Source organism: Biomphalaria glabrata, chromosome 5, assembly GCF_947242115.1.
Source record: "Biomphalaria glabrata chromosome 5, xgBioGlab47.1, whole genome shotgun sequence".
Taxonomy (NCBI): domain Eukaryota; kingdom Metazoa; phylum Mollusca; class Gastropoda; family Planorbidae; genus Biomphalaria; species Biomphalaria glabrata.
The window spans coordinates 15,956,678-16,100,856 of record NC_074715.1 but is presented as its reverse complement, the minus strand read 5'-3'; the positions used below and the strand labels follow the sequence as shown (position 1 = coordinate 16,100,856).

Here is a 144,179-nt window from a genome sequence, read left to right as displayed (position 1 = left end):
AATGTTCCCATTCATTTTATTTGAAACACAAGGAAATATTCCCTTCTTGTATGTTTTCCTTGTCAGTATAGAGCAGTGATGCCCAGCCTAATTCGACCTGCGGGCCATTTTAGTTTCCGACACCAGTGTCGCGGGCTACATGACCGAAAAGATACAAAAAAAGCCAAATAAAATTGACTTGAAACTATAAGAAACCCGTAGATCTTGTATTTACATTAATTCATGAGCAATTTGAAGCAAATTTCTTTACACGTAGGACAATGGCTTCATTTCTCTACTTCAAATGTGATCCTCACAATAGCTAGCTTTGCCACTGACTCAATCTCGTCTCTTGTTTGGTTAACACTCTCCTAAATCCCCCATCTCTAAGCGTAGTTTAAACAATCTTTTATTCGCGACTCAAATAACAATTGTAGCCATATTTGTGTCATAAAGAATTGTTGTTGTTGTTTTAAACAGCCAAACTTTCTTTATTAAAACAAATTTGTTAATTGCTTATTATCATGTTCCACCAAAAAGTGTTTAGTATTCTACAGAGTCTCATTTCATAAACACACAAATGTTAAAGGTCATTGTACCAATCCGTCAGAGAAAGTGTGAGATACAGGGAAAGATACATTTTTTAACTTATTTTTTTTTTTGTGGGCTATTTTTTGCTCCTTCATTCGTTAGTTGCAGTTTGTTTAGTTCCATTTAGGTAGCCCTTGTTAATTGTAGGCTACATCTGTAGGCCAATGTGCATTTGCCAAGAACTGGTTCTATTTAATCTTTTGATTAGCCGCTTCGTAACAAACGATGCTATGAGTACGTTACAATTTCTTGCTTTTAAAGTTTCCAAGTCGCCTGTCTAATTTCAGCCTGTCTGTCCTGTGTCACTGGGTCGATGTCAGAAACCGTACACAAGGACCGTAATTAAGAAGCTCTATACGAGAGTTGCGTCACATTGTTTCAAGCCAGCTGTCGGACAGTTGACCGCCGGTCAGCCAGCCAGCAGACGAGGTCAACTTAAGTATAAACGTCCAGTCACAGATCGACGTTTCCGTTCAGTCCCCTGACAGACTCTGACGTCTACTGGCCTGACAGAGGAAACTTTAACGACTAATGATGCTGCCTTGTCCGCGTAATTAACAATATCGAGTCTGACCTACATTCGAGTCCGAGTTCTTGCCCCCTTTTGGCGGGCTAACTAGACGTAACAACATCGATCTAGCTCGGCCGCTTGATAATGACGTGGTTGATTGGGAGCCACTGAGTTACCAGGCACTTACCAGGGACTTACCAGGGACTTACCAGGGACTTACCAGTGAAATTGCAGTACTGAAATACCAGGGAAGTACATTGAAAAAAAAACAACATCTAAAGTATAAATGACACTCTAATGAAATACTTGTAGTGGAATACTTGTGCAACAATAGCGCAATACTGCTGGTATAATATTGCAATACCATTGATATATATATATCTGCAATACCACTGATATGCTGGTGCAATATCCCTAATGTACGTGTGATATACCACTGATATGCTAGTGAATAACTTATGATATACAAATGAAATACCCCTACACACTAATGAAATTCCACTGATATACTTTAGCAATGCCACTGATATCCTAATGAAATACCCCTACAAACTAATGAAAAATCACTGATTTACATACTAATGAAACGCCACTGATATAATTACCAATTAGAGTTCCAATGGAACACTTAATGTATCTGTCTTAAGACACTTAATGTATCTGTTTACAAACAATCAATTTATCTGTCTTAAGACACTTAATGTATCTGTTTTCAAACAATCAATTTATCTGTCTTAAGACATTTAATGTATCTGTCTTCAAACAATTCATGTATCTGTCTTAAGACACTTCATGTATCTGTCTCCAAACACTTCATGTATCTGTCTTAAGACCCGAAAAGCTACTGTAATCAAATCAATGTAATATCAAACTCCCAGACACAGTATCTAGACATCTGACTGAAATACTGTTTGGTTCATGACTTATCGATTCTCTCTATAACTGTATAAAGTTGAAGATATTGTGCTATATGCATTTGTTGGAAGCATTGCTGGAGGTTAGTCTTGACTATTTCTTGTATGATGTTTACCTACTAAAACTTATGACATCTGTCTTCTGTTGGTGTTTTTTGTTTTTGTTTTTGTTTTTGTTTTTGTTTTTGTTTTTTTTTTCTTTTTGACCTAGTTTCAGCCTGTGACTAGTTATTTTATGGTGATCCTTTTTTATTCTGGCACCGCCCAGCACGTGTTAGACCACGTGGGGTGGGGAGGGGGAAAATCTCAACAAGACCAGTAGTTAATGGCTGAGTGGCATGTTTAGTTAACTGACCATTCAACTTTTCAGCTAAGGCCAGTGTCCACTCGAGTGCTTAATCTCATCATACAGGGCCGAGGCCTGCGGGTAAATGGAAGGATGTTTTTATTTTAAAGAGAGAGAGAGGGAGAGAGAGAGGGAGAGAGAGAGGGAGAGAGAGAGAGAGGGAGAGAGAGAGAGGGAGAGAGAGAGAGAGAGAGAGAGAGAGGGAGAGAGAGAGAGGCGGTGAGACGGAGGGACTCAATCGAGGTGGTCAAAGAGGGACGTGTATGTATAATTAACCTGTTGTCTCCCCATCAGTCTGTTGGTCAGTCTGTCAATCATTTGTACAGAGTCTATTGTCAAAGCCATCATTCTTGTCTTAGCTTAGACCATTCTTCCTTTCAAGTATAAAAACGCATGGATGATGCGACAACTCGGTGAGGTTCTCTACTTAAAGTTAAGGACATTCTTTATTTCAGATTTCCTCAAAGGGTAAGGCCTTTTTATCTCTCTCTCTCTCTCTCTCTCTCTCTTTCTCTCTCTTTCTCTATCTCTCTTTCTTTCTCTTTCTTTCTTTATCTATCTCCTATAAAAATGGAAAATCCAGCTAGTCATAAGTCTAAGAATAAATTTGTGTATGTAAAAAAAACAACACATTATAAACTAGGACTTCGTGTTACACACAAGCTCGAGACAGGCCCTGTGGGTCGGTTTTGCTCTCAATCTCCTACATAAATATGCATACATGCAACTGAAATACATGATTGATTTTCAAAAACAAAAGTGACCTTTTTATGTAGACAATGAACAGCTATGTCACCCATCACTGACGAAATTAATGTTTAATTAAAACAACATTCCATTGTTTAGTTTCTCATAACTACTATTAATCTTATTATTAAATGGTAAGCGTGTGTGTAAAAAATCAGGTTTGCATCTTTAGTTTTAAAAATAAAAGACCTGTAAGAATAGAATTAGTCTATTTCGAAAACGTTACTCAAGCAAGGATTTTTCAATCGTGCTATTAATTCTTGAAATTTAACAGTCACAGACGGACTGACGGGTGAACAGACGGACATCACGATACAAACTATTGGCGTTTTCCTACTTGTGCTGCTCAAAATAATTAGAAATTGTGGAACATTGATAAATAATTACTGTGTTCGTAATGAAACGAAACAAATAAAAAAGAATGTTCCATTTCCTTTGAGCTAAACAAAAATATTTCTAATTGGATAAATAAACAAAAATGTGTATTTCTCAATATGAGCCAACGTCACATTGTGACATAAGTGGTGACAATAAGCTTTCATTTAACAATGTCCTGTTCTCTGCAAATGTCCTTTTGTTCTGCATCGTCCTGTTCTCTGCAAATGTCCTTTTGTTCTGCATCGTCCTCTTCTATAACAATTTCCTTTTTTCCTACAATATCATCTTCTCTACCTGTATCTGGACACTTCCTATTTAGATACCCTGTATATCTGGACACCTCGTATCTAGATACCCTATATATCTGGACACCTTCTATCTAGATACCTTATATCTGGACACCTTCTATCTAGATACCTTCTATCTGGACACCTTCTATCTAGATATCTTCTATCTGGACACTTCCTATCTAGATACCTTCTATCTGGACACCTCCTATCTAGATACCTTCTATCTGGACACCTTCTATCTAGATACCTTCTATCTGGACACCTTCTATCTAGATACCTTCTATCTGGATACCTCCTATCTAGATACCTTGTATCTGGACACCTTCTATCTAGATACCTTCTATCTGGACACCTCCTATCTAGATACCTTCTATCTGGACACCTTCTATCTAGATACCTTCTATCTGGACACCTCCTATCTAGATACCCTGTATCTGGACACCTCCTATCTAGATATCCTATATATCTGGACACATCCTTTCTAGATACCCTAAATATCTGGACACTTCCTATTGCGTTATTACGAAAAGTATAGTCTCCATGTGTTGACTACTGTAATCGCCGTTTATTTGACATTAAGTTAAAAAACTACCGTAAGTCTCTTGTTTCCGAGCGGACTTTGTTTTAGGCAGTATTGTCTAAGGTTGTATTCACTCTGTAAGACAAACTAAAAGGTTATAACAAGTGAATGAATCCTTTCATGTTTTACTGTAACAATCCTTCAAAGCTTACATCATCTATAAAAATGCTATCATTAAAATAATTTTGGATATAGTTTCTCCCAGTTTTTTAAAGGGTATACCGTAGAGTTATTATATAATTTTATTTAATTTCCCATAATGCGTGTGACCTTTAAATGACATTGTGTTCACGTTATTGTTATAGCTGCTGATCAGGTTTCCGTGATGTAATAACGCATTTTGCAATCTTCAGACCTTTCACCCACACTTCTAATTAGCTAATAGCTTCCTCTTTTCAGTTGATGTGTTCGTGTATTTAGTTTTTGCCTAAGTTTCCGTTCAAATTAAATATAATAGTTCAACGATAACGAGGCTTGGAATCTATAAGAAGAAAGACATGAGAGAACAACAAAATAAAAACTATATCTCGGTAGCATGTCTCGGTGGGAAGGAAGTAGACCGTACCGGCTGACGCCAATGGAGCTGACTTATAGTGAAACGAAGAGCTGCCGAAGAAAACGACGGACCCTATTTCAATACTTTCTATTGATCAATCAAACTATCGATCAAATGTTACAATCTTTTGAAACAAAAATGGAAGCATATTTTACATTGGACCAAATTAAAAGCTGTAAGCTATTGAATCATTCACTTGTAGCCGACATACCAATAACAGGTTTTGTACGGGGAATTTTTTATTTTTTATTTTATGGCGGGGAGGAGGGGTTAGTTACTTAATGGTGAGAGGGGGGAAGTAGTGCTTTTTTTTTTTTTGTTGGAGATGGACATCACGAGCTAGCTGACCGCACCGGTCAACAACACTCCAGGTACAAAGAAGTGTGTATATATCTATGAATATACAAAAAAGCGGGTACAGTGACTGAGTGGTCAAGCGCTTGGATCCTAGGTTCGAATCTTGGTGATGTCTGGGAATTCGAATTTCGGGATTTTTAGAGAGCCCTGTGTTCACCCCTGCCCGTCAACCGTTTAAAAAATCAAAGAAACAGATGACCTTGACATGATCTTCTCTATAGACTGAAAAGTCTGAAAGGCAAAACTTTACTTTACAAAACAAACCCCCGACAGCTGAATGACAAACTCATCACTAATTCTCTCCCTTAGGGACGCTCGGAACTTTTTTCACCCAGTTTTTTCCTTAATATATACTTGGAATAACTTAGTACTTTTCGAAATTGCTTTCGCAATCTAAGTGACCACTAGGATCACTTTCAAGCAACATCTGTCCTATAGGTCTGAAAGGGGGAGCTTTACTATATACATCTACATATACATATAGATATATAGATATTGATATTCCTACTTACTGTTAGTCATGTGAGAGCTGCCAGCCAATCAACTCTGTTTCCTGTAATCTGGGCCGGCGATAGCTAGAGGAGCGGGATCTATTTCCTGGGTCTTTATTTTGTCGTTACAGTATTGACCAGGCCTGGGTATTTTTAATTACATCTTGGTTTTTTTTTCCTTACAAAACATCCGAGTGAGGACACGCCATTCTATATATAGAACATCTAAATCTACATATTTTAATGTGTTACAGTCCTCATAGGTCTAAAAAAATTAGAGCAAGATATATCATTCACGAAATTAATAAACAAGTGACCTTTACTGACCCGCTTCCTTTAAATTTCCATTCCATTTAGTATTGAAAAAAAAATTGGGTTATTAAAAAGGTATTTGTTTGGAAAAAGAAAGTTAAACTTTAGTATTGTTTCATGGTTAAACTTGGTATAATTTTTTTAAAGGACGTAACAAGATAGAAGGGAGTGACATTTTGAAACTAAGATACAAAAGTTCAGATTGAGTTGATATAAACTTTGATCAAAGAAAAAACAACTAAAAATAGTAGGAAGAAAAATATTAAAACATGAAATCTTCTATTTATTATCCTAAATAATTTTGATTCAAACACATTTTAAGAGCACAGACACACACCTTACAAAACACAAACATCTCTGTATTTATACCAAGCTTATATGAAATCAGACTATATGTCTGCCTCTCTGGAGAAAAGTTTGTACACGTGATTTCTCTAACACCCAATGTCGGTTTATGCAAAAATTACGTGATAACACAAGAATCAATAATACAATAAATTATATAATTATGCAATTAATTTTTGGTAATTAAATTAATTGTTTGTTTGACATTGTACATTGGAAAGAATTTGTATTTGACTGATATGGTGGTATTTTTTAATTATTCCCCTTTATACTTTGTAGGTCGCCTCTTTCAAGTTTGAAATTAACAATATATAACTCAAATAAGCACGAGAAGCACTTCACTGGCACCGTAGTTAATCTGTAGACTTAAGACTAAGGAACCTTGAGCTCGTGATTTCGACTATAGATCGTTGATCCTTTTTTTTTTTGTAATTTCATGTATGTAAAAACCTACCCCATTCCCAACAAGTGATAGGATCATAGCGTACTGAGAATGCTAAAAGTATGACGTTGCGCTAAACTATCAATTACTAAAAATATTTCTAATTGCACAGATTTATTATTGTTAGTCTAGAATCTAGATCTACTACAAATGTAATGACCTGACTGATCCAAACTAATTAATAGAACTACGTTTAATGTAAGATTTGTTTAAAGATTAGAAACATTGTTCTTGTTTTCAAACGAGAACAATACAATTCTATCTCTTTCTAGAAAGCTAATATCGACTTACTCGTCTGTCTGGGTACAAACCTAATTTCTCCCTCTTTCCATGTTCCGGTCAAGTTGAAAGTTTGCACAAGTATTCATTGTCCTTAACAAAGCAAGAATCAGTCAAAAATTTTGTTTAAAAAAATTGTGATTGATACAGGGAAAAGGAAAATAAATTTTATAGCATTGAGATAATATATGTCTATAAATGAACAGTTCTTTCCCTTATATAAGATTTTTAAAAAAATATATTTTGCTTATTTCATTTCCAGCCTTGCGTGTTTGTTTAATAATTAGATTCAATATTTCATTTCTTTCAGATATTCATGTTACATTTCTGTCATCCATTTTTTTTTACTATTTAAGTTTTAATTTACAGACGTCCCATCACAATATAAAAAACAGGGGGAGAGAATGATAATGTCATTTTTCTGGGCTAAACTAATATATGTCCTTCTTATTAAAAATTGTTTCAACTGACCATGTCTAGATTTGATTCATAAAGAGTTCGTGCAGTACATTCCAACTTTTTGCTCTCTTTCATTCCTTCATCAATGAGAGATTTTTCCACTAAGGCACAAGAACTATAAATAGTATTTCTGGTGTATCCGGTGTACAAAACAAAATTATGTGTTTTTAAGCTTTTTTTCTTTTTAAGTTATTGATAATCATTGGGCGCTTATTAGCACAGCAGAATCAGATTTTCAAAGTAATACGTTAGTAACTCATTGATTTTTTTTTTTTTTTTGAAGTTCAAGTTATTGTTTTTGACATTTAGTTTCCCGTGATAATCTCTAAACAGACGCAGCAGACAGTGGCATGTATTTCCTTGTTATAATATCTTCTTCTTCTTCTTCCTCGTTCTCATTGTTATCTTGGAGCGTTCAGATGACTAGACGAATACATGACAGGAACTGCACAGTGATTTCCAAATCAGGGAGCTCTCAATATGGTTTTCTTTCTATAGGGTTGGTGTAGGGCCATAGTCTTTTTAGAGTCTCTTGATACAAAAAAATTGCAGTTGTGAGGAATATAGTCATCTTTCTCTGGTGACATCTAATTATCCTATCATTAAGATTTTAGTCTTAGATTCTATTGTCCATTCCTTTCGTTCGTCTGGGCTAGAATTAAATTATAGATTCTATTGTCCATTCCTTTCGTTCGTCTGGGCTAGAATTAAATTATAGAATCTATTGTCCATTCCTTTCGTTCGTCTGGGCTAGAATTAAATTATAGAATCTATTGTCCATTCCTTTCGTTCGTCTGGGCTAGAATTAAATTATAGAATCTATTGTCCATTCCTTTCGTTCGTCTGGGCTAGAATTAAATTATAGAATCTATTGTCCATTCCTTTCGTTCGTCTGGGCTAGAATTAAATTATAGAATCTATTGTCCATTCCTTTCGTTCGTCTGGGCTAGAATTAAATTATAGAATCTATTGTCCATTCCTTTCGATCGTCTGGGCTAGAATTAAATTATAGAATCTATTGTCCATTCCTTTCGTTCGTCTGGGCTAGAATTAAATTATAGAATCTATTGTCCATTCCTTTCGTTCGTCTGGGCTAGAATTAAATTATAGAATCTATTGTCCATTCCTTTCGTTCGTCTGGGCTAGAATTAAATTATAGAATCTATTGTCCATTCCTTTCGTTCGTCTGGGCTAGAATTAAATTATAGAATCTATTGTCCATTCCTTTCGTTCGTCTGGGCTAGAATTAAATTATAGAATCTATTGTCCATTCCTTTCGTTCGTCTGGGCTAGAATTAAATTATAGAATCTATTGTCCATTCCTTTCGTTCGTCTGGGCTAGAATTAATTTATAGAATCTATTGTCCATTCCTTTCGTTCGTCTGGGCTAGAATTAAATTATAGAATCTATTGTCCATTCCTTTCGTTCGTCTGGGCTAGAATTAAATTATAGATTCTATTGTCCATTTCCTTTCGTTCGTCTGGGCTAGAATTAAATTATAGAATCTATTGTCCATTCCTTTCGTTCGTCTGGGCTAGAATTAAATTATAGAATCTATTGTCCATTCCTTTCGTTCGTCTGGGCTAGAATTAAATTATAGAATCTATTGTCCATTCCTTTCGTTCGTCTGGGCTAGAATTAAATTATAGAATCTATTGTCCATTCCTTTCGTTCGTCTGGGCTAGAATTAAATTATAGAATCTATTGTCCATTCCTTTCGTTCGTCTGGGCTAGAATTAAATTATAGAATCTATTGTCCATTCCTTTCGTTCGTCTGGGCTAGAATTAAATTATAGATTCTATTGTCCATTCCTTTCGTTCGTCTGGGCTAGAATTAAATTATAGAATCTATTGTCCATTCCTTTCGTTCGTCTGGGCTAGAATTAAATTATAGAATCTATTGTCCATTCCTTTCGTTCGTCTGGGCTAGAATTAAATTATAGAATCTATTGTCCATTCCTTTCGTTCGTCTGGGCTAGAATTAAATTATAGAATCTATTGTCCATTTCCTTTCGTTCGTCTGGGCTAGAATTAAATTATAGAATCTATTGTCCATTCCTTTCGTTCGTCTGGGCTAGAATTAAATTATAGAATCTATTGTCCATTCCTTTCGTTCGTCTGGGCTAGAATTAAATTATAGATTCTATTGTCCATTCCTTTCGTTCGTCTGGGCTAGAATTAAATTATAGAATCTATTGTCCATTCCTTTCGTTCGTCTGGGCTAGAATTAAATTATAGAATCTATTGTCCATTCCTTTCGTTCGTCTGGGCTAGAATTAAATTATAGAATCTATTGTCCATTCCTTTCGTTCGTCTGGGCTAGAATTAAATTATAGAATCTATTGTCCATTCCTTTCGTTCGTTTGGGCTAGAATTAAATTATAGAATCTATTGTCCATTCCTTTCGTTCGTCTGGGCTAGAAATAAATTATAGATTCTATTGTCCATTCCTTTCGTTCGTCTGGGCTAGAATTAAATTATAGAATCTATTGTCCATTCCTTTCGTTCGTCTGGGCTAGAATTAAATTATAGAATCTATTGTCCATTCCTTTCGTTCGTCTGGGCTAGAATTAAATTATAGAATCTATTGTCCATTCCTTTCGTTCGTCTGGGCTAGAATTAAATTATAGATTCTATTGTCCATTCCTTTTGTTCGTCTGGGCTAGAATTAAATTATTGATTCTATTGTCCATTCCTTTCGTTCGTCTGGGCTAGAATTAAATTATAGAATCTATTGTCCATTCCTTTCGTTCGTCTGGGCTAGAATTAAATTATAGAATCTATTGTCCATTCCTTTCGTTCGTCTGGGCTAGAATTAAATTATAGAATCTATTGTCCATTCCTTTCGATCGTCTGGGCTAGAATTAAATTATAGAATCTATTGTCCATTCCTTTCGTTCGTCTGGGCTAGAATTAAATTATAGATTCTATTGTCCATTCCTTTCGTTCGTCTGGGCTAGAATTAAATTATAGAATCTATTGTCCATTCCTTTCGTTCGTCTGGGCTAGAATTAAATTATAGAATCTATTGTCCATTTCCTTTCGTTCGTCTGGGCTAGAATTAAATTATAGAATCTATTGTCCATTCCTTTCGTTCGTCTGGGCTAGAATTAAATTATAGAATCTATTGTCCATTCCTTTCGTTCGTCTGGGCTAGAATTAAATTATAGAATCTATTGTCCATTCCTTTCGTTCGTCTGGGCTAGAATTAAATTATAGATTCTATTGTCCATTCCTTTCGTTCGTCTGGGCTAGAATTAAATTATAGAATCTATTGTCCATTCCTTTCGTTCGTCTGGGCTAGAATTAAATTATAGAATCTATTGTCCATTCCTTTCGTTCGTCTGGGCTAGAATTAAATTATAGAATCTATTGTCCATTCCTTTCGTTCGTCTGGGCTAGAATTAAATTATAGAATCTATTGTCCATTCCTTTCGTTCGTCTGGGCTAGAATTAAATTATAGAATCTATTGTCCCATTCCTTTCGTTCGTCTGGGCTAGAATTAAATTATAGATTCTATTGTCCATTCCTTTCGTTCGTCTGGGCTAGAATTAAATTATAGAATCTATTGTCCATTCCTTTCGTTCGTCTGGGCTAGAATTAAATTATAGAATCTATTGTCCATTCCTTTCGTTCGTCTGGGCTAGAATTAAATTATAGAATCTATTGTCCATTCCTTTCGTTCGTCTGGGCTAGAATTAAATTATAGAATCTATTGTCCATTCCTTTCGTTCGTTTGGGCTAGAATTAAATTATAGAATCTATTGTCCCATTCCTTTCGTTCGTCTGGGCTAGAATTAAATTATAGATTCTATTGTCCATTCCTTTCGTTCGTCTGGGCTAGAATTAAATTATAGAATCTATTGTCCATTCCTTTCGTTCGTCTGGGCTAGAATTAAGTTATAGAATCTATTGTCCATTCCTTTCGTTCGTGTGGGCTAGAATTAAATTATAGAATCTATTGTCCATTCCTTTCGTTCGTCTGGGCTAGAATTAAATTATAGATTCTATTGTCCATTCCTTTTGTTCGTCTGGGCTAGAATTAAATTATTGATTCTATTGTCCATTCCTTTCGTTCGTCTGGGCTAGAATTAAATTATAGATTCTATTGTCCATTCCTTTCGTTCGTCTGGGCTAGAATTAAATTATAGAATCTATTGTCCATTCCTTTCGTTCGTCTGGGCTAGAATTAAATTATAGAATCTATTGTCCATTCCTTTCGTTCGTCTGGGCTAGAATTAAATTATAGAATCTATTGTCCATTCCTTTCGTTCGTCTGGGCTAGAATTAAATTATAGAATCTATTGTCCATTCCTTTCGTTCGTCTGGGCTAGAATTAAATTATAGAATCTATTGTCCATTCCTTTCGTTCGTCTGGGCTAGAATTAAATTATAGAATCTATTGTCCATTTCCTTTCGTTCGTCTGGGCTAGAATTAAATTATAGATTCTATTGTCCATTCCTTTCGTTCGTCTGGGCTAGAATTAAATTATAGAATCTATTGTCCCATTCCTTTCGTTCGTCTGGGCTAGAATTAAATTATAGAATCTATTGTCCATTCCTTTCGTTCGTCTGGGCTAGAATTAAATTATAGAATCTATTGTCCATTCCTTTCGTTCGTCTGGGCTAGAATTAAATTATAGAATCTATTGTCCATTCCTTTCGTTCGTCTGGGCTAGAATTAAATTATAGAATCTATTGTCCATTCCTTTCGTTCGTCTGGGCTAGAATTAAATTATAGAATCTATTGTCCATTCCTTTCGTTCGTCTGGGCTAGAATTAAATTATAGATTCTATTGTCCATTCCTTTCGTTCGTCTGGGCTAGAATTAAATTATAGAATCTATTGTCCATTCCTTTCGTTCGTCTGGGCTAGAATTAAATTATAGAATCTATTGTCCATTCCTTTCGTTCGTCTGGGCTAGAATTAAAATTATAGAATCTATTGTCCATTCCTTTCGTTCGTCTGGGCTAGAATTAAATTATAGAATCTATTGTCCATTCCTTTCGTTCGTTTGGGCTAGAATTAAATTATAGAATCTATTGTCCATTCCTTTCGTTCGTCTGGGCTAGAAATAAATTATAGATTCTATTGTCCATTCCTTTCGTTCGTCTGGGCTAGAATTAAATTATAGAATCTATTGTCCATTCCTTTCGTTCGTCTGGGCTAGAATTAAATTATAGAATCTATTGTCCATTCCTTTCGTTCGTCTGGGCTAGAATTAAATTATAGAATCTATTGTCCATTCCTTTCGTTCGTCTGGGCTAGAATTAAATTATAGATTCTATTGTCCATTCCTTTTGTTCGTCTGGGCTAGAATTAAATTATTGATTCTATTGTCCATTCCTTTCGTTCGTCTGGGCTAGAATTAAATTATAGAATCTATTGTCCATTCCTTTCGTTCGTCTGGGCTAGAATTAAATTATAGAATCTATTGTCCATTCCTTTCGTTCGTCTGGGCTAGAATTAAATTATAGAATCTATTGTCCATTCCTTTCGATCGTCTGGGCTAGAATTAAATTATAGAATCTATTGTCCATTCCTTTCGTTCGTCTGGGCTAGAATTAAATTATAGATTCTATTGTCCATTCCTTTCGTTCGTCTGGGCTAGAATTAAATTATAGAATCTATTGTCCATTCCTTTCGTTCGTCTGGGCTAGAATTAAATTATAGAATCTATTGTCCATTCCTTTCGTTCGTCTGGGCTAGAATTAAATTATAGAATCTATTGTCCATTCCTTTCGTTCGTCTGGGCTAGAATTAAATTATAGAATCTATTGTCCATTCCTTTCGTTCGTCTGGGCTAGAATTAAATTATAGAATCTATTGTCCATTCCTTTCGTTCGTCTGGGCTAGAATTAAATTATAGATTCTATTGTCCATTCCTTTCGTTCGTCTGGGCTAGAATTAAATTATAGAATCTATTGTCCATTCCTTTCGTTCGTCTGGGCTAGAATTAAATTATAGAATCTATTGTCCATTCCTTTCGTTCGTCTGGGCTAGAATTAAATTATAGAATCTATTGTCCATTCCTTTCGTTCGTCTGGGCTAGAATTAAATTATAGAATCTATTGTCCATTCCTTTCGTTCGTCTGGGCTAGAATTAAATTATAGAATCTATTGTCCATTCCTTTCGTTCGTCTGGGCTAGAATTAAATTATAGATTCTATTGTCCATTCCTTTCGTTCGTCTGGGCTAGAATTAAATTATAGAATCTATTGTCCATTCCTTTCGTTCGTCTGGGCTAGAATTAAATTATAGAATCTATTGTCCATTCCTTTCGTTCGTCTGGGCTAGAATTAAATTATAGAATCTATTGTCCATTCCTTTCGTTCGTCTGGGCTAGAATTAAATTATAGAATCTATTGTCCATTCCTTTCGTTCGTTTGGGCTAGAATTAAATTATAGAATCTATTGTCCATTCCTTTCGTTCGTCTGGGCTAGAATTAAATTATAGATTCTATTGTCCATTCCTTTCGTTCGTCTGGGCTAGAATTAAATTATAGAATCTATTGTCCATTCCTTTCGTTCGTCTGGGCTAGAATTAAGTTATAGAATCTATTGTCCATTCCTTTCGTTCGTGTGGGCTAGAATTAAATTATAGAATCTATTGTCCATTCCTTTCGTTCGTCTGGGCTAGAATTAAATTATAGATTCTATTGTCCATTCCTTTTGTTCGTCTGGGCTAGAATTAAATTATTGATTCTATTGTCCATTCCTTTCGTTCGTCTGGGCTAGAATTAAATTATAGATTCTATTGTCCATTCCTTTCGTTCGTCTGGGCTAGAATTAAATTATAGATGCTATTGTCCATTCCTTTCGTTCGTCTGGGCTAGAATTAAATTATAGATTCTATTGTCCATTCCTTTCGTTCGTCTGGGCTAGAATTAAATTATAGATTCTATTGTCCATTCCTTTCGTTCGTCTGGGCTAGAATTAAATTATAGATTCTATTGTCCATTCCTTTCGTTCGTCTGGGCTAGAATTAAATTATAGATTCTATTGTCCATTCCTTTCGTTCGTCTGGGCTAGAATTAAATTATAGAATCTATTGTCCATTCCTTTCGTTCGTCTGGGCTAGAATTAAATTATAGAATCTATTGTCCATTCCTTTCGTTCGTCTGGGCTAGAATTAAATTATAGAATCTATTGTCCATTCCTTTCGTTCGTCTGGGCTAGAATTAAATTATAGAATCTATTGTCCATTCCTTTCGTTCGTCTGGGCTAGAATTAAATTATAGATTCTATTGTCCATTCCTTTCGTTCATCTGGGCTAGAATTAAATTATAGAATCTATTGTCCATTCCTTTCGTTCATCTGGGCTAGAATTAAATTATAGAATCTATTGTCCATTCCTTTCGTTCGTCTGGGCTAGAATTAAATTATAGAATCTATTGTCCATTCCTTTCGTTCGTCTGGGCTAGAATTAAATTATAGAATCTATTGTCCATTCCTTTCGTTCGTCTGGGCTAGAATTAAATTATAGAATCTATTGTCCATTCCTTTCGTTCGTCTGGGCTAGAATTAAATTATAGAATCTATTGTCCATTCCTTTCGTTCGTCTGGGCTAGAATTAAATTATAGATTCTATTGTCCATTCCTTTCGTTCGTCTGGGCTAGAATTAAATTATAGAATCTATTGTCCATTCCTTTCGTTCGTCTGGGCTAGAATTAAATTATAGAATCTATTGTCCATTCCTTTCGTTCGTCTGGGCTAGAATTAAATTATAGAATCTATTGTCCATTCCTTTCGTTCGTCTGGGCTAGAATTAAATTATAGAATCTATTGTCCATTTCCTTTCGTTCGTCTGGGCTAGAATTAAATTATAGATTCTATTGTCCATTCCTTTCGTTCGTCTGGGCTAGAATTAAATTATAGATTCTATTGTCCATTCCTTTCGTTCGTCTGGGCTAGAATTAAATTATAGAATCTATTGTCCATTCCTTTCGTTCGTCTGGGCTAGAATTAAATTATAGATTCTATTGTCCATTCCTTTCGTTCGTCTGGGCTAGAATTAAATTATAGATTCTATTGTCCATTCCTTTCGTTCGTCTGGGCTAGAATTAAATTATAGATTCTATTGTCCATTCCTTTCGTTCGTCTGGGCTAGAATTAAATTATAGATTCTATTGTCCATTCCTTTCGTTCGTCTGGGCTAGAATTAAATTATAGAATCTATTGTCCATTCCTTTCGTTCGTCTGGGCTAGAATTAAATTATAGATTCTATTGTCCATTCCTTTTGTTCGTCTGGGCTAGAATTAAATTATAGATTCTATTGTCCATTCCTTTCGTTCGTCTGGGCTAGAATTAAATTATAGATTCTATTGTCCATTCCTTTCGTTTGTCTGGGCTAGAATTAAATTATAGAATCTATTGTCTATTCCTTTCGTTCGTCTGGGCTAGAATTAAATTATAGAATCTATTGTCCATTCCTTTCGTTCGTCTGGGCTAGAATTAAATTATAGATTCTATTGTCCATTCCTTTCGTTCGTCTGGGCTAGAATTAAATTATAGAATCTATTGTCCATTCCTTTCGTTCGTCTGGGCTAGAATTAAATTATAGATTCTATTGTCCATTCCTTTCGTTCGTCTGGGCTAGAATTAAATTATAGATTCTATTGTCCATTCCTTTCGTTCGTCTGGGCTAGAATTAAATTATAGATTCTATTGTCCATTCCTTTCGTTCGTCTGGGCTAGAATTAAATTATAGATTCTATTGTCCATTCCTTTCGTTCGTCTGGGCTAGAATTAAATTATAGATTCTATTGTCCATTCCTTTCGTTCGTCTGGGCTAGAATTAAATTATAGATTCTATTGTCCATTCCTTTCGTTCGTCTGGGCTAGAATTAAATTATAGAATCTATTGTCCATTCCTTTCGTTCGTCTGGGCTAGAATTAAATTATAGATTCTATTGTCCATTCCTTTCGTTCGTCTGGGCTAGAATTAAATTATAGATTCTATTGTCCATTCCTTTCGTTCGTCTGGGCTAGAATTAAATTATAGATTCTATTGTCCATTCCTTTCGTTCGTCTGGGCTAGAATTAAATTATAGATTCTATTGTCCATTCCTTTCGTTCGTCTGGGCTAGAATTAAATTATAGATTCTATTGTCCATTCCTTTCGTTCGTCTGGGCTAGAATTAAATTATAGAATCTATTGTCCATTCCTTTCGTTCGTCTGGGCTAGAATTAAATTATAGATTCTATTGTCCATTCCAGTCGATCCTCTGGATTAGATTTCAGTCACAAGTTCAACCGTTGGTTCTTTTCATTTATTTGAGCTAGATTTCAGCCATAAATTCTATTTTCATTCCTTTTGTTTGTCTGAGCTAGATTTCAGCCATAAATTCTATTTTCATTCCTTTTGTTTGAACTAGATTTCAGTCATAAATTCTATTTTCCATTCCTTTTGTTAGTCTGAGCAAGATTTCAGTCATAAATTCTATTTTCCATTCCTTTTGTTTGAGCTAGATTTCAGCCATAAATTCTATTTTCATTCCTTTTGTTTGAACTAGATTTCAGTCATAAATTCTATTTTCCATTCCTTTTGTTAGTCTGAGCAAGATTTCAGTCATAAATTCTATTTTCCATTCCTTTTGTTTGAGCTAGATTTCAGCCATAAATTCTATTTTCATTCCTTTTGTTTGAGCTAGATTTCAGTCATAAATTCTATTTTCCATTCCTTTTGTTTGAGCAAGATTTCAGTCATAAATTCTATTTCCATTCCCCTTTGTTTGTTTGAGCTACATTTTAGTCATAAATTCTATTTTCTATTCCCCTTTGTTTGTTTGAGCTAGCTTTTAGTCATAAATTCTATTTTCCATTCCCCTTTGTTTGTTTGAGCTAGCTTTTAGTCATAAATTCTATTTTCCATTCCCCTTTGTTTGTTTGAGCTAGCTTTTAGTCATAAATTCTATTTTCCATTCCCCTTTGTTTGTTTGAGCTAGCTTTTAGTCATAAATTCTATTTTCCATTCCCCTTTGTTTGTTTGAGCTAGATTTTAAACATAAATTCTATTTTCCATTCCCCTTTGTTTGTTTGAGCTACATTTTAGTCATAAATTCTATTTTCCATTCCCCTTTGTTTGTTTGAGCTAGATTTTAAACATAAATTCTATTTTCCATTCCCCTTTGTTTGTTTGAGCTAGATTTTAAACATAAATTCTATTTTCCATTCCCCTTTGTTTGTCTGAGCTAGATTTTAAACATAAATTCTATTTTCCATTCCCCTTTGTTTGTCTGAGCTAGATTTTAAACATAAATTCTATTTTCCATTCCCCTTTGTTTGTCTGAGCTAGATTTTAAACATAAATTCTATTTTCCATTCCCCTTTGTTTGTCTGAGCTAGCTTTTAGTCATAAATTCTATTTTCCATTCCCCTTTGTTTGTTTGAGCTAGCTTTTAGTCATAAATTCTATTTTCCATTCCCCTTTGTTTGTTTGAGCTAGCTTTTAGTCATAAATTCTATTTTCCATTCCCCTTTGTTTGTTTGAGCTAGCTTTTAGTCATAAATTCTATTTTCCATTCCCCTTTGTTTGTTTGAGCTAGATTTTAAACATAAATTCTATTTTCCATTCCCCTTTGTTTGTTTGAGCTAGATTTTAGTCATAAATTCTATTTTCCATTCCCCTTTGTTTGTTTGAGCTAGATTTTAAACATAAATTCTATTTTCCATTCCCCTTTGTTTGTCTGAGCTACATTTTAGTCATAAATTCTATTTTCCATTCCCCTTTGTTTGTTTGAGCTAGATTTTAGTCATAAATTCTATTTTCCATTCCCCTTTGTTTGTTTGAGCTAGATTTTAAACATAAATTCTATTTTCCATTCCCCTTTGTTTGTTTGAGCTAGATTTTAAACATAAATTCTATTTTCCATTCCCCTTTGTTTGTTTGAGCTAGATTTTAAACATAAATTCTATTTTCCATTTTCCTTTGTTTGTTTGAGCTAGATTTTAAACATAAATTCTATTTTCCATTCCCCTTTGTTTGTCTGAGCTAGCTTTTAGTCATAAATTCTATTTTCCATTCCCCTTTGTTTGTCTGAGCTAGATTTCACCGATATTTTTAGCGATAATTTCGTTTTTGTTTTGTCCGAAGGGAACTGCGGTGCATATTTAGCTTTCTAAACGAAGATTGAACCAGAGTATATTTTTTTTAAACAGTTGGATGGGATCATACATATAACCATTTCAGGTTTATCGCTTTTTTTTTAATGAGATTTTCAATATTTTTATTCAGATTTATCGCCCTTTAAAAAAAAAAGGTGAGGTCATTCACATTCTATAAATTGATTTAAGAACTCCAATATGGTCAGAAAGTCCAAGTTAGCGTCTGCATGGTCTCCTACTCACTCACTCACTCATCACATTCGCCTGATGGTGAGCGCCAGACGGAATAAAAAGAAAAACGAAGAGGTGGGGTGACGAGAGGAGTTTGTCAAAAGTAACCTTGGGTGACCTTGAGTGGAGAAATTCTGGAAAATGTTTGTTGCCTTAGTATCGAACAGATAAAAACCAAAACAGGAGGCCAGTTCTGAAAATCTATCATAGTAAAACACTTTAGTTCTTATGTGTAAGGGGAGGAAATACTTCGCGCCAAGAGACCACTAAAGAAGAGTTGGTCTGTACCAAATGATTACCACGTTTATCTACCCTGAATGATAAACTTGATTATTTTTAGGAATTTTTAACAAATCTAACTAAATATGTAAATGTCACAGATAAGATTCATAAAAATTAAGAGCGTGTGGTAATCACAACACAGTAATAGAACTTGATTGAAGTAGAGGAATCTATGGAAGACAAGGGTGAAGATGGATGGGGGTGACATTCACATCCAGTGATCAAAGTAGAATGGTATCTGACAACAGGAAGTCTGTACATCGCGCCCACAACGGAAATACAAATTTTCGACCGAATTGATGGCTAATGCTTGTGAATATTTTTTTTTATTTCTGATAATCTTTCGTAACGTTATCAAAGATCATTGAAAATATCTTTCAATTTTTTTTTTTTTTTTTTTTTTTGTGATTTATCCGAATATTTTGGTGACCATTTCGCTGAACATTCTACAAACTATTTAGCATGAAATCTTATTTTTACATTCACATGGTGGTCTTCTTTGAGATACAGATAGGATTGATACTGTTGATATGTTTTGTAGTCTGAAACGCGTCACGTGACACACAGATTTCACCCTCTTGTATCCCAAGTTTATGGACTCCATGGGGCACCACGCATGATCTGACACGGAGATTTAAAAAATCCTTAAAAAAAATAAAGCTTTTCAAACGGAAAGAACACCTTGTAGCTATATCATTCAATAATCTAGAAGTTATTTCAGTTATGAAACAAAAATAATTAATTAACAATAATTAATGGACTAATTGGTTAATTGTTTAATTTAATCATGTTTAGTTAGGCATAATAAAAAAAATTGTGTAGAGTTTCTACTTGATCCGAGAATCGGTTTGGGAGAAATAACGTGTTACATTATCTAAGGGGATGAAACCCTACATATTGAGCATATCTTTGAATACTAAAGGGTTAATTTTTCTTGTTGGTATAATACAAAATAATTCATTACCAATAATTGAGTAACAAAGTTGGTTTATTTTTTATATTGATTCATGTCTTGTCTATGCCAATGAATAATTGTGCGAAATTTCAACTAGATCCGAGATTGGGTGTAGGAGAAATAACGTGTACAGTCTTTGTACCAGACCGACAGACAGAAAGAGTGAGTTAATAAAAGTTTTGTAAAAAGAAGTTCTAGTTAAGGACTATATTTGGGCTTAAGAACTGATTGGAAAGAGGCCTATACAGAGGTTAACTTCAAAACTATTTATAATGGCAGGCAAGGTTTCTCTGTATAGCAATTACACACACACACACACATACGTTTTCCTATATTGCACCAGTTCGACTGCTTCAGTGTGAACACTTTCATGGTAAAAAGAAAAGTAAAAAATGTATCTGTACAATGTAGGTAAGTGAAAAACAAAATGTTGGTCATCGCGGACAGAGAACATGGATTAGTTTAGATGTGTTACCTATTACCTGAACCGTATCTTCTTATATAATACAGGCGTGACTTCAAAAAAGTGGCTCTAGCGGTCTCGGGTTTTAATCCCTGTGAATTTTGAGACTTTTATTTTTCGAATATGTGATTTGGCAACACTGAGACTCGCAAGCTTTAACGAGCGGGTGCCTGACGTTTGAAAGGGAAGAGGTGGTTTGTCATTATACCGGCGACATGGCACCCCTGTCAACCTTTTGTTTATTTCATGTAGCTCTTGAGTTGCTAGGTGTGAGGAACTCTTATGGTTTCTAATTTGAACCTTCGATAACAAGACACATTTCACTACACTTCCCATACAGACACAATTTCATTTGATAACCTCCCTTGTCCAACAATAAACACATTTCAATCATCTATTTATAGTAACACCTACTTTTGGTGGGGTGAACTACTTCTGCAGCCTTATTCCCTCACCACTTTGTATGTCTAATCAATGATTTTAATCTGGTAATATACTAGATAATTATTTCTTTGTATGAAAACTTACACAATCTCTCTCTCTCTCTCTCTCTCTCTCTCAAAGTCTCTCGTATTCCTCATCCCAACGACCTCTCCGCCCAATTGTTTCCAAGTTCCTACACCCGTACCCATCATTTCACCCCCACCCCGTTCCAACCCTCGCGACGTCACGACAATTAACGTCACTACGTTAGGGCCCTCGGAAAGTCCTCTCGTAATGGATGATAATTTCTACCTCTACACACAACATCAAGGGATCATCAGATCTAATATTATTCCCCCCCACACACACACACACACACACACACGTCTGTACTCATCGCCGCCCTGTCTGTTTCCCTTTTTTTTTTTAAAAAAAAAACTTTTCTTATAGCGCGATATACGAAACATCGAAGGAGGAGGGTCGCCCCCCAACTCTGCCACGGACAGGCTGAAATAAAAGTAGACATTTGATCTCATTACATAAGAAGCTGTATAATAAAATGTGACATTTGCCAACGGGGCAGTAAATTGCAGGCATTTTCTATTTCTTTCTACATGCTCTAACATCGGCTCCGCTCTCCCCCCCCCTTTCCCACTCCCTCCCTTTCTTGTTACTCTCATTCCCCCCCCCCCCATCCCTCCCCCGGTTCATCTTTTCGCAACATCTATCATGAATACGGCTTCTACTTATAACTAGGTGGAGTGAGTAGTGAGTTTTTTGGGGAATAGTAGGGGTGACGGGGAGAGAACTGTGTCAAACGGGAAAACTAAAAGAAAGAATAGCAAAGGGATTTAACTGCTATACATCAATAAAACAAAGGGAAAGAAACAGTGACACAAGTATCAATAGAAATGAGCAAGGGAGATAATAAAAAAATATAGCTTAAAGACAAAATATTTAGTTTTTGTTCTCATAACTACCCGATGTTTAAAAAAATTAATTTATAAAATAAAAGTAAACCCAAACAAGGTTACAAAGACAGTTTGTGTGGAAACACAAACTCAAAGTCGGCCCCACAAGTGGTCCACCCAGGCAGGTAAAAAGGCAGGTTTCAATATTTTCAGAAAGAACATCAGAATGAAATTCTATCAAAGACAAATGACAGAGAAGAATGGAGAAAGAAGGTTGACAGATCTTGTGTGGTGTCCCAGCGGTCCAGCAGACCAAAGGATAGTGAATAGTTGTAAAAGTGGTGTTTTTTATGAAAAAAAGCTGCTTGCATAAGTGATTTAAAAAATTAGATATTTCTCTTTCAGAAAAGAAAAAAGTAGCGGTTGCATCACAACTTTGAATGGTCTAAAATATTATGATGTCAGATTTTCACTATCTTTTCTAGTTTACGAGATCTAAACGGGACGGACGGACAGACATTCCACACAAAACTAAAAACTTATTTTTCCCTTTAGGAGGCCGATAAAAATTAAACGGATACTATTGTAAACCGATAATGATCCGATAGACATATATAGAGTTTACTATAAACGTAAATCTTTTTCCAGCTGTAAGGGAAGTCACCCCGTATCTAGGAAAATCAATCTTGTCTGTCTTAGAAAAGTAATGATCTTTAGTTTCAAAGTTTAGAAATAATGCAATACCATTTCGCGGATTTTTTAATAGAATGAGCTATTAAGTCATTGGTTAACATTCATGACTAAATGCGTGACACGTAGGACGTAATCATCTTTTTTTTTTGAAGTAACTTCTGTATTATATAAGATTAGATAAGAATCGCAGAACTATATATTAACACAAATATATGAAATTAAGCCATTTCCTTCTAGTTTTCATTGAGATAATGTTTCGAAAATCCTAGATTGAAATAATTCACGTCTGTTGAGTTTAATCATCTTATATACATTTAAATAGATTGATTACCTCGATCTTTCTAGATTATGTCTCTAAAAATTGAAAATTAATCATTTTGAGACGAGAGTGCTATTTGTCTTTTCGATATTCAACTACTAGTGTAGATCTAAACATAATATTATATGTTACATAGGTTAGGGTTTTTAGCAAAAAACAACTTTACTTCTTATAACTACTTTATAGAACAACACATTGTTTCAGCTTTATTTTTATTTTTTTATTTTTTTTTATTTTTTTTAAAGTTTTTCTGGACAAATTTGTGTATTGTTGAAGATTTCCATGTCCAGTCTATAATAAATATAGGTCAGTGAACAAGCATAGTAGATTTTTTTCGTTTTAAATTTATGTATATTTTTGGGTTGGTACTTGATATATCTTCAAATCTATCTTAAAACACAAAAAGATGCCTTATTCTAAGATGTGATTCATGCTTTATCAGATAGCATATCTGAAAGACAGAAATGCATAATAATGAACATTACAAAGTATCAATAATATTCCTTTATGCATATGGCCACCCCCATTGAAAGGAGAGACAATTTTTCTTTTTTTATATTACTTGAACAAACGCAAAAGAGAAAACAAAATTGAATTCACTTCAAAACCTTAATGGGAACAGAGCGGACGGTCTTGAGGAGGATTTGAAGAGCAAACTTTTAGTTGTGAACTAGGAACAAACAAACAATACAAGAGAAGAAGTATCTGTAAAGAATGAGATGACAATCAAAGCAGGGGAGGTAAAGCACCAGTCAAAAAGAGGAAGCAATACAAAATAGACTGTAGAGATGGTTCCCACTTTTACAAAGCTTATAATCTTTGTAGCAACTCATTCAGTAAAGATTTCAGTAAAGAGCTCAATAAATAACGTGTCACATAATTAAACATTGCGCATCGTCTTGTGTAGAAATTATTAGCTGGACATTTAGTACAAGAGCCTGGTGGTGCAGCGCTAATTAGAACTGCTCCTAGTCATAACGCAGCAATGAAAGAAATGGATGGAGTAAAAGGTTGATCACCACCATAAGTTTCAAAAAGAAGGAATTGATTTTTTTTTTTAATTTTGAAAAAAGACAATTCCACATCTAGGAAGCTGAGAACTTCTTGTAAAGGCGAAGACATTTCTTTAAATAGCTAATGAATGATACATACAAAACGAGCATATCCCCCCTCCCCATATTTATCACTACCCAATCTCTCCCCAGCCCAAAAACAAATCCTGGTTAAGCCACTGTATACTCAGAGTATATGAAATTGTAGTTTGGTGACATAGATCCAGACTTAAAAGCAGTACAAGACAAAAGTCTAGACTAGATTGCGCGGGCACGCTGCCCTGCCTCATCGTGGCGCCCGCGTGGAAACGGCCATTTGAGGAATTGGCTAGGCAAAATGGGTAGCAACACAAGACTCCCGTGGGGATGCCCACGGGTAGACGAGAGTCCACCCATTGTACGGGCGGGGTTGTAAAAAAGTCCCCACGAACATGTCCCACATCCATGCGCTGTTCCTCAAAGGGACCGTTACATCAATGGCGGTTCCCACACAGCTAGCTTGGTACAACGAAGGAAAATGGCGGAGGCTCCCGGTGACCCTCGGCCTTCGGCCATGTGCAGCCAAGCATGCGTCGGGGCCAAAGGCATTGGAAACAGCAATGTTTTACATAGGCATTGACTCGGGCCTCTCTCAAACAGAACTGTGTTCCCACAGGTTTGTTTTTATTTGGTACAGAAGATTCTAGTTTGGTGGTACAGATCCAAATTTAGAAACCTTAAAAGAAGTTTGGTGGTACAGAGCCAGATTTAGAAACCTTAAAAGAAGTTTGGTGGTACAGAGCCAGATTTAGAAACCTTAAAAGAAGTTTGGTGGTACAGAGCCAGATTTAGAAACCTTAAAAGAAGTTTGGTGGTACAGAGCCAGATTTAGAAACCTTAAAAGAAAGTAGTCTATACTAGAACGATGGATTTACAATGACTTCCAATGGGTCTATGAGAGTGAAAACTTGAATGGGAGTCTATGAGATGTCAACTGTGGTCTCATTTAACCAGGTCATTACTTAAATTTAGATTTGATATTAATGAAATACTTCACTTGCATAGCTCTACATATGATTTGAAAATTAGGTAATCTTGATATTCGAATGAACATTTACTTAATTTTAATAACTGAATACTTTCGCCTACAGTTAACTACTACTAAACAAGACAGTACACTTTTGATCCTTTCAAATTTAGCTTCATTCTTTCTTTGTGGAACAAACCAGCGCCTATCAATATTTCTTGTGTTGGTGGATTATTGCAAAGAAAAAGCAAAGCACTTCATCCAATCAGTAGCAAGGGATGGAGCACTGGTCGTGGTTGTAGGCAACCTAAGAGAACTCAATGAAAACAAAAATGACCCCAAATCAAATACACTGCGCTCTCCATCGACGACATTTAGTTGCTTAACATTTGAGTGGTAGCAGTAGTTCTCTTCTCAGACCTTGCGATCAGTGGCGTAGCTAGGGTGGGGAGAGGAGGGAGGAAATTTGAAAATCCCCCAGGGCCCCCACTTGAGATGGGGGGGGGGAAATGAGTGGGGTTTTTTTGTATTAAAGACTAAATATTACGCAAAATGCACGGGCCCCCAAAGAGGTCAAGTCCCCCGGGCCATCAAAAGATGGAAAATTCCTAGCTACGCCACTGCTTGCGATCTATAGGGCAGATGATATAACGGTCAACTGTTTCTCTGGACCACTGTTAACGAGGGTGTTTTGTAGCCAGCACAACGACAAGCCGCCTTTACTTTTCCCCAACTAATGTCAGTAACCCATTAGAGCTGGGTGGACTCTGTCTTCACCAAAATTCGAACCCGGGACATCCGGTTCGGAAGCCAAGCGCTTTACCGCTCAGCCACCGCATGAATTTGTTATTAATGAAGTTCAACGACTTCTGCAGCAATCAGTTTGGGAACCACTGGCTTCGAAGATTCTACGAGCTAATGATTTCATCATATAACGGTGCTCAGAATGTTCCCAAACTTCTGTTTGTTTAGTTTAGTGACTAGAAGAGGGAACCTCCACTTGCGTGTGTTCAAGATATAGATATAGATATAGATTCAAGATATAGATATAGATATAGATTCAAGATATAGATATAGATTCAAGATATAGATATAGATTCAAGATATAGATATAGATATAGATTCAAGATATAGATATAGATTCAAGATATAGATATAGATATAGATTCAAGATATAGATATAGATTCAAGATATAGATATAGATATAGATTCAAGATATAGATATAGATTCAAGATATAGATATAGATTCAAGATATAGATATAGATATAGATTCAAGATATAGATATAGATTCAAGATATAGATATAGATTCAAGATATAGATATAGATTCAAGATATAGATATAGATTCAAGATATAGATATAGATATAGATTCAAGATATAGATATAGATTCAAGATATAGATATAGATATAGATATAGATTCAAGATATAGATTCCAGACTAAATTTAAATTTAAGATTATATTATGAAAAAAAAATTTAAACAGTCAAAATGAATTTGCCCATTTGTAGCCATTTAGCTAGTATCATATTTTCAAAAAAATTCGAGGAAAATCGTTAAAGCCGTATTTGAGCTCCGTGTACGACATGGTTTTAATTCCCAATTGAAGAGTTTGCAAACGAATAAAAATAAAGAGTAAAAAGAACAAGTATTTTAGTTGGATGATCTTTTTAGTTATCTTTTTCTTTTTTTTCTTGTTTGTTGTCCTTTTTTTTTTTCTCAATAGCTTCATTTTGCGCCCTGACCTACCCCCCCCCCCCCCACCTCTCTATTGCTGCTCTACGTCGTTTAATCCTCCCTCTCTGCCCCTCCCCCTCCGTCCTCTCACCACCCGACAGCATGCCCGCTCACACTGCTTGGCCCTAGGTGCCCCGTGAGGACTACATTCGAGAGCGCGAGAGCGTCTTAATGCAAAGGGAGAGAAGACTTTCTTTTTTTGTTTCTTTTTGTGTTTTTAAATGTTCACTTCGTGTGTCACGACGCCGGATACTCCAGTCCCTCTTCCAAACCTAGGGGCACGCTGGGACATAGTGTGGTCATGACGTAGCACCAGAGGATGTTTTAATGACGTCATTTTCCTTTCACTTCAAGGTAAGGGGCATACCTTACGAAATGACTTCTTTTTTTTTTTTGTATCTTTTCTTCTTTTCAGCTTGCAAACTCTTCATCGGGTCATCAAACAAGAATAATTTTAAAAACACATTTTTTTTCAAAGACAACACCTTCTTTAGACAACTTATAGAGCGTTTAATTTGGTATTAACAGCTAATGAATGGTGGATTTTAAATAGAAAAGAACATTTTCACCCCGCCGCTTTCCTCTTCTTCCCACGCGTTCCTAAAAAGTAATCTATTAAAACTATTAAAGTATAGTGCACAGGAAGTATAATGCACAGAAGTATAATGCACAGGAAGTATAATGCACAGAAGTATAATGCACAGGAAGTATAATGCACAGGAAGTATAATGCACAGGAAGTATAATGCACAGGAAGTATAATGCACAGAAGTATAATGCACAGGAAGTATAATGCACAGAAGTATAATGCACAGGAAGTATAATGCACAGGAAGTATAATGCACAGGAAGTATAATGCACAGGAATGATAATGCACAGGAAGTATAATGCACAGAAAGTATAATGCACAGGAAGTATAATGCACAGAAAGTATAATGCACAGGAAGTATAATGCACAGAAAGTATAATGCACAGGAAGTATAATGCACAGGAAGTATGATGAAAGTATAATGCGGAAATACCCGAAGACGAAATCATTTCAATAAAAAGATTTTCTAATCCTGTAGCCAAATTTAAATTAATTTTCTTTTTGTATACTTTAAAAAAATTATACAGGTTAAATTAGAGCTTCTCCAGTGAGGCATTCTTTTCTCGAAGATATATTACAACAGTCAAATTCCTGAGAAAATTGTTAGAAACGTTTTCGACGACCATGGTCCATCCTGAAGGTTTTGACCACTCCGCATGTGCGACTTGAATAGAGGTAATGTAAAACCAAAAATAGGTCAAATCTCAGTGGACAAGGTTCTCGGAAATGGCTCAAAAGATTTTTCTTAGAAATTTGACTGCTGTTGTTTTAATTAATTTTTTAGATCAGTGTTTTCCAAACTTTATTCCGTAACGGAACACGCTTTTTTTTGTCAGAGATTAATTCACGTTGTGGTCTATTAGTTCATTATTCCAGTAGTCGTGGAGCATCTATTTAGGCATCGAGGAACACTAGGGTTCGGCGGAAAACAGTTTGGAAAACACTGTTCTAGAATATTAATCAAAACTCAAGCATCACCACTAGGATGGTCAACCCACGAGCCCTCACGCATTGTTTCATGAAGCTTCATTGGCTCGATTCTGTTGGACTCGACGGGCCCTTGCGATGAATTCGCCCAGTGACACGCGTATCAGAAATGTTCTGTAGCCCCAGGTCAAAGTGGTTCCAACTCTTTTCAGCATGTCCATTCAACGTGTCCGACTGTACCAACGCTATTTAGGCTGCTCATTAGTCAACGCCTATTGCAATAAAAGTGGCTGAGTGGTAAAGCGCTCGGCTTTCGAACCGGGGGCCCCATGTTCGAATCCTATTGTAGACTGGGATTTTAACTTTCGGGATCTTTAGGGCGCCTCTGAGTTCACCCAACTCTAGTGGGTACCTGAAATTGGTTTTGGACATGACACCCTTGTTAACCCTGGGCTACAGAAACAGATGACCTTTACATTATCTGCCCCATGGATCACAAGATCTCAAAGAGGTGCTTTACTTTTTTACTTTTTATTGCGTAAAAATGTTTTTTTTTTGTGTGTGTTTTTCTTTTTTTTTTTTACTTTTTAAATGCATTCAGTTAGTCCAAGTTTTCCATTATGAGGAATGCATTTAAGCGGGACAACTGTATGCTCGCCATTGAGTATGTTAGATTCTACTGACGTCCAAACTTTAGCGTATTCTTTATAAAAGCATCGCGTGTATCTGTGATTAGAAGTATGTTTACATATCCTTTGGATGCATTGTCTTTGATAAAGTAAACCCAGAGTGAATCTAGATCACATAATGAGAACAAACCTAGTTAATGAAAAAGGCCAAAAAAAAAAGTTTAACACTCCACCGAATGATAGAAACTTCGGCTCTAAAATTGACCTCTCAAGCCAAAAGAATAACAGCCTGGTGGTGAACCCTGGACTTCGAGCTGTCATCACTATGGTCCAGAGTCCGCTTCCATCCATTGCTTTCTTGCATGAGGTCTCGACTAGGACGCAATAATCTTCAATTCTGATAAAAAGTTCGAAACTTTCAAAACGAGACAATGAGGCTCTGTAAGGGTAAAATTATTGCCTTCCGCAACGTAGATAACCATTATTACATAACGTGTTTCAGTATTTTTTAATTATGACATCTCCTTTTTTTTTATCGAATCTCGCGACATCTTGCTCCTCGCGATTTTGTTTTTATTAATTCATTTTTACTGGCGTGACGTCATCGGATCTTTGGGAGCCTGATATTTATAACCCTGAAGAGAGATAATCGAAGCCGTATTGCCAATCTCTCGGAAGTTGTCTTCCCCTTGAACATGTTTCAATCTATTAGAGATGCCGTTGTGTTGGATCTAATAAGCTGGTCCTACAATAAATGATGTTTGTTAAAACCTGAAAACGTGAAGGTCTAGGGGAGAAGAGAGGTCGGCGGCCGGGGAGGGGGAGGGGGACAAGAGACGGAGGTAATCAATATCTTATTAACCGAACGTACCAATTAAGTTGCCATTAAGCATTCGTTAGTTTTAACATCAACACATTCATTGAATTCCTCTAACTCTGGCGGGATGTACTTAAGTGAATTCTAGACACGACCGGTCAAAGAAAAAAATAATGATGGGGAGGGGGGGGTTGTTATGTCTATAGAGGGGGCTTGGTCGTGTGGTAAACACTTCCGACTGTCTTCACAATGGTTCTGGGTTTGAACCATGCCCATTTTGTTTTCTCTGACGTCTTGCAGGAGGTTTACACTTCAACAAAGCACTCTTCAGTAACGATAGTACGTCCGATACTTGTAATACAATATAGTTCAGGAAGTGACGTTCTCCTTTCAGGCCTTGCAATCTATGGAGCAGTTGATGTCAAGGTTTGTGGGTTTGGAAGGCGAGCGCTTTACCTCTCAGCCACCGAGCCTCCTAAAACAAACTATATCATTAACGAAAGGATTTAATGAACGTTACAGGTTAGGAAAGGAATTCAAAGACCATGAGAGATGTTAGAAGCACTAGGGGGTGTAGGGTACTAACGAAAACATATATATCCGTCTCCACAATACATGATAAGCTCATTTCTCATTTCCTATGAACTCGAGGATGGCTATGGAGTCTAAGTCTTGATTTAAAGGGCCGACCACATGACAGGGGTATGGGCTGGGACAACTGCAGATATGCCTGTTTCTTTTCTCAGCCTTTTGTTAGTTCTGCGTCCTTTCATGCTGGCCGCTCTCTTTGCTTCGAAACTTGAGACTCCGACACGCACGACTTCACTCTTTGAGGAACGGTTGAAAGTAGCGTTTTCTTGAGTGAGCTTTTAAGATTGTCCTTGTAAGGAAACACTACAAGCAATAAAGGAATACAACAGTTGGTTTAACTCTACAATACACCCCTGATAATTAATAAGGGTTTATATAAATAAATATCAGAAACTTTTCTGGTTTCTGCCATTGTTATTTCTTGAATATTTTTAATGTTCCTTTTATTTCATTTCGTCAACTAATATTTTGTCTAGCTTGAGGTCTCCCATCCCAAGTGTTTCATCTCACACACACAGGGCTCAACGAATTCAAATGTTTGCTCAATGGGATCGTGTTTGTCTGTCTGCTGGACAATAGACTCGAGCCTCAGTAGAGATCTATTCGTGTATGTGTGAATCTCACAGAGCTGGTGTGTGGGCTTTATCTGTAGACACAGCTATGTGTTGCTTGGATTTGTAGGATATTTTGTCTATTTCATTACTGTGTAAGTGAGAATTAGTTAAATATCATAAATTAATTGAGAGACTTTGGGACAGAAGAATAACAAGCAGCAATAATACATAAAATACCGAACCATAATTTACAAATAGAAAAACAAAACCTAATAAAAATGAAGTAATAAAGACACAAAGATAGAGGCACATTTCTTATTCCATACGCTAGAACACATTCATACAAGTGCTCCTTCTTCCCTGGTGCCTTTAGAGCAGTGTTTCTCAAACTGTGTGCCGCGGCACACTAGTGTGCCGCCGAAGATTTGCTGGTGTGCCGCGGGAGTTTTCACAACGCCACCCGTGTAGCGTTACACAGGTCTGCCAACTATTAAATTTTTATTTTACGTTGCGATGATATCCTCACTTGCAACGACCAGCAATGGCAGTGGATCGCTCCATAATGACGGAAAGGGGTGTTAGCTGTTCAGGTTATGGAATTGTCCACTATACATAATATATTATTATAATGACTCAAATGTTGGCCTCCTTAGCAGACGCACAGCACTGACACCAGTTCTTGAATTGGTAACGACAATAATAAGCGATGTGTTTCATGTAAATTGTTTAGGTGTATGCTAATAATAACAAATATGCATTATTCATTGTTATCCATGGAGAAATACGGTAGCAAGAATGAAACTGCGAAAGTGTTAAATGAAAAGCAATGGACCAAACGAAGGTACAAAGATTAATCGGATATGGTTTCATAAACTTTCATATCTTCTGGACCTGAAGATTCTCCATTACCTTCTGTTTGATCCTGCAATGCAACTCTGTCGAATGAGACGCTTGTTCCAAGCAAATTGAAGAGGCACTTGAAAACAAAACATGCATCAGTAAAAGCGCAACCGAAGGAATACTTTGAAAATATCTGGGCTCAACAAAATAAACAAGCTAAGAAACTTACGAACTACCTAAAGCTGCCAGAAAAGGGATTGATTGCAAGTCTCAATTATTAGCAAAACGCAAGAAAGCACACACAGAGACAGAATCAGTAATTGCACCAGCTTTAGCAATAGTTGTTGAAACTATCCTTGGACCTGATGCCGCCGAAAAAGTTAAAAAAGTTCCTTTGTCAAATGATACTATCTCGCGCAGACTTATCGTCAGATTTACAAGATCAAATCTGCGAACACTTCGACGTGACTGACGATGAAGTGTCTCTGCTGTGTTCTCGTCAAGTTGATGAATCCACTGACGTTAGCGGCAAAGCCCAGCTGCTAGCTTTTATTCGGTTCATAAAGGATGAAAAATGTGTCAACGAATTCTTATTTTGGAAAGACTTACCAACTACGACCAAAGGCGAAGATATTTTCAAAGTAGTGAACGAAAACATTTTGCTATTCAATCTACAGTGGAGAAAAACTGTGTCAGTGTCCTTCCATGCAGGGAAATAGAAAGGGATTCGTCACTTTTGTGCGTCAAGAAAATCCAAATGAATTAGTTGTTCACTGCATGATCCACGGAGAAGCTCTTGCCTTCAAATATTTGATGTCTGTTCTGGATCAAGTGATTGAAGTTGTAAACTCAGAGCTTTGTGAAGCAATGGATTCAGACTACAAATGTCTCCTGTATCACACCAACGTTCGTTGACTCTCCAGGGTAAAAGTGTTAAAGCGTCCAACTCAAGGCTGAGCTAATTTTATTCTTGGAGGCTGAAAAAAAAAAGACTTTGGATTTTCTATTCATGACGAGATCTGGTGGGTTAAGGTGACACTTCTCTCTGATTTATTTGACAAATTAAATTCATTGAATTTAAGTCTTCAAGGACCATCGGAAACCATCATCCCTGCATCCTCAAAACTGAAGTCATTTGGTGAAAAAAATGTCTTTGTGGCAAAGTAAGATCTTGAAAGGTGTCTTCGCTTCTCCTACTTACAATGAATGTGCTTCAACTAAAGAAATTATCCCAGAAATGCTGTACACTTTGACACACCTGCAGTCAGAATTGCAGCATTACTTACCAACAGTTTGAAGTAATGAGTATGAATGGGTCAGCTATACATTTGGAAACAATGAAGCTACAAATCATACAACTGAAGAAGAAGAGCAACTCATTGATTTAAAAAAACGATGCAGTTCTTAAGTCAAGTTTTGCCGAGAAAAGCCTGGATGTGTTTTGGATTTCAATTTAACAAGTTATATCCTGCAATCAGTTTAAAAGCAATCCAAATAATTCTTCCATTTGCAGCTTCATGGTTTTGTGAGTTTGGATTTTCAGCACTGACTGAAATCAAGTCTACGAAAAGAGAGAGACTTCTTGCAATAGACAATGAAATGCGAGTTTGTTTGTCGACTTTGGAGCCTCGATTAGATCGCATTTGCTCTCAAAAACAGGCACACCCTTCACATTAAATGTAATACTTAAAAACAGGTCAAATCTTTTTTTTTTCTTTTTATTATAAAGTAACTATTGCTCTTCGTGGTGTGCCGCGAAATTTTTATAGTTTTTTTAGTGTGCCGGCAGACAAAAAAGTTTGAGAAACACTGCTTTAGAGAATGGAATGAGCTGTCCCAATTAGCTAGGAAAACCAACGACTTAGCAGAGTTTAAGTCATCGATTAACATACATAGCTAGATTGACACATGAAATGCGTAGGACCAAATTATCTTCTCTTTTGAAGTAACGTCTGTAAATTATAAGATAAGTTATATGTTACCGGCAAAGTAAGTAACCCTGTATTCTATACAGTGACTATAGAATGACACGTCTAGAACTGCTTCAGGCAAAGTGTGGCATGTTGGTTTAAGTATTTCAGCAGTAACGTAAGTTTCTTGACATGTCATTCTATTCGCCAGATAATCTAAACAAAGTAGTCGTGTTCCTAAAGACTGGAGTGTGTTCTGATTTCGCCTAAGTGTTTTGGCTTTGCCACTTTATTATAGGCCTACTGTTTAAATTGTTGAGTCAGAAGATTTTCTCATAATGTCTTGTATGCAAAATGGAAGAAAAGAAAGATAGTGATTCAGGTCAATGTGACTACTAAGAGGAATCACGTGACTAGATCTTGCTTTTATGCCTGAAATATATGACCCAACATTATGACCCTCATTTGACCAATGGCTACTGAGGAGAGAAAACAGTCGATTGAAAGAGCTTGGATATAAATACAATAACTTCCATGGCCTTGACATTGTATTGACGCAATCAGCTGTGTGACCTATGATCTTAATAAAAATAAAAAGAATACGTTGTTTTCTGATGTCGATCTAAATTCTTGCTGTCTGGTTTACCTCATCTAGCACTAGGCAAGAAGTAGTAGATGGTCTATTTACCCGCGACACCTCCACTGTAACGACTGAGAAACACTTACAACTTCCAACTTACAACTATTACAAAAAGTTATTTTATGAAAAAATTACAATTAGCAAATACATGTGTCAGTGTTAATTGGTATGTGTAGGTGTGTGGGTGTGAGAGAGAGAGTTGGACAGCTTGAGTAGAAGTGTATGTGTTAATTATTTGATTGCATCAGAGCACAACGACTCGCAATGCAGCCCCAGAAAGATTATCCACGCATTCACCAATTTAATCCATCCATCCATCCACTCCATCCCAGTGGCGCTACCGCGTAATAAGGCCCTGGACTGTCTTGACATATCTTTCCATTCAGATCTCCCCGGAGATTTCCGACTCCGTCCTCGAACTTCAAGCTGAAAAAGCACATTTATATTTCTATGTATTTCTAGTTGCTTTTGTTTTTAAGGAAACTTTGGAAGATCAAAATTGAAAAGAGCTATAGTTTATAAAATTAAAATGAAAATCTATAAGATCAAAATTTAAAAGATATATAAAATCAAAGTTAATGAAATTTCAAATATATTTTTAAAAAAAGACTTTCTATGTTTTATATACTTGGGAGCTAGCAAAACTAGATGTGTGCGTCTCTTACAGATTGAATGTGTGTGTGTGGTGATGATGTAATAATGACGTAATTATGACGTAATAGTGACGTAAAAAAGAAAAAAAATACGTTAATTACGACGATAGGTTTTTTTTTCTTTCCTTTTTTTTTTGCCTTAGTTCGTGTCCGTTTTTGTCTTGATGACTTTGTGTCTGTGTGTGTGTGTGTCTGTGTGTGTGTGCGTAGTGGTGAGTAGCATGAGTGCGAGAAGGTCGAGAGAAAGAGAACATCAAAGCTACAAATGTTTGAGACAATTACAGGCCTACCAACAACAGGACAGAGTGCAGAGCAAGAGAGAGAGAGAACATCAAAGCTACAAATGTTTGAGACAATTACAGGCCTACCAACAACAGGACAGAGTGCAGAGCAAGAGAGAGAGAAAGAGAACATCAAAGCTACAAATGTTTGAGACAATTACAGGCCTACCAACAACAGGACAGAGTGCAGAGCAAGAGAGAGAGAGAGAGAACATCAAAGCTACAAATGTTTGAGACAATTACAGGCCTACCAACAACAGGACAGAGTGCAGAGCAAGAGAGAGAGAGAGAGAACATCAAAGCTACAAATGTTTGAGACAATTACAGGCCTACCAACAACAGGACAGAGTGCAGAGCAAGAGAGAGAGAGAGAGAACATCAAAGCTACAAATGTTTGAGACAATTACAGGCCTACCAACAACAGGACAGAGTGCAGAGCAAGAGAGAGAGAGAGAGAACATCAAAGCTACAAATGTTTGAGACAATTACAGGCCTACCAACAACAGGACAGAGTGCAGAGCAAGAGAGAGAGAGAGAGAGAACATCAAAGCTACAAATGTTTGAGACAATTACAGGCCTACCAACAACAGGACAGAGTGCAGAGCAAGAGAGAGAGAGAGAGAACATCAAAGCTACAAATGTTTGAGACAAATACAGGCCTACCAACAACAGGACAGAGTGCAGAGCAAGAGAGAGAGAGAGAGAGAACATCAAAGCTACAAATGTTTGAGACAATTACAGGCCTACCAACAACAGGACAGAGTGCAGAGCAAGAGAGAGAGAGAACATCAAAGCTACAAATGTTTGAAACAATTACAGGCCTACCAACAACAGGACAGAGTGCAGAGCAAGAGAGAGAGAGAACATCAAAGCTACAAATGTTTGAGACAATTACAGGCCTACCAACAACAGGACAGAGTGCAGAGCAAGAGAGAGAGAGAACATCAAAGCTACAAATGTTTGAGACAATTACAGGCCTACAAACAACAGGACAGAGTGCAGAGCAAGAGAGAGAGAGAGAACATCAAAGCTACAGATGTTTGAGACAATTACAGGCCTACCAACAACAGGACAGAGTGCAGAGCAAGAGAGAGAGAGAGAGAACATCAAAGCTACAAATGTTTGAGACAATTACAGGCCTACCAACAACAGGACAGAGTGCAGAGCAAGAGAGAGAGAGAGAGAACATCAAAGCTACAAATGTTTGAGACAATTACAGGCCTACCAACAACAGGACAGAGTGCAGAGCAAGAGAGAGAGAGAACATCAAAGCTACAAATGTTTGAGACAATTACAGGCCTACCAACAACAGGACAGAGTGCAGAGCAAGAGAGAGAGAGAACATCAAAGCTACAAATGTTTGAGACAATTACAGGCCTACCAACAACAGGACAGAGTGCAGAGCAAGAGAGAGAGAAAGAGAACATCAAAGCTACAAATGTTTGAGACAATTACAGGCCTACCAACAACAGGACAGAGTGCAGAGCAAGAGAGAGAGAAAGAGAACATCAAAGCTACAAATGTTTGAGACAATTACAGGCCTACCAACAACAGGACAGAGTGCAGAGCAAGAGAGAGAGAAAGAGAACATCAAAGCTACAAATGTTTGAGACAATTACAGGCCTACCAACAACAGGACAGAGTGCAGAGCAAGAGAGAGAGAGAACATCAAAGCTACAAATGTTTGAGACAATTACAGGCCTACCAACAACAGGACAGAGTGCAGAGCAAGAGAGAGAGAGAACATCAAAGCTACAAATGTTTGAGACAATTACAGGCCTACCAACAACAGGACAGAGTGCAGAGCAAGAGAGAGAGAGAGAGAACATCAAAACTACAAATGTTTGAGACAATTACAGGCCTACCAACAACAGGACAGAGTGCAGAGCAAGAGAGAGAGAGAGAGAACATCAAAGCTACAAATGTTTGAGACAATTACAGGCCTACCAACAACAGGACAGAGTGCAGAGCAAGAGAGAGAGAGAACATCAAAGCTACAAATGTTTGAGACAATTACAGGCCTACCAACAACAGGACAGAGTGCAGAGCAAGAGAGAGAGAGAGAGAACATCAAAGCTACAAATGTTTGAGACAATTACAGGCCTACCAACAACAGGACAGAGTGCAGAGCAAGAGAGAGAGAGAAAGACAGACAGACAGAGCAGGGGAAGTAATAGGAAGATGAAAGACGACAAGGGACAGATGTAATGAATGAAAAAATGAACCCACTGCTAATCGCATTAAATGATTCCACAAGAGAGGCCACACGAGGGAAATGTTTGGCCGATACGTCTCCGGTGTCCGAAGCTTTTTTAGACTTGACCAACTCTCTGAGGGAAAACCAATGATTCACGTCTTGCGATAGAAGAGCTCATTTCTAGCAGCAACACACGCACACACACACACTTATACACTCCCACACATAAACACACAGATATACACACATATTCAAACACACACCCTAAAACACATTTACTCACAACACACACACACACACACACATACACACACACATCCTATAACTCATTATCTGCGATTGTTTAATCTTCTCTCTCACATTTTGGTGGCCAGGCAATTCAAGGAACATTCTTAAACAAATTTGTCCTCATGAAACTACTGCAACCAATTACAAACTAATTAAAATTATAATCAAATAATATTAATTATGTGAATTCTGAACGCACACTAATAATCCCCAACGATCTGTAATCATTCTGAATAATAAAGTGGGGGAAAATGACTCATGCATGACATGGCTGCCTGGTCGTGTGGTATGTACGATGGTCGTCTCTATGGTCTCGGGTTCATACCCTGCCCGCTGCCATCCCACGTCTTACTGCTAGAGGTTGGAACTAGGAAGTAGATTATCTTCAGCTTGCTCTGGAGGAAAATCCGAAACATGTCAAACATTTTACAAACATTATATTCATCTAGTCGCCTATTCGAGCATAGTTCCAGTCCAACAATTAATAACAAAAACAAAGGGGGGGGAGAACCTCAGCAAGCAACAAAGTTTAAAATAAAAGTTCCTGGATGCTGGAAGGAGAACAAACCAGCCTGACCAGGAGTCTTAAATAATGTTGCAGCATCAATTTATTTATGCACTAGCTTTAAAGAAAAGGCGACAAGGATTGGCCTATTTAGTAGCATGGGAAATGTACAATGTAAAACATAAGAAAACTCCATTTTATTATTGTTTAAAGTCAATTTGTTTAATCTTTAAAAAAAAAATACAATAACTCTATCATTATTAGGCACTCAGCAATGCACTGAATGCTATGTAGAGTGCTTGTTATCCAACAGAAAGTCCTGGTTCAAATTCTATATTCTGCAGCTTTTTTTATTTTTTGGAGGAGGAAGACAGTGTCCCAACTCGTAAGTTTTCTCTTTGATTAGGAATCGATTGAGTTCTGGGTACTGGACAAAAGTCAAATGTCTTCGCTTCCCTTTAGTATCATTATTATTATTAATCTTTTTTTTTTTGAAGGAAATACTATTCAACTTTAAATGACTAAAGCAAAGAAACTTGTCAGCCTGACCTTTCATGTCATTCAATAGAACAATCTTGTTTTCGTCTGAATAGTCTCTACATTAGACAGTTGGAGAGCTCTCACGAAGGTTGGGGACACACATTTGAGACACGAAGAAAAACTTTTATTGAAGACAGGCGCAGAAGACGGAAATAAAACTTAAATAGACCGCCGGCAGACAACGGTTTTGTCTGTATGAGGGACGGAAAAAATATGCAGGTCGCTACTGGGTTTTGATCATAATCTTCGGAATTGAAGACAGCCATTATTTTTTTTTTTAGCTTGTCAGTTTACTCAAAGAGTAAATATAAAAAAATAAAGTTTCCCTTTCAGAACTTGTGGTCTATAGGGCAGATGACGTAAAGGTCATCTGTTTCTGTGGCCTACGGTTAACAAGGGTGTCACGTGGCCAGCACAATGACCAACCGCCTTATCTTTTCCACAACTAATGTCAGGTATACATTAGAGCTGGGTGGACTCAGAGGCGCCCAAAGATCCCGAAATTAAAACGCCCAGTCTTCACAAGGATTTGAACCCGGGGCCTCAGGTTCAGAAGCCAAGCGCTTTACCGCTCAGCCACTGCGCCTAATGTTTGAGTAAATATGCAGTTTTAAAAAAATCAATCTTGAATCTACTTGGTCAATATTCAAAACGGTTTTTTTTTTGTTTCTCTACATTTGTAGCCACTCATTCATTTTAATATGCACTCCCTAGACATCTCGATGAAAATGTCTCATCTCAAGATTATCTTTGTTCACGCCAACCATTAGATTGAAGTCTGGCCAATAGAAAACATTCTTAGTCCCCCATCATGGCTGACAGGCAGCAAAAACAATAACAACAAGAATGCACTTCAAAGACCGCTTTCCATTGGTCCATTGCCCAGCCAATGTTTTCTCCCATTAATGACATCTATTAAAACATTAAGATATCAGTCTCTTGTTACGTATACGAGAAATGACATCTTTTCATGGTGTATTTATCTTTCATTATAATTTTTCGCCGTTAATCACTACAGGCTAGAATTACACATAACGAAAAAAAAAAGTTATTAAAAGCAGAAATTCTTAAAGGAGGTCACTTGAACCTTCTGAAGCCGAAACTGATTTAAAAAGATAATAAGCTAAAAGAAATATTTTTTTACAAGCTTATATGAGCTCAACCTGCCTGTCTGTCTGTCTTTCTGTCAGTCTGTCTGGTAAAAGGATTGTGCACGTTATTTCTCCTACACCCATTCTTGGATCAAGTTGAAATTTCGCATACTTATTCTTTGGCGTGTACAAGACATGAATCAATAAAAAAATAATAATGAGTGAATTAATTAGTGGTAATTAGTTATATTGTTAAATACCAACTAGGGAAATACATCCTTCAGTATTCAGTATGGCTAAGTATGTAGGCTTTGTCCACTTAGATAATTGTACACTTCATTTCCTGCACACCCATTCTCGGATTAAATTGAAACTTAAAAAAAAAATATTGTGCGCAACAAAACATAAATCAATTTAAAAATTAACCAATTAGTAAATGTATCATTAGTAATTTATTATTTTGTTTGATATAGTATAAAAGAAATAACTTCTACATTATTGAGACATATGGTTATTTTGTTCACGATCCTTTTCTCTAGCTAAGAATATATTTATTTAAAGGATTTTTTATTAAATTTTTCCTGCTTTAAAAAGTTTGCATATTGAAGAGGACAAAAGGCGAAAGAAAATGAGATGGATAAAAATGAAAGTAAAATCACCCTTTCAGACCTTGTGGCAGATGATACCCGACCGTTAACGAGAGTGTCTTGCGGCCAGCACAATGACCAACCGCTTTACGTTCCCTAACTTTTATCAGGTGCCCATTAGAGATGGGTGGACTCAGGGGGACCTTAAAAATCTGAAATAAAAAAATCAAGATTCGGACCATGGACTCTTCGGTTAGGAAGCCAAGCTATTTACCACTCATCCACCAAGCCCCATGAGGAGAGAGGCGTCAGAGTAGAGAAGCGTCACTTAAAAGCAAAATTTAAAAAAAATATGTTTGTAACAAACAAAGCTTAAGTGTATCAATTAGTTTGGATGAGTCATGGAATTAAATTTCTAATAAGCTTCAGACAACACTCTATAAAGGGAACTAATTCAGCTTATACTACCACTTCAGCTTAATACTATTCCTTTCCCTTGGAAAGGGGACTAATTCCGCACCACTTTAGTCAAGTACTATTCCTTTCCCTTGTTTGATATATCAAACAAAGCAATTTATTACCAAAAGTGAATTAACTTATTGGTTGTTGTTGTTGTTTTTTTTTCTTGTGTTGTCAGGTAAAAGGAAAAATTTCAGCTTGATCCAAGATTGGGTGTCGGAGAAATAATATGTACAAGCTTTTGGCCAGACAGACAGACAGACAGAGTGGGTTGATATAAGCTTTGTAAAAAGTCGTTGCTGTACGTTAATCGTCTAAATGTTTTGTTTAGACGGTCAATGAAACACTAAAATGATTGAATAGCCAGGTCACTGCGCTCTGAATCATTCGTTGGTTCAACTCAATAGAAGCTATATTTCTGTGTTTTTTTGTTTAACCACACGCACATCTTTTGTTGTTGTTGTCTGCTAGCCGTGATGGATGATAAGAAAAAATGCTTTCCATTGTCCAAATTTCAATGATATGATGGCGCTAACGGAAATAATCTGTGATTTTTAATTTAGATTGTAGCTTAGAGCTTATTGAATGAATGCCTGGACGTAGGCAGAGATAAGAAAATAACATTGGCTGTGAGTTGTTGTTTGTTTGTTGTAGTTTTTTTACACTTGTGATAGTGGCAGTCTATCAAAGAATGACATTAAATATTGCACACCATTTTGAGTTATTGTGTTTCAGAGGCGGACTTAGCAGGACGCGGCGAGTGTCATACACGGGCCCGTGAGCCGTAAGCGTAGACTGCCGTAAACTATATATACAGTACCACATGACTCATGACGCTAACAGGCTTGTCCGCATCAAATTTTGTCGGCCTTATTATTGTTACAGAACACAGTACCTTACGTAGGTACTGTTCTATTGGTTGTTTGACTATGTTACATTACATACTGCATTGGACTTGCTCTTCAAGTAAGGTTTGCTTCCATGTCCTCTAATATTGATTCAATGGCCTTTATACAACGTAACTAAAGACTCTTATCATTTATCATGAAAAATCAACAAACAAGATATAATAATTTCTGCTATATCGGGGCCCTTCCAGCGCGGGCCTATGGCGGTTGCCCCACTCGCCACCCCCACAGGCTGCCACTGGGGTGTTTGTTTTCTGATGTGGATTAGTTAGCAGTACTTGCAAGACTAACTTAACTTTTATTTCGTGGAAAAATAAATATCACGTTTTTTTCCACTAGCAGGGAGATAGAAATATTAGACAACTTTCAATGTTTCTGTTTGGCCATTCATATATTGATGTTGGCCATTTATATCTTGATGTTGGCCATTTATATCTTGATGTTGGCCATTGATTTTTTAATACATTGTTTATTTTTTAAGAGAGATTAATTCAAGTAGTGGCCTACTGTTAGTAGTTCCAGTAGTTCGTGGAATACATATTCAGGCCTCGCGGAAACACTGTCTTAGCTAATCATTTTGTTGCTCAATACACTTGTGCCCAAGCTTATTTCATCTTGGGACCCATTGATCTATACATGTCCGTCATATAGTACACGGAACTGAATCATTACACACACACACACACACATATATATTGTCGCGTCCTGAGGGAACATATTCTCTGGGGCTTCATTAACTGCTGCGGGCAGCGGGGCCGCAAGACAAGACACGTCGTCGCACTTTTTGGGCTTCATTGTCATGTCACATGTCATACCCCTTTCAGGCCTTGCAATTTCTGTAGAATTTATCTGTTTCCGTAGCCCACAATTAAAGAGGGTGCCATGTAGCCAGCACAACGACCGACCGCTTTTACTTTTCCCAAACTAATGTCAGGTACTCATTAGAGTTGGGTGGACTTAAAGGCGTCCCGAAAATCCCAAAATTCAAAATCCCAGTCTTCACCGGGATTCAAACCCGTTGAAGAAACACATGAAAGAGTTACTAACCATGTTAAGGAATAAAAGTTTATTAGTTTCAAGAGTCCCTTTCAGAGAGAGAGAGAGAGGCCAGTAGTCCTCCAAACATTCACAGGAAGAGGAGGGGGTTGGTGGGTAAAAACATAAAACATACCAGCTCTGTGACGTCTGCTGCTAATGAGATCTGTTCGTGTTCTCAAGTTCCGTCTGAAGTCTGACCAGGAGGAGATTTCAGTCGCCAGAGTGCTGAGTACTTTATTTTCTTTCATGCTTCATTGCCTCTACTACTTAGGGAGGGTCTTGTTTCTTTTATTATTATTATTATCGAATCCAGTCGCTAAGTACCTAGTAGTCATTTCTATGCAATTAGCAAAGTGGCACTATCAATGTTGAGCGCCTTGGAAGTTGGATCAGATGTGTTCTGGTCTCGTTTTAGTTGGTCAAACTTAATCAACTTAAAAAAGGACTATTCAGAATGCGGAAGCCATACATTGTCGCAGAAGAGATTGTCTATTGACGCTGCGGTTGTATCAAGACGATCGTTTGATCATCTCTTGTAAACATTTCTGGTTCCGTTTCTTAGCCGCCAATTTGGTGTCAGCTTTTAGTTTTCCGATGTAGCATTGACCTTCCTGGCATATCGCAACAAATTTTCTTTTTTTTTTTAAATTTCAACGTGAAAGAGTTCCAGTTCCATAAAATCGTTAACTATCTTTCAGCGTGAGAGATTTCCAGTTCCAATAGTTATTCCATTTTTTTTTATTTTTTTTTGTAAGACTAAGACTGGAGGCACGGTGGCTGAACGGTAAAGTGCTTGGCTTCTGAACCGGGGGTCGGGGTTCGAATCCTGGTGAAGACTGGGATTTTCAATTTCGGAATCTTTAGGCGCCTCCACCCAGCTCTAATGGGTACCTGACATTAGTTGGGGAAAAGTAAAGGCCGTTGGTCGTTGTGCTGGCCACATGACACCTTCGTAAATCGTACATCACAGAAACAGTTGACCTACAGACCGCATGGTCAAAAAGGGGGAACTTTACTTTTAATTTTTAAGACTTATGATTGACTTCTTTATTGATGCTTATATAAATTAGTTGTGATAAATTAAAAGCATAACCATAGCAACAACATTCTACAAAATGAGAACAAAATGTTGCAATGATGTAACAACAAGTACACTTGAGATTACGACCATAACCAGTAACCAGGCATTGTGACTTATACAGAGGCCATAATCATGTCTCAAAAGAGGGGTGTGTGGCTCAGTGGTAAACCCAAAGGTTTCAGATTGAATCCCGTTGAAGACGGTGATTTAAAATTTTGGGATTAATAGGACGCTACTGAGCTAGTCCAACTCCTGACATTTGTTGGGGAAAGTAAAAGTTCTTGGTCGTTGTGCTGGCCACATGACAGCCTCGTAAGCCGTGGGCCACAGAAACATATGACCTTTACATCAACTGACCCTAGATCGTAAGATCTGAAAAAGATACTTTACTTTTACTATCATGTCTCTAGGATGGTTCAACTCTTCAGACTATCTATGCCAATCAACTCTTCTGGTGCTGGGGATATTCGGGCAATCCATAACTTTGTTACACGGACATGCAAATGAGCGCGCGCTGAAGGAACGATATGTAAGGTCCCTTATTGAAACGAACGATGAATTTGTCCATAATCCAGAACTCAAGCCTGAAAGAACAAAACAAAACCCGGATTTCTTGTGATGGATAGTGTGCTGGTTCCTTTTTTATCCATCCTTGACAACTATTGTGTATTCGGCCTTAGAGACTTTTTTTTTACGCGCAATCTAAAAAGATTTATTCGTCCACTCATTTATGTTTTTATATTTTCTCTTTTATTTCGGCCTCATCAGAATGGAATGTGCTAAAGTAAAAAAAGAAGGCCGTTGAAATTCAGAATATTGCCATGTGCATTTGACGAGTTAATCACTGGGCGGAGGGTTTTTAGTGGCTGCGCTCTTTGGACTATCCAATTATTCTCTCCCTTTCGGATTCTTCATGTATACTGTGCCTCTTGAGTATTGGCCCCTTTTTTTTTCTATAAATATAACTTGGTACAGAGTAGAAAATCAGCTCGCAATACTGAGGAATGACATGATGATGTGTTATTGATTTCAATGAACCAAAGAAAAAGAAATTTGATTATTGAATTCAATGATGAATGAAGACCAGACGGAGAGATTTTTCTGGCTTAATTTTTTTTTTAATTTGAAGAAAATGAAGTATTTATAGAAAATGAATGTAGACTGTCGACTCTCTGTAGATTCTCTGTAGACTCTCTGTAGACTATAGACTGTATGTAGCCTGTATGTAGACTTATGTAGACTGTAGACTCTCTGTGGACTGTAGATTCTCTGTAGACTCTCTGTAGAATGTGGACTGTATGTAGCCTGTATGTAGACTGTATGTAGACTGTATGTAGCCTGTATGTAGACTGTATGTAGACTGTATGTAGCCTGTATGTAGACTGTATGTAGACTGTATGTAGCCTGTATGTAGATTGTATGTAGCCTGTATGTAGACACTGTATGTAGCCTGTATGTAGACTGTATGTAGACTGTTTTTAGACTGTATGTAGACTGTATGTAGACTGTATGTAGACTTGTATGTAGACTGTATGTAGACTGTATGTAGACTTATGTAGACATGTAGACACGTAGACTTTAGACTGCGTGGTAGTGTAACCAGTTAGCTTAGGATGATATCAATGCAAGAAGAAGTAGAAGATAATTGCCTATATAAACACGTTGTGGATTACTAATCAAAATGCTGGTCGATACCACCTGGCCAGCTCAGTTGAAGATTGATGGACATTCTTGACCTCTTGAGAACTGATGTGTGTTTAGGTTAAGGACTAATAAAGTCACTTTTTAAAGACCATATCTTATAAATTACAGACGTTCCATAAAGAAAAATGTAAGATAATTAAGTGATACGAGTATCTATGTGTTAATCTACTCATGAATGATAATTATAGACTAAAGCTCTTAAGTCATTGGTTATCTTGGCTGATTCAGGCAACATTTGTACGAATTCCTGCTACCATATATTTTGAACTAAGAAAGTGCTGGTAGATGGATGTAACGTCTAATTGAGTGACTCTCTATTCTGTCTTTTTGTTTTCTCAGAAACATTTTTCTTTACCTCAATGCAACATGAAGTACTTTCATCTTTGTTTCTGCATCTGTCTGTCTGTCTGTCTGTCTGTCTGTCTCTCTCATTAACAAACAAACACTCTCTTTAATTTTAAAGTTACTAAATTTAGTTACACTTCAAAACAGAAGAGTACACAGGCTTTTTTTTATTGATTTCTTAATACGTGAATATTTACCTTCTAAAAATATGGAGAAGAAAATAACATAATAACAGACACAGACAGACAGACACACACACACACAAATAAAAATGTTGTGAACAAAGTTATATCTTCTAGTTTACTATTTCACCTTTCACCTATCTCTTAAATCGTTGGGTCACCACACAAGATCTGTTGACCGTCTTTCTTCATTCCTTTAAGTCTTTTGCCTTGGATAGAATTTCTTTCAATGACAGTCCTGACTTTCTATGCCCTGAATAGCATATTCCCAGGAAGAACTTCAACATCCGTGGGCGCCTCTCAGATATCAAACAAACATGCTATATAATAAATACGCCGCTTGCGGCCAGAACATGCACTGGCCTGCCTGATGTGTAAAAACACTTAACTAAATGAGCCAAGTCCTGAATACGACCCTCGGGCTGTGGCTATATATGGGGGGAAGGGGGCAAGGTGCCTTATGTTCGCTAAATAGAAACCAGCTGGAAAGAATTAATTAGTGAGCTCGCTGACCACTCGCACGTGCCCAACAAGGGGGGACAGCTTTGGTAATTAGATACTTTTTTTTTAGGTGTAAGGGGAAGATAGTCTCCGGGGTGGACGTGTGGTGCTAGCCACACCACTGGGCGCCTCGTGAGGTGGCACGAGTACATTAGGGGCGCGTGGGAAAAGGTTTAGAAAAAAATGTGTTTCACGGTCATGTAAATCCCAGCTCGGACTAATTTGTAGGTCAGTGCCCAGGGGAGGAAGTGGGAGAATGACTCTTAAAATTAGTGTGTGTATGTGTATGTCTATGTGAAAATTTAACGATTGTATATGTAGACATTGAGTGTGTGTGTGTGTGAGTCTATGTGTAAATTTAACGATTGTATATGTAGACATTTAGTGTGTGTGTGTGTGTGTGAGTCTATGTGTAAATTTAACGATTGTATATGTAGACATTGAGTGTGTGTGTGTGTGAGTCTATGTGTAAATGTAACGATTGTATATGTAGACATTGAGTGTGTGTGTGCGTGAATGTATTGTGTGTTTATGATGTTGTCAAACCAGAGGAAAGAACAGAAATTTAGTCTACTAGTCGACCGGCGGCGTAGCATACACCGCTATTCTGCAGGGCCGGCCTTAGGCCACTGCAATCTATGCGACCGCAGTGTTAATCTAAAAAATACTTTAATATGATCACAAATGACGTAAACATCCTATTTCCTAACTCTCTTCCTATCCATCCCTTCCGGCTTCCACCTTTATAATCCCACTTCCAGTCAATAGCCAAATTCGCACCATTTTCATTCACACCATGCTACGCTACGTAACACTGAAATGAGAGAGTGGTATTTCCTTTACTTCTTCTCGTCCAAACTCTTGAGGGAAGAGGAGAATTACATATATAGTTTATATATAGAGAGAGATTGGATATTTGGCGGGAAAGTTCGCAGCTACCTTCATGAGGTCAGAGGAATCCTACGAAAACTGTGCTACGTCGGTGGATTAAAACACAATGAACAAATGTAGTAACGTGTTGTTCTCTTAAAACAATACTGTCACCAGGCCAACATTACAAGGTATAGAAAAGCTTATTTGTGGTAAAGAGTTGCTAAAGAATACCGTCAATCGATCGTATTGTAGTACATTAGTCAAATGATAACTAAAAGCTACAAGCTTTGAGTCAACTAAAAAGAAACATTAAGCCCAATGTTCAGTTCTTATATAGTTTAATTAAATTCGAGGTTTTGTTGTTGCTTTTTTTTCGTTACAAACTAAAAAGTTCTTTTTAAAAAACTTGAGGACTTTTTTTTACCTGCGGTGGTAGGAGCAGTAGTAGCAGTTCAATCGCACAATCATGGGTACCATTAACATAACAAAAGCGACTTTGATTATAAAGCGCTCAAGTTTGTAGATTTTTCTCTGTGAGCGCTCCGTTGTAAATGCCTAATTGATATATTATTAACAAAGTCCACATCATGAATGGTGAATGTAGTTCATGGTGAACTTAGTTTGATGAACTATGAGAAAATAGATACACGCACAATGCACACCAACAGCATCATCAACATTATCAACATTATCAACATGACAATAGTCATCAATCTACACAACAAGTAGCTGTGGGCTAATGAATTGTGTATCTCAAGATTCAAAAAAACCTTTCTCAAAATCTAGAAAGTCACCAATTAGACAATTGTTTACATCAAAAAGAGAATTTTTGTGGCTTCTCCGTCTTTGTAATGAACTTTAGTTGTATAAAGTCTGATCTTTAGTTGTATAAAGTCTGATCTTTAGCTGTATAAAGTCTGATCTTTAGTTGTATAAAGATCTGATCTTCTAAGCGCTGCCTCTAGTAAGCTAACGTCTGACTGTTTGAGGCCTGTCTTTGTCTGATGTCTGCCTTTCCTTCTTTGAGGCCTCTTTAGTTGTACTAGGCCTGTTTTAGTTGTATGTGGCCATTCTATAGTTGTCTGAAGCCTACCTCTATTTGACTTTAGCTGTTCAGGCCTGTCTGGGGCCATCCTCTAGTTTTCTTAAGTTTCTATTTGACTTGAGCTCTATGAGGCCTGCTTGGGGCATTCCTTTAGTTGTCGGAAGCCTCTATTTGACTTAAGCTGTATGAAGTCTGTCTGTGGCCATCCTCTAGTTTTCTGAAGCCTCTATTTGTCTTCAGTTGTATTAGGCCTGTCTGTGGCATTTCTTTAAATTTGAGGTTTGGCCTCTGTTTGACTTGAGTCGGTGAGGCGTTTCCGTTCCTCTCTTAGAATTTTATAAACTCACCGTTGAATAAAACTTTCAATGAAAGCAAAATATTTCAGTATATATATAAGCCATCGTTTGCTAAGAAGCCGATGTCAGCCACTCTTCCTTTCTTCAAAACACCAAATATACAACATACTTTCAAGGTATTCTGTCTCCACCACACAGTCTCCCCCCCCCCCCCATCCCAAGTGTAATGACGATATGACCAAACCAAGAAACAACATCGCCTTTCAAGAAATAACTTGATGACATCATCCAGCCAGACTCCGAACAAGTTTCTACCGGCCGCCACACGCACACTCCTGAGCACAAAGCCCCCATGTTGACTTAACAGACAAGTCGGAATAAATCGTCTGCAAAGTACTCAATAGCCTTGTGATTGGTCAATTTCTCTAGAGGAAAGAGAAAGAAAAAAAGGTTGGTCAGTGACTGGGCGAAGACCTCTGGTTCTTCTTGTTTCTTCTCCTGACCTATACTTTAAGCATTGCGTTCTATTTCTTTGACATCTTTGTATGAGACTGAACAGTGTCTAATTATCTCCAGTACAGTCTGGCTTGTGTACTTTTCAAAGTCCACAAAACTGTACAACATATCTAGACATTTGGTAGATCAATGCATTGAGATCGAAGACAAGAATGATGAAGTCAATATTTGGTTTTGGGTAGCCAACATAGACATTGAATAAACATATCTATTAGGTTTCAAATCTCTGTCAGTTTTTGATTCACGTTAAGAGCTTGAAAAGGGGAGGGATATAGAGGAAAGAGGGGTTTTTAAAGAGAATGTTGAAAGAGAAGGTTGAACAAGAAGATTGAAAGAGAAGGTTGAAAGAGAAGATTGAAAGAGAAGATTGAAAGAAAAGATTGAAAGAGAAGGTTGAAAGAGAAGATTGAAAGAGAAGGTTAAAAGAGAATGTTTAAAGAGAAGGTTGAAAGAGAAGATTGAAAGAGAAGGTTGAAAGAGAAAGTTGAAAGAGAAGGTTGAAAGAGAAGGTTCAAAGAGAAGATTGAAAGAGAAGGTTGAAAGGGAATGTTGAAAGAGAATGTTGAAAGAGAAGGTTGAAAGAGAAGGTTAAAAGAGAATGTTGAAAGAGAAGGTTACAAGAGAATGTTGAAAGTGAAGGTTGAAAGAGAAGGTTGAAAGAGAAGGTTGAAAGAGAAGGTTGAAAGAGAAAGTTGAAAGAGGAGTTTGAATCCTTTAATAATTTTTACGGCGCCACTATACAAAATCTGCTAACATATGGAATAACTTGTTGGCAAGGCAACGCTTCATCTAAACAGTTGCGCCGCTTAGAAAACATTATAAAAAGGGCATCAAAGTCACATGCACAACATTAACATATTTGAATGAACTTTTAGGAACAGAAATGTCTAAGAAAAAGCGCAAAAATCTTGGAAGACAACAGCCACCCGCTCCATCATAACTACGTTAAGTGTTCGCAAAGTGGGCGACTACTTTCAATCAAGACAAGAACAGAGCGGTACAATAACTCGTTCGTACCGTACTCGGTCAGACTTTATCAACGCCACCCTTCGATCAGGAAACATGAAAAAGACCAAGATGCCTGTGTGTAGTCATTAAAGGAACTCATTATGTTATGTCTGTTCTATTTATGTGTATGTTTCTGTGGTGTGGTGTTGTTTTTATATGAGAAAAGAGTCCTTGTAATCACAACAAATTTCCATAAGGAGCAAATAAAGCAGTCTTAGTCTGAGAAAGAGAAGATTGAAAGAGAGGATTGAAAGAGAAGATTGAAAGAGAAGATTGAAAGAGAGGGTTGAAAGAGAAGATTGAAAGAGAAGATTGAAAGAGAGGGTTTAGAACAGTCACGATCCTGTCAACTATCACATTGTAAACTGCCAGTTGTGACCCTCGGATCGTAGATGGGCGCCAAAGGTGTGTAGGGTATGTTGTCCTATAGCGAAAGTACAGGGTCTTTGGCATGTAGATCTAGTCGTTTCAGTGTCACATCTAGTAGAAGGTGCAATTAGCATATGAAGGTAGATAAAAATATATAGATAAATAAATGCCACGGGATCAGTATTGTCCTCATTTTATGACCTATTCGGACATTTCTAGTACTGTCGCAATTTATGTAGCATCTGGTCAGTACTGTCTGCAACGCGTGGTCAGTTTGGCCTCCTCTCCTCAAGTATCGATAGATCTGACAGGTCGAGTGGACACAACTCACCAGCTAATATCATGAGCTCTGTACAAACTTAATCAGCTAGACACTGTGTCAGAGCTAATGTCACGATGAGGGGCGCGGAGGGTGGGGAGGGGCGTGAATGAAGACTCCATCCACATCCTGTGACAGAGAGCCGACTTCAATGGACATTTAGGCCACCGCCCCCCCCCTTTTTTTTTTTTTACTCATTCTTTTGGATTAGACAAACAACCATATTTCAAAGTGCAGGACGTATTCTCCACCATTCCTTGTAGCAGACGACACGAATCATTCCGGACATGCGCTGTGAGGTGTGTCAATAGTCTAAGTCAATACCCTTTCTCTTTTACGGCACCCTCGGTCACATTTCGATTTACCAGAAGCTGGAATCTTTGGAAGTTTGGGAGGGGGGGGATTTTTAAACACATGCAATACTCCATACTAAATCTTTAAATTTCAACAATTAGTCTTTAATGTTTTAGACCTGATGGGTCTAGAAAACTAGAAAACTTATTTAATTACTGTATATTTTTAAATAAAAATCGTTTACATTGTTTACAGCCAGCGGTCGTGAGTTTCCTGTCCACACATGATGGCTGTGGAACAAGGGGAATAACTTATTGTTTACCTACATTTGAAATTTGATTAGTTCCCATGTTTAATACAATAAACAAGGTTTGAAAAAGATTTTTTATTTTAATTTCTGAATATAATGAAGATGTGTTTGCAATTCATTTTTGAACGCAACTATATTTAAATATAAAACTCTGCTAACAATTAGACGGTCATTTGTTCCAGCCTTCATACAGCCTATCATCAGCTTAAGTTGTACAGGGGTCACAGATCTTGCACTTCTAGTAGTCAATGGATGGTGCATTTTATTTTTTGATATCATGTTCAACTCTGTGTACAGGGACAGATTTGCGTACAGGCAACACAAAATATAGCTTAGTGCCCCTAATATTTAGTAGCAACATATAATATCCGGACTTATAAAGGGCTCCATATCTCATAGTTTATGACCCTTTCAGTCTAAATATGGCACTGTCTCTGTATAGTCTTTTAAATGGGAGGGAAAGTGACAGCGATAAGACATTTTGTTAGTGATAAGTTGACCATCTTCGCACAGCCAGATAAAGAAATAACAAAATCAGCGAATTCCAATAGCTAGATCTAGAGTAATCTAGTTGTTCCCAAACATTTTGCCTAAGGGAACACTTCGCACCTTCTGGGTATTTTTTTTAGCATTCAAATAAAATATTGGGCCTTTTCAAAACAATTACATCAATTATAAGACTTTAGTTAGGCCAGGAGAGGCGCGGTAGCTTAGTGGTAAAGCGCTTGGCTTCTGAACCGGGGGCTCCGGGTTCGAATCCTGATGAAGACTGGGATTTTCAACTTCGGAATCCTTAGGCGCCTCTGAGTCCACCCAGCTCCAATGGGTACCTGATATTAGTTGGGGAAAAGTAAAGGCGGTTGGTCGTTGTGCTGGCTACATGACACCCTCGTTAACCGTAGGCCACAAAAACAGATGAACTTTACATCATCTGCCCTATAGACCACAAAAAGGGGAACTAGTTAGGCCAGGTTCACGTCTAACTTTGCATTCACTTGCACCTATCCTTTGATCTGCTGTACCGTTGGGGCACTACACAAGATCTGTCAACCTTCTTTCTCCATTCTTATCTCTCATTTGTCTTTGATATAATTTCATTTGGATGTTCTTTCTGAAAATATTGAAGCCTGCCTGGGTGGACCACTTCGGGGGCCGATTTTGAGTTTGTGTTTCCACACAAACTGTCTTTGTAATCTTGTTAAAATTAAATGTGTTTTTAGTTTCGGGTGTCGTCCATTAACTAGCTAGTCAGTGATTGTGAAATAAAACTTGTTTGAGCTCTCCTGGCAACTTCCACGTGACACCCTGACAAGAGCGCTGCCAGTCTTGGTTCATAGGTCAAACCAAATTAATACGAGCATCGTCAAACATGGAAACTTGAAAAAAAAAAAAAGAGGGAAATATCAGGTCTGTAAACAAGATGATTTCTAGGGACAGATTTTTTATAGTGTTGACATTAGATGTCATCCATTTGACATTTGTTTATGCCTGGACGTCACAGATGTGATTGATCACGCTTGTAGTCATGTCATGGCGTATCGATTGAAAACAGGGGGAGGGGAAAGGGAGGTAACTGTGATTGATTCGTTGTGGGAACTTTGTAAAAAAAAAAAAGAAAAAAAAACTTGTTCTGATCCACGGCTGGTATAAAGGTAACAGGTCCTACGTGATATGACATCTGACGTCAGTAACAGGTCCTACATGATATGACATCTGACGTCAGTAACAGGTCCTACGTGATATGGCATCTGACGTCAGTAACAGGTCCTACGTGATATGGCATCTGACGTCAGTAACAGGTCCTACGTGATATGACATCTGACGTCAGTAACAGGTCCTACGTGATATGACATCTGACGTCAGTAACAGGTCCTACGTGATATGATATCTGACCTCAGTGCATTATTTAAGTATTAAAATAAGAAAAATATTATAAAGATTTTTTTTAAAGACAATACCTCCTTGAAACAACTCATAGAGCGATTATTTGGCTCTTATAACTAATGTTATGTGGCAAAATATTTAGGTCACAGCTGGGGCTGCGCAGCCACGGGAAATACTTCACTCCTCACTAATCTTCGGACTCGAAGACAAGCCTTATTATTATTATTATAACTTATGTTACATTTTGTTTTAAAGTATTTAAAACTCGCCCCTTTCTCCACTACCACCCCCACCTCTCGATAAAAAAGTCCCGTTGGTTAAGCGAATGTCTAAAACTACACTTTACACTATTCCAATGATAGGTCTTTAGATCTAGACTTTGAAGACGATGCGCACAATGTTTCTGAACATAAATTAGAGGGTCTACCTGCGGGAATACCCAAAGGCGGAGAGTTTGTTCAGGAGAAAGATTTCCTAGTTCTCTAGACAAATTTAAATTTATTACTTTTTATGCTTTACACAATTATAGCGATCAAACTAGATTTATTCCCGAGTGACTAACGAGCTAGTAATTCTTTTATTAACGATATATATATATATATATATCTATTCTAAGAAATGGAATCTGAAGCTGTGCTTTTTATGTAAATAAAAGTTATACTTAAGTATTTTTTAAAATCATTAAAATTGTTATTGATGTTTTCTCAGTAAAAAAATACATTTTTTATTTACGTAATGTCATACATTAAACTAAGATAGATATATGTATGGACTCGAAGATGGCTATAACGTGAAATTCTCTCTTTAAAAAGCCGGCCACAGCCATGGCATGGGTAAGACGGGTCTACTACAGATAGGCCTGCTTCTTTTCTCAGCCTTTTGTTAGCTCTGCGTTCTTTCATGATGGCCAGTCTCTTTTCCTCGTATCTTGAGGCTCCGACACTCACAGCTTCACTGCATGAGGAGCGCTCGAGAGCTAAGGTTTCCAAGCCGTTAATGTCAATTTCACACTTCTTGATGGAGCTCTTAGGGGTGTCTTTGTAACGCTTGTGTTGACCCCCCAAAGAAATAGCTACTAGAGATCCATTTATGCCCAGATTCAAGTCGCATTAGACCCAGATGATATTGCCATAGAATACTTTTCAGAGAAGCTTTAAAGAAGTCATTGATTATTGGAGATTTGGCCGTTTATTTTTTTATAATAGACAGCTGAGTTTTGACTTTTTTTTTAAATTGACAACTACATATTTTATCATCAAGTTTTGCAAACATTGTCACGGCATTCTTCTTTCATTTCTCATTTTTTTCTGTATCAGTTTGTTCACCATAGCGGTCATTTGGAACATTTCAATTGATCAAAACTAATTAAAGAACTTCTCTGACCCAGAGCAGGCTACCTTCACTTGTAATTCTTGTCATTGACCGAGAAACAGGAAGTCCAGACAAAAAAAAAGTAAATAAATGTGTCCAAAGTTTTACATCTAGAAAGTGTTTTCTTCATGTAAATGTGTATAATGAGAAATAGAACTCTTAAAACATTCCTTTATTCATTCGAAACACCTTTAAGTCGTTTAGTTATGTTAAGATATGTTCAAACATTACCTTTTAAGACGCTATTACTTGTCTGGAGTCCTAACTGCTTCAAACGTAAAGACATTATAACTTATAAAAAGCTACTCTACTTATATTGGAATGTCTTTTAGTAAATGTACAGATACATATAGATTATTCAATTGCTTTGTCTCACTTCACATTCGTCTTATTGGGGGAGGGAAACCTACCAATATATTCTTAAACCAGGCCCACGGGTACCTTACTATGCCACTGAACACAGGGAATTAAGACATGGGCCTATAAAGGTAATTTTTATATTTAAAAATCCCGTTGTTTATCTGTGTTTTTTCCCACTCATTTATATTTAATGTTTAAATATCTTTCTAAATAAGACATTTCCTACTTTGCATGACGGAGATCTAGTCTTTCTATAGAATGCCTAGGCAAAGTAGGAAATGGAGAATTAATTCTTACTTTGCCTAAAAACGCCCCGAATTCTATAGAATGCCTGCAATACGCACTTTGCCGGTAACATAAAGATTACGTAGGTAAGTGTCTTGCTATTATAACATGGTGCAGTGTGAACGTCTGTATAGAAAATTTCTACAGAGACAAATGTAAGAAGACCTTCTAGACCAGAGTTAGAACAAAAGACAAATGTAAGAAGACCTGCTAGACCAGAGTTAGAACAAAAGACAAATGTAAGAAGACCTGGTAGACCAGAGTTAGAACAAAAGACAAATGTAAGAAGACCTGCTAGACCAGAGTTAAAACAAAAGACAAATGTAAGAAGACCTGCTAGACCAGAGTTAAAACAAAAGACAAATGTAAGAAGACCTGCTAGACCAGAGTTAGAACAAAAGACAAATGTAGAAAGACCTGCTAGACCAGAGTTAAAACAAAAGACAAATGTAAGAAGACCTGCTAGACCAGAGTTAAAACAAAAGACAAATGTAAGAAGACCTGCTAGACCAGAGTTAGAACAAAAGACAAATGTAAGAAGACCTGCTAGACCAGAGTTAAAACAAAAGACAAATGTAAGAAGACCTGCTAGACCAGAGTTAAAACAAAAGACAAATGTAAGAAGACCTGCTAGACCAGAGTTAGAACAAAAGACAAATGTAGAAAGACCTGCTGGACCAGAGTTAGAACAAAAGACAATTGTAAGAAGACCTGCTAGACCAAAGTTAGAACAAAAGACGTTTGGGCCTTCATCAGTTACAAACACAGGCAGAAGGGAAACAAGGGACATAAACTAAGCTTAGGGTTAAATTAAGACACATTGTCTGCTGCGTGAAACTTCACTGTCATTATTACTTGCTCCATGCACACCTTCTCCAGCGCGCCACTGTCTGAATCCCAATTACTCGCCTCCACCCTGTTCTTGTGTAATATATGTATATACAGTTGGTCGAGTTTCAAGGGCGACCAGGGGTAGGGAATAGAAGTGGAAATGAGAATGGAAGCGGAGCTGAGGCGGTGGAGAAGTGGACAGGTCAACTGTTATCGGGTGACTCCATCGCAGTTTATCTTCTGTCCCTTTGCCGAATTTAGCTTGTCCTGGGCGACAACATCGGCACCTAATCTCCATGCCTCAGACATCGTCTCATTGGCTTGCTTAAGGAGGGGACGAGGGAATGGGGGGGGGGGGGAGAGAAGGAAAGGTGATTGAGAAAGATTGAACGGGGGGGGGGGGGGCGCTGTTGATGCGGTCCAAAAAAAAAAAAAGAAAATGTGAAACCGGGGGGATGGAGCAGGGGGATTTTCATCTGCAGCTTTCATTTCTTCCAATTGATGTGTTGGCCGTGGAGCGTGGGCAATAGTGGACCAGGAATTTTAGTTGTACCCCTCTTGCGTTACTTAATAGCTGTTAATTATAACCTATTACACGCAATTTACAATGCGATGTATCCCGCCAGGCACATAAAGTGATTATGATTTAAAGTTTATATTTGTAGATTGTTTGTAATAATAATGGTTTACATCATTTATTTACAAGCAGCTCTTTACTTAGTTGCTAAGAAAGTTTGAAATAGATTTATTGTTAGACGTTTTAATAGTCCAACAAGCAAAATAGGAAAAAAAAATCGTTTTTTGAAAGCTTATCTAAGGAAAAGGACTGAGTTTGAGTTTTGAGTTTAGGCACATCGGCACAATTTAGGCCATATCGTGCCCGTAATCCTTTAAGGATCACTCTCCCTTTACATAACAAGGGCTAAATTCTATACAGTTAAATCATTAAAAACAAGGTCTATTCACAGTTAAAATAGTAAAGGTAGTAAAAATTTAATAATTTGGTAAAAATCTTATGTAAATATTATATGTTCACAGTTCAAAAATCAGACCCCACCTCCCGGACAAAGCCCAGTACCTTCCCAGGGTCGACATTGTCGAATAGTGTTTTTAAGGTGTGTGCTCTAAAAAATTTCTCCCTGACATCCTGGTATCTGGGGCAGTCAATGAGGATATGTTCCACGGTGAGGCGAGAGTCACAGTACTCCCAAAGTGGGGGCTCCTCTCTCTTCAGCACAAAAGAGTGCGTGATGTAGGTGTGGCCAAGGAAAAGGACTCCACACTTACACCTATATCTCTCAATAATGTACTCGTTATTTCCCTTATTCTATATCTAACAAAAGAATTAATTGTCAACAATTAATTGAATAATTGGTTTTTTTTTATTCCTGTCTTATATATGTCACATGTCAGTGTAGCCCATTGTCAGTGTAGCCCATTCTGTAGTATTGACAACATCGATCACTGTTGCATCGATTGAAAGACGTTTGTACAAGTTGAAACTGATCACAAGCTATTGGAGAGGTCAGCCGGACTGTGACAGATGTCGTCCTGACTATGGATTATTCACAATCTCTTCCAGACTTTTCTGCTATCAATACACGAAAAGTGTGTTGTTGTTGTTGTTGTTGTTGTTGTTGTTTTTTCAAAAGATTTTTGACACAAAATGTTTAAGAAGCTTACAGAACGCTTCGAAAATAGTGATTACTTTGTTTCATTTCTTTGTTTAGTTAGAGATCAGGTAGGTCTAGGTTTTTAATAAACTACGTATGGTATTCTTTCGTGTGTTATTTTTTATTTGTCTATTTTATTTGGGGGGCCTCCAACGTCACTTCGCCTTGGACCTCCAATTACTTCTTATGGAGTCTTGAGGCGCCCGATTTCGTGAATTGTGAACAGATTTCAGAAAGAAAAAACAAATGATACAGGAACTCCAAGTAAAGACCACATCGATATAACAAGTGAAGTCATATAAATATCTAGGCGTCATCATTGATAACAAGCCCACCTGGGGAGACCACCTTGGAACTCTTGACAAAGAAAACAGCCCGGCGACTATTTTTTTCCTATATAAACTCAATAAATTAAATAAGAAGATCCTAGATAATGTTTACGGCGCGACTATACAAAATCTGCTAACATACGGAATAACTTGTTGGCAAGGAAACGATTCATCTGAACTATTGCGCCGCTTAGAAAACATTATAAAAAGTGCATAAAAAATCACACACACAACATGACCATATTTAAAGGAACAGAAATGTCTAAGAAAAATCGCGAAATCTTGGAAGACAACAGCCACCCGCTTCATCATAACTACGTCAAGTTGTCGCGAAGTGGGCGACTGCTGTCAATCAAAACAAGAACAGAGCGGTACTAAAACTCATTCCTACCTTACTCGGTCAGACTCTATCAACGCCACCCTTCGATCAAGAAACATGAAAAGGACCAAGATGCCTGTGTGTAGTCGCTGAAGGAACTCTTTATGTTGTGTCTGTTCTATTTATGTGTATGTTTCTGTTGTGTTGTCTGTATGTGAGAAAAGAGTCCTTGTGATCATAACAAATTTCCATAAGAATCAATAAAACAGTCTTAGCCTTAGTCTTAATCTTTGTTTTAGTCTTAGTTACTACTCCTTTAGGAAAGAGACTTCTATAAATAGACGTAACTTAGAGGTGGGAACAGAGTTTGACCTTGAAGGACTTGGGCGTTTGCCTCAGCTAAAGCTAAGGCTAATGAGCTAATGAAATCACATGGGCTGTAATCAGGGGCGGGCTGGTTTTATGGGCCTTCGGGCATATGCCTGGTGGGCCGGCACCCAAACGGGCCGGCGGACCACAGTGTAGCATATTCTTTTTTTTAAACTCAGGCTGTATTTTTATAAGATAAGGGCCGCATGGATGTCACTAAGCCACGTATTAAATCGTTAAAGGTTTTATAGTATTCACTTACAATACTGAGCGACGTATTTATAGTCATTGTATGCATGTGTACAGCTATCGATACATTATCAAACTTAAAATTGTGATTTTGAGGACAGGTTGACCTAGAATTGGATGTCCATCATTAAAATTCAAATTTATGGGCCGGATGAAATAGACATCCATCTAATCCGCCCCTGACTGTTGTATTATGAACTTGTCATAACTCATAAGTTATTGATCTTATTGACTTCGAGATATGATTTTGAGACAGGATTTCGAGACATTTTTTACTCACATGACTTCAAGATATAACTTTTAGATAGGTTTTGTGACAACATGTTTTACTCACATGACTTCAAGATATAACTTTTAGATAGGTTTTGTGACAACATGTTTTACTCACATGACTTCAAGATATAACTTTTAGATAGGTTTTTGACACACGTGACTACGAATAAAAAAACATCAAAAGTTTATCTTTTCTTATTTTATAGATTGAAGATTTACTTCAGAAAAAAAAATTACATCTTAGGCGTTTTATGTTTTTTTTAAGGGAAATTCAATTTTCTTTAAGGCATGTATTAGATATATGACTAATGGACATGATTTACAAACATGATTTGAAAACATGATTTACAAGCATGATTTACAAACATGATTTATAAACATGATTTACAAGCATGATTTACAAGCATGATTTACAAACATGATTTACAAACATGATTTACAAACATGATTTACAAACATGATTTGAAAACATGATTTACAAGCATGATTTACAAACATGATTTACAAGCATGATTTACAAACATGATTTGCAAGCATGATTTACAAACATGATTTACAAACATGATTTACAACCATTATTTACAAACATGATTTACAAACATGATTTACAAGCATGGCTTTAAGACAAGACGTTGGGACCTTCACACGTGTGTTCACGGCATGACTTTGAGACATGACTTCAAGATATGATTGTGTAACATGACTTACTCAATGACTTCATGACGTCACCAACAGAAATGTCTTCTAGACATAACTGTCGGTCACCACCCATGACTTGTGACTTACTAAATTAACTAAAAATCCAAGGTAGAAAGAGGAGAACCAGGGGGAAAAAAACCCAAGCTGTTATTCAAGTTTAAACAATCTGGATTAATCATTGATTAAGTGATTCAGTTACTCAATAAAGCTATTGCCCTAATTAAAGACGCGAGGAGAAAACAGGGACATGATTGAATGCTGTGTCACGGTAGCTTGCTAAGTCTAGTTTAAGATTTAATGAGATCATGTCAGCTTGGATGCACGCGCCGTGTCCATTACACGCGCTGGGAGAGACAGAGAGAGAGAACAACGAGAGTGAGAGAGCGTCAAAGAGAGAACTAGAGATAGAGAGAGAGAGAGAGAGAGAGAAATTGTTAATGTTGTGGCTAAGGAGAGTGCGCGAAAGTGAAAGAGAGAGAGAGAGAGAAATGTAATTTGAAAACAAATGAAGAGAGAGAGAGAGAGAGAGAAGAAATTGAGAAATTTGTAAAAAGAGACAGAAAAGAAAGTAATTCTAAACAGCGAAAGATGAACAAAAGAGAGAAAGAGAGAAAAAATAACAAAGGGAGAAAAGAGTGAGAGAGAAAGAGAACACAGAAAGAGAACAAAAGAAAGTACACTTGTCTCCCTTTTGCTCTATCACGTTGTGTTCTATGTAATTCAAGTTGTTTCATCTCTATATGTAGATTCTCTTATTTTGATCCTTTACAATGTCAGCTGTTTATTGTTTATCTTATCATATAATGCTAGAGCAATGTTGATGATTATTACAGATTTGTTGTTGTGGTTGTTTATCAATTAAAGGTAAATAGATCCGACTGATATCTACTTTCTAGTCTGCCACAGGAGAGAAGTCAGTTGATAGACTCGAGAAATGTCTGTGGTATTTGTACTCAAGAAATGCATTAATCTCTTTATGACCTTGTGTCTAAACTAGCTGATGGATAAGTTTCGCAACTTTGTGATAGAGATCTAGATAAACAGCTTCTGACAAGACTTGACATTATGCTTGGCACGTCAGCGCCTGCGCGATTACGACATAGGCCAATAACAAACAAATTTCTGGATTTTCGTAATGTATACTTATATCTCGGTTTTGTTTTCGGGGGACAATACCCCTTCCCTTTTTCAGGTGTCGATGTTACACTTGAAACATTAGTATCAAAGGTAAGTCACAGGTAACTCTTTCTTTCCAATCGGGGCAGATGGTGTAAAGCTTATCTGTTTCTGTGACCTAACGTCAATAAAGGTGTCTTTACCAACCGACCAATTGACTTTACCAACCGACCAGCTGACTTTACCAACCGACCAACTGTCTTTACCAACCGACCAGCTGACTTTACCAACCGACCAACTGTCTTTACCAACCGACCAACTGACTTTACCAACCGACCAGCTGACTTTACCAACCAACCAGCTGACTTTACCAACCGACCAACTGACTTTACCAACCGACCAACTGACTTTACCAACCAACCAACTGACTTTACCAACCGACCAACTGACTTTACCAACCGACCAACTGACTTTACCAACCGACCAACTGACTTTACCAACCGACCAACTGACTTTACCAACCGACCAACTGACTTTACCAACCGACCAGCTGACTTTACCAACCAACCAGCTGACTTTACCAACCGACCAACTGACTTTACCAACCGACCAACTGACTTTACCAACCAACCAGCTGACTTTACCAACCGACCAACTGACTTTACCAACCGACCAACTGACTTTACCAACCGACCAACTGACTTTACCAACCGACCAACTGACATTCTAAAAAAAAAAACATTCAAAAAAAAAATGATCACGTTGACTACTACATCTGCTAGGCCACCCTACCTCACCCTTCTGGCAGAAAAGTTTTTAAAATCTGATCATTAGTACACCAATAACGGGAACTTTAGTCTCAGCTAAAATTGTAGTATCTTTCGTGAACTTTTTTTTTTATTTTTTATTTTTACATTAAGTTTTAGTTGAGAAATTTATTTTAATGTCATTTGTATGAAACCATTTGATTTTGAGAACGAAACATTGAAAAGACGTTCACCGTGAAACCACATACACGCATCGATACTTCTACAAAAATACATAAACACACCCATACGTCATGCACACACGCACACACACACACTTAGATGCATTCTAAAACTCACACCTACACCCACACAGAACCACTCCCGCTCACGCTTTCATTAAACGCCAGTCTTGAAAATGTTGAGAGGACAAAAAGAAGGACGTGATCAGATGTCACTTGACCACTTCGTGACGTCACATTGTCCATCTTTTGAATGGCTGGCTGGTACTTGTGGCATGAGCGGGGGCAAGGGGGGAATTCATGCTCAACTTATTTCCATATTCAATATTTTCTTAGGTGGAGCTGCTCAGAGGCGTAGATCAGGTTTCAACCAATGAATTAGTTCTGTTCTCATAAGCATGCACACTCAAACACACACAGTCTCTGGTTTGTGACATTAATGGCATTAACAAATTTTGAATATGTTTTAAGATTAGTTCTACGTTCATGGTCTAGGTTAACACATTATCAAAATTACCAACTTTATCAACATTATCCTTATCAACATCGTCAACATTACCAACATCATCAGCTTTATCAGAATTATCAACATTGCCAACATTATCATCATCCAACTTCATCAGCATTATCAACAATATCAAAATCGCCAACATTGCTAACATTACCAGCATAATCAGCATTATCAATATTATCAGCGTTACCAACATTATCAAATGTAACGATGGCATTATGTAGATCATATGATGCGACTGCATAGATTATGGTTGAGATTGTGATGTTTAAATGTTGTATAGTTTCCCCTTCGATCCATTGTTTGATTATTCAAGCACCAACACAACATCGCCAACATTACATTACCAACATTATCAGAATTACCAGCATTATCAGAATTACCAGCATTATCAGAATTACCAACATTATCAACATTATCAACATTTTAAACTTTATCAACATCTTGAACTTTATCAACATCGTGAACTTTTGTTACCGAATGTCAACTTCTAGAACTAAAGTGCTGGTAGTTTCAACTAAACTGTTGTAGGCGTAATATATCTTAATCAAACATGAAATAACTTGAATGAATTCCTTGTGAGCAATACTAGATATAACTTTGATTAATGAGATAGACAAAATGAACTTGTGATAAAATGAAATAAAGCAGTCAACTTGAGTAACAATATTCTTGAACAAAATCGAACTCACTTAAGAGCACCACCTTTCACTCTTGCGTTCAGGAGTCCTCTGTCTTATCTAAGACCAAGTGACGACCTATGTTGTATTATTCACAACCAATGCAAACCTCTTCCCATCGTCAGGGCCGGATTTAGGGCACTGCAACCTATGCGGCTGCAATGGGCCTAGCACTTTCATAGGTCCTGCGCTAATTCTAGCTGTAAATTATTAAATTAAACCATTTAAACTTATAACAGGGCTCCTGCGTCCTCCTGATTTTACAGGAGCTCCTGGAAATCTCCTGAAATTATTAAAATATCCTCAAAAATTCATAAAAATGTCCTGAAAAATAGACAATATTGTCATTTTGGGTTGTCATTCAATACGGGAAACGCCAATCCTACTCGCGATTAAAAAAAAAAGGCGTTGTCAGCTTTCATTTAATAAAAAATAATTGGGCGAATTTGAACCCAAACCGTAAGTTCTAGTACTTAATGTCACTGGCATATAAATATACATCTAAATCTATCTCGATCTTTTTAAAAAAAATCAAAAGCGATATTTTGCTGGTCGATAGTAAATATAAAAGTCAGATCTGAATGTTTATCTTCTTTTTGTGTTGGAAAACTACCTTCTATCCTAGATGGCTCGTAAAGTTAATTTACAGTGATTTTGTACTTAGTAAAGTAGGAATAAAATGCAAAGACGAATTTATTTTCCAACAAAAAATATTAATTTACACTTATTATCTTTATCCCTACCCAGACTAAACCCTCGCAATCCGTTTCGAATAGGACCCCGTAATCTGTAGGGCCGGCCCTTCCCACCGTCACCATATAAACACACATACACACACTAGGCTACATAACACCAACATTACCAACATTATCAATATTAGGCCTACTCATCACACACATGCATCACACACACAAACCATTTCACACAATACACACACATCATACAGACACGAATGGGTGACTTTCCAGGAGGCCATTATTGAAGAGCAGTCGAAGATTTTTTATAATAGATTTCTGTTTGGAACTGGTGTTGTGTGAGATTTTATTTCAAGAATAAATTAGATTCATTCACATCGACGATAAAATTGTAGCTATTGTTCAGATGTTTTGTTTGTTCTTTTTGTACTAATCTTTCTTAAATGTATTAATCGCCCTTCTTTGCTTGTTAAGTGGATTCAATTTGAGTAGTAACCTTATTTAAAAAAACAAAAAACACTAAAATATTTCAAGTATTGGAAGCTCCTTTCCACTTAATAAAAGTATTCTTCGGAATGCTAGAAGTAAAGTTTATATTTTCTAGTGAACTTTTTGGTCAGAATCATTCGGTTTGAAGAGTTTCTTTCTGAGTGAGATAACTCTGCTCCTTTTTTTTTTCCTCATCAATCAGGATAGTCTTCTCTTTGCTATTGATTTCAGAGCCCCTATAAATTAAGACTCCTGCATACAGTCCAACAAATAGAATACAAAATAAAAATGGTGCGCACGTGGAAGGTACAGGTCTTGGAAAGGGGGGGGGAGGTGAGGGAGCTGGGGGAATGAGAAATTAGTGGTTCAGTAGAGTTCGGGAGAAAAAAATGTTTTTTGTTGTTTTCCTAGGAGAGTGGTCTCCCCCCAACATCTACACTTGACAAGAGAAGTTAGACAACTCTTAGAAGTTCTCTGTACAAATATTAGGCGTGTGTGTGTGCTTATTTCGTGTGGGTGTGCGCGTGTGTGTCATTGCGCTTATCAACGTGTAAATGAATTGTGTGTGTGACTGTGTACATTGGAAAACACATATACAACGAAAGATGCTGTGACATTGATATTGTAGATCTTACAACTATCAGTGTTATGGAGTGCATGTGTGTGTTTCCGAAAGGATGACGAAGAAAGGGAGCATTCATTGTTAGTTATGGAGTGTATGTGTGTTTCCGAAAGGATGATGAAGAAAGGGAGCATTCATTGTTAGTTATGGAGAATGATGCAAGTTAAGTGACACTGTCGTAAGCTGTGTTAATACGCATGAAGAATTCAGTATGCCAGAGCGTACAGACCTGTATTTGTTATGAGTTAAATATTTAAAATATATATTTATTTCATGGCTACTCAAGTTCAGTATGTCCATATTGTAATCAAATTTGATTTAGCTTTGTTCACAAAGAAGTTATTCAATTAACTTCAAGTTCTGTAAGTTAAAATATAATACGCCTGCAGCTGGTTTAGTTGACTACCAGCAGTTTGGTGCTATAAGTCAACGACCGTCAAGAACAATCAGACACTACAACAGAAACAGCAAACACAGCTACACTAGATGATGCAGCAAACACAGCTACACTAGATGATGCAGCAAACACAACTACACTAGATGATGCAGCAAACACAGCTACACTAGATGATGCAGCAAACACAGCTACACTAGATGATGCAGCAAACACAGCTACACTAGATGATGCAGCAAACACAGCTACACTAGATGATGCAGCAAACACAGCTACACTAGATGATGCAGCAAACACAGCTACACTAGATGATACAGCAAACACAGCTACACTAGATGATGCAGCAAACACAGCTACACTAAATGCAGCAAACACAGCTACACTAAATGCAGCAAACACAGCTACACTAAATGCAGCAAACACAGCTACACTAGACCATGCAGCAAACACAGCTACACTAAATGCAGCAAACACAGCTACACTAAATGCAGCAAACACAACTACACTAGATGATGCAGCAAACACAGCTACATTAAATGAAGCAAACACAGCTACACGAAATGCAGCAAACACAGCTACACTAAATGCAGCAAACACAGCTACACTAGATGATGCAGCAAACACAGCTACACTAAATGCAGCAAACACAGCTACACTAGATGATGCAGCAAACACAGCTACACTAGATGATACAGCAAACACAGCTACACTAGATGATGCAGCAAACACAGCTACACTAAATGCAGCAAACACAGCTACACTAAATGCAGCAAACACAGCTACACTAGACCATGCAGCAAACACAGCTACACTAAATGCAGCAAACACAGCTACACTAAATGCAGCAAACACAACTACACTAGATGATGCAGCAAACACAGCTACATTAAATGAAGCAAACACAGCTACACGAAATGCAGCAAACACAGCTACACTAAATGCAGCAAACACAGCTACACTAGATGATGCAGCAAACACAGCTACACTAAATGCAGCAAACACAGCTACACTAAATGCAGCAAACACAGCTACACTAGATGATGCAGCAAACACAGCTACACTAGACCATGCAGCAAACACAGCTACACTAAATGCAGCAAACACAGCTACAATAAATGCAGCAAACACAGCTACACTAGATGATGCAGCAAACACAGCTACACTAAATGCAGCAAACACAACTACACTAAATGCAGCAAACACAGCTACACTAGATGGTGCAGCAAACACAACTACAGTTGATGATGCAGCAAACACAGCTACACTAAATGCAACAAACACAGCTACACTAAATGCAGCTAATCTAACAAACCTAATCGTCATACACCCACAAAACAAAAATGCCAGACCACACGAAAAGATAACTCTGCAGAATGTCACATGTCTAACTCATAAGCCTTCGCTATATGAAGTTTCTTCCCTTTCAGAATGGACATCTAAATATTTTAATCTCTCCAGTACGCCATGTTTAGGCTGCTTGTCAAAACAATTTGTTCACTTTAACGTTCTAGATACAACAGAATGACAGACATCAATTGCTCTGCTAACACAATTTTTTTCCCAATCCAACTCCTCTTCTTTCAATCAATGTATCCTTCATTCATGTCTATATATGCCTCTCATTTTGTTTTAATACACAGTCCCTTGTCACGTGACCAAACTGGAAGTGGGTGAAGTGATGCCAGGGGATTGTGGGAAGTATTGACACACACAAAAAAAGAAGATGGCTGCTGTGTATTTAAGTTGAAGTTATCTCCCTTGCGGCCGATATTTGTGTTTCAATAATTAATTCGTGAATTAATGAGTTTGTATAAACAGTCTTGAGTTTGTAGTTCACATTGAAATGTTGACTGGACAGTCTTTAATGTATGGAAGTAGTGGTAAAAATTAGTTGATCAAAATATTTTTCTTTTCCATTCGATCTTCAAAGTTAATTAAAATAATTTTAAAACCCTTATTAAAATTTCGGTTTTGTCTGATATGATTTCTATATTTCCGTTCTTTTTCCATATTGGTATACAAATTTGCTTAATTACAAAATTTGTTTCTAAAAGTGGTTTTCAATATTTGCATACAATGTCATACTGTCCGACTATTTCAAATGGTGGTAAGAGAAAAGAGAAAAAGATGTACTTTAGGAGAATACTACATGGTAGAACAGTAAATAGAGCGTTTAATATGGAGATAAAGAATGAACAGAAAGAAAGGAAAAAAAGATAAAAAGAGATAAGAGTAAAGAGAAAAGAAAAGAAAAGACAAGAAGATGGAAAATAGAAAAGAAAGGAACGAGAAAATGAAAGTGAAATTTAAAAAAAAGAAAAAAAAAGAGAAGGACACTGGGGGGGGGGGGGGGGCCTCTATAGGTTTCTTTTCAATGTTTATACAGGTTATCGGATTGAATGAACCGATCTTTCCCACAAACTTTTCTATGACTTAACCCCACTCCTCCATTTCAAGTTCGTTCTCTCTCTCTCTCTCTCTCTCTCTCTCTCTCTCTCTCTTCTCCCTCTCTCTCTCTGTCTCCACCCAAACTTCTGAAATGGCTTCACTTGGGCGATGTGTATAACACTCGTATGATTGAATTCAATTAACTCTCGGTATACCAGTGTCCTACTAGAATATTCAATCGTTTTCAACTCGCCCAGAGATGACATTGTACACGTGGCTTTCAAGCATTTCTACTCAAACTCTGAATTTTGCTCTTTCAACAAAAAAAAATCTCGTCTTCTCCCCCCTCTACCCCATCCCCCATCACAAACACACACTTGATATTAACTCACACACACACACACACATGACATTAACTCACACCAACCAAAAAAAAAAGACTAAATCGGACGATTCCCTGACTGCGCAATCGAATGGAAATGAAAAAGTAAGGACATCTATACTTTGCAGACATCACTCATCAAGCGCTTTGCGTGTTCTCTAATCTTATAAGTATACGGAGTACGCATTGTGAATACAAAGATGTCGTCGCTGCATAATTGCTTCATAGAATATACTTCTAACGAATAAAGGAATGCGAGCTTAGCTTCAGTTTCAGCCTGTATGAGATGCTGTTTGACCGGACGTACCACAGTGTGTTGGATCCTCTGGTCATCACAATAGGTTTGGACGTTAACCACATTATGTTTAAGCTTCGGACATTACAGCATTTTCGAACTTCCGGTCACCACATTAATCTTTAAGCTTCAGGTCAGTACAGCGTGTTTGGAATTCAGGTCACCACATTATGTTTAAGCTCAAATTGGGTTTTGACTGCATGATATGGACACAGTCAACTTCTTGGTCGAATTATTTATTGGTCATTGGTACCTTTATTACACGCAGTAAGATCTAGTCTAGATCTAGTTTAGATAATCTATCAATAAACTTTAAGCAGCTTTAAATTAATAAACAACTGCTTTTTTTATTGAATAATTCCAAGGATATAGATCTAGGCCTTTAACTCTAGACTTAGAAGACGATGCGCACAATTTTCCTGAACATTAATTTATTAAAGTCTTGAATCCATGCTTGAATCAATATAATTTATATAATGCCTTACATTCGGAAATTCCCAAAAGCGATAATCCTTTCAAAACCTATGTTGGCTCTAGATCTAAGTCAGACTAAGTGTACTATTCAAGCCAAATTTACATTTGAAATTTACTATGAAAAATTATTAGATCAAACTAGAGTTTCCCCATGCGTCCAATGAGCTTGTCATTCTATTTTCAGTGATGCACATCAAAATGTTAAATTTCTAGGGAAGTTGTAAGAAACGTTTTTTGAATTCCAAGCAGGGTCCAGGTTCCTGAAGCTTAAATGAACTTCTAACTTGAATAGAGGAATTGTAAAAAATAGAGATAATAAAAGAGGAAGATAAGGAAAAAAAGAACAGAAAAGAGCAGGTGAAGAGAAAGAGAGAGAGAAAGAGAGAGAAAGAGATTGTACATGATAAAAGAAATAGATAAGGAGAGAAAGAAAACAGAAAGTATGTTAAGAGTGAGCGAAAGGAGAAGAGAAATAAGAGAAGAGAAAGAGAGATTAGATTTAGAGAATAAAAAACAAAACGGAAGACCGCGAGTCCAACTATTTCAATGGAAAAGATGTCAGCTACGTCTCAGTTGGTCAAAGATTAACATGTCTATTAGTACTTCTTTTTTAAGACCCTAAAACCTCACGTGCTTCTTGGACAAACGTAATGTCAACGAAATGGACAACACCAACTATACATTGAACCTGGGATTCAAACTTGTGCTCAGTTTTGAAGCCTAGAACGTCATCCCTCGACCACCACGCCCTTCATAAAAAGTTGTGGTTCAATAAACGAAATCTTAGCTACAGCTGCACATCGAACGCTAAACATTAATACCTCAATTTAGGGCCGTAAATCTACTTTCCAACCCCCACTCCCTCCCTTTTGAAAAATCCATTCCTTTTTCGTATCTTCCTCCTCCATTACGTAATTAAATCTTTTTTTTTTTTCCCCGGAATTTACTACTTTCGTTTGTCAAACGGGAAAACCCAATTCCAATTATATCCGCCAGGTCCAGTTATTTTTAGGCTTGTTCTCAATGGCCTGAACCAAATGACGGAAATATTTTTTCTCTCTTTCTGACAGACCGTTTGATTTTCGTATTTCTTCAAAAGTTTCGACTGTTTCATGCTTTTTTTTTTAGCGATTGCATGCGATGGAAAGGTTGGACTAACAGAAACTAACAAATAGAATATAAAAATTAACAAAAAAAAAAAAAAAAAAAGCTTCCATGACAGAAGGCCGACGTGTTAGCCACTGAGCTGTTCAGGTACTTATAAATATAGAAGATTTTAAAATCTAAAAGAGTCTCCTAGATTTAATTTTTAGTGAACAACCATATTGTGGAAAATTTCCTCTTGATCCGAGAATGGGAAGTGGGAAAAATAACGTGCTCAGAATTTTTACCAGAAAGACAGACGGAGTGAGATTATTTAATTAAAAAAAAACACTACACACCTAGAAACTATGAAAATTTTGCACATTTTTTTTTTACATCCCAATAGATTATCTTGTACAACAGAGATGCTCAGATTACGACGTGGGGGACACATCTTGGCCTAGGGGAATTCCGAATTCTCGAAACATCTTTATAAAAAAAGTATTGGATTAATCTGTAATTCGAGTTTCGGAATCTCGTATGCCCCTTTACCAACCGAGGCTGAAAGAGGTTCAACTCCTGAACTGTTGTACAATGTAGTATACAACTTATAAGATGCTCTCCAAGTCCCCTTGGTTTACTTTAAAAAGAATTTACATCATTCTAGTGCTAGCACAATGACCAATGGTCAGCTAATGTCATAGTCTTCGACGTCTTCGACCTCACGAGTTATTAAGCTTCATTCGATTCTTACAGCTATACAGCCTCGACTTTAATCTCTCTCAGAATCTCTTCTGCTTGAAGAGTCTTTTATTTATTAAATAAGAGATCATTACACCAAGTTACTGCTTTCACTAGTCTAGTCACTGGTGTCTAGGCATTATCTACTTATAATTGAAATATTTATCTTGCATCTATTAAACACCTTCCACCGTACTATTGATATCTCATAGCGCACGGCTGTCATCTTCAGCAGCCCTCTAGGTGGAGCTCGAGAAACGACGAGCTCCCCGGAATCTGACAGAAGTATGTCACTCAGCAGACTTATTCCATGGGAAGATAACCCGTGCCGCTGACTTCTACAGAAGATCACTTTAGTGATAAGAAAGAAAAATGGTTCAATGGGGCTTGCTTCCCCCCGTGTGACGTCACTCGGTATCGATTACCTCTTCTCGTGCAAAGTTCTAAATCTGTCATGCGCATTCTGACATTTTTTTTTCTTCGTCTTGCATGGGGTATTTGAGTCGTATGTAACACTATAATCGCGTTCTTTCATGTTCAGGGGCCCGCGTTCTTTCATGTTCAGGAGCCCGCGTTCTTTCATGTTCAGGAGCCCGCGTTCTTTCATGTTCAGGGGCACGCGTTCTTTCATGTTCAGGGGCACGAGTATCTTTCATGTTCAGGAGCCCGCGTTCTTTCATGTTCAGGGGCACGCGTTCTTTCATGTTCAGGGGCACGCGTTCTTTCATGTTCAGGGGCCTGCGTTCTTTCATGTTCAGGGGCCCGCGTTCTTTCATCTTCAGGGGCCTGCGTTCTTTCATGTTCAGGGGCCCACGTTCTTTCATGTTCAGGGGCCCGCGTTCTTTCATGTTCAGGGGCCCGCGTTCTTTCATGTTCAGGGGCCCGCGTTCTTTCATGTTCAGGGGCCCGCGTTCTTTCATGTTCAAGGGCCCGCGTTCTTTCATGTTCAGGGGCCCGCGTTCTTTCATGTTCAGGGGCCCGCGTTCTTTCATGTTCAGGGGCCCGCGTTCTTTCATGTTCAGGGGCCCGCGTTCTTTCATGTTCAGGGGCCCGCGTTCTTTCATGTTCAGGGGCCCGCGTTCTTTCATGTTCAGGGGCCATGGTGGTAAGAGGAATGTAGTGCATGGATGTTATTCGATTTCCTGGTTTATTTCTTTAACCCTCAGGTGTGGAAGCAAAAAGTCTTAACAGTTCTGTAGATCGTCCGTGAGTAACCCAAAGACATCAACTCTCATGGCCTTCTGATCATGTGACAACGTAAAGCGACTATTACTAAAAATGTAGATATCTTTTAAACAGTTTTTAACTTTTAGTCTCTGTCTGTTTCTTCAATTTTGTCTTGTTTGGAATTTTTCTAATGTGTAAAAATTTAAGATAGTAGCAGGATTCAATCCCACGCCATACACTGATGTGTACAGAGAAAGTAAGAGAGCATTCTGTAAGGACACCAATCAATGGAAATGTAAAAATAAAATTCTATTTGTGCATGATCGATGAATAAAAAAAATAAAAACTTCTCGACTGTCTATAACAGCATCTTATGACATGGTTATTTCTAAGATTTGCCAGCGTATGCCCATTATTATGGAGCAGAGGCATCTTTGATGGAAACTTTTGAGGAGTCTTAGATTCCTTCCATAGAGAACCGATATCTGCACCTTTGTCTCAAAGGTATAAATAAATAAAATTTTAAAAAATACTTTTTAAGAAAAAAGGTTATGTCAGTGAAATTGCATCAATTATTTTGAATAGTCGTAAAATTAATTTTTAGTACATCAAGTTCGTTTAGCCTTCATGCCTTATAGAAACATTAGTGCGCTATGGTCGATTATTTGTATGGACCAGTTGAGATGTTGGTGGGAGCGGGTATCTGGAAGAAGGTTTCCGAGCTGCTTTTTCAAAAGCTTGTTATTTTTTATTTTTTTTTGAGTCTGGCTTCAAACTTGAGGTTTCAAGCCTCCACAATAGAAGCTACTCAAGTACTTCTAAAAATAGGTCAATAGTCTAAAAACGTCTGTAGTTCACCAAACCACCAATTTTCGCAAGACTTATCTCCTCTTAGTTTGGTGCATTTTTGTATATTAAACAAATTTAATTAATTACGACTTACTGATTAAATAATTAGATAAATTTTTTTATTGATTCATGCGTTGTCATCGATGATGAATAATGGTGCAAAGTTTCAACTTGATCCTAGAATGGGAAGTGGGAGAAATAATGTGTGCAAGATTTCAGACAGACAGAGAGACAGACAGACATAGAAACCTAGCCTTGTCAAAAGTGTAGGGAGAACATAGGAAGTGTTGACAAGATATGTCATTTAAAACGTAAACTTTAAACTCTGTGCACTTCTTAAAATCACATTTCTAAATTCTTTCGCATGTAACGCAAGCTGTTGTTTATTATTTTGTGTTTTAGTTGGCAGCTGTGGTCTTTTAATGTTTTCACTCGCACTGATGTTGTGAAAATTCCCTTTGCAAGGTAAGTTAATGTTTTAGAGTGTTCCTAAGATGTCCGAGGGAGACGAAGGCCAATGTTCCTGTGTTTATGGTTTACAGCACACATACATGATAAACACAAACACTCACAGCTAAATTAGGGAACATAACTGACTTACCCACAAATATTTAAGTGCTAGCAGTGTCCACAGTCTGCTGACCAGCGGGCAAAGTTAGAGACACGTGACCTTCTCTGATTTGTTAAAGTAAACCAGCTCTCTCTCTCTCTCTCTCTCTCTCCCTCTCCTCTCTCTCTCTCTCTCTCTCTCTCTCACTCTCTCTCTCTCTCTCACTCTCTCTCTCTCTCTCACTCTCTCTCTCTCTCTCACTCTCTGTTAAGTCAGCAATCTTTTCAACGAGTTAACTATATTATATCGATTCTTCAAATCTCCAGAGACCGGCTCTTTAGGTTAGGGAGGTTAATTTGTCCGAATCTCAACAAACGACGTCGATACTGTCCCTTGGTTAGCAGACGACTTCCCCCCCCCCCCCCCTCGAAACGATTTACATTAGAAACGTCCTAGACCTATAGACTTAAAACCGAGATCTATATGATTCATAAAATTCGAACTAAAGTTATGGCTGACTTCTGCTCCCAGTAAGTCAAGATAAATACCATTCGTCGAATTGATCAGATGATTGGTTGATCAAAATTAGATTAGTCTTTCAGAAATGTGAGAGCGTGATCAATTTCCATTAATGCTTAAATGAGTCATTCCGTTCAAAGAGTGATTCAAAATCTCAAAGATTAATTTATATAAAATTATCGCTTTGAATAGTCATCTTTAGGTTTTGATTCGAATCGATAGCTTATACTCTTTATTTATGTGTTGTTTTTTTCGATGAATGTATGGTGTGGGTCATGCGTTGGAGCTGTCGTTGTGATGGTTTCAAGTTCAAATTCTGCTCGCTGGTTCGCCCCTGCCGTCTTGCAGGAGTTTAATTCTAGGGACATTGATGAAGCCTGGATGAGCCGATGGGGTTCAGAAACTGATTAAAGAATTTTAAAAAAAAGATAATATCCTATTAATATTCTAAGGTCTGTAATTCTAACTTCCAGACTCTGGATGACCTGCGCATGTTTTCTCTGCTATCAGAACAAGCTCAATAAGCTTTGATCCCGTCCAAACGTTTCAAGAGGGGATACAAAGTTTCTATGAAAGTTGTTACTAGACACAACACAGAGCGAGTGGAATCTCTCCAGAAATCAACAGGATTCGAACTTATGATTTTAATTTTGTCTGTCATGCGCTTTAAAACAACCCTCAGCCACTTGCTATATGATTTGACTTTGACTGATTATGACTGACGTATGACTTACTGTCTCTAGCAATAGATTATGTCTTCTGTAAAGAGTGCATTGATTTATTCACACATCTAATTGGAAAGAAGTTCAGAATAAAGAGAGGGGGGGGGGTAGGGAGGCGGGACAATAAGAGAAAAGTAAAACAAAAAAAAAAGATTTTAAAAAAGGAAGAAAGAAAGAAGGAAAGAATACAAAAGAAAGAATACAAAAGAAAGAATACAAAGGGAGAATACAAAAGGAAGAATACAAAAGAAAGAATACAAAAGAAAGAATACAAAAGAAAGGATACAAAAGAAAGAATACAAAAGAAAGAATACAAAAGGGAGAATACAAAAGGAAGAATACAAAAGGAAGAAAGAAAGAATCCTAAAGAAAATATGCTAGAGTAATGCTGAGTGCTGTTGGCTGTAAGAGGAAGAATGATTGATATTTGATAGAGCAGCACCAAGTAGTCTCGGGGCCCCCGGTGTTACGTGATAGGGGGAGGGGAGAGACTGACCAGTGGCCAACTGATTGGACCCTGTGATTACTTGCTTCTCAGGTAGCCAACCTAAGACGATGAACAGATTGGGTCAGCACATGTAAGAATGATTGGATGAGAAAAGTGGGGGCGGTAGGTGGTGCCCGAAGGTTGAAAATGACACCTCAAAGTTAAAGAAAAATATATATATACAAAATGACTATTTGAAAACGTCTGCTAGAAGAACACCTTCAGATTAGAAAGACACTTTCATGTGGTGGTAGTTAAAGAGCTAATTATTGCTAATGGCATTGACTGCGGCCGTTCTCATGTTATTGTCATTCAATTCGAACCTGTAATATTCTTTATTTTTTACTCTCCCATGACGTTTTCTCTTATTTTTCATTACGTAAATGCGCCATTCTATTCTCTTTGATAAGAGAGCTCTTCAGCAATTAAGATTTCCTGGCTTGACCGAGAAAAACAGCAGCACGACCTTATGCAATATGTCTTGTAGTTATCATCAGCGCATTTTACCCTTGCCCGTTGAAAAAAAGTGCCCATAGGGAGACCATAGGGAGACCATAGTGAGACCATAGGGAGACCATAGGGAGACCATAGTGAGACCATAGGGAGACCATAGGGAGACCATAGTGAGACCATAGGGAGACCATAGTGAGACCTTGGGGAGACCATAGTGAGACCATAGGGAGACCATAGTGAGACCTTAGGGAGACCATAGTAATACCATAGGGAGACCATAGTGAGACCATAGTGAGACCATAGGGAGACCATAGTAATACCATAGGGAGACCATAGTGAGACCATAGTGAGACATTGTGATTTCATTACGTAAGTGTGCGATGTTGTTACCGAGCTAATATCAAGTCACTCCGACTGTCTGTTCCATTTACACGTTATTAGTCAAATCAGTCAATTAGTCAATAGTCCAATCAAGTTGATTTCTCGAACAATTATTCATTGTCGATGAAAACATGAGTCCATAAAAAACGAATCAATCAGCAATAATTAATTAATTTTGTTTTACATGCGACAGACGACCCGTGACATCAATTACAATTCGTTAAAAAGTTTAAATAACAATAGAATAATAAAACCTTATGTTTTAATAAGCACTTGAATAGCTCAGTGGCAAAACATGTAGGCCTTCCATCATGGAGGCTCGATTTCAAATTCAGACTTAAGCAAATTTGTTTTTTCCCTTGCATACAAAAAAAGCGTGAATGTGAATTTTCTCAACAAGCGAGACAGCAGACGTGTAAAAGTCACAATACCAGGAGAGTAATGTACACAATTGTGTACAGTTATATGTACGCATTCTCAACAACTTCCATTCATAATAAATGTCAACCAAAAAAATACCAATAAGATGACTAATGGCATACACTGACTCGACAAATTCTAATTGTGCTTTCGAATAACACTCGAAAAGTCAAGGCCCACTGATAAACAAAATAGTTAATCCATTTTGGACAACCAACATCTGTGATACTGTAAATATATGGTTACAGTTGATGTTTGTCCCAAATTTATTTACATGATTGATTCAAATTAATAAACAATACCAGCGAGGTTTTTAAAAAAAATAGTTTTTTATGTCCAACTTGCTGTTTTTAACAACACTGATATCTCCAGCACCAGGATGTCTTGGCTTTATTTCAATAGAAGGATAAATGCTTTTTAAAAGCGATTCCGGTAGTCCACCTGATATCCCTTTCTATCCCCCCTCCCATTCTCCAACTGGTCCAGATAAGTGATAGGACCATAGATTATTGAGAAAGCTAAATAAAAACAGATTTATTGCTGTTGGTCTAGATCTATTACAAACTTAATTACATGACTGATCCAAACTAATTGATACAATTACACTTCGTAGAATCTTTTTTTTTTTTTTTTTTTTAAGTATTTTTGTTTTTCATGTTAGCTTCGGCTCGTGGTGTGGCTATAGTGAAAGCATTATGATACTTAGATGAGACTATCAGGAAACCTTGCTGATATCTTAGTGAGAAAAGAGTGAGCTTATTTGGGGTCATAATCTGACCAAAGTGAGACTATAGTAAGAGTATAATAGTGAGACATTAGTGAGGCCAAAGTGAGATCAAATGGAGGCCGTGGCGTGATCATAGTATAAAGTGTAACTATAAATCGGAACAATCTTGGAAGAAAACAGCCACCCGCTCCATCATCTCTTAGGACCAGGAGGCGCTGTGGCTGTGCGGTAAAGCGTTTGGCTTCTGAAACCGGGGTGCAGGGGTCGAATCCTGCTGAAGACTGGGATTTCAATTTTCGGAATCTTTGGGCACCTCTGAGCCCACCCAGCTCTAATGGGTACCTGACATTAGTCGGGAAAAGTAAGGCGGTTGGTCGTTGTGCTGGCCACATGACACCCTCGTTAACCGTGGGCCATAGTAACAGATGACCTTTACATCATCTGCCCTGTAGATCGCAAGGTCTGAAAATGGAACTTTAATAATGAGGCCCTAGTGATATCCTGCTGAAACAACAGTGAGACCACATTGATACCACAGTGAGACCACATTGAAACCACAGTGAGACCAGTGAGACAATAGTGATTTCAAGGACGAGCACACGTCCAAATAAAAGGGTGTGAGGTTTAATTCTGAGTCTGAGAGACGATGACATCGTGTGGTAGAGCAAATGGCGCAGACGATTGCTGGGTATTCGATACCAGGACAAAGAAAACAGAAGTCTATGTCACGCTAAACATGCATAATTGAGCAGGCAAACAACAGGAGGCGTATCGATACTGGGGAGCGGCGAAATGCTAAGGATGGTACGGCAGACTGTCAGACATAGATTTTGGTCCTGGGCTCAGGGTATCCATCTGGGTTAATTGCAGAGTATAGTCGAGAGAACACGCTCTGAGGGTTGGCAAAAAAACAAACTTGGTTGGACATCTTCAAGGATATCAAGGATTAAGGACAGGTCAAGGTCTTACGAATCTGTCATTGAATGAGTGGATGTTAAAACTATACTAGTAGTACATTTTCACACACTATTATATTCAGAGTTTTCTGCTCTTTGTTTACACTCACTATAAGTTTCCTGTTTACGTTGTTCAACTTTTAAGCCATAAACATTCAGTAAGAGCGGAAAAGAAGAAAAACGGTATGAGATAATGTGGTGGCTATGTAATGGAACCGAATATAAACCTTCATATAAAGGAGAATGTGAAGGTCGTTAGAGATTTTGAAGTAAATAGACAGAATAAACATGGTCAAGGACTCGACAGTCACAGATCAATGCTACCAAGTAAGAATAAAAATGACAGGGTGCTGCTATCGAAAGTGCTTTTGTTTCTACAGTGCTGAAAAGTGCTGAAAGGATTATTCAAACCCATTGCTTATCAACGCTTCAAGTGTTTTTTGTACACACCGGTTACACCAAATAGCTTACCATTTATAGATCTGTCTCCATGCATGAAAATACCTGAGAGATTTGTTTTTTAACAAAAAGCTCAAATCAAAGTGTTCCCATCATGTCAGTGATAGAGTTATGGAGTGTGTGTGTGTATCCAAGGCTATTCTATAGAAAGGGAGCATTTATTGCTAGTAGTAGAGGGAGAGCATTAACTATTGTAAGTCTTGTAGAATGATGCAAGACAAGTCGCGCTGTCGTAAGCCGTGTTAAGTACTTCAGACGACTCCAGGATGCTAGAGTGTACAGACGTGTTTCTGTTGTAAGCTAGATTTGTTTAAGATATACATTTATTTCAATTCATCTCAAGGTAAATTTGTCTATATTGTAATAAGAGTTATATCTAGTTTTGTTCTCAAAGAACTTATTTCACAAGTTTTATCATTTCAAATATACTACGCCTACAGTGGTTTAGTCGTCTGCCAGTAGTTTGGTGTCAGCGACCGTTAACAACATTGGGTTTCAATGCAGAAACTTTGATCTCACAGGCGCTGCCATCGACCACTTCGGTACATTGAAATAGTGTCATTGGTTGTATTGAAAGTACACCTACTAGTGTCATTGGTTGTATTGAAAGTACACCTACTCATCCCCAGTGTTACCTTTCTTTTTGTGTTTGTTTGTTTTTTAAAACTATGGTATACCCAATGTGCCATTTGTTACATTTCTAGACAAGCTTATCGACTTCCGTAAAGTGCTGTGACGTAGACGCTATGTCGGGAAACCAATGTGGACATCGCCCGCGAGCCCTCGAGTAGAGATAAACAGACATTTTAACTTGTTCTCATTCTGCCTCAAGAGACCAACAACCAAGAAAAACGACAGCAGACATTTCTTCGCTGTGTAGTTAATGTTTTTTTTTTCTTTTGTGTGTGTCTGTATTTGACAACCATCTTTAGGTCATATTATTTTGTTGTGGTAGCCAGACGGTGCAGGAGATCGCATTTTTTTGTTCTTCCACCAATGTTTCTACATACTTTTGTGTTTATAGTTTCAGACAACGTATATACCCCCCGCCCCCCTGAGATATAAATTGGTCTTATCACTATTCCGTACACGGAAGGGACGAATTCACCTTTTTATAGCGCTTATGTTGATAACTCCCTCTGTATGTTTCTTGTATGTTTACATTTGAACACTCTATTTTGCGACCACTTCTACTCATCCAATCCTCATCTAATTTTGCATACAAGGTCATGCCTCATGCTCAATGTTTTTAATAAATAAAATCAACCAATTAATGAATCAATTAGTCGTAATTTATTAATCTTTTAAAATAAAAAAATAATGAATAAGCTAAAGGGAGATAAGTTATATATATATATATATATATATATATATATATATACATATACATATAAACGTATACCTTGATATGTAGATGTAATTCATACTAACAGTGGCGTAGCTAGGATGGGGGAAGGAGGGGGGAGAATTTGAAAATCTCCCCCCCCCCTCGGGCCCTCATTTGATAAGGGCCCCCAAATGAGTGTTCGAATTTAATTTTACATTAAATATTAAATATTACGTAAAATGCAGGGGCCCCAAAAGAGGTCAAGCCCCCCGGGCCACTGCCGTCCACTGCATACTAAGACATAAAGATATAATCTGGTAGAAAGGCGTCTGCAGAAGCCAGAGTAAAAACGGCAGCATAGACATTATGGCTAGTTTTACATATATCTGTCCATTAGATAGATTTAGTTCACTTGATCCAGTTAATTAATTTTTTTATGATGTTGATACAGGCACCGGAAGTTTTATGTGTTTATAGTCAAGGCAATGATCCTCCCATGGCCCAAATTATATATAGGCTATATATTTTATATATTTATAGATTAATAGATCAATTCCTTTCTCCTGAAGTAGGTCACTGAAGTTGTGATCAATTACTGTCGTGTTTAAGTTATGTTTATCATCAAAGCACCGCCCCTCCCCCGTCCGACCACACATCCTTCCTCTAAGACTGACCAACACACCCCCATCTCACGAGTTGACACCATCCCCTATCTCTCTTCTCCCTTTTCAACCCACTCCTGGTCTATTTATGAACAAAGGAAAGACTACTCCGGGGACATCTCAATGCTGGCCTTTTAAAAAATGTAAAGAACGATAATCCCAGAAAATTGCTGGAATTAGAGCAGACTATTATGTCAACAGAGTGCTCTTTAAAACTACAGAACAAGACACAAGCAAATAAGGCCCACAGTAATCCTTTCCTTGTTAGTGTTGTGACAGTGGGATCTATTCCAGCCAGTTTTACTTTTGGTCAGCAATGACAATAGATCATTGACAATGTCATAGAAGTACGGGTAGAATAATATCGCACCCTAGAATGACACAATTACTTTTCATATAGCCCACAAAACGAAGCTTCGATGATTCAGTTATTTGATTCATACAAGAAGAATGGATTTAACTCACTCTCAAGCAACCAACTAACACCCTGTCCTTTGTTTTTAAATTCTTGATTTTTATCAAGCTTTTGGAAACAAACGCCCTGTTTTGAAACAAAATACTAAAACATTCGCTTTCTGGTATTTGGTCACTGCAAAGTTGACACGACCCCATGTAAAATGATCTTGTAAGAGTTATCGACCACTGAATAAGTTTAGCCTTTTACAACACCCTCTAGCGAGGTAACAGTCACCTTCTTATATACACCATCACCACCATCTGAAGTACCCTGACTTGCTTTGTAGCGAGGTAACAGTCACCTTCTTATATACATCATCACCACCATCTTAAGTACCCTGACTTGCTTTGTAGCGAGGTAACAGTCACCTTCTTATATACACCATCACCACCATCTGAAGTACCCTGACTTGCTTTGTAGCGAGGTAACAGTCACCTTCTTATATACATCATCACCACCATCTGAAGTACCCTGACTTGCTTTGTAGCGAGGTAACAGTCACCTTCTTATATACATCATCACCACCATCTGAAGTACCCTGACTTGCTTTGTAGCGAGGTAACAGTCACCTTCTTATATACACCATCACCACCATCTGAAGTACCCTGACTTCCTTTGTAGCGAGGTAACAGTCACCTTCTTATATACATGATCACCACCATCTGAAGTACCCTGACACTTGCTTTGTAGCGATACTTTGACAGTCCGCGAAAAAAATATATGAAGTTTTACAAGTTTTTTTACGACATTTGTAGGATAACCATGCATATCCTCTTTTTTTGCTGTCAAAAAGGGACAAAAGGGTCTCTCTCTCTCTCTCTCTCTCTCTCTCTCTCTCTCTCTCTCCCCCAAATGTATATAGATATTTTAGTTAGGTAATACATTCTAAGGTTATTTCTATTTTATTATGTATTAAATACTTTTTATTATTTATTAGCCTCTATTTCTTTGTGATGTTCATGGAACATGGAGGGGGGGTGGGGCACCAATAAATTTTCTCGCCTCTGGGCGCACGTTTTGCTCACTACGCCTCTGATACAGAGTGTTGTTTATGCTGGGTTGTGTTAATAAGGTCTGTCTGTGGTCAAATAAATTGGGGCATTCTAGTATTAACAGTATGTCAATGTCAATATTTTGTATTGGGATTTTGTGCTGCCCCCCCCCCTTTTTAAGGCATTGTCCTCCTTTGTAAGGAATTTTCATCCAATTTGGGAGAATGGGGGGTTCTGTTCACAATTATAGATAAAGTAATAGCGTCTTAAGCTCCACCTACCACCGCCCTCCATCGCTTTTAATTTTATTTTTAAAAAAATACCCTCCGCCACTATCAAAGATTTATATTTCTTTAAAGTGAAAATAAAGAATATCGGAAATCAGTTGTCTAAAAGAATGTTCCCTAGTAGAAGTTTTATGTTCCCCTAGCGATATTTATGTATCTAAAGAACAAGAGACACCATTGCCCTTTCAGAATTTAAAAAAAAAGAGTTTGCAATCCCAAGACTGACGTCATCATGGCCACATTGAATTATAGGATGTTGGATTTTAATGGAACAAAAAAAAAGGTTTGGGTTTAATGTTTAAAATAACATTGGCAATACAAAGGTAAAGGTGAACGGCACGTTACACAACAGTAGCTTTATCATGATGAAATAAAACTACCTCCAACAAAAGTCTGATTCACGACATATCAGTTGACGTGAAAACTTGGCGAGTGCTTCAGTTCAACGGGTTTCTGGTTTCTATTATTAGCTTCTTTAATGAAACTGCTGATGTGTCTTTTAGTTACACTTCTATTCAAGTTTCAATTCTGTTTTTTTTTTAAAATATTGTTAGGACGTTGTATTCAATGAAAACAAAAAAGTAACTCACCGATTTCCTGGTCGCCGGTTCTGATTGCAGACTTCTGTTCGAAGCATAATCCAGTAGTAATGAGTCAATAATCCTGGTCAAAGAAATAATTTCTCAATACTCCAAATACACTGATGAACCAACACACACAAAAAATCCTCAATAAAGAAATAAAAAACGAATGTCCCTCAACACATGAACACACTCAGGTCATTTACCATAACTCTCAATAAAGAAATTTTAAAAAAAATGCCCTTTAACACATGAACACACTCAGGTCATTTATGGCTTCCTGCATATAAGAAACTGATCTAGATCACACGTGAACAAACAAAGAGGTTAGTAAGGAAGGAACAGGTTTACAATAATATTTATGTTTGATTTGTGTTTGTTTTGATTTATTAGGTACGGATGTTTCTTCAGAAATGAAAATGATTTCGTCCTAGCCCAGACCGCATGCAGGACGGCAAGGGATGGTAGCGCGATAGCGTGGTCAGGGTTTGAACTCGAGGCCATCGTGACGACAGTCCGAAGTGCATACCAAACGACCAGGCAGCATTTGCATTTAGAGTTTGTTTTAAAGTTGTTGTTTTTTTACTTAAGTTTTGTGGCCAATATGTATTCAGTATGGAGGCGCGGTGGCTGAGTGGTAAAGCGCTTGGCTTCTGAACCGGGTGTCCCAGGTTCGAATCCTGATGGAAACTGGGATTTTCAACGTAAAGGTCATCTGTTTCTGTGGCCTACGGTTCAGGAGCCAAGCGCTTTACCGCTCAGCCACCACACCTCCTTTGTACTTAGAACACTAATAAAAAGGGCCACAAGCAAACGTTCCAGCATACTTTCCTTTCACACTGCGAATTCTAGTAGGAGCCATTACTTTAATTAGTCATATAATAATTTACATTCACTTTACAGCAGTATAGTATTAAATTTCGAAACTCTTTCACTGGTGGCTTCAAGTAATTGTTATTAGTTTTGTTGGCAACAGTGATCTTTCAGTAGGGCGCTCTGGGCTGTTTAGTTTGAGTGCTTCTTTAAAAACATGTTCGCAGTTCTCCTTCTCTAAATTTTGTACGTTATATGGCGACACCGTTTTTATTTTTCCTTATCTCTTTCCCTTCTTTTTCTTTCTCTTGCTTTATTTGATTTTGTTAAACTAACGACAGTGCAATTTAAAACATTAAAATGTAAACAAATAATAGATTACTGGGATTAAATGTTAATGTGATAATCCCCTAATAAAACTTATTATTTATTTTAAACTTTTTTTTTTCGCAATATGTTGACCAAAAATTAAATTTTTTTCATCTGAATTTTATGTTTAGCGCAAACATTTTATGCCTTAGTAAAGCGGTTCAGTTCTATGCCAACCGCGTAGAGAAATTTTATATTTAAAGAACTATTTTCAAAGACTTCTTGACACTATGAATAACACCATGAGAGGCAATCATAGAACACCGGACAGTGTAAAGTCCATGCAGGGTCTCTTCCATTACTCTCGATTTGACCAACTAGAAAGTCGGTGACTTGCGCAAACAAAACTTCCGGTCTACCGGAAGCCACTGGAACTCTGGGAAATGGTGTACATGAATATGGCTTCCTAATAAAATGGTGGTTGAGATCACGTGGCTATCGAAGTAAAAGACGTACTCAACTTCGCTCCACCCATCAACTTTATCACTGCTCATCCACATCAACTAGGAGTGCATGATAATTAAATTAAACTTGCACATCAAATGTTTCTAATCATCAACTTGACCTACTTATTTAACCTACTCATCAATCTAACCTAGTTATCAACTTGACCTACTTATTTAACCTACTCATCAATCTAACCTAGTCATCATCTTGAAATACTCATCAAATGTTTCTAGCTATCAATCGGCGTAATCATCGTTTGAACTTTGAACCTACTAATCAACATTGACTTAATGAACTCAATTTTTATAGTCAACTTATCCATCAATTTGACCTACATATCTGATCTACTCATCAAATTAACCTATCAGTTTCAATGGCTCAACTATCAATTCAACTGATCTAATTATCAACTGACCTATTTATCAGCTTAACCTACTTAACAACTTGACATATTCATCAATTCTTTCCTAGTCTTCAGCTTGGCCTAGCATTATATTGACCTACTTGTCAACTTATATGACCTACTTATCAAATTCTATGACCTACTTATCAACTGACTTACATAACAATTAGACTTACTCACTGATCTACTTCCACTAAAACAAGTACAAGTACCCGATTCAGCCCTTACAATCTATAGAGCAGATGATGTCAAGGTCATCTGTTTATTTGGCGTCGTTCAAGGCGTCCTAAAATTCAAGTTCAAAATCCCAGTCTTCACCGAGATACGAACGCGGGACCTCTTGGTTAAGAAGCAAAGCGCTTTACCACTCAGCCGCCACACCCTGCACTAAAACTCATACTTCTATTTAGTCTCTAGTATGAAATGCTAGACTCTTAGAGACTTGAATTGTGTCTCTTGTCAAACAATGATCTTTAAGAAAAGATTCCAATGCGGGAAAGGGGAGGAGGTGGGTAGCGCGATTATGGAAGAGAAGAAAGTCTATCTGCTACAGAAATAAGATTTCAAAACACATTAAATTATAGAAATATTTTTTTAAGGCAGAATATGAGAGTCTGAACAAAAAGTGAACATCTTCTGGCGATGGGTTTGAGAGAACATTGCTGAGAGAAAGACGAGACACACAATATGAGATGTCAGTAGAAGTGGGGGGGGGGGGCTGGTTAACAAGAGAAGACAATCGAGGAAAATATGTGTGGGCGGTGAATAATTAGAGAGAGAGAGAGAGAGAGAAAAGCGTGATACAGCTAGAGAGAGAATTAGAGGCCACTAGACATTAGACGGGGATACAGACTTGTAGTTACAGTTAAAACACAAACAAAAATTGCTACTAATAAATAAATGAGACAGAGAGAACGTGTGCTGGTCTGTTGAGTCCTATTGAGATACATTCAGTTCAAGAGAGAGAGAGACAAAGAGACAAAGAGACAGAGAGAGTGAGAGAGAGACAAAGAGACAGAGAGAGGTTTTGAGAGAGAGAGAGAGACAAAGAGACAGAGAGAGAAAGAGTGTGAGAGAGAGAGGCTTAAAATGAATGTCAAGTAGGGAATAAAAGACGCCCACTTATATCGAGAGAGAGAGAGAGAGATTGAAAAAGGGGGGGGGGGTAATCTAAGAGAAAAAAATTAGATCTTATCGTGGACATGCGAGTCTATTAGCTAATTTGTTCATTAAAGATTCGGACTTTTTTGTATCGTTCATACGAGTTTCTACATATTTCTATGTATGTGTGTGTGTATGGAAGTTATATGTGCCTTGGCGTGCAAATTATTTGATGATTTCTAAGGAGCATTACTGAATGCACTTACATTAATACAACAAAATAATAAAACTTATACAGAACGATAATTAGTTTCCGCTATATCAGATAGAAATATATATAGGTTTGTGTTTTTAGACACATCTTACGTAATTGTGGTTTTGTGTACTAGAGATTCTCCTCACTACAGGCTACATTGTGTTGTAAATAAAGACTACATGTTCTGGTGTATCCCGGTGTACAGAATATAGGAAGTATTGATAAGCTAGGTATTTCAAACGAATACGATCATTAGTGCGCACTTTAAACCTTGTCAAATCTCATTTATATGGTCTTTCACTTGCAGCACAAATTAATTTGTGTCCTGTTGTTGGCAATTGATGGTCATCCATTGTGGGCGTCCTAGACATTCCCATCTATTGTTTAATTCACCTATTTATCTCAAAATCTCGCCCAATCTTCACCTTTTTTTTTTGTTTTCTTGCACTTTCTTTTCTTATATCGCCTCAATATTTCTCCACATCACTTTCTCTTATTTCTTATGTTGCTGTATTGCTGGATGAATGGAAAAAGGATTTGAAAGATCAAAATGTAAACAAAGAGCAGATTACTCTGTTTCAAATGTATCGTGTAATGTAAATACCCTCCCGCTGGAGTATTTCTATAGGAATGATTTCTATATAATGGATTTCTATATGGTCGATTCCTATATGGTGAATTTTTACATGGAGAAGTTCTATGTGCAGGATCTCTATATGGTGGATTCCTTTATGGTGGATCTCTATATGGAGGATCTCTATATGGTGGATTTCTATATGGAGGATCTCTATATGGTGGATTTCTATTTAGAAAATCTCTATATGGTGGATTCTTATATGGTGGATTTCTATGTGAAGCATCTCCATATGGTGGATTTCTATATGGTGGATTTCTATATGTTAGATTTCTATATGGTGGATTTCTATATGTTAGATTTCTATATGGTGGATTTCTATATGGAGGATATCTATATGGTGGATTCCTATATGGTGGATTTCTATATCAAGGATCTCTATACGGTGGATTTCTATATGGTGGATTCCTATATTGAGAAGTTCTATATGGAGAATTTATTATGACACATTTCGGGTAACCTCTAACCAGGAGAAGTTGAGATCTTTGGTTCCTTGTTTTCTCAAAGCTCCTTCGCCACATAAACCAATATTTGAATGCAGTTGGAGAATAAGGCGACGTTCATTTAATTTTTTAAAAAGCCAAAAAAATTAATTAGGACTTAATAATAAATGTGCACATCGTGTCCGAATGTTTCTACCCTGCATAACTTAACTGCGCTAAACAGAGGCGTAGTGAGTAAAACGTGCGCCCGAGGCAAGGCACTTTATTTGCGCCCCCACTCCCTTTTCCATGAACATCACTTAGAAATATAGTCTTATAAATGAAGTGTATTGAATAATAAAACAATACAAATGACCTTAGAAGGTATTAGGCCTACCTAAATAAAATATCTACAATAATTTTTGGGCGCCTCTCTGCGTAAAGCCCTTCACATAAAGGTGGCGCCCGGAGCATCTTGCCCCCCTTGCCCCCCTCACTACGCCTCTGGCGCTAACATAGAATTCTGTTTGACAAAGAGTTTACTGACTATATAAATCAGTGACCTCTGCTGTTTGACTTATTAGAAAGACAAGATGTCACGTGATCATCACTTTAGTAGTCGTCTGCTGCCATACCTAAACATCACTAGAGCAGTGGAGAGGTGGAGATGTACATTTTATTTTAAGTCACGACCGATCGTTTTACAAGAAACATCCTAAACATTGAGGATAGCTTTGTGTTTGTTTTACAAGTTTCAAACCCTCCTTCAGAGATCAAGATAGTTACGCCCTAGCCCCAAACCTCCCGCACAACGACAAGATTAGGAAGCGTGCAAGGCTCAAACTCTGGACCCTTGTGACGACAGTCCAGGCAGCCGTAGGCAATCCAACATTTTCGATTATCATCGATTCCTTTACTCTAGAATTATATTTTTTTTAAATACCTAACATTGACACTTTATAATAATATTTAAGACATTGTCATTTTGACAATAACACGCTAACATTGTTCATCCATCAATCCCAGTGGCTCTAGCCTGCCTCAACACACACACATCCCTCCATTCAGGTCTCTCCTGAGCCTTTCGTCTCCACGCCGGAACCTCAAGCTGTTCTAGATCTACCTCCGCATCATAAATAGTTTTCATGGTCTGCCTGTTGGGTCGCCTGCCTTTTGGTGTTGTGTTGTTGCCGGCATACAATTCTTTTTGAGGTGACTTGCCCATTTTAGCCAGGTTTTTTTTTTATTTCTATCATTATAGGTGGGCCTTCATACAATTGATCTATCTCTTGATTAGAGCGTGTCCTACACCCAGTTTCATCTTTTTAAGCGCCATAGATTCTCATACGTATTTTCCGTTCCCATTCTAACATTGTCATTTTGACAATAACATTCTAACAGATAGTGTGCTGAAACAATAACTTTCTAAAGATTCAAATGTTACACCTAACACACAATGTTTTTTTTATTTCTTGAAGTAATATTTCATCCATTTAAGTTTGACAGCGGGAATAAGAAAAACGGAAACGGGAAACTCTCCTGTGGGAATCAAATCAATTTTTTTAGGTTGGTATCTTCTCTAGGATGCATGTGGAGGGTCTTCAATATTTTGTTAGTAGATCAAACTAGCTGCCATGGGACTAGACACAAAAATTGGTTTACAAAATTTACATTTTATAGATTTTTTCCTTATATTTTGTTGGGAATATTTTTATGTTTCCATTGAAATTGTATTCGAGATAAGAAGGCACTGAATGATAAGCCTTGCTCGTCAATTGGGGCTTGGTCAAGCCCAGATGTCACTGTCAATGTCTCCAGGGTGAAGGGGATAAAGGCAAGCCCAATGACGTAATAATATATCAACGCCAGGAAAAAGATTGATGATACTAATGTCGTAAAGAAATGTTCATAAAATGGTGTCAGGGGCGTAGCTAGGAATTTTCCATCATTAGGTGGTCCGGGGGGGGCTTTGCCTCTTTGGTATTGGGGGCCCCTGCATTTTGCGTAATATTTAATATTTAATGAAAAAAAAACACTCGTTTGGGGCACCCCCCTCAAGTGGCGGCCCTGGGGGATTTTCTAATTCTCCCCCCTCCTCCCCACACCCTAGCTACGCCACTGAATGGTGTGTTCAATATATGTATGTAAACTATTTCTGAGCCTAATTGAGTTCGAGCTCCAACTAAAACAAATAAATAGATAGGACACCAGACACTTTTGATTTCAGTCCAATAAACTGTACTTAGTGAAGATGACTTGTTCACTTTTTTGTTCAGAAGAGTTCAGACTTTACTTCTCTATGCCTCTAGTTGAACAGCCCTAGTGTACTGAGCTAATCATGTGGATTGTTTCTTTGTTTTCTAAAAGGTGTCACTATACATTTAATTTTGTGTGTGTTTTGATAGTTTATTTTGTTTGGCTTGTTTGTTTGTTTTGTATTGTTTTTATATTGTTAAGGCTTCCGCGCGGTGTTGATTCTTGGCAATCTGTCTAGTGTAGATCTGACTGGAAGTAACGCTGAACTCAACTACTTCAGTAACACCGGCGAAAGGCCGAAACAATCAAATATGTAGTCGACGCTGATATGTTGTTCTACAAATATGTTTAATACTCAAGAAGGGAATCGTCCGATGTCAGTTATGTCGTACTCAAGTCTACTACTCTACAAGAAGCGTCTTCCTTTTAGCGTCACTTAGAGCGTTCTTATTTTTTAAAGATCTGTCACGTCACTTGTCGCTAATTAAAACTTTCCCCTTATTCCCGAAACAAATAACTAATTCCTAATCATGTCATAACAATAGCTTGGTTTCCTTTGTTGGGCCAATGTGGTTGGTCGTTGCGCTGGCTACACGACACCCTGCTCGTCATCTGTATTATATGTCTGAAGATATGAAAGGGGGGTTACTTTACTTACTACTTTGTTAGGTATTGTTAGTTTTTTTTATTAGATTGTTTGTTTTACATATTGTGGATATTTCTGTGAAATTGAAGATGGTTACACCCTAGCCCAAACCTCCTTCGGGATGGCGGCGAGCTGGGCATGAACCCTGGACCATAAGGGGATCGAAGCCATTTGGTTTGGCTGTTGTTGTTGTTGTTGTTTTGTTAGTTATTTTTAAAAAGCTTATATCACCTCACTCTGTCTGTCTGTCTGTCTGTCCGATACAAATCTGGAACACGTTATTTGACCTACTTCCCATTCTGGGATCAATTTAAAACATTCGCTCCATGACTCAATCTCCCCCTTACAAAACAGGAATCATTTTTTTTTAAGTGACTGATTAATAAACAAGTTGTAGTTAATATATTGTGTTTGGTATGGAAGAAGGGAAATAATTCTTTCAGTATTGAGATATCTGCCTATAAATGTGCCATTCTTTTTTAATTTTTTTTTTAAATTTTAGCTTGTTTGTTTATTTGTTTTGTTATTTTATTTAGTTAGATAGTTGTTGTTGTTGCTGCTTGTTTGTTTTGTTGCGTTTTCTGTTTCAGCTCAAGACAATCAATACTGTTCAACGGGTACTGAAATGAAACTCTCCAATTAAGATCAAATCGTCAAACTTGATTGACATACACTTCAAGGAGCCACACGGAGAGTCATGTTTTGTCTCACATTTGTTTGTTAGTTGTTTTTTTATAATTAATCAGTCTAGATTCATTTACAGCCTCCCTAATTTGACCACTCTCTAGAGTACTCTAGACATTGATTGAGCCTCTAGTGATTCGAGCCAAGTCTAGACGGATCATTTTTTTTTTTTTTGCTTTCTTCAAGGTTGTTCACATGTTTTATTCATTTGGCTTGTCAGAAACAATCCAGGATTAAAAGTGTATTTATCTGTGTGTGTGTATGTATGACTGAGACTGACTGAGTTTACGTGTCATTAATGTGTGTATGTGTGTGACTGAGTCTGAATGTGAGAGCGTGTTGAGCTCTAGTATTTTGATATAGCTCATTTCTTTTCTTAGTTTGTTTCGCTATAATCGCGTGCTCAAAGAGAGGATCAACTTCAACACGTTGATCCACCAGGGGAAGTAAGCGATCTTGTTTGGTTAAGAAGCCGTATGTTCCAGAGTCAAACGTGTCACATATATTTACTTTATTTTATTTTCTAATCAGAGATCTGTTGTTATTTTCCTTAACTTAGATTAAATAATGCACACAATATTGATTTTGATTCGTTCCCAACGGTAAAATCGTCTGGTGTTTTTAAGTTGTCGACAGTTTCCTGACCTCAACTAGAACTGACAATTATTGGAGCTGGTAAGCCTTATACTGTCACATGGCTTTAATGTTTGCATATAGTTCTAATAACACAGTACTTTAGGAAATAGGTTTAGTAACACAGTACTTTAGGAAATAGTTCTAGTAACACAGTACTTTAGGAAATAGGTTTAGTAGCACAGTACTTTAGGAAATAGGTTTAGTAGCACAGTACTTTAGGAAATAGGAATGACCTATTGTTTCTGTCCTCTCTAGCCACACCTGACAAAGTGGAGAGTTCCACGATCAACTAAACAATGTCAAGGATGGTAAATTAAATTTCAAAATGGCCAACTCAATCAAAGTTACGGAAAGAAGAGCTTCAATCTGCAAGGCCAAGATGTGCACAGAGACTATGGAGCATAATAAAAACCTAGTTTTTCAAGACTTTTATGTACACCGAATTCCCGTACAAGTATGATGCTTCCCAGAATGCCTTTTACGTTTTGTGTATGCATAAAATAAATATTTGCCAAAAAAAAGTGTTTTTTTTTTACACTCTTACATAAAAACAAGATCCTAGAATCCCTATTGTATGAAAGTATAACATATTTTTAATCTAGATACAAGTTTCGTTATTTGAAGAGATAATTATTGCTCAACTTAATTTATATTATATTTAATTATTTAGAACTAAGTCTATGTAATCCTTAAGGAAATTTGTCTGACAAAAGTGCATCTATATATAAAAAGATTATAAATTCTGGAAAATGATTTACTTGAATTCACCTGTTTGACTCACAGTACATCACCACCACGCCCTGCTCTTATCTTATCTTATATATTACAGACGTTACTTTAAATAAGAAGATAATCACATCCTACGCATTTCCTAGGTCAATCTAGTCATGCATGTTAATCAATGACTTAAACTCTGCCACATCGTAGGTTTTCCTGGCTGATTCAGGCAACCCATTCCATTCTCTAACAGCACTAGGGAAGGAGGAGCACTTGTAAGAATTTGTTCTAGCGTAGGGAATAAGAACAGTGCCTCTATCTTTGTGTCTGTCCTACTGATTTCCTCCATGCTTGCTTTATTTTCTCAGACTTTCCCTTCCCCTGGGGGTACCAGTCCAGATCTTGTTTGGCAATATTTTCTGTTCCTCGCAATGTAACTTCAAATTATCTTAACGTTCATTACAGATATGTCCCCCCCCCCCTCCCCACCCCGTTATCCATGGTTTGTCAAAAGATTAGGGAACTTAACGTATTGTCCGCGACCACTTCCGGTGTGTATGTATGTGTTTTGGGTGTACGGGAGGAGGTTAATTTCTTGATTCACGATAACAAAAACTTTTCTTCTCTCTTTCAGGAACAGCCCCCCTTCTCTCCTCCCACCAGCGCTACTGGGCACTCAAGAAAAGGTCGGCAGTGTACTTCTTACACAGCATGTAAAGATTAAAAAGGATCGATCAGCCCCGGCGCCCTCACTCACACTCACCGTTCACACACACACACACTCCTCTATTTTCTCCCACACATCATTCTCACGTAAGATTCAAGTGGACAAGAAGGGGAAAAAAAAAACAACATAAAGGCTTCAGTTTGAGAAATATAAAAGAAAACACAAATTCAGGACTTGGCCGTTTGGATACTTTGAGGGCTGCACGTGAGTTTACTGGTTACGTCTGCTAACTAGACTGAAAGATCGTTCATCGTGTTTAGAGCTCCCTGCTGCACAATAAGACGTCTGCTGGCAAAAAAAAGCGCTCATTTATCAACACAAATCGTTTGCTTAAGATAGTGAGTGCGCGCTTGCGTGTTTTAGTTCTAGAAAATGGATGTCACATTCTTAGCTATTACGCGCCAAATGGATTTACGTGCTCTGTGATAGAAACAAGGAACTTTCTGTTGTGTATTCATAAGGTGCTAACTTCAAGTTCAATTTGTGGGAAGTTTATTGGGGTTCGGATCAATGAACACTCCCTACCATACATGTCTACGTCTTCCGTGACACGTGACGCTATAAACATCACCGTCTGCGCAAGCTTCTTACTTCTTGTTGTCATGGTTACTCGATCTGTTGGTGGGAAGGGAGGTAAGTCATTTAAAACTTTTTTTCATTTCATAAATTTTAAATACAAGTTAATACTAAACAAAGAAATTGTTTTAGAATCCGTAAAAAAGAAAATATTTAAATAAAAACCTTCTCATTTTTGAGGGTTTTTTTTATACATTCCTTAGAACGTTGACCCTAATGGTCGCATGACATTTACTCGGGGAAAGTAAAGTCAGTCTGTCGCTAAGCTGATCTCGCAGTACCCTCGTTATATCCTCTTGGACCCGTCAATAGTATCTTATCCTATCTTATCTTATATGACGTTACTTCAAAAGAGAAGATAATTACATCTTGCGCGTTTTTCATAGGTCAATCTAGACATGCACGATAATCAGTGACATAAATTCTGCCATGTCAATAGTTTTGGCTGACTCAGGCAACCCATTCCATGCTTTAACTCTTTCTCTCTGTAATTATTTTCCTGGTTCCGATAGAATTATTCATTTCGTTCATTTGTATTTCACTATTCTGTTAAGATTAAACTTTTTGTTTGATATCAGAAAATGTTAAATTTAGTGCAGAATTAAAGGGAAATGCGTGCTCTTTTTACACAACACAAATTAAAGTTTATAAATCCAAACAATTATTTAGTTTAATTGGGTCAAATCAACGTTGGCATCGTCAATTAGGAGAGAAAAAGTGAAAGGCACTAGGAAAGAAGAAGCCTTGGTACAAATTTGTCCTAGCATATGGAACAAGGAATGTACATCTTCATTATCATTACAGTGGTGCTAAGAGGACGCTTGTATTCAGTAATCTAAACTTTACTCTCGGGAATTATCCAACCACAGGGGTGTACCTTGAAACATCGAAAACGTAACAAGCATTAGAATACACACATCTATTTTACAAGCGACTTGGCAGATCTTCGGATATACGCCTAATGCTGAATACAAAACTAAACCCAAACAAAAATTTTAAATGTGAAGTTTTTTTACAGTTAAACTTTTTGATTTTGATTTTTTTAAAAACCAATTTAAATAATCCAAGACAAGCCCAAACTACGACCCGCGAGTCATATCCGGCCATGACGCGGAGCTAACCAAATGTTCCATTGAAATCGATAATCTGTTCTTGTGTTGCTGTCTTTTTTCGTTTTGTTTTGTTTTTGAGTCTTTTCAGTTTTTTATTTTCTTAACGTTTTTATTGCAGGTTTTTCGGTGTTTTTGTTTTTTTTAATATATAGTTTGTTTGTTTTTTGTACAGGTTTTTTCTTCGTTTTTCTTAGGTTTTTTTTTTTTTTGAAGTTTTAGTGATGCGACTCATGACACGCATCTGAAAGCTATATGGCCTCTACGTTAGAAATGCTTTGGGGGCACCTCTCTAGAGCATATGCTTCCCGGTGTATTTGAGTGTTTGGTGGTGGAGTCTGTGTGTTAGGTGGTGGAGTCTGTGTGTTAGGTGGTGGAGTCTGTGTGTTAGGTGGTGGAGTCTGTGTGTTAGGTGGTGGAGTCTGTGTGTTAGGTGGTGGAGTCTGTGTGTTAGGTGGTGGAGTCTGTGTGTTAGGTGGTGGAGTCTGAGGTGTGGTATGAAGGGGCGGGATGTGCTTAGATATAATTGTTTATTAATGGGACAGCCAGCGCTTCTATTTATAGAAATTCGTTTCTACTTGAGTAAGCCTTGGGTCAAGATATAGGGCAAATCAAGGGGAAACAATTTGGGGCTATAAATAGCGATTTACGGCTAGAGATTTCCGATAAACTAGGAAGCCATCTCTGAAGTGGAAAAAATGGGAGAGAGGGGAGGCGGGTAGAGAGAGAGAGAGAGGATTTTAAAATGTGTTGAGGTGGGACGTAAAGAGAGGCTTACTGAGCTCACTTATAATCATTTCAATTTTGATATTTTATCACTTCCGGTCAAGACAGCAAAACGTGACAGCACTAAGTAAATAATAATAAGAAGAAGACATTGTCTTCGAGTGTGGAGATTATGACTGAATGTAGTACTTTACAAGACCAAGTAAACTCTGTTGCGACTTGATGTGATGTAAACAAAGCCGATGTCCGCCTGGGGTCTAAGTTTTCGTTTCGTCGTTTGCACCAGTCTTTTGGTAAGGGCTTTTCTTTTGGTTTCAAATATGTCCCGCGACTTTCGTGAGAGTTCTGCAGTAGTGTCTTTCAGTAATCACCGCTGCCAGAGGTGCCCTCTTTCAGAAGCGCTACAAATATCAACGTAGGCGTCATTTTACTCTCAGTTGGTTAAAGGGAAAGCAGCTGGCTGAAGATGGTCTCTGACAGAGACAGTTGGAGAGTTCTCACAAAGGGAACGGGACACACATCTGAGATTGGCTGTTTGACAAATAACGTGTACAAACGTTTTACCAGACAGACGAGTATAAACTTTATAATGATACTCATTGATGCTAATTGTTATTCTTCTTTGTATTCGTGAAAGACGTTCGACTAATATTTTTTTCTTGTCTTACCGATATCTAAAAGTAAAGTCAAATGTTCCCCTTTCAGACCTTGCGATCTACGGGGCAGATGATGTTTAAGTCAACGGTTAACGAGCAGGGTGTCATGTGGCCAGCACAACGACCAACCACCTTTATTTTCACAACTTAAGTCAGGTTGGGCGCCCTAAAAATCCTTAAGTTCATAATCCCGGTCTTCACCGAGAATCGAACCCAGAACTCCAGGTTGGGAAGCCAAGCGTTTAACCACTCAGCCAAGGCACCCCCTTCTCTTATCTTAACGTACAATAGTGCTGACGCTAATGTCTTCAAAACTAAATGTTAGCCTTTTTTTTTAATTGCCGCGTTAAAAGCTGTGTACCCTAAAGATGCGGGGGGTTTTTTAACTCAAAAAAAAATATATTCATTACTTTTTGCATAGTGTCCACTCACAGGTACAATAACATGGAAGAGACGGAACGTGGAGATTGCTTTAGATAGAGTATGGTGTAATAGCTGTAAGTTATATTGATGGCATTGTCCTAGAGCGAATAGAATGAGGAAATTCAACATGAATGTAGGAAACATCTCAATAACAAACGTTTGAACGGTTTACTATTACCACCTTTTCCGCAGAATTGTAATCTCATAATTAAAACAAGAAAAACACTTTGAAAAAATCTGTTGTGTTAAGAAATTTTTTTTTTCCACTTCCTTTGCTCTTAAAAAATGGAACATATTTTACCCCGCCCCAAACCCCCATTTTCAGCCGCCCCCCCCCTTCCCCCAAGAAAAAAATTCTGGTAAAGCGAATGTATAAATCTACTAGACTATAACATTTTAATGATAGACCTGCAGATCTAGATTTAGAAGAGGACGCCAGGGAAACCAGTGAATTTTAAGTCATTGGTTAACATGCATGACTAGATGCATTACGTGTAGGACGTAATCAACTTCTTTTTTTGTTTGAAGTAACGTCTGTATTATATAAGAAGACGCACCAAATTCTCCTGACTATTAAATACCGCCTACATGCGGGAATACCCGAAGAAGTCTAGACTCTAGTCCATTCCAGATAAAGATTGTCTCGTTCTCTAGCCAAATTTAAACAAGTTTCTATTTAGGTTTGGAGCCATTCTAACGGTCAAAGTTTTCCCAGTGTTGCTGACCAGCTCAGAATTCTTTTCCTAACGATATACATCAGATGTCAAATTTCTAAGAAATTCGTTAGAGCCGCTTTCGAGAATACAGTCCGCCTACCCATCCAGAAGGTTCCACTCCGAAAGTGAGGCTGGAATAGAGGGATGGTAATTAAAACATAGGAATTTCCCTTCAATAGATTACAGATTTTACGCTTCATTGCTTAACCTAGTTTAAAACAATTTCAAATGTGTATATGTGATATTCGAATTCACCTTTAATTTGTTACATGTTCTGCACTTCATACCTGAGGCTTGTCTTTTAACTTGGACTAGCACTATAGTATTCTCTATTCTCATAGTAAGCAAAAACAAGATTATTCAAGGCTGAGCGTATATCTGAATGTAAGATTATCATTGGATGGGCACGTATCTGAATGTAAGATTATCCAAGGATGAGCGTATATATGGATGCAAGATTATCATTGGATGTGCACATATCTGGATGTAAGATTATCATTGGATGTGCACATATCTGAATGTAAGATTATCATTGGATGGGCACGTATCTGAATGTAAGATTATTCAAGGCTGAGCGTATATCTGAATGTAAGATTATCATTGGATGGGCACGTATCTGAATGTAAGATTATCCAAGGATGAGCGTATATATGGATGCAAGATTATCATTGGATGTGCACATATCTGGATGTAAGATTATCATTGAATGTGCACATATCTGGATGTTTTTAGAAGACGGATTTCTTTAAACCTTAGAGTTACTTATATTTCTATATAGACGTAGGGTGTCGGGTCATTCTATTCCTTGTCACTTCATCCCTTGTCACTTCATCCCCTGTCACTTCGTCCACTGGTCATTTCATACCCTGGTCATTTCATTCACTGGTCATTTCATCTTCATTCACTGGTCATTTCATCCCCTGGTCATTTCATCCACTGGTCATTTCATTCACTGGTCATTTCATTCACTGGTCATTTCATCCACTGGTCATTTCATCTTCATCCACTGATCACTTCATTCCCTGGTTATTTCATCCACTGGTCATTTCATCTTCATCCACTGGTCACTTCATTCCCTAGTTATTTCATTCACTGGTCATTTCATTCCCTGGTTATTTCATCCACTGGTCACTTCATTCCCTGGTTATTTCATCCACTGGTCACTTCATTCCCTGGTTATTTCATCCACTGGTCACTTCATTCCCTGGTTATTTCATCCACTGGTCATTTCATCTTCATCCACTGGTCACTTCCTTCCCTGGTTATTTCATCCACTGGTCATTTCATTTCTTCGTCTTGTTATTTTTTTATTTTGTCCTACTTTGAAAGGCTTTGTTATCTTTTTAATCCTTCTATGAGTGTGCTTGTATTTGGTAACCCCATATGGGAGTAACTAGACCCGTGCTTTCTAGGGTAGGAAATATGAAAATAAAATTTGTGATGTAGCATTGATTGTATTTTGCTACTTTTGAGATCGAAAGAAAATCAACCACGGAAGACAGGCACAAAAGACGAAAAAAAAAAGAAAAAAGAACTTAACCCCAGGCTGACAACTGCTTTGTTCGCGTGATACCTAACAAAACATGTAGGTCGCAGCTGGTTGTGCACAACATAGTAAAATACTTCACTCTTTCTTAATCTTTGCGCTCGATGACAACTTCATTTGATTATTAATCTGTAACTTTAACGATTACTTCAGTCCTACACTCTAATCATTCGTCCTCATTTCAGATAGAGGTATGTATATATATGGACTAGGTCTCCAATTTACTCCGACGTGAAAAACAAAAGAAAAGACAACAAATATTTAACAATCAAAATAACAAAAATACTTTTTAAAAAGATAATCTACGTGGAAGAACTCCATATCTACAATACTGTAATACTGTAATATTTATTTCCCATTTTTTTTTATCAAACAAAATTAATTAATTACTACTATTTAACTAAATGGCTATTGTTTTTATTGATTTATGTTTTGTTAGGGGCAGGCAAAAAATAATTGTGCAGTTTCAACTTGGTCCGTGAATGGGAAGTGGGAGAAATAAGGTATTAACAATGTGTATCAGACAGAGAGTTGATAAAAGCTTTTTAAAAAAATAAAGCTGTTCGTTTGGTTCACACAGTCAAGGAGTAAGATTGTTGTTGTTTTCACACAGTTAAAAATGCCATAACTTGATATACAAATCTAGGTCATTAGGTTACTTAGTCTAATCCGAGAAGCTGAATGTACCACTGTTTTATGATTATTCTTTCCCCAGGTATGTGTCCAGGCGATAGGTTTGGCCAACAGTGTCGCTTGACCTGTCACTGCGCCAACAAAGAGCTCTGCGATGACATTACAGGACAGTGTCCAGGGCCGTGTGCTGAAGGCTGGTCAGGACCTCATTGCCAAAGACGTGAGTCCTTTTTTATGTTTTTTTTTTAATTTCTAAACTACATTCTTTGACATACTACAGAATTAGGGCTTAGTTACATCCGGGCTTTATTTCACTTCGACGTAGTCGAAGCTCAGGTAACTCCTCCGCAAAATAAAAACAAAACAAAACAGCTCATCATCTGGGAGTAGCTCAGTAGAATGTCTTTACTAAACTTCCAAATTTATTATGTTCCTAGGAGTAGGATGCCTTAATTTGCTTGTGTAGAGAAGATGTCTAATCTGGGTCTGTAGAGTTTGTACTGATCAGAAGATAGGTTGCGTGTTTCTGCATGCGTAGTATTACTAGTGAGTTCGTAACAGTAAACATCCAGATCAAGACACTTACAATAATCAACAGGTATATGTAGAAAGAGAACAGTTTAATCCAGCTCGGGACCAGTCTAGTCTCAGCCACTAGAACATACGATGTGACCTCTATGAAAGTCTAGTCTCAGCCACTAGAACATACGATGTGACCTCTATGAAAGTCTAGTCTCAGTCACTAGAACATACGATGTGACCTCTATGAAAGTCTAGTCTCAGCCACTAGAACATACGATGTGACCTCTATGAAAGCCTAGCCTCAACTGACCGTTTATCTATTCTACAGTCTCGCTTTGGATTGATGTCGCCATAATTCTGTGTTCACAAGCAGTCACCTAAAGTGTGTCTCTACACTTGAACTCCCAAACTCCTTATGTTCCTGGAAGTAGAATATCTTAGCTTGCTTGAACTCCCAATCTTATTACCAAAGGTATCATGTTCCTATAACAGACATCCAATTCTGTTGGTTATTTAACTATTACTTTCTGATATTCCTTCAGCTAGTCTAGTTCTTAATATAATATAAATAACATTTCTAATCCAAATCCAATGTTCAAACACACAGACTTGAATCAGTCATCATTATAAACAAAAGCTCCTTCTTCCCTATCACTATTAGAGCATGGAATGGGTTGCCTGAGCTACCCAGGAAAACCAGTGACTTGGCGGAGTTTAGGTCATTGGTTAATATACATGGCTAAATGCATGACGCGTAGGACGTAATCTTTTTTTGAAGTAACGCAATACGCGAAGTAGCTACAAGGAGGCCCCACTGCGCTGAATAGCGATCATCTAAAGATTTCTTTAACCCCCACTCGACAAAAGCGCGCAACTACGCCGCTGATCTAATGGCGTCTATCAAAAGTCTCCAGTGACAAGTGACCATCACTGGGTTACTGAAACCGCCACAGTCAATAGTCAGGTGTCATCGTAAATATCTGGCCAGACTGACCATTAGACCGAACGGATTTAGCCTTCTGTTTCCCATTCAGGAAGGTATTAAACAGAGCAACGCTCGCTGACGTTCACAAATATTGAGGGATCATCCACTTTTGACGTTCACACATAAAAGAATATTTTTTTGCCTACATTTTCTTTTTATCTATCCGTCTTGACACTTTCCAGGCGTCTAGAGGAGTCATATTTTACTGACTCCGCTGCCCATGTAGTGGACTTCCATAAACCAACCAACAAACAATTAATATGTTTTGTAAAAATATAAGTTCTATTTCAGTTTTTTTCTATAGCTTTTTCACCTATTTGCTTGAGCCATTGTCACAAAAACGACTTTCTTATCCATCAGTTACATCCCCTGTTTTTGGCACAATAAACCTCTCTTATTGATGGTCACTCTTTTAAAAAAAAGGAGCGTGGTACCATGAATGTCCAGTTACCTCTCTTTCTTATGACCTGCAGAAGAGATTATCGTCAAAAAATAAAATAACAATAACATAACCATACTACACGACTTTTTCTTGTGCTTAATTATACAATATTCAGGTTATCATAAGGCCTACCTGACCTTCGACCCTGTCACGTAGATTTATTAGTCAAAATAACTTAAATAGTGACAGGGGGAATCCACTGCGTCTTACATCAGTCCACATAACATTCCTTCTTTCAATTCTTCGCCTTTCACTTCTTGGACGTCACAAAAGGATGGTCACTTAAATAACACAAACTAAAAACAGTAACGAAAGACAAAATTTAAAAACAAATGCAGTAGAGCTATAACGCTCCCACACACACACACACACACACACACTCACACACACACACTATAAGCGGTACTTTGCTACTGTGTAACACTGTCACCATAGACTATAATAATTCTATTTAATGTAGCAAGACGTAATGGATAACCAATGGGGTTAAGAAGCTAAATGATACTCAAATCTACTCTAACACTAAATACTATATATAATACTATATTGATTTGCTCTCGTCTACTAAAGTTAAATATGAGACTTAGTATTCTGAACAATGCGTATACACAGACACATATAGACGCATACATAGACATATACATACACAAACATAGACGCATACATAAACACTTACAAAGACGTAAACATTTGCACATGTAGACACATACATAGACACACACATAGACACAGATACGTATACACAGAGACATTTTTCGGACACATACAGACTCAGGCACAGACACATACACATTTGAAGCCACATAAACAGTCATGGTCACATAGACCTGCACAGACAAAGACACATTTACAGTCACATACACAGCCACATCATCTCATTGGCCTCCTGCAGTGGTAGAACGACTGTGGTTCATCTCAGAGCACACTTCCTCGTGTGGCTGTGGAGCCCTATTTTGGAGAGACACTCCCGTCCACAGATAGCGCAGGTTAAGGTGGCTTTTGCTTCGGTGGTAGAGGAGCTGGCCGTTTTTTGGATTGTGCGTTTTTCTTCCTGAGCTGAGACCCATGTACTTTCACTGTCCATAGCTTTCTTGGTCACTGTCTCTCTCCACCTGTTGCGGTCTAGAGCTATGTCTTCCCAATTGTCAGTATTGATGTTCACTGATTTGAGGTCACGTTTTATTACATCTATGTAACGGAGGTGGAGGCGACCAGTTTTTCTTGTGCCAGTCGCAAGTTGACCATAGAGGATGACTTTCGGGATGCGCTTGTCCTCCATCCGCGAACATGTCCAAGCCAGCGCAAACGGCGTTGTCCGAGGGCTGTAAAGATGCTGGGAATACCTGTTCGCGCAAGGATCTCAGTATTGCACACTTTTCCTTGCCATGTGACATTCAAGATCCTACGGAGACATCTCAAATGGAATGAGTTCTGTTTTCTCTCTTGCTTGGCGTAGGTGGCCACATACACAGCCACATACACAGCCACATACACAGGCGCATACGCAGGCACAGAAACAGACATATTTAATTTCATACACAGACCCATTTACACACACATACAGACACAGTCACACCGACATATTCACAGACCCATTTACACACACATACAGACACAGTCACACCGACATATTCACAGACACATTTACATACACAAGCGCATCACAAAAAGTGGATTAATTCTATCTCGTCACGTGGTTGACTTTGTAAACATTGGACCCACCCTCTGACATTATTGTCAGTTCGGTGTGTCCAGTTGTACACCTCATTCGTCCATCTGGCTTTGTCCGTATTTTCCCTTCGTGACTCACAGCTGACCATTGCTAATGGGTTCTGTCCTCAAACAAGGAATGCCATTAGTAAGAAGCTCACAATTAAATATTGTCCTCTTTCTCCCTTTTTTTCAGCCTCTTCGCCTCCAGCCTCATTTTTCATTCTTGAGTAATTATGGAGACCATCTCGTCTTTGACTAGAACATATTTTAACCCATTCCTCTCTGCACAGCCTTTCAGTAGTGTAGTCCACAGGAAACAGGATTGGGAGTTCCATGTCCAGATGTCTGACAACAAAAAAAAAAGGAATTTAGAAAAAAAAGAGGCTATCATTAAATGAGCGGCAAATTTTAATGAAAGGTTGTTGCTGACGGCAGAAGATTGGCGCGGGCTCTATCGCAGGAACGGGCAGAGGAAGAAACGGACGAGCTCCGGAAAAGTTGATTTCCTGATCCCTTTATGTTCAACGGTTGGGAGCTTGCCGCATTGAAAGAACTCTAGAATGAGAACCCTCCATTGTGTTCCAACTGCTACTGGAATAATGAGAGTTAAGTCCTCTTGGCTCTTCTGGGACTGAAGATGACAAAAGAAAAAAAAAAAAAGAAAGAATTCGATCTCAATCTGTGGGATTATATAGGTGTTAATGTGTACGTGCATATAACATTGTGTGTGTGTGTGTATCAGGTGACGAATGAGCTGTGGTAAGTGGAGCTAAATCTACATCAACACATCTGTACGAAGAGAATTCAACAAAAACTATAGAACTAAATCCCCAGAATTTATTGAATGCACTAGGCTAAGATTATATTTTTTAATGGCTTGATTGTTTAGTCAATGTTGTCTTAGCTCCAGGATTACAATTATCTACCCGACGGACACTCCTTAAGTAACGCTTTAAGAACGCAGTCTTTAACTATTTTTAGCCATACGAGCCCATTGGACCTTTCCAGTAGATCAGTGTTTCCCAAAGTGGGGTACGCGTACCCCCAGGGGTACAAGAAGAATTTGGACCGGGTACGTGTTGCACCTCATTAATTATGCAGATTTTTGTAAATACCCATTTTTGTATGATCTGTTAATAAATGAAAGTGTGGAGAGGAAGGAGCGAGGAGTACCCAGCATAACACAAATTATAAAAGGGGTACACATAGGTCAAAATTTTGGGAAACACTGCAGTAGATGGGGGAGAAAGCGCAATAGTCAATGGGCGTTAACTCGTGGTACCACTTATTTTTCTTAAGACGATGATATCAACCTTTGACTGAAAGAGATGACTTAAGCAAATAGATAGGCAGAGTCTACACTACCTATTTCATATTCTAGGATGAATTCGTACAAGAGCTCCTTCTTTCCTGATGGCACCAAAGCATGGAACGGGTTGCCAGAATCAGCCAAGATAATCAATGACTTTGTAGAAATCCACGATTGGATTAAGACATGGATACGTGTAGGATTTAATTATCTTCCTTTTTTTGAAAGAATGTGTGTAATGTATAAGTTAGTCAGCTAAACTTACTAGTAACCCATGTCTGCTACTGCAAATTTGTGTGCTGTACTGATTTAATTTATTCTCAGTGTTACTCTATTTGCTCTATCTTATCATTGTTACTTCCCTTTTTCCTAGGTATTTTTGTTTTTGTAGTAGTTTTTTTTTTTTTTCACGACGAGCCCATACTGGTGCATGTTACCACAACTGTAAACCTATAAACACAACGCCAACTGCGTGACTCATAGAAGTGCGTGTGGCGTGTAACCGAGAGAACAGACTATCAGCCAACAGCAGATCTTGGTCGGCAGAAACGGAGCTGATTGAAACAGTTTTACTCGAAAGGACATCCCTATACCACTGTGCTGGTCAAGCAACACCCCAGTTGACCTTCGTTAAACTCTGCATCACAAGTACATTGGACATATACTTAGTCTGAGCTATCAAGTGAAAGTCGTATTTTAACCATTACATCAACCAGAAAGTTCTAGACCGGGAACCTTACAACTAGAGATAGGGAACATGGACGTCCTCGTGATCTTTTCAAAAGGAAAACTTGAAAGAAACTCAAATGGCTGGCAGTCGATTGTAGGTGCATTGGAGGGGGGGGCGCTGCTGGAGAGGATGGCGTCAGAGAACTTTGAAGATCGCTGGTGCCAACTCAGGCGCTAAATGTTTGATTGCGCGTGTCTGGAATGAAATAAGTAGATGACCGCCTCGTGACAGTTTGTCCTTGAGAGTGTCAACATGATTAGGAAGGTCGGAACGAGATTGTCAGGCTTAAAGTCAACTTTGAAAGGACATTTTTTTTTTTTGGGGGGGGGGGGTATTCTAGTATGGGTTTGTTTAGGTCTTTCTGGGTGTTTTTCTGAATGTGCAATTTTGTATTTGTGTCTTGGTTCTTTTTTATATTGGTCCTCCCATGTGTCTGTCTCTTGGTTTTGTCTAATTATGATTAACTTCTTTTCTTTTTATTTATTTATCTCTCTTTAACCCTTTCTCGTACCCTCTTTTTCTATTCTCTCTTTCTTTATTTCTCTTTAGTCATCTTCTTAATTTCTCTTTCTTTATTTGTCTTTCTTTATTTGTCTTTCTTTCTCTCTCTTTCTTTATTTCTCTTTCTTTATCTCTCTTTCTTTGTTTCTCTTTCTTTATCTCTCTTTCTTTATTTCTCTTTCTTTATCTCTCTTTCTTTATTTCTCTTTCTTTATTTCTCTTTCTTTATCTCTCTTTCTTTATCTCTCTTTCTTTATCTCTCTTTCTTTATCTCTCTTTATTTCTCTTTCTTTATTTCTCTTTCTTTATTTCTCTTTCTTTATCTCTCTTTCTTTATCTCTCTTTCTTTATCTCTCTATCTTTATTTCTCTTTCTTTCTTTATTTCTCTTTCTTTCTTTATTTCTCTTTCTTTATTTCTCTTTCTTTATCTCTCTTTCTTATCTCTCTTTCTTTATTTCTCTCTAATTCTCTTTCTTTATCTCTCTTTCTTTATCTCTCTTTCCTTCTTTCACTCTTGCTTTTTTTTCAATATTTTTCTTTCTTTTTCTTTCTCTCTCATTCTGGCTCTTTCTCTATAGCTTTCTTTTTCTCATTCTCATTCTTTCTCCCTTTTTCTCTTGCTTTTCTCTCTCTCTCTCTCTCTCTCTCTCTATCAGGAAACAGTTTAAACAGATATAATATATATATAAAAAATAAAAAAAGAGAATTAAGTTTGTACCCCAAAGAAAACCAACAAGAAACATTTATCCTTAGAACAAACCTCTTTCTGAAAGTGAACACTATAAGAGGAGGATGTTTATTGACTTAACACCGCCCACTCCGTTTGAACACTACCACTTCTGCTACTCATGCGATTTCATATCCAATTTCACTAAGAAGATTATACTCATTCTAGGGCCCGATCCGACCTAGTCAAACGAGAAGATTATACTCAATCCAGGGCTCGATCTGACCTAGTCAAACATTCCCTTGTGTCTCCCTATGCTCGTGCGTTGACTAACCAATCATTACATTACACTCTGGCAAACTGGGAAGTTATTTCATGTTTAAAATAGCAACGTTATAAAATATCTAGAGTATATGCAATATTCATAACCTTTTTTACCTTCGAAATACTTAATAAACTTCAATATTTGAGCCGGATATATCACATTTGGGCACTGAGCGCACCACTGCTATACTCTCTCCCCCGCCATTGCACTTTAAAAACAAAACACCCTTTAGCGGCCCCCGAAAGGGGAATAGACGTTATTAGTTTTGTGTGCTCTGTCCGTCCCGTTTAGGGCTCGTAAACTAGAAAAGATATTGAAAATCCGACATCATTCTGATATTCTTCTGAAAATGTTGAAACCTGCCTGGGTGCACCATTTCGGGGGCCGATTTTGAATTTGTGTTTCCACACAAACTGTCTTTATAATCTTGTTGTTTATGATTTTTTTATTTTATGTCAAGAATCTATATAAATATTCATAAAGGCACGAAATTGATTGATTCACTGACTCACCTATCACCAAGTCTCCCTCTTGCAGTGGACGAAACTAAACACCAAAAGTGATCCTTTTAACTTAGAGGTTGAACAACTAAGATAGAAACCGCAGCGGTTAAACCTACGATTCCTCTAATAGAAATAGTTCTCGAAAAGCACATTTGATAGAGCATCTGACCTAAAATCTGGCTGTCAGGTGTTCAAGTCCTTAATAGGTGAAAAAAAAACTTAATATATTTATTTAAATATTTTTAAATAGCGTTTTTCGAACAATTAAATTTAAATAATTCGATCTATATCAAAGGGAGGGAAGATAAAATTGATAAAGAGTTCACAGACCAGAAGGGATTGTGTTTGGGAGGGCGAGTTGAAGCGGGTCGTTCCATTTGAACGTAACATCTACTAGAATACACTGGCCATATTGGGAGGTGTTGAAATACGGGCAGTTGGATTAAAATTGCAAAAAAAAAAAAGGAGAGAGAGAGAGAGAGGGGGGTCGGCCAAATTATTATGTGAGCATTTGCAGGATGTAAAAAAAAGGGGGGCCCAGGCCAAAAAATATCAAATACTACGTAATAATAGATACTAGAATTAGTTAGACATTGTATGGGCGAGCGTTACTTTATACTATTATATATAAGTAAATAAAGGAGTGGGATCATTATATTATTATAAGTAAGAAAAAAAAGGGAGGATTTTCTATTGCAAAATATATATATATCCTGGGAACAAATGAACGAGTGAAGCCGGTGGGTAATGCTAATAAAACATACACACTAGAACAGATACATTATTACAAAGAATGTATATTATTACAAGATCAAGAGATTATTTGTACTTGAATTACTTCATTCACAATTCACCTGCACCTTAGTCTGTTGAACCATTGGGGCACCACACAAGATCTGTTGACCGTCTTTCTGCATTCCTCTCTGTCTTATGCCTTGGATATAATTTCATTCAACGACAGAACTGTCCATTATTTTATTATTATTATTATTATTATAGCTTTTATATAGCGCTACTTTTATGCTTATAGCATGCTCAGAGCGCTTTTGGTCCAATCTCATTTGTGGACCAGAGGGGGGAGGGGGTATCTAGGAGTTGGTTTTCCGTGCTGCCTTTAGGCGGTTAGTAAACACAACTCTGCCCGAGTCGGGTGTCAGTCGGGTGTCGAACCTCGAGCCCCCTTCTTGGTAGCCAAGCCAAGCCAAGTTCAAGCGCACTTGGCCTCTCGACCACGCTTCTTTTATGTTGCCTTCCCACCGCCTCTTTGTCTGCCTCTTCTTTTTTTTTTGCCTGGTTCTGTTCCATGCATGAACATTTTATCATTATAAGAAGAGTCGTATTCTTTTTTCCAAGTTAATGTAGTATTAGAACTATAGATGTAGACATGTCTCTCCCTTTGATTTCAACTGGGGGGGGGGGACATAAAAACAGATCTTGTAAAAATGTTTGTAAAATGTTTTACATGTTTCGGATGTTCCTTCAGAGTTGAAGATAATTACTTCCTAGTCCAAACCTCCCGCAGGACGACGGGGGATGGGAGCGGGCAGGGTTTGAACCCGGGACCATCGATAAATCTGAACGACAGTCCAGCGTGCAAACCGCACGACCAGGCAGCCATCTTGGAACAAGGGCTTGCTAGGAGGTGTGATGGCTAAGTGGTAAAGCACTTGGCTTTCGAGCCGGTAGACCTGGGTTCGAATCCTGGTGAAGATTGGGATTTTTAATTTCGGAATCTTTAGGGTCCTTCCAACTCTAATGGATACCTGGCATTAGTTGAGGAAAAGGAAAGGCGGTTGGTCGTTGTGCTGGCCACACGACCCCTCGTTAACCGTGGGCCACAGAAACAGATGACCTTTACATCGTCTGCCCTATAGATCGTAAGGTCTGAAAGGTGAACTTAACTTTAAGGGCTTGCTAAAGCTCGAAGTGGTCAAATAAAAACAAAAGTATTTCAAAGAACTTGAAGTTTACAAAATAAGATGAATCTTCCTGACACCTTTTTTTTTTATCCTCCTTGACCGAACTGGCAGCTGAGATGTTACGGAGAGAAGATCGTTTTATAATGTACGGTTGTCCTGTCGTATCAGAAATAAACATTTTTAATAGCTGTCAAGTCACGTAATAGCTTTGACATTTGTACAGAACAAAAAATATATACTGTCGGAATTCTGAACATTTGATATGACAAAGAGTTTTATGGAACTGGATATCTGTTCTTTGTTTGACATTTGTTTTAGTGAGAGACAGACAATCTGAGACAGAAGAACAAAAAGTAGAGTAAAAGAAAGGAAACTATTTAAACACTAGTTTCTAGAAAAAAAAACACAATCAAAGAAACAAACGAATCAACAAGCAAACAAAAAACAAACTGACACAAATAAAAACAGAATTAAACAAATAAACAAACAAACAACCAACTCGGACAAAAACAAGAGGAGATAACACACTCAAAACGACGCGCAGAGATTCGAATTTTTAAGGGAAAAAAAATGTGTGGATTTTATACTAAGACAATAATTGTGTGTGAGCAAATCTTCTAGCGACATCTACAGACGTCTGGATGAAGCTATGTTTTTAAAGTGGGGTGAGTGTCGGTGATTGGTGAACTCAATGCTAAGCTCCTATATTTCTTGTAGTCCAACTTTAACTTCGTCCAGCAACCGGACAGTGGCGATTGGACAGCACGACAAGAAGAGTCTTTTTTATGGAAATATATGTTGGTGCCAGGATGGCTTGGACCATCGTGTGGCATCCGCTCTGTACTGTCGTCTCGATGTTTCGTGGTTTGAATCTTGCCTGCCGAGACCCTCCGCCATCCTGCAGGGTGTTTGGGCTAGAATGTAATAATCTTCAACTCTGAAGGAACATCCGAAACATGTACAACAAAACAAAGATTATGAAACACAAGTTCAGAAATTTTACCAAGAAAGATTTTCTTCATTTGTAGTATTACTATTAATATCATTATTCTTTTTTTTTATTAGTTTTATTCTTGATATTTTCATAACTAATGTTTAAAAAATATTTTAGCCTTTAAATCTGAAGACTCTCCATTCGCACTGTTGCTGGTGTCAAAAGTAGATGTGAAAATTATCAGTTGCACTTCCCCTGTTATACCTTGGTGTAAAATTATCAGTTACACTTCGCCTGTTATACCTTGGTGTAAAATTATCAGTTGCACTTCCCCTGGTATACCTTGGTGTAAAATTATCCGTTGCACTTCGCCTGTTATACCTTGGTGTAAAATTATCAGTTGCACTTCCCCTGGTATACCTTGGTGTAAAATTATCAGTTGCACTTCCCCTGTTATACCTTGGTGTAAAATTATCAGTTGCACTTCGCCTGTTATACCTTGGTGTAAAATTATCAGTTGCACTTCCCCTGGTATACCTTGGTGTAAAATTATCAGTTGCACTTCACCTGGTATACCTTGGTGTAAAATTATCAGTCTCACTTCCCCTGGTATACCTTGGTGTAAAATTATCCGTTGCACTTCGCCTGTTATACCTTGGTGTAAAATTATCAGTTACACTTCCCCTGGTATACCTTGGTGTAAAATTATCAGTTGCACTTCCCCTGTTATACCTTGGTGTAAAATTATCAGTCTCACTTCCCCTGGTACACCTTGGTGTAAAATTATACCTGAGATTCGTTTACAAAAGAAAAAGATGTTGGTCGTTTGGCCATTTACTTGGTGAATTTTTCTTCACGTTCTGTGTCAAGTCTCCAAAAGTTCAGTAGGCCATAACTCTTTCTCTCCTAACTGACGATACCAGCGTTGATTTCACAAGAATGTGGTAAATAATTACGGAGAGAAAGAGTTAACTAATACATTAATTTCTGCTTTATCGTTTTCAGTATCAAATTCAATGGTCCCGTATCTTAGAAGAACTGCGCACTGGTATCTAGATATAAAAACATCTTATGTAAAAACTGCTTGCATAGTTGATTTTTAAAATTAAATTTTTCAATTTCAGAAAAGAAAAAAGTAGCCGTTGCATCAGAACTTTAAATGGTCTAAAATATCACGATGTCGGATTTTCAATATATTTTCTAGTTTACGAGATCTAAACAGGACGGACAAAAAACAAAACTAATAGCGTCTATTCCCCTTACGGGGGTGCTAAAAAAGTAACCTATTAGTCAATTAACTACTGGTAATTAATTATTTTGTTTGATACCAACAAGGGAAACTAATTATTTAGTAGTCACGGATATGGCTAATTTATGTTGGGTTTAGTCCCCTTATAAAATTGTTAACACTATTTCTCCATCGCGCTTTCTCCGATCAAGTAGATACTTTAAACAATTATTTATTTTACCTAACGAAACATGAATCAGTTTTTACAAATACCCAATTTGTCAATTAATTTATTGTTAATTAATTATTATATTTGATATCGAATAGGGGAAATAACGTTATGTTATTGATAGATATAGTATTAAGTGCGAAGTTCTTCCCCTTTAGATAAGCTTTCTTTTTTTTAAAGATTTTTTTTATTTAGCTTGTTTGTCATCTTTGCCTTTGGTCCCGACTGGGGCATAGGCCATCAGCCAGGTTCCTCCAGGCATAACGGTTCTGGGCAAGTCTCTCCAGCTGACCTTACGCCTTTCCCATCTGCTTAGCATCTGCTTTCCAATCTCCAAATATTTTTTGGACCTTCCCCCTCATTCTCTCTCCATTGGGGGGTGGTGTCCAGATGAGGGTTTGTCTTGTACTGTTGGACACAGGTGTGGTCTATCCGTTGCTAACGTCTGTGAAGGACATTTTCTTCCATGGGCTTCTGTTTTGTTCATTTTTTGTTTAAATTTCACGTGCTATTTATTTCCAGAGAATGTGGCTCTAGGTCGATCTACTGATATGAAGACTTCGGACTGGTCAAGAGGTGACTTCGCTGTGGACGGCAACCTCAGAACGTGTGTGACTTCGTCCAGCAACCGGACAGGGTGGTGGAGAGTGGACATGCAAGACAAGAGAACAGTCTTTTTTATGGAGATACACTTTGGTAACCTAGTGACCTCTAGCCATTAGGCTGTTGTTTTTACAGATCTTTTTACTTATGGCTGTTGTATGTATACGCCTTAGAGCGTTGTCTAAAGACATTTTGAGAGTTTCTATAAGTTACGATCTGAGGACAGATAGTCTCGTCCAATGATGATGGCAAACTCTTTGTAGTTAAAAGTTTAAATTCTTCAGTCTCAACTATCCAGTGTTTCCTTGCGAGACACGCGTTAGAGACCCCCCCCCCCCCCAAAAAAAAAAAAACAACCCTATATTGAAGACAGAGGCAGAAGACTAAAAGGAAGCTTAAACAGACAGCTGGCGGGCAACAACTTTGTCTGCATGACTTGCGGGGAAAAAATGCAGGTCGCAACTGGGCTTGTAAAACACTGCACTCATCCTTAATCTTCGGAATCAAAGACATTGACATCTATTAAGTGAAGAATTTACCTTCAATATATTTTTAAAATTTATAACTAACGTTCAGAAAGAAATTTCTGTGTTCGTGAGTTTTCATTGTCAGGCTTGCATAAAGTTTAAGTACCTCTTTCAGACCTTGCGATCTAGGGGGAAGATTTAAATATTTATATTCTTTTGGGTCATCTTTTTCTTTTTGGACAACGGTTTACGAGTGTAGGTGTCATGTGGCCAACCGCCTTTACATTCCGGAACTAATGTCAGACATTTAGATTTGGGTTGGGCTGAACGGCATCCTAAATATCACGACATTCAAAATCCCAGTATTCACAGAGATTTGAACCCATTTCCCGCCAGGTTCGAATACCAAGCGCTTTACCACTCGGCTACCACCACCACTCTCAAACACACACACACACACACACACACAAAACAACAACACTTAAATTAGCTTCACTATTATTTTACGCGCGAACCACATTTCTGCAAAGCCGTAAAACACACACGCAATGGGAAATAATTTGTGTTAAATTTATTTTATTGAAATCCTAACGTATGTTATCCGGATTACTCATAAAACGTAACTTTATTCATGATTTTCATCTACGTTTCGTATACAAACAATAGTGTGATACTATAGGTTAAAATTATTGGTTAAAAATAATTAAATAATATTTGCGGTTTGAAACATTGAATTTTAACTGCCCAATTCACGATACATGTTGTTTGCGTTTAGAAGTCATTTTAATCTCAATTTTTTAATATCACCCATATATATTAAATAAACTATTGCAATGTATCTTTTGGGAAGTAAATTAAAAAAATAGAGTTACAAATGTATACCTGACCTTGAAACAACCTGAGGTGATCTGAAATTTTCAAAAATTACTCCCCAAAGAACTTGGCTCGAGAACTCGGCTTGGAATTTTGTTTCTTCTGGCAATGATAAACATTCCTAACACTCCAGGGAACTACATCGAGCCACATGCCTCGTTCACAGTCTGAGGATGACAGGCTCTGGAACGAAGACCTCCTTGATAGAACTACCATAAACGATACTTCCTTCTTGATGTGCTGAGACAATTCCATTAGGGCACGTGAAAGGAATCGTGTAGTGTGTTTTAAGGTCTTCAAGGTCTCATATACGGAGTGACCTTCACCTGAGCAGGCGACTGTTTCCCCTCTCATATTCTTGATGGTTGGTGGCAGCTAGAGAAACACAGGAGGTTCTTGCCTACCCGAGTACGCTATTCTGCCTCAACGTGGCACTCGGGTGGAAACAATCGCTATAGGAAGTAATTAGGCTAAATGAATAGCAAAACAAAACTCCGCTAGGAGTGTCCAAGGGAATGCGAGAGCTTTCCCATTGCACGGTGCGGAGTTGAAAGAGAGCTTCCACGTCCCTGTCGATAATCCATGCGCCGTTCCTAATGGCGAGTCCTGCACGGTTAGCTTGGTAAAACATAGGGGGATTCCCTGTGTGCTCGGCCTTCGGCCATGCAATCTAGTCCATGCGCCCGGAGTGCCGGATATATTGGAAGTAGCAATGTTTTACATAGACATTGACTTGGACCTCTTCCAGATAGAACGGTTTTTTCAAGCAAAGTTACACGCCTAGAGTTCGAAGAGCCTGCGGCTCAACTCTTTTGACAATCACGCGGTCCTTATCCAAGTTCAGAGCAGGACATTGACCAAAAGGCAAGTAGTTTGGGCGATTCGGAGAAAACTGCGATGCTCGATGTCGCCACTGCAGTAAAGACGACCAAAGAGTAGGTCACATTCTCGCATAATCAGGTGCATTGGAAGGTTAGGGTTAGCGTTACCAGAAGTTTGACAAAAGGGAGAATTAGTCCTCCTTGTCTCCAAGCTTATATTAACTCACTCTCTGTCTCTCTCTCTGCTACACATGTTGAACACTTGATGTATCCCACTCCCCATTCTCGGATCTAGCTGAAACTTTGCAATTATTCATTGTTTCTAACAAGCTTAAAATCTACCACAAAAATGTCTTTTATCTGAGAAATATGACATGACATGATATGATATGATATGATATGACGTGATGTGACGAGACGTGATGTGATGTGATATGATATGATATGATAAGATACTATGTGATATATATATATATATATATATATATATATATATATATATAGAGAGAGAGAGAGAGAGAGAGAGAGATGTACAAGTGTTTCAAAAACAATTCGCTCTCTCTGTGTTATTCTCTGTCTTGTCTTGCTCAATTACATTTTTTTTTGTCTCATTAATTTTCCTAACTCTTTCCAGCCAATCAGACTGCTCGGCCAGGGAGAGTTCGTGTACACGTCAGCGATTACGTCGACACATTCTACGGCAAACCCTGCACTCGTATACAGTCTGCGCATAAATTATCAAAGTTCACGTGCGACCTGCCCTCTACCGGTAGATACTTCGGCCTTATAAACAAGGAAGGGCAAATAACTCTTTGTGAAGTTTTAGTCTTCGGTAAGTTACTTTACTCCTAAGAAATACAAACTCTTTTGATTTCGATTAGATCTATAGAATAGCTTTAGGCACGTATGTTTGCGTGTTTAAGTGTGTTTGACTTACAGCCATATGTTGTTGTTGTTTTTTTCAAAATAATTTCCTCAGTTTGTGCGCCTTTTACGTACGGTGTCGACTGCTCTCAAGAATGCACATGCGCAGATCCTTCAGAACAGTGCAACCCTGTGACTGGCTCCTGTATTTCCGGTTGTAAAGATGGCTGGATGGGCTCGGCATGCAACAAACGTAAGAAACATTGGAATGATGGGATATCTTGTCAGATAGAGAGATTTGAATGATGGGATATCTTGTCAGATAGAGAGATTGGAATGATGGGATATCTTGTCAGATAGAGAGATTTGAATGATGGGATATCTTGTGAGATAGAGAGATTCGAATGATGGGATATCTTGTCAGATAGAGAGATTTGAATGATGGGATATCTTGTCAGATAGAGAGATTTGAATGATGGGATATCTTGTCAGATAGAGAGATTGGAATGATGGGATATCTTGTCAGATAGAGAGATTGGAATGATGGGATATCTTGTCAGATAGAGACATTGGAATGATGGCATATCTTGTCAGATAGAGAGATTTGAATGATGGGATATCTTGTCAGATAGAGAGATTTGAATGATGGGATATCTTGTCAGATAGAGAGATTGGAACGATGGGATATCTTGTCAGATAGAGAGATTGGAATGATGGGATATCTTGTCAGATAGAGAGATTTGAATGATGGGATATCTTGTCAGATAGAGAGATTTGAATGATGGGATATCTTGTGAGATAGAGAGATTTGAATGATGGGATATCTTGTCAGATAGAGAGATTTGAATGATGGGATATCTTGTGAGATAGAGAGATTGGAATGATGGGATATCTTGTCAGATAGAGAGATTGGAATGATGGGATATCTTGTCAGATAGAGAGATTCGAATGATGGGATATCTTGTCAGATAGAGAGATTGGAATGATGGGATATCTTGTCAGATAGAGAGATTTGAATGATGGGATATCTTGTGAGATAGAGAGATTCGAATGATGGGATATCTTGTCAGATAGAGAGATTTGAATGATGGGATATCTTGTCAGATAGAGAGATTGGAATGATGGGATATCTTGTCAGATAGAGAGATTGGAATGATGGGATATCTTGTCAGATAGAGAGATTTGAATGATGGGATATCTTGTCAGATAGAGAGATTTGAATGATGGGATATCTTGTGAGATAGAGAGATTTGAATGATGGGATATCTTGTCAGATAGAGAGATTTGAATGATGGGATATCTTGTGAGATAGAGAGATTGGAATGATGGGATATCTTGTCAGATAGAGAGATTGGAATGATGGGATATCTTGTCAGATAGAGAGATTCGAATGATGGGATATCTTGTCAGATAGAGAGATTGGAATGATGGGATATCTTGTCAGATAGAGAGATTTGAATGATGGGATATCTTGTGAGATAGAGAGATTCGAATGATGGGATATCTTGTCAGATAGAGAGATTTGAATGATGGGATATCTTGTCAGATAGAGAGATTGGAATGATGGGATATCTTGTCAGATAGAGAGATTGGAATGATGGGATATCTTGTCAGATAGAGAGATTTGAATGATAGGATATCTTGTCAAATAGAGAGAGAGATGGATAGATAGATAGATATTCTATGTACAGGAGGCGCTGTGGCTGAGCGGTAAGGCGCCTGTCTTTTGAACCCGGCTTCAGACTGAGATTTTCAATTTTTCGATCTTTGGGTGCCTGTGAGTCCATCCAGCTCTAATGAGTACCTGACATTAGTCGGGGAAAATTAAAGGCGGTTGGTCGTTGTGCTGGCTACATGACACCCTCGTTAACCGTAGGCCACAGAAACAGATGACCTTTACATCATCTGTTCTATAGACCGCAAGGTCTGAAAGGGGACTTTTACTTTTACTACGTATTTATCTAGTGTGCAAGTTTTCACGACCTTTACATTTAAAATCTATACTATTTTTACAAGGACCTGATTCGCTCATCACTAATTCTACCTTTGCAGTGAACGAAAAAGTTAGACAATTGAACCTGTCTAGGACAAATAAGAAATTTTATGATCGAAACCGTAGCGGCTAAAAATCATACCATAAGATTCTTTATTCGAAATTTCGACTCAATATGCTTTTTGAAAGACGACATTATTAAAAGTGTGCACTCCCCTTTTTTTAATAGCTAAATAAAACTTCTACTTCCTGTTTGCTCCAGCTTATAGCCCGAATTTCAATTCTACACAATTACTCTTTTTTTTTATTTACCCTGTAGATCTTTAACATCTGAAGTACTATCTTATTACAACTGTCGTCTGGTTCAAGAATGTCTGTCATTTATAATAAAAGATTAGATCTAGATTTAAATATATTTTATACACTAAAAATCCAACAAATTTTCACGGTCAATAAGAGTCATATTAAAGTTTTATATATATATGAGATGGCGGTATTTAATTTATTTTGTTATTTAAAAAAAAAACATAAAGACTAATGAATTTTTCAGCATTGATTGAGAAGACGAAGAATAGTCTTAGATTGTAACAAGACTTTTTTTTTTAGGCAGAGCAGAGTTTTAGTGTTACGTCATTATTAAGTATCTCGTTTAGGCAGAGGCGTAGCTAGGATGGGGAAGAGAGGGGGGATTTGAAAATCACCCCGGGCCCCCCTCTTTGTGAATGCAGGGGCTCCCAAAGACGTCAAGCCCCCCCCTTCCGGGCCTTCAAATGATGGCAAATTCCTAGCTGCGCCACTGCGTTTAGGTTTGGCAGGGTAGAGGAATAGGTAGAATTGACAAATGAATAAGAATAACATGGCTCCGGAAAAATGACTGGGTTGTGGAGGAGAGTGATATCAATATTTTCCCTCCTTACGAGTGTACCTCGTGCCGCCATGATTTCCCCTAAAGTTTCCATCGATGTGTATTTAAATGTACCCCCCCCCAAATTAACCCCTCCCCCCTTCTTTCCCCTTCACCCAATAGGCAAAATACTTCCGCTTCAAACGGCAATTTTTCTCTCATCTATTTTCTTTGTAATCAGTAAGAAAGACTTTAAAATCTTCCTTTCTCGAGACTTTTTCTGACCGCTGAGTGCTAAAAATCAATCTGTCTGCCCAAAACTGCCCGAAGGGACGCTACGACTAATAGGAGAAGGGTGTGGGGGGCATACGAAGGGGGACTGGCGGCCAGTTTTCAACATACATCATAATGAAAAGCTCGAGAATGGCTTCCAGTGCTCAGGTTTGGGTGACGTCAAGGTGGGATGGCTTGCTTTTTATCAAGACGCGACAGAGTTGTGTCCAAGTGCTCACCGCTGCGTTGTTACAACCTTATAGTTTATACAAAGTTAGTTTACTCCTACTCACATTACATACATATCACATCAAACATGATCACTAATTTGAATAGCAACAGTAATAGCACGATAACATGGAATTAACTTAATTTGGGGCCCCCTCAATTAGGACTTTCAAATTTGAACCCACCCACCTCCTCTCCTATCTACGCCACTGGCCGGATGTTAAATTATAAATATTCTTACTTATCAATACAGAAAGTTATGGAAAATATATACAGTTATATACAGAATTAGTGGAAAATATACTGGAAAATATACCAATATATATTCTGAACAAGATGCATTATATTTTCTTAAAATTTATACTTTTAGGCTCAAATAAAATCGTATCGGCTCTGATCGGATCGTCTATGAAAAAAAAAAAATAATAATCAGCATGGGCGACATTTGCAGGGCGCACTTCATTGCACCTCATTGACAGTTTCGGGAATTTCCAGACTTCCAACTTTTTCCTTCCGTTCACCTTTGACCTATCTTCACCTATGAAGAGAGTGTAATTTGTTAGCATGAAATTAAAAAAAATATATTGAACTTCCTAGCGAGCTGAACATTTTGTTACTGGATGTTTTCAGCTGAATAGTGTCATCTCTATCACTAGTGTCATCTCTATCACTAGTGTCATCTCTATCACTAGTGTCATCTCTATCACTAGTGTCATCTCGATCACTAGTGTCATCTCGATCACTAGTGTCATCTCTATCACTAGTGTCATCTCTATCACTAGTGACATCTCTATCACTAGTGTAATCTCGATCACTAGTGTCATCTCTATCACTAGTGTCATCTCTATCACTAGTGACATCTCTATCACTAGTGTCATCTCGATCACTAGTGTCATCTCTATCACTAGTGTCATCTCTATCACTAGTGTCATCTCGATCACTAGTGTCATCTCTATCACTAGTGACATCTCTATCACTAGTGTCATCTCTATCACTAGTGTCATCTCTATCACTAGTGTCATCTCGATTACTAGTGTCAAAAAAAAAAAAAAACTCATACTCTATTGCCATATCACAAGGTCCTCAGAGCTCGCAAAGACTTTCCTTCAGGGAACAGTACCGGGGAAAACAAACGAAAAGGCAGACAGAGAAAGCGATAGGAAGACAACATAAAAGAATGGATGGGCCTCTGACTATGAAAAAGATTCTATCTAAGGCGAAAAACAGAGAGGAATGGAGAAAGACGGTCCAACAGACTAAGGGATAGGTGAAGGTGATATCATCCGTGTTAAGACAATCCCATGAACTATAATATACGTGTGTTTATCTGTGTCTTTCATTACAAACAATATCCCCAACTAATCTAGGGATATACAAACAATGACCTCAACTAATCTAGACATATACAAACAATCAGGGATTAGCCATGAGAGGACATTCAAAGTACATTGAGAGACATGAGAGGACATTCAAAGTTCCTTGAGAGCCATGAGAGGACATTCAAAGTTCCTTGAGAGCCATGAGAGGACATTCAAAGTTCCTTGAGAGCCATGAGAGGATATTCAAAGTACATTGAAAGTCATGAGAGGACATTCAAAGTTACTTGAGAGCCATGAGAGGACATTCAGAGTACATTGAGAGCCATGAGAGGACATTCAAAGTTCCTTGAGAGCCATGAGAGGACATTCAAAGTTCCTTGAGAGCCATGAGAGGACATTCAAAGTACATTGAGAGTCATGAGAGGACATTCAAAGTTCCTTGAGAGCCATGAGAGGACATTCAGAGTACATTGAGAGCCATGAGAGGACATTCAAAGTACATTGAGAGTCATGAGAGGACATTCAAAGTACATTGAGAGTCATGAGAGGACATTCAAAGTTCCTTGAGAGCCATGAGAGGACATTCAGAGTACATTGAGAGCCATGAGAGGACATTCAAAGTACATTGAGAGTCATGAGAGGACATTCAAAGTACATTGAGAGTCATGAGAGGACATTCAAAATTCCTTGAGAGCCATGAGAGGACATTCAGAGTACATTGAGAGCCATGAGAGGACATTCAGAGTACATTGAGAGTCATGAGAGGACTGTCAAAGTTCCTTGAGAGCCATGAGAGGACATTCAAAGTACATTGAGAGCCATGAGAGGACATTCAAAGTACATTGAGAGCCATGAGAGGACATTTAAAGATCATTAAAATATCCTCTTTCAGACCTTGTGGTCTATAGGGCAGATGATGTAAAGGTCATATGTTTCTGTGGCCTACGGTTAGCGAGGGTGTCATGTAGCCAGCACAACGACCAACCGCCTTTACTTTTCCCCAACTAAAGTCAGGTAAACATTACAGCTGGGTGGACTCAGAAGTGATCAAAGATCCAGAGATTAAAAAGACCAGGATTCGAACCGATTCGAACACTCAGACACCGCTCCTCCAAAGATCATTAATGGACATTCGTTGAGAGGACATTCAACTTCTGGACATTTACAAACAAAGTTGAGAATCTGTCCCCTGGCAAACAATTCACTTTTGACTTCTGACAAACAAATACAGGCACTTGTTTTCGTGTCTTCCTAAGTAACCTTTTTTTTTTCAACCTTGCAGCGGATGATAAAACCAGAGCCCGGGGTTAAGATCCCGGGCGTCAGTCGGACCACACACAAAGCCACTTTTTATTTATGTCTAGACTCTAGACAATTACTTTATCGAAGCTAAAAAAGACTTTTCGGACAGTTGATGCTCAGCAAACAATGCTGTAATGACTTTATTTCTATTTGTTTATAGACTTCGCTAAGCGAGCTTTTAAGATCACGTCTATATTTAGAATGTAAGTGATGCCCAACCTACGACCCGCGGGTCATATCCGGCCCGTGACATGGTGCTATCCAGCACTCAAAGCTTCTGACCAAAGTGTATAATAAAACCGCAGAAGCTCGGTCTCACTGGACGATTGTGTGTATATGTGTGTATTGTGATGCGGCCCGTTACAGACAAATCGGAAATTAATTTGACACTCGGGACGAAAGAAGGTCGAACATTTCCATCATGGATCCGTCTTCCAATTTGAAAAAAAAAATCTTTCCTTTTTACAATTCCTCTTATCAGCTTGTCAATTCTTTATGGGTAGAAAAAGGTGGATGGACACTGGACACGGATATCGAAAACGGCTCTAACGATTTTTCTAGAAATTTTACAGTTTATGTAGCCTATATTTTGGAGTAAAAAAATACTATCTGTTTGGCCACACAGGGAAAGCTCTAGTCTGACTGTTATGATTTTTCAAAATATAATAATCTTTAAAATTAAATTTGGTCTGGTAGTCTTGAACACACCTGTGTCAGCGAGTATTCCCGTATGCATTCATTAAAGAGTTAAATAAATAAATAAAAGTTCTGGAACATCTAGATCAATGTCTTTGAAGTCTAGATCTAGAAGACTATCACCATACTTTAACATCATATATCTTGATTCAGTATTCTAGTCTACATTCTATTAATGCTATTAATATCTGAACCAGTATCACCAGAGTAGAGTTTATTTACTCTGAGTAGCCCTATATTTATATATGCTCTTAACCACAGGATATTTGAAAGGGAGGGGTGGGTTTGTGCGGGGTAAAAACTTCAATTTTTTAAATCTATTATTCATTAGTTATTAAGAGTTAAGTAATGGCTCTTATAAAAGGTTATCAGTTTCATTAAAAAAAAAGAGACTTGTCTTGCTTATTTTAGTTTCATTCAATATGAACCGTCTAACTCATCTGTAAATGATAAATCGTTTTTATATCAAAAAACGGGAGAAAACTTCTACACTATTGAGAGGCATAGTTGTAAATGGTTTAGTTCCTCCCCTTATATAAGCTTTATGATTTTTTATATATTTTTTTTATGTTTTCTTGTTTTTAACTGGACTGGTACATACAGTATGAATCTTTTTTCTTTCTTTCTTTCTTATTTGTTAAACTCAGCTTTCTTATTTTTTTGTTTACTGGGTGGGGAGTGGGGTCACTATTATATTCATGAGCTTGGGCCCACGGGTACCATGCTAGGCCACTTTGCGATGTGATGTGTAGTTGAGTGGCTTAAACCGCAAGGCTACCTATCAAGAGGCTCGAGTTTAAAACCCGACTAGAACTGATTGCCTTTTCCTGGGCGCTTGATAGAAACTATCTCCCAGATACCCCCCCCCCCTTGCCTTCCCCCAAAAAAGAATGTTTTTTCTCCGATTTCCCAATCTCGGAATAAGTTAAAACTTTGCACAATTATTCATCGAAACTGACAAGACATGAATCAATCAAGACAATTAAATAATAAGTTAATTAATTATTGGTGATAAATTACTTAGTTGGATATCGACATAAGGGGAACAAATGCTACTTAATGAGAGATGTGGATATATATATAAATTTAATTCAATTATTGCGTTTTTTTTATCCCACTTTTCATTCTCGGATCAAGTTGAAACCTTGCATGATTATTCATAGTCGATGAAAATACACGAATCAATCCAAAAATTAACCAGATGGTAAATCACTTACTACTAATTAATTTTCTTTATATAGCAGAAAGGGAGCTAAACCCTGCCATTTAAATAGCTGTTCTTTCCCTTGGATAATCTTGTTATTATTTAACTTTGTTCTATTGCTTGTTTAATCATAAAATGTTCATTTTGTTGTTCAAACTCTTGTAGTCAATATTTACAGTCGAAAGTGTAATACATCGTATATAAATAAAAACGTTGCACCGTGCACCATGAAACGAAAGAAGCGCTGCGGAATTTCTCAGACACGCTCGGTTAAACTCTAATTGAGCCATTCCATGTTTTCACACATCAATGGCTTTACAGCCTATTGGCCAGAAGATGCAAATAAAAACCGGCCTTTTAAGCCATGTGCATGCCAGATTCGTTTTTCTCCATGAATGGGGGGAGCTCATTGGTGGACATTGTCCTGAGGGCATGGGTCATGAGGACAGTTTGTGTGTCTGTGACAAGAATATATTGTACGTCGTCTGCCCATGAGACCGGTCTGGAATTACTCCCCCTAGGTTTGAACGTCTGCTCCTGTCCCCTTTCAGACCCCCCCCCCCTTTTTTTTCTCAACAACAAGATTTGTATGTCATATCGATCGTAAGAACATTTCTCTTTAGAAAATATCTTAGGCGTGATTTGGTTGAAAGTTGAACTTTTTTTTAGGAGGGGCGCCAAAAATTTTTTTAGGAGGGGAGGCATACATTGTATTTTTTTTTATTTCTTCGTCTTTTGTTGTCATTTATCATTCCTTTTGCTGAAAATTTCTCCCCGTTTTATGGTCAACATGGGGGAGATTATTTACTGAGTAACCGCCCTTTGTTTTTCTCTTTTTTTGCATCAACTTAGAAAAAAAAAATTGTTAGTTTTACTTGAATGACGATAAAATAATTATTAAAGCAAGCAATAGAAGAAAAAAAAAGAATGCTTTTAAAACAAAAGCTTATCTAAAGGGAAATAACCGCTAATTACAACCATTTATCTGAAAATTGCAGGGTTTAGCTCCCTTTATTCTACATAAAACAAAAACAATTAATTATTACTAAATGATTAGCTAATTGGTTAATTTTTGTATTGATTCGTGTATTATCATCGACTATGACTAATTGTGTAAAATTTTAACTTGATCCGAGAATGGGAAGTGGAAGAAAAAAACGTGTCAAAATGTAATAATGGGGCTAAATCCATATATATATATACAAAGAGAGAGTGCTGCAGGGAAAACATAAATTTAACAGAGTAACACTACTATTGAATACAGAAATAGACTTCGTTGAATGTTTAGTTAAATACAGAGTGAAGTTCATTCGCCCCATCACGTGTATTACTTCTTCGTGGCTTCCATTCCTCCCCCTCCTTTCCTTATCTCTGTATTCAGCTTGCTAGTATATAAAACCCAGACTGGGGCGCTCCTTGGTCATTGTCATACATGCTCGCGAATCTTGGACGCTAACTGCAGAACTAGAGAAGATTATCCTTGCAATGGAATTGAGATGCTATAGAAGGGTCATATTGGGGGCGCTGATTGGTAAAGCGCTTGACTTCCAAACTAGGTTCAGGGTTCGAATCCTGGTGAAGACCCACGCAACTCTAATGTTTACCTGACATTGGTTGGGGAAAAGTAAAAGTCGGTTGGTCGTTGTGCTGGCCACATGACACCCTCGTTAACCTTGGTCCACAGAAACAGATGACGTTGCACAATATTTATTTACAATTATTTATTGTTTCTAACAATGGACTACGAAAAGTTCTTGTGTCTGAGAAATATGATATGATACCCCCCCCCCTTTCCCTTACAAGTCCAAGAAGGAGTTTGGACCATGGCGCACTGATCAAACTATAGCATGAAAAAATGCACTATAAAAAAGCAGGCAATTTTTATTTTTTAAAAATTACTCTTTACACCGGATACACCACAAAGATAACTATCTATTTGGTGTATTTTTTTTCCAGTATAAATAAAAATCGTAAATACCTATTGAGAAGTGTTACCAACTGTGAGTTATCTACCAATTGTTGAAAGATGTCATTAAACTGACAAACTAAACAGGACATTTGGACGAAACACTATTGATTCTGTTGTGTGCAAGACAATGAAAAGGGAGGTAATAGAAGTAAGAAAATAGAATTTCTGCTATAGGAGAAACAAAAACTCGATTGCTATCTAAGTGAAGATGACAATCAGACAAGCAATCAGAATGGAGAGAACTCTTTGTGCAATTCAATGTCTTTATGGCAGACGTCTACAGTTCTTGAGATGTCGTCATAAATCGAGCCCGCTATGGCCACTTAGCTTGAGCCCTGACATAAACTGGAGAGATTCCAGTATTAAACCCTACACAATACTACCACAAAGTAATATATGTGAATTTATATATATATCTTATCTTATATAATACAAGAATTACCTCAAAAATACACAATGATCCATCTTACACCCACGTACAAACCGGTTTTAAAAACAACAAAACCCAAAGTACAGTCCATCCAGTCATGGCCTGACGACGCTGTATTAGAGCTACAAAGTTGTCTGGGACAAACAGATTGGGACATGATTGTAAACAACTGCCCAGACAGACACAGATGAACTTACCACAACTGTTAATTCGTACATCCAGTTCTGTGAAAACATGATTGTACCAAAGAAGAAAATTAAAACATTCAGTAATAGACCCTGGATGACTAACATTAAAAATTAACATTCTGTCATCATCGAGAAGTACATAGAAGTCTATTTATAACGCGCTGGTTATGAGTGTGTATGTGTTTTTCGTGTTTGAATGTCGTTCGTATGTGCAGCTATATTGTTATTGTACAGTAGTTACGCTGAGGTTGTCAATTGTAGTCAAACCAAATTTCCATTTGATTGGATCAATAAAAGTTATCTGATTACGTCCAACGCTTCATACATTTAGTCATGCATATTAACTAATGACTTAAATTCTGCCAAGTCACTGGTTTTCCTGACTGGCTCAGGCAACCCAATTCCATGCTCTAATAGCACTAGGGAAGGAGTATTTGTACAAATTTGTCCTAGCATATGGGACAAGGAATGTGCCTTTGGTGGTATAGTAGACATACAAGCAGTAGTCTGAATATCGTTCTATTACGTAGTGCTATATTTGATGTTATCATTGTATTCCGTAAAATTATCTTGGATATCACTGAGTTGGGTAGCACCGTTTTGCTTGTGGCATTGCATTGCGTAGAAATGGATTGTGAGAAGGACGATATTGTGTTGCAGTGCTGTAAATATCAATATTTTTGTCGCTATTTTTGGGTAGCACTGTACTGGGTAGCACTGTAATGGGTAGCACTGTACTGGGTAGCATATTCCTCAGCATCGCTTTTTTTTATATATAAAAGTTTTATTAGGACGACTTAGGGGGGGGGGGGTAGGTGGCTGAATTGTAAAGCGCTTGGCTTCCGAACCGAGAGGTCCCGGGTTCGAATCTCGCTGAAGACTTTCAGTTTGAATTTCGGGATTCTAGGATGGACTTGAGTCTACCTAACTCTAATGGGTACCTGACCGTAGTTGAGGCAAATAAAGGTGGTTGGTCTTTGTGCTGGCCACATGATACCCTCATTGACCATTACATCATCTTCCCCATAGATCGCAAGATCTGAAGGAAGTACGACTTACTTTACCATTGGCTTTTGAATATAGGTCAAAATGTGATCATTATAATTGATATAGGTGATGGAACTTTAAGAATGAAAAGCTTGTGCTTTGTCAAAATTTATTTGTATATGGGTTATATTTGTTTTTATGCAATTTGATGCAGTCACCGTACAGATAGATCTCCACTTCTGTCTAGTGAGTAGTTCCGTTTTACATTTCCAGCGTGCGCAGGACGGTATGGTCGAAACTGCCGCCAAGCCTGCGGCCACTGCTTCGGCAACCAGACTTGCGATCATGTGACCGGAAGCTGTCTGAAAGGCTGCGCGCCAGGCTGGAAAGGTCCACGTTGCAAACAAGGTGAGTAGGGTGATAGTGGGAGGGAGGGGGGAGTTCGACTACTTGACACCCCTCTCAGCAAGACTCGTTTGTCAGCAAGACTCGTTTGTGAAGTTTAGATCTAATGAAACAAACTTTTAGTGTTTTCTGTAGGAGAAATGGGGGGGGGGGGGGAGGTTAGCCATTATGAAGAAAAATTAAACAAAAAAACAAGGTCTTAATAATTTTAATGAATATTTATTTCTTGAAGGGGCGTGCGGATGGGTTCACATGATCGAAGATAACATAAACCTATATAAGAGAACTATGTTACAATCTCAATCAGGGCCGGATTAAGACTTGATAAGACCCTAGTCCCTAAGCTTTTTGTTTACCAACACAATGCTATTTTTTTCTTTGCTCTTTCTTCAAAATAATTGAAAATATCCCTGAAACTATTTTTATGAGCCCCCAAGCAAGTTAGGCCCTAAGCTTTTGTTGCCTGGAGATAAATCCAGCACTTATTTCAACATTTAGGTAGTAAACAAAGTGTACCAGGAAATGGTCTCACTCAGGTTGTAGGACTCGAGCCAATGAGGTTCTGATTGGGATGTTACATCTTGTAAGCACATTCTTGTAGTGTTTACACAATGTCATAGCAACATAAGGCTTGTCTTCTAGCCCGAGGGTTAATGAGGAATGCAGCATTTCGCGTGGCTACGCAGCCCCAGCTGCGACCTACAGACTTTGGCACATCCAACGCAGACTTAACCATTTTGCGCGGTGGTCGATTTAGATTAAGCATACACTGAGATATAACATACACTTTGATGAAGCATACACTACGGCATAATATACATTTAGACATAACTTGCTCTTTCACATAACATACACTTTGACACAGCATACACTACGGCATAATATACATTTAGACATAACTTGCTCTTTCACATAACATACACTTTGACAAAACATACACTACGGCATAATATACACTTTGACATAACTTACTCTTTGATATAACATACATTTTGACAAAACATACACCTCAACAAAACATACACTTTGACAAAACATACACTTTGACATAACGTATTCTTACACTTAGACTATTAAATAATTGACACTTATATTTTAACATAAACCAGCACAAAGATTTCCTTGTGCTGTAACCTGGTCTTATACCTCCGTTCTGACCTAACTTACACTATGCTAGTACTTATACTTACATTATACCATCGCTAACACGTACATTGACACTATGATATAACTTACACTATGATAGTACTTATACTTACATTATACCATCGCTGACACTTACATTGACACTATGACATAACTTACAGTTTTCAGTATAACATAACTAATACTTAACTTATACACGTAGGTCTAACTTGCATGTTAAGCTACTTCGGTACCTTTTAATGACATGCCAAAAATTTCACTTGACCTGTCATAACCTGCTTCTCTAGACTGTGACCCAGGTAACTACGGAGTAGAATGTATCCACCAGTGCCACCATTGCCTTGACAACGACACCTGTGATCCGTCCAGCGGCGAATGTCCGTGGCGCTGTGCGCCCGGATGGCGAGGTCGCCGATGTGATTCTGGTAAGTGAAGTCTCTTTCTGGGGCTGTTTGGGATGTGCTGGGCAAAAATATGTGAGGTAGCCTGGAGACTATCTGTGTCTAACAGTCTCGTTTCTTTTCCAAAGATATGAGTAAGGACATCTAGCTTTTATTACATCGACCTTACTTTTCTTTTTCTAATACACATTTCCTTCTTCTAATACACATTTCCTTCTTCTAATACACATTATACACATTTCCTTCTCGAATGAAAATATTCGACATGACCATGCCATTCTCTTGTCACCTCTGCTTAGAATGTGAGCCTGGCTTCCATGGTCAAAGTTGTGAGTTTCGTTGTGGACATTGCCATGGTAACTCCACTTGTGACGCAACTAATGGACTGTGTCCAGTCGGATGCAGCTCAGGCTACGAAGGTCTTTTCTGTACAAAAGGTGAGAAATGTTTATTCATTATTCATTATTGCTTCAGTTGTATGTTACATGAATAGGATTTGTTATGATTATAATTCTTCTTATAATCTTGCAAACTTCTCATGGGTTGTAGGTGGTTGGGCAGACGTGGATCTCGAAAACGGCTCTAACAATAGTCCTAGAAATTTCGACAGTTTATGTATATTTTTGCAAAAAGAACTACTAGCTGTTTGGTCACATAGGAAAAATTCTGGTTTGACCATGATGATTTTTCAATTTTTTTTTTTTTAATTAAATTTGGTCTGGAGGTCTAGACATTCGATATCTTGAACACCCGTGTGTCAGCGGGTATTCCCGCATATATTCATATAAATAGTTAACTAGATAAATAAAGATTCAGGAGCATTTGGCACACCGTCTTCTTAGTCTCGATCTAGAGACCTATTCCCCAAATTATAATTATTCTATACCATATATCTAAATCCAGTATTCTAGTCTAAACTACCTTGTGTAAGTTTGCCATATGTTATGGTGTGTGTGTGTTTCTATGGTGACGTTGACAAGAGGTTATTACTTGGTTGTGAAAGATGCAACATAGGTGGCATTGTCATCATTTGATCTTAGTTAGGGGGAGACGACTCTAGAACGTGAGACTGAAAGCTTGTGTTATTGTAGTGAGTTATTTTATCTTACATCAACTTGACTTTTGTCTATATTATAAATAAAGTTATATTTAGTATTATCCACAACGAAGTTATTCAGGTTATTGAAGCTTTATTAGTTAAGATATATTACGCCTATGAAGGTTTAGTTGTCTACCTGCAGTTTGGTGCTAAAGCCGAAAAACAGGTAACAAAACCATGTTAGTGGTCTTGTATCGCTAGTCATGGTAGTGCCCTTTTTAGACCACCATTCTGGCCATTAGTTACCATACAGTAGAGTATGTTCAGTCTTTTTCACCAGCAGTTTAATTTTTCTCATGGTCAATTAACAACAACTGATCCTGTCAAGAATGCCACAATGTTGCTCCCACTAGACATTCTGTATGGTTATCTAATAGAAGGCAGGAGAGCCGCAGGTCACCAACTTTTAAGGTATACTGATTTATGCAAACGCGACATGAAGCTCTTCAAAATTGACACGAACAGTTGGGAAAATGAGACACTGGGTAGATCCAAATGGAAAGCAAGTTTAAAGGAAGGGGCCTGGATTGCAGATGGCGTACGCACCAGAATAAGAAAGAAGGTTGAAAGTGCTACAGCCTTGGGTGATTACAGATGCCCAACTTGTGACCGCAGCTGTGTATCAAGGATTAACCTCTTTACTCTTTAGTCACATGAGAAGTTGCAAAGGGAAAAGATCATCTCTCGAGACGTATATGTCACAGTTTTTGGAAGCTTACAATTGCAGGCAAAATAGAACTGGACATAAAGGAGTGCTTGTAAGGTTGAGCTGACATTAAAAACAGGTGGACATGTCTATGTGACAGTGGAGTATGACTAAAAGTAGAGGGGGGGTACATAATGTGACTTAAGCAACTTGGTGAACGCAGAGAAGCATAAGAGCTAAGAAAAGTGGATCGTACACAAGACCAATACATAGATCAATGCTAAAAGCGTGTGTCTACCCATTCATGGTGTGCCTTTCCCAGTCATTTTTGTTTTGGTGTCATCAGAATGTCTGCCAGGAAAGTGGGGTCCGAACTGTCAGTGGTTGTGTGGTCAGTGCCAGGCGTCAACATGTGACAGAATTACAGGTCACTGCGGCTCCGACGGCTGTCGTCCTGGGTGGTCAGGAGATACATGCTTAACTGGTAAGACAGCTAAATGGATTAGTGGTGTCACTTGATGTTTAAATAGTTGGGTTTATCGTTTCATTCTTTAGACTTGCTTAGTCATGATGTATTTGACTGTCTTAGTCATGATGTATTTGACTGTCTTAGTCATGATGTATTTGACTGTCTTAGTCATGATGTATTTGACTGTCTTAGTCATGATGTATTTGACTATCTTAGTCATGATGTATTTGACTGTCTTAGTCATGATGTATTTGACTGTCTTAGTCATGATGTATTTGACTGTCTTAGTCATGATGTATTTGACTGTCTTAGTCATGATGTATTTGACTGTCTTAGTCATGCTGTATTTGACTGTCTTAGTCATGATGTATTTGACTTGCTTAGTCATGATGTATTTGACTTGCTTAGTCATGATGTATTTGACTTGCTTAGTCATGATGAATTTGACTGTCTTAGTCATGATGTATTTGACTGTCTTAGTCATGATGTATTTGACTGTCTTAGTCATGATGTATTTGACTTGCTTAGTCATGATGTATTTGACTTGCTTAGTCATGATGTATTTGACTGTCTTAGTCATGATGTATTTGACTTGCTTAGTCATGATGTATTTGACTTGCTTAGTCATAGTTCATTGTTTTGATTTGTTCCTAGGATGCCGTCCTGGAACTTATGGAAGCAGCTGTCTGCGAAAGTGTGGCGCCTGTGATACCCCGTGCAACGCCACTGACGGACTCTGCCCCTCTGGCTGCCTGTCTGGTTGGGAAGGTCCGACTTGCACCTCTAGTATGTGAGCAACCCTTGGTCAACTTTCTAACTAAGCTGTAGCTACAGATAGTCAATTACCTCTAGTAGGTCTGTTACATCTAGTAGGTCTGTTACATCTAGTAGGTCTGTTACATCTAGTAGGTCTGTTACATCTAGTATGTAAGAAGCTTAGGAACCAGTAGTAATTACAGATAGTCTATTACCTGTAGTAGGTCTGTTACATCTAGTAGGTCTATTACATCTAGTAGGTCTGTTACCTCTAGTAGGTCTGTTACATCTAGTAGGTCTGTTACATCTAGTAGGTCTATTACATCTAGTAGGTCTATTACTTCTAGTAGGTCTGTTACATCTAGTATGTAAGAAGCTCAGAAACCAGTAGTAATTACAAATAGTCTATTACCTCTAGTAGGTCTGTTACCTCTAGTAGGTCTGTTACATCTAGTATGTAAGAAGCTTAGGAACCAGTAGTAATTACAGATAGTCTATTACCTCTAGTAGGTCTGTTACATCTAGTAGGTCTGTTACATCTAGTAGGTCTGTTACATCTAGTAGGTCTATTACCTCTAGTAGGTCTGTTACATCTAGTAGGTCTGTTACATCTAGTAGGTCTGTTACATCTAGTAGGTCTATTACCTCTAATAGGTCTGTTACATCTAGTATGTAAGAAGCTTAGGAACCAGTAGTAAGTACAGATAGTCTATGTCATGTATTCCTGGGCTGTCCCCTCTTCCGTTTTCCTTGGGAGTTCAAGGTTTAGGCTTGCCTTGCAATGTTGAATGCAGGCTTGCGAAGGGTGTGGCCTATCCATCTCCAGCGTCTCTGAAGTATATCTACTTCATTGGGCTGCTGCTTTGTTCTTCAAACAGTTCCTCCTCATTGGAGATCTTGTCTACGAAAGTCAATGCTATTTCCCTTATTGTTACGTACCTTTTTCCAGAATGCAGCAACAGAAGCTTCGGTCCAGGATGTCAGTTGCCTTGTGGTCAATGTGCCAACTCTGAACCCTGTCACCATGTTACTGGGTATTGCCTTCACGCCTGTGAAAGAGGATACGAGAGGCCTTTCTGCCATATACGTAAGATTTCTATTCTCTACCTAGGCTGTCTCTCGACCATTGACGTAATAAAGAAATCTTTCTGCCACTCGTAAACGTAATCGTCTTTTCAATGTACGTTAGAACTCATGCGAGGGATTGTGCGATTGATTGTTAAGATTGATTGTAAAGATAAGTTGTAAAGATTGATTGATTAGCTGACTGTTGTGCATAGGGATTCAGTAATGTATCGACTGATAAATTTATCAAGGAATTAACTGTCATTGAGATGCTGATTTGATTAATTAATAAGCCAATAAATTGTTTTAGTGGCCGATTGAATATTTCACTGCTTTGAAAAAGTGATTAACGAAATGGTGAAAATTTTTCATTTTATTCCACTTGAGACTTAAATCATTTAGTGCTTGTTGAGTTCAAAATATTGGTTATAACAAATAAGATCATCTTTGATAAAGTAGGTTAGATTAGTAAATCGTATGGTTTAGATTAGTAAATTCTATAGTTTAGATTAGTAACTTTAAGAGTTATGATAGTAAATCATATAGTTTTGATGGTAAATCGTATAATTTACATTAGCAAATTGTATTGTTTACATTAAAGTTCCCCTTTCAGACCTTGCAATCTATAGGGCAGATGATGCTAAGGTCATCTGTTTCTTTGGCCAGCGCTTAACGAGGGTGTAATGTGGCCAGCACAACGGCCAACCGCCTTTACTTTCCCTAACTAAAGCCAGGTACCCATTAGATTTGGGTAGACTCATTGGCGCCTCAAGAATCCCGAAATTCAAAGTACCAATCTTCGCCGAGATTCGAACCCAGGACCTCAGGTTCAAAAGGCCAAGCGCTTAACCACTCAGCCCCAGCGCCACCATAGTTTACATTAGTAAATCATATAGTTTACATTAGTAAATCATATAGTTTACATTAGTAAATCATATAGTTTACATTAGTAAATCATATAGTTAAGATTAGTAATTCATATAGTTAAGATTAGTAAATCATATAGTTTACATTAGTAAATCATATAGTTTACATTAGTAAATCATATAGTTTACATTAGTAAATCATATAGTTTACATTAGTAAATCATATAGTTTACATTAGTAAATCATATAGTTTACATTAGTAAATAATCCTCACAAGTTGCTGTTCTTTCTGCTCTTCAGGTAATCGTACTGACCTTATGGGCAAGCCAAATTTATTAACACTGCTGGTAGCCTGCATGATCCTTTTCATGCTGACCATCGTCGCCGTGACCGTTTGCCTTGTGGTCAAGTGGCGCCAGATCAACAAGGTGGTCAAGCCGAAATCACCCATACCGCCTTTTCAACAGACTGTTGTATGATATTGTTCACCTATTGTTGCCTCCATAAATAACACCATTGATACAGAGTGTGTGTCTTGTTTTTTTTAAGTTAATAATTCTTGCTTGATGCTTGAACTGAAGCAAACTGTCGTAAGTAGGTCAAGAAAGGTCCCACAAAATTATTGTACCCAATCGTTATGTTACATAGCCCAATCAAATTTTTAAAGTTGAAACTGAAGATTATTTGATAATTTTTCGTGAAATTTAAAATGACAAAGACGTGAATGTTTAAGGAAATGTCAAGGACGTGTGAATGTTAAAGGAAATGTCAAGGACGTGTGAAGTTTCAGACCGAGGGCTATTGGGCTTGCAACCGAACCCAACCACACCAAACCCAACCACTAGCTGTTTAGCTTACTGGATGTTTCCAGTTCATAAAATGATTTGATACAGAAGTGTTGCAATGCCCAAGTAACAACGCCCAAGGTTGAGACAAAATTGTGTAACAATGCCCTAAGTTACAGTAAGTGATTACAAACATGTATGTTGAACAGTAAAATTGAAAGTATGAAAATCAGACAACGCGCTTTTTAAAAGTCTGTATCAAAGTGGGTTTTCTTTATTACTCGCTTGTATAATTTTAGAAAAAAAAACATAGAAATATACACAAAATTCTAAATGATGTGGTTTCTCTTTAGCTCTGCTTGACAAGGCCTCATGCAGGCGGGCTTTTCTCTTTCAACTCAAAACCTAGCAGAAAACTCAAACAAACGTCAACATTGCTACATTCTGTCCATTACTTCCCTCTATGTCTACACCTTATCATCATTGTTCTAATCTTTATTCTATTTGTAATTCTTTTATGTTTGAAGATTTCCATTCAAGGGATAGAAAAAGAGATAATTAATGTTGGACTGGAAGCGATTCAAAAGCTAAAAATAAACTATTGCCTCCCTCTATTGGCAGGGTAGAAATTAGGTCGTGTTACAATGCCTAGCTGCAAGGCTTCACCTGAGAATCATATTTAGACTAAATGTACGTACCCAACTTTCAGACTGTGGGTGCAATATCTCCAAATATTTTGACTAAGCGTAAAACAATATTGATGATCACAGGTAATAAAAACCTAGTTTAAAAAACACAAATCTAAGTTGGTTATAGTTATGTATATCTTATTCAGCAAAAAATATAATAAAGTTCCTTTAATGACTTACTACAAGTTATAAACTAGGTAAAAGTTGTTTTTTTTTATGTATATCATTTTATAAATAATATTATGAATAGTGAACATATACAGCAGCAAAGGATAGAAAAAAATAACAAAAGAGGAAAATATTCACAATCATACACACCTGTATTGATGTTACTAGATTCAAAGATGGATTTAAATATGAAATAGTTGGCCTCTATTCAAAATGTTTTGCATAAAACAATTTTTCTTCTCTGCAAACTAACAGACATACGGCTTTCTCCTGATTTAACCAATTCTACGCTTTATGTTGGCACATAGATCATCATAGATTGAAAGATGCTAGATCTAGCTAAAAAGACATCTCACTTGTCGTCCAAAGCGGCCTATCCTTACTCGTGACAATAATGCGAACATAGAGTGCATGTCATGAGACAATGAACAAGTTTGTGGTTGCTTGCGTGCTGCAGCTGTGGGGGTGGGGGGTCTCAGCGATGTAAGTCTTTACCTATAATCCTTGAAATACACATCATCTGATGGCCTACAGCCACTCCAGCGTTGCCAAATGTGCTCATTTTCAACCTAGAATTGTTCCTTTCCACACACAAATAAAGCTTAAAAAAAAAGTGAAGGCTTAAACTCCACTACGAAAATGTCAAGGATGTTAGAAGTGATAAAACCACGGGATAATAATGAGCTTGCGAAAGGGTAAAGGGGGGGGGGGGGGGAAGTTTACAATGAAGAGTCCAGGTCAGCATCTATCTCCTCCTCGTGTTTGCTTCGGTCGATCTCGGCATTGCTCGCTGCTCCTCGTACGTTCTGTATGTCCTTCAGAGCAAACTCCTTTTTCTTGTGCAGCTGAGCCTGGCGGTTGATGTTGGCTAAGATGAGTCGTTCTTCGTAGCTCAGACTCGACCTGAAACCAAACACACACACACATTGAAAAGAAACAAAGTTCAAATAAGGGAAGATTCACAAATTAACTAAACTCAATACTATAAAATCTATTTCCCTTTTCTATATCAAACAAAATTAATTAATTAATGCTAAGTAATTAATTAATTGGTTAATCTTTTGATTGATTCATGTTTTGTAAAGGCGGCTGTTCGTTCTTCTGACCACATGACACCCTTGTCAACCGTGACCAACAAGACTGCATGATCTTTACATCGTCTGCGGCGATCTGCACTTTAGATCGCAAGTAGGAAAGGGGAACTTTACTAAACTATAAGGATTCGCTTCTTATCTTACTCTAGTTAACCTTATATAAAAAAATAATTTAGAAAATCGTTTTTTTTAAAATAAAGCTTATGCTAAGCTTATCTTATATAATACAGACGTTACTTCAAAAAATTAGATGATTACGTCCTACGCGTCATGCATCTAGTCATGCATGTTAAAGAATGACTCAAATTCTGCAAAGTCACTGGTTTTCCTGGCTAGCTCAGGCAACCCATTCCATGCTCTAATAGCACTGGGAAGAAGGAGCACTTGTACAAATTCGGCCTAGCATATGGGACGAGGAATGTGCCTTTATCTTTGTGTCTTTCAGAGTATTTTATTTTTTATTTTATATTATTATTTATTGTTTTTTGGTTGTTGTTTTTTTGTATTTGAAGATTTTGGTTCAGCGATTTATGTATGATTGCTACTTTACTTTTGAGTCTTCTGTCCTGAAGGCTTTCTAATTTAGTGATTTTACTAAAGGTATTACTCTAGTCAAATGAGAATATTCGTTTGTTACGAATCTCACTGCTCTATTTTGTGTCTGTTCCAGTTTCTTAATGTTTTCTTGAGTTGAGGGGTCCTAAACAGAGGATGCATATTCTATTATTGGACTAACCAAAGTTAAAAAACATTTTAGTTTTATGTTCTTATTTGATTTATAGAAATTTCTTTTAATAAACCAAATGCTTTGTTTGATTTTTTTATAGTTTCATCAATATGGGGATTCCATGACAGTTTTTCATTTATTATAACACCTAGGTAATTGGGTTTTTAGTCTGTGTTACTGGTTTACCATGTATGAGATAAGTGAAATTTATTTGTTTTAGTTTTTTTGCTACTCTTAATAACTGACATTTTTCTGAGTGGAAAGACATGCTCCAATTTGATTCCCATCTCTGTAATTCATGTGATTCTCTTTGGAAAATGGCCTGGCGTAGATCAGTCATGTAATTAAATTTGTAATAGTTCTAGGCTTGCAATAATACATCTGTGCGATTAGAAATATTTTTACCATTTGCTTGTTGTTAAGTGCAATTTCATGCTTTTAGCTTTCATACTACTCTGTGATTCTATCACTAGCCTGGACCAGTTGGGTTTTTTTTTATTTAAAAAAATTAAAAAGTTGAACGACCTGAATTTAAACTCAAGTGCTCAAGCATCCTAAAGCCTCGTCAAGCCAAACAATAACCACTGCGCCAGCAAAGCGATTATCAGCTAAGTACGAGTTCTTTCCCTTGTTCGATACCCCAAAAAAAAAATTTATTACCAATAGTTAATTATGTTATTGGTTAATTTTTTGACTCTAGTGTTGTCAGATAAAAGAAATAATTGTGCCAAATTTCAGCTTCAGATCGGGTGTGGCAGAAATAACATGTGCATATTTTTTTTTACCGGATAGAGAGACAGTTGATATAAGCTTTGTAAAAAAAAAGATTAATTTCACATAACATACCTCCTGGATCTGGTCAGTCGGTCAGAGATTGTCACGCCATTGGCCTGGGGCTGAAGGCCGTCAACTGTCATAGGGATAAAGAACGCGACGCCTCCATCACGTTCTGCAGGCTTGAGACCCTCCTCGTAAAGCTGTTGTCGTATGCTACCAATCTGGTCCGCGCTGAGGGTTAATGCTTGCGGATACACCTCTTTGACAGGAGATGCCGCCTGCTCCTTTGGAGGACCGTCGCTCCAGGATGGCTTGTTGGCGTCAGGGCCACCTGTGAGCTGCTCCACAGAGCAAGTGGCCAGGGCATGTCTGCTTGACGAGGCGCGTGTAGTGCTCGCGCTCTGGGCGCTACAAGTCAGGGCCTCGCTACTGCTGCATGGATCCTCACACGCTTTCTTTGGGCTCGGTGCGGAGATGTGAGGACCGTCGCCACTTTCCCTAAAGCCAGGTTGATGACTTCCTACTGTAGGCGAGGTGACTCTGAGGTCAGTGGCAGATTCGCACTTGTTGACCTCAACTTCATAGACTGTAAATAGAAACCAGTACACAATCAGGGAGTAAATACATAAACAAGGATTAAAACTTGCAATATATAGAAGGTAGGGAGTTTATGGCACTCGCAGTGGACAACATAGTATTATAAACAATTATTATTCTTTGAGAGCATATTTAAGATTGAACTGTCGACTATGAGGCTGTTGAATAAAATATATTAAAATAATTTCGTACGGCCTAGGATTTAGTATGTGATCATTCTTTCGGTGTATATACAAATTGCATTATTCATTTTATTATTATTTAAAATTAACGGACGGCATTGCTAAGATTAAAATTCTTCGAAGGGAAACAAAAGTCATGTATAGTCTCCCTTTAACAGTGGGATAGGAATTGTATGATATCCTATTAAGAATACTTTGTTTAGGGCATCGGAGATGTCCGCGAGGTCAGTTGTCAGCAGCCTTTCAATTGATATCACAGTCCTGTATGACTTCGAAACTTCTATAGTCGCTAAAGCTTCAAGCGCAAATGAGTATCACTTTTACTTTATATATTTCTGAGATAGCATGTCAGCAAAGATGAAACAGTCGAACAAAACTAAGGATAACAAGAAACTTCTAGTCAATGGATTTCTTTTGTTTACGTAACTCTTTCAGGCCTGATCTTTGGAAGCAGATGATGTGGGACTTTTAGGGCGCCCCTGAGCCCACCGAACACTGATGGGTGCCTAATTTTAGTTGGGGAAAGTGAAGTGGTCAATCGTTGTGCTGGCCTTATGACACATTCATTCATTGTGGGCCACGTCATCTGCGAGGACTTTACTTTTTTTCAAGTTATGTCAGGTATCCATTAGTTGGGTGGACTCTAGGATACCATAGAAATCATAAAGTTCCAAATCCTAGTCTTAACCAGGATTCGAACTCGCTACCCCTCGGTTCAGAAGTTAAGCGCTTTACTATTCAACTCACGACAACCCACTTTTTTGTTATCTAGATTTACCTTTTTTTTAACAATTCGATGAGGTTGTTTTTTTTTTTTTCATAAATCTAATCTATAAATAGATAAAAGATACAAGGAAATGATAATTTAAAACAAAAATAACTGAAAATGTACAGGTTAAGAGATTCAATTTCAAAAACTATTTACTTTTAATCCAGGTACGTGTCTGAAATATGTGTAAGTAAAAGTTGAAAGAAGAGAGTTCGTCAACTGGAAGGCATTCAACTTATTAAGTTCTTGTGTTTTTATTACCAACGTTTAATAATTAATTACTGACCTGGCTGGCTAGTCCACTGTTCACCACATCCGTGACGATCTGATCTCACACAAATAGGACTCAGTCTCACCTTCAGGTCGGCTCTATCGCAAGTGGGGCCATCACTGCACTGAGAGGGGCTACATCTGTCCGAGCCTGGACGCTGCATGTATGTGGCTGAGTGTTGTCGTGGCGAACCTGAAACAGGCCTTGACTGCGAAGTAGACTGTTTTCCAGAGCTTGGCTGAGATTTTGGGGCACACTGCTTTCCAGAGCTAGGTCGAGATTGTGGGGCAAACTGCTTTCCAGAGCTGGGTCGAGATTGTGGGGCAAACTGCTTTCCTGAGCTGGGTCGAGATTGTGGGGCAAACTTTTTTCCTATATCTGGTTGGGAAGCCGGCAAAAATACTTCAGATTTTGAGGTCGGTTGCTTTGCGGAGACGGGCCTCGCTGTCATGGAACACATGCTGGTTATCGGGGGTAATTTCATTGCTCCAGTTTGTTGGGGAATATGACTGGCGAGTGGGTACAAAACATTTGCGGAAATAGGTCGAACCTTGCTGGCATTGGAGTGGAGATTCATCGGCGCGTAAAGTTTTTCTGACTTTGGTCTGGAGCGTAGGTGAAGCGGCTCCGTCTCCGTGTTTTGTTCTATGTTAATGAAACTACTTTTTGACTTTACAGACGCTGGGTCATGAGCTGTGAGCGACTTGGATGAATTACTATGTGTGGCCATTAGGTCCTGCTTTGTCAGCGATCTTATCGACCTGCTCTGTCCAACGGTCACTGAGATATTACTTGCTGTTTCTGTAATTTGATGAACTGGTGTTTCTGGTTCGCTCCGTTGATCACTTGGATTTAACTTTTCTTTTGATGAGACAAACTGCAGCGCCGTCGGGGATCTGCTGTAAGAAATGGGATTACATCGCAGTTCTGGCTGTGAGACGGTCGAGACATTGGATTTACAAGTTGTTACCGGGCAAGGTGGCGGTGTGCTTTGCTTCAATCGTGAATCACTTAAATGTAAAGAATTTCTAGAGCTGCTATAAAAAATTTGAGAATGCAGCGGTTTGCCTTCTTCGTTGAGATCTTGATTGGCGCGTGTAGATTTGGCTGAACTGCTTCGGGGCGTTTCTCTTTGCGGCTGTTCGCATGTACAGAGCGATTCGCAACCTATTGCTTCTTCCTTAATCGGGGACATATTTCGCAAGTCGCATTCAGAAAATCTTTCCAAGGTCTTTAGAGAGTAGCCACTATTTACGCCGTTCATAAAATTTTCTTCCAGAGCGGCATTCAGTCTGTTTCTAAAATCTTGCATCTCTTCAGACCAAGTATTTTTGAGAGTCGGGTTGGCAGGAACCGAGCCATTCAGCAAAGAGAACTCTTTCTCTTCATATACCCCTGAGCAATTAAGCACTTCACTGTCTTCTGGGGGCATCTCTGTGTGCACAATATCATTTAAAGGCTGAGCAGTATCGCAAGGAGACGGAGCAGGTGAGCTTTCTTTGATAACAACACCACCTGATCCGCCGCAGCAATCTGCCAAGTCCTCGTAAGCATTCACGGAGTGTACGCTGGGATTGACACAACACTCACTGCCAGAGGCAGAGGCTTGGTTGCTGTAGCGGACATCTTTGAAATCCTGTGTCCTGTTCAAGCATTTGAGCGGGCTAGAGTCACAAGACTGTTCGCCGTTGCTTTCTTTCGAGGAGGACGTAGACAGCGGCGCGCTGCGATACCTGTTCGTGTGTGTTTCAGTGTCCAGCACTGGATCAGTGTGTTCTTTGATTTCAAGAGAGTCCTTATTCTCTTCAAGCTCATCATATGCCTCAATCTCAAAACTTCGATCATCAAAAGCTGGGTCCTCAATTTCAGTTGGAGTGTCAGTTGTCTCGTCTATTTCCGGAGGACGGTGCTCATCCTGTTCATAGCCACAAAGTTTCATTTCTTTACCAATTACTAACATATCAATGTCTTCAGATGAGTCTTCTTGGATTTCTTGTGAGCAGGGGACGATTGACTGAGTCTCTTGTTGCCCTTCAGCTGGATGGTCCACTGATTTTGGACTAAGGTTAATGTCCACTGATTTCTGACTAAGATTAATGTCCACTGGTTTCTGACTAAGATTAATGTCGACTGATTTCTGATTAAGATTAATGTCCACTGATTTCGGACTCGGATTGATGATGTCCAGGTCTTCAAGCTTATCATACTGTGGTGATGGAGTGCGAGCGTCGCAGCAAACATCTTTCTCGTCACTATTTGCCGGCTGTAACTCTACCTCTATGATAGCTTCTGGTTCTGGGGAGGCACCAGTACTTCCTGTCTTAACCTTTTGATCCGCTTCACCCGTGTCGACACTTTTAAGACTACGGCCCGACTTTCTAAAGCACGACACGCCGCTGCCTGTGCGAAACAGAGAAGAGAAACGCCTGAATCTTTGATGGTCGGATGTCAAAGGCGGGTGGCTTCTTTCAGCCAAAGGCAAATGAGGTTCGAACGTCACCTTTCCTTTACTATCCCCTCGGTCTTTCTCTCCGGCGTTTTGTGCTTTCTGATCGACGCTTTCGTTTGTGCCGGAGCCGCTGTAGTTGGCCTTCTGAATGGGGTACGGTTCCTCGTCGCTGTCATAACAAGGCACGACTTTTTCGCCCGACGGAGAGGAAACCGCGGGCTTTTGACTACCTGCATCTTGATACGGTTTCTCGCTGACTGACTTGCAAACATTTGTAACAGGGTCGGCAATAGGATCCACCTGTATGCTCTTGGTTCCTTCGCCGATGCCAACATTCGCCTCTTGATTCCCTTTTGCAATGTTAACGTTTTGGTTCCCTAGCCTACTGCTCTCACCTGGGTCACTGGATTTGGTCGTACCACGTTTTTTTGACAACGGCTTTACAACCGCTGACCCCATATCAAAATATCGCTTAAGACCACCAGAGACGCAAAAGGCCTATTGCAACCATAAGAACGCCAGGAAGGTAAGACTTCTAAAAAAAGAGAGAAGTGGAAAAATGTATGCCTACAGAGAAATATGACATCATATTACCTGAAATTTTAGAACTACTATGTATTTATTGTGATGGCTAGTTCGTTGTTTGTATCCCCTGACGTCTGTCTATACTATAAAAAATAAAATGTTACCTTTATTGTGTGGAGTGCGGTAGGAAGGTTTACACTAACGAAGCCGGAAGGAAGGCTACGTCACTGGCAGACAAGTAAACAAACACTTTGCGAACATTTCCCAAAGGGTTAGAGAGTTTCTTTCTGAAAAAAAAATCTTTAATATTTTCTTTGTATTTATATTGTTTGAAAATAGAAATGTGCATTGAATTAAGAGATTTAGTTGCCAACTCCACAACTTGGCGAGAATGGAAAAAAAAGTACGACACAAGTCTTCTTTAAAGCCTGAGAACAAAAAGAAACAATTATTATTATCAATATTATTATTTTGAATGTAATTTCTTTTATCTCGGAGTTAATAATAAGGTTTGTCTTCGAGTCCGAAGATTAATGAGGAATGCAATATTTCTCGCGAATACGCAATCCCAGCTGTGACCTACATATTTTGCCACATCCAGGGCAAGCATAACCATTGTCCGCGGTGCTCGATTAAGATTTTCTTTTAGCGTCTGCGTCTGTCCTCGGCAGAAGATTTTCTTTTGGTCTCAAATGTGTATCCCTTGGCCTCTGTGAGTGATCTCGGAGCTACATAAACATATTTGTTAAGGAACTTCCTATCCCATGAACATGACTTAGGGGTAGGCAAATTGTTGGATGTTGCCTAATCGTATGCGGCCTCTTCGAGTTGTTTTATTTGGACCATCAGTATTATGTTTACGTGGTCCATTAGATCGAGGTCCTGGTTATAAGTAGTTCACCCCATTCCTTTGGAATTGAAATAGATTTTCCTTGGGCAAAAAAAACAAAAGGCAGGCACCCCTAAGGCAGACCACGAGTACGGTGACTTGATGACGCAGAGGCAAACTTACAACAGCTAAAAGTCTGGGCATGGAGACGAAAAGCACAGAATATATCAGAATGGAGAGATGTGCTAAAGCAGGCCAGTGTCCTCCATGGGCTGTAGCGCCACTGGGAAGGATGGATGATTATCAAAGCTTGTAAAGAAGTCAGTCTACAAATGTATCTTGATACTCATCATTAGGCACACAATTATTTGATCAATTGCAGAGACGTTCCTTCCAGGTAGAAGATAGTAATGCCCTACATGTTTAGAGACTGAGACTCAAGTCTTTGGTTTTCCTTACTGTTTCAGGCAGGCCATTACAATGGCAATAAAGAAAGAGAACTAATAAGAATCTGTCCTAGCATATGGAATAAGAAATATGCCTTTGTGTGTCTTTATGAGTATTTTGTGAGGCTGATTTCTTTGTATTTTTAGCGGCCCCCGAAAGGGGAAAAGACGCTATTAGTTTTGTGTGAAATGTCTGTCCGTCTGTCCGTCCGTCCCGTTTAGATCTCGTAAACTAGAAAAGATATTGAAAATCCGACATCACAATATTTTAGACCATTCAAAGTTCTGATGCAACGGCTACTTTTTTT

General features: G+C 37.9%; 3 protein-coding genes across 4 annotated transcripts; 1 reads left to right on the top strand and 2 right to left on the bottom strand.

Moving 5' to 3' along the window:
• Window positions 1–26,912: 26,912 nt before the first annotated feature.
• On the top strand, window positions 26,913–134,215 carry LOC106064348 (multiple epidermal growth factor-like domains protein 10). Of its 2 annotated transcripts, none has more exons than XR_008778225.1 (13): window positions 26,913–27,117; window positions 93,164–93,889; window positions 99,724–99,861; window positions 112,172–112,345; window positions 115,048–115,245; window positions 115,393–115,530; window positions 126,984–127,118; window positions 128,549–128,686; window positions 128,962–129,099; window positions 130,754–130,891; window positions 131,531–131,666; window positions 132,582–132,719; window positions 133,864–134,005. XR_008778225.1 is itself a non-coding variant. In XM_056031183.1 (13 exons), the coding sequence occupies exons 2-13, from the start codon at window positions 93,787–93,789 to the stop codon at window positions 134,040–134,042; spliced, it is 1,749 nt and encodes a 582-aa protein (XP_055887158.1). In that variant the 5' UTR covers window positions 26,913–27,117; window positions 93,164–93,786; the 3' UTR covers window positions 134,043–134,215. The 2 variants fall into 2 exon arrangements, 1 of the variants encoding a protein (XP_055887158.1); XM_056031183.1 differs by having other exon boundaries at window positions 131,531–131,662; window positions 133,864–134,215.
• On the bottom strand, window positions 65,829–67,109 carry LOC129926228 (ice-structuring glycoprotein-like). Its single transcript, XM_056028797.1, has one exon. The coding sequence runs from the start codon at window positions 67,107–67,109 to the stop codon at window positions 65,829–65,831; it is 1,281 nt and encodes a 426-aa protein (XP_055884772.1).
• Window positions 134,216–134,590: 375 nt separating the features above from the next.
• Window positions 134,591–142,829, bottom strand: LOC106064575 (uncharacterized). Its single transcript, XM_013223177.2, has 3 exons — window positions 139,638–142,829; window positions 137,873–138,389; window positions 134,591–136,108 (listed from the first exon to the last, which is right to left on the bottom strand). Exons 1-3 carry the CDS (start codon window positions 142,528–142,530, stop codon window positions 135,925–135,927), a joined length of 3,594 nt encoding a protein of 1,197 aa, XP_013078631.2. The 5' UTR covers window positions 142,531–142,829; the 3' UTR covers window positions 134,591–135,924.
• Between the last annotated feature and the right edge of the window lie 1,350 nt (window positions 142,830–144,179).

Bases quoted from the DNA above. Each gene is read 5' to 3' on its own strand.
- LOC129926228 (XM_056028797.1), bottom strand. From the start codon at position 67,109: ATGACGATTAGGTTTGTTAGATTAGCTGCATTTAGTGTAGCTGTGTTT.
- LOC106064348 (XM_056031183.1), top strand. From the start codon at position 93,787: ATGTCTACGTCTTCCGTGACACGTGACGCTATAAACATCACCGTCTGC. The intron at 115,531-126,983 runs GTAAGAAACATT...TTACATTTCCAG, and splicing joins GGGCTCGGCATGCAACAAAC to CGTGCGCAGGACGGTATGGT. The intron at 127,119-128,548 runs GTGAGTAGGGTG...CTGCTTCTCTAG, and splicing joins AGGTCCACGTTGCAAACAAG to ACTGTGACCCAGGTAACTAC.
- LOC106064575 (XM_013223177.2), bottom strand. From the start codon at position 142,530: ATGGGGTCAGCGGTTGTAAAGCCGTTGTCAAAAAAACGTGGTACGACC. The intron at 138,390-139,637 runs GTCAGTAATTAA...TTCTATTTACAG, and splicing joins ACAGTGGACTAGCCAGCCAG to TCTATGAAGTTGAGGTCAAC. The intron at 136,109-137,872 runs GTATGTTATGTG...GTTTGGTTTCAG, and splicing joins CGACTGACCAGATCCAGGAG to GTCGAGTCTGAGCTACGAAG.